General features: G+C 43.8%; 6 protein-coding genes across 8 annotated transcripts in view; 2 read left to right on the top strand and 4 right to left on the bottom strand.

Annotated features, from left to right (window-relative positions):
* Positions 1–8,692, bottom strand: part of CTSA (cathepsin A) — a 14,108-nt gene extending 5,416 nt beyond the window's left edge. Inside the window, exons 1-7 of the mRNA XM_073683898.1 lie at positions 8,535–8,692; positions 7,540–7,703; positions 6,820–6,931; positions 6,670–6,720; positions 6,499–6,585; positions 4,546–4,701; positions 4,239–4,330 (exon numbers count right to left, since the gene is read on the bottom strand). Of these exons, the coding sequence (XP_073539999.1) occupies positions 4,239–4,330; positions 4,546–4,701; positions 6,499–6,585; positions 6,670–6,720; positions 6,820–6,931; positions 7,540–7,703 (662 nt within the window). The 5' untranslated portion in view covers positions 8,535–8,692. The remainder of the gene's footprint in view (positions 1–4,238; positions 4,331–4,545; positions 4,702–6,498; positions 6,586–6,669; positions 6,721–6,819; positions 6,932–7,539; positions 7,704–8,534) is intronic.
* A 20,792-nt stretch (positions 8,693–29,484) lies between these two features.
* NEURL2 (neuralized E3 ubiquitin protein ligase 2) lies at positions 29,485–35,141 on the top strand. Its single transcript, XM_073681185.1, has 2 exons — positions 29,485–30,205; positions 31,534–35,141. Exons 1-2 carry the CDS (start codon positions 29,497–29,499, stop codon positions 31,647–31,649), a joined length of 825 nt encoding a protein of 274 aa, XP_073537286.1. The 5' UTR covers positions 29,485–29,496; the 3' UTR covers positions 31,650–35,141.
* A 7,831-nt stretch (positions 35,142–42,972) lies between these two features.
* ZSWIM1 (zinc finger SWIM-type containing 1) lies at positions 42,973–52,619 on the bottom strand. The gene is made up of 2 exons (XM_073681183.1): positions 52,374–52,619; positions 42,973–44,689 (listed from the first exon to the last, which is right to left on the bottom strand). Exons 1-2 carry the CDS (start codon positions 52,386–52,388, stop codon positions 43,229–43,231), a joined length of 1,476 nt encoding a protein of 491 aa, XP_073537284.1. The 5' UTR covers positions 52,389–52,619; the 3' UTR covers positions 42,973–43,228.
* Positions 52,620–59,052: 6,433 nt separating this feature from the next.
* ZSWIM3 (zinc finger SWIM-type containing 3) lies at positions 59,053–66,482 on the bottom strand. The gene is made up of 2 exons (XM_073683893.1): positions 65,931–66,482; positions 59,053–62,795 (listed from the first exon to the last, which is right to left on the bottom strand). Exons 1-2 carry the CDS (start codon positions 66,119–66,121, stop codon positions 60,662–60,664), a joined length of 2,325 nt encoding a protein of 774 aa, XP_073539994.1. The 5' UTR covers positions 66,122–66,482; the 3' UTR covers positions 59,053–60,661.
* A 164-nt stretch (positions 66,483–66,646) lies between these two features.
* ACOT8 (acyl-CoA thioesterase 8) lies at positions 66,647–87,618 on the top strand. Its single transcript, XM_073683897.1, has 6 exons — positions 66,647–66,895; positions 68,978–69,114; positions 74,115–74,340; positions 80,478–80,635; positions 85,690–85,881; positions 87,330–87,618. Exons 1-6 carry the CDS (start codon positions 66,774–66,776, stop codon positions 87,446–87,448), a joined length of 954 nt encoding a protein of 317 aa, XP_073539998.1. The 5' UTR covers positions 66,647–66,773; the 3' UTR covers positions 87,449–87,618.
* SNX21 (sorting nexin family member 21) lies at positions 85,470–114,085 on the bottom strand. Of its 3 annotated transcripts, none has more exons than XM_073683894.1 (4): positions 113,802–114,085; positions 92,680–92,866; positions 92,393–92,547; positions 85,470–88,821 (listed from the first exon to the last, which is right to left on the bottom strand). In XM_073683894.1, the coding sequence occupies exons 2-4, from the start codon at positions 92,864–92,866 to the stop codon at positions 88,132–88,134; spliced, it is 1,032 nt and encodes a 343-aa protein (XP_073539995.1). In that variant the 5' UTR covers positions 113,802–114,085; the 3' UTR covers positions 85,470–88,131. The 3 variants fall into 3 exon arrangements, with proteins under 3 accessions (XP_073539995.1, XP_073539996.1, XP_073539997.1); XM_073683895.1 differs by having other exon boundaries at positions 113,684–113,806; XM_073683896.1 differs by lacking the exon at positions 113,802–114,085 and adding an exon at positions 113,697–113,787.
* Positions 114,086–118,926: the final 4,841 nt, after the last annotated feature.

Genomic DNA, 118,926 nt, shown 5'->3' with positions numbered 1-118,926 from the left:
GATAACAGTATATTTTTAAAAAAATAAAACACTCAAACTGCACTCAAAATGCATGTTCCAAATTATTATGCACAGCAGAGTTTTCAACCTTTTCATTTTAATAAAGAACAAAAAAATGGTCATTTTTGAAATTATAAGCATTAGCAGGTTATTACAAACTGAAATCAAACAGTTTTCAACTCAAAACTTTATTCTAGGTGATGTTACATTTGCACATAGGACCCCTTGTTCGAAAGGAGCTTCTGAACTCTCTCGTCCATTGAATTTGTCAGGTTTTGGATGGTTTCTGCTTCAATTGTTTTGCATGAGGACAGAATACCCTCCCAGAGCTGTTGCTTAGATGTGAACTGCCTCCCGCCATCATAGACACTCCTTTTGATGATGCTCCAGAGATGCAGCATGAGACGGGGCATTATCATGCATGAAAGATCTTACTGCAGAATGCACGGTTCTTCTTCTTGATCCATGGAAAGAAGTGCTGTTTGAGAAACTCCGCATACATTATGGAGTTCATCTTTACCCCTTCAGGGATCCTAAAAGGGCCGACAATCTCTCTCCCCATGATAACAGCCCAAAACATTACTCCACCTCCTCCTTGTTGGCGCCGTAGCCGTGTTTGCATGGGGTGTCCAACCAGCCATCCTCCACTCCATCCATCTGGACCATTAAGATCACTTCATGCATGATAATGCCCCATCTCATGCTGAACATAACACATCTGCATCTCTGGCTGCTATGGGCATAAAAGGGGACAAACATATGGTGTGGCACCCATGCTCCCCTGACCTCAACCCCATTGAGAACCTCTGGAGCATCATCAAAAGGAGTGTCTATGATTGCGGGAGGCAGTTCACATCTAAGCAACAGCTCTGGGAGGGTATTCTGTCCTCATGCAAAACAATTAAAGCAGAAACCATCCAAAACCTGACAAATTCAATGGACGAGAGAGTTCAGAAGCTCCTTTCGAACAAGGGGTCCTATGTGCAAATGTAACATCACCTAGAATAAAGTGTTGAGTTGAAAACTGTTTGATTTCAGTTTGTAATAACCTGCTAATGCTTAGAATTTCAAAAATGTCCATTTTTTTGTTCTTTATTAAAATGAAAAAGCAGAGTTTTCAGCCGTGCATAATAATTTGGAACATGCATTTTGAGTGCATTTTGAGTTTTTTATTTTTTTAAAAATATACTGTTATCATAGGCAGTTTGTACAAAAACCTTTCAATTGTACTCTAATAGTTATTTGACTGGAAAATTACAATGACTGCAATTCATATAGGTAATATGGGAAAATCTGAGAAAATATTTGCATAATAATTTGGAACAGTGTATTCCCTCTATGGCCATTGTAGAGATCTGATAACTCCAAAGTGGTGACAGATTCCCTTTAACCCCTTTCCGACGTGGTCAGTATTAGTACGCACCACGTCGGAAAGGCCGGTTCAGCGGGGGCTCCGGCGCTGAGCACGCACTGAACCGGGCACATATCAGCTGATTTATACAGCTGACATGTGCCCACAACAGCCGCCGATGGAAGCGCAGTCCACCAGCGGCTGTTAACCAGTTAAATGCTGCTGCCAGTCTGACAGCGGCATTTAACTCGCGCTTCCGGAAACCGTGTCATAGGCCCCGCCATTCGGTGACCCCATCACATGATAGCAGGTCACCGATTGTTTGGCATGACAACCCAGGGTCTGCAGCAGACCCCATGTGGTTGTCATGTCTCACATGCTATGTGCGCCACCCAGTGGTTGGCACTCATAGCAAGTGAGCATTTCTACTACATCGAGGCGATCTGCTCATCGGACAGCTGCTGCTTCTAGTCTCCTATGTAGACTATAGAAGCATGCAGAAAGTGTAAAAAAAAAAAAAAAAAAAATTATGTTTAAGGATATAAAATTTTAAATCACCCCCTTTTCCTCCATTCAAAATAAACCCCACATACACATAAGGTATCGCCGTGTTCGGAATTGCCCAATCAATATAGAAGAATGGATTAATCCAATCGGTAAATGGCGTAATGAGAAAAAAAGTTCCAAACGCTAGAATTATTTTTTTTTGGTCGCCGCAACATTGCAATAATGATGAGCGATGAAAACATCGGATCTACCCCAAAAATGGTATCTCTATCTATATATTAGTACAGACCAAAAGTTTGGACACACACCTTCTCATTTAAAGAGATTTCTGTATTTTCATGACTGAAAATTGTACATTCACACTGAAGGCATCAAAACTATGAATTAACACATGTGGAATTATATACTTAACAAAAAAGTGTGAAACTACTGAAAATATGTCTTATATTCTAGGTTCTTCAAAGTAGCCACCTTTTGCTTTGATGACTGCTTTGCACACTCTTGGCATTCTCTTGATGAGCTTCAAGAGGTAGTCACCAGAAATGGTTTTCACTTCACAGGTGTGCCCTGTCAGGTTTAATAAGTGGGATTTCTTGCCTTATAAATGGGGTTGGGACCATCAGTTGTGTTGTGCAGAAGTCTGGTGGATACACAGCTGATAGTCCTACTGAATAGACTGTTAGAATTAGTATTATGGCAAGAAAAAAGCAGCTAAGTAAAGAAAAACAAGTGGCCATCATTACTTTAAGAAATGAAGGTCAGTCAGTCTGAAAAATTGGGCAAACTTTGAAAGTGTCCCCAAGTGCAGTTGCAAAATCCATCAAGCGCTACAAAGAAACTGGCTCACATGAGCACCGCCCCAGGAAAGGAAGACCAAGAGTCACCTCTGCTTCTGAGGATAAGTGTATCTGAGTCACCTGCCTCAGAAATTGCAGGTTAACAGCAGCTCAGATTAGAGACCAGGTCAATGCCACACAGAGTTCTAGCAGCAGACACATCTCTACAACTACTGTTAAGAGGAGACTTTGTGCAGCAGGCCTTCATGGTAAAATAGCTGCTAGGAAACCACTGCTAAGGACAGGCAACAAGCAGAAGAGACTTGTTTGGGCTAAAGAACACAAGGAATGGACATTAGACCAGTGGAAATCTGTGCTTTGGTCTGAGGAGTCTAAATTTGAGATCTTTGGTTCCAACCACCGTGTGTTTGTGCGACGCAGAAAAGGTGAACGGATGGACTCTACATGCCTGGTTCCCACCGTGAAGCATGGAGGAGGAGGTGTGATGGTGTGGGGGTGCTTTGCTGGTGACACTGTTGGGGATTTATTCAAAATTGAAGGCATACTGAACCAGCATGGCTACCACAGCATCTTGCAGCGGCATGCTAGTCCATCCGGTTTGCGTTTAGTTGGACCATCATTTATTTTTCAACAGGACAATTACCCCAAACACACCTCCAGGCCATTTCCGGTGACTACCTCTTGAAGCTCATCAAGAGAATGCCAAGAGTGTGCAAAGCAGTCATCAAAGCAAAAGGTGGCTACTTTGAAGAACCTAGAATATAAGACATATTTTCAGTAGTTTCACACTTTTTTGTTAAGTATATAATTCCACATGTGTTAATTCATAGTTTTGATGCCTTCAGTGTGAATGTACAATTTTCATAGTCCTGAAAATACAGAAAAATCTTTAAATGAAAAGGTGTGTCCAAACTTTTGGATATATTTTATATATATATATATATATATATATATATATATATATTATAAATTTGAAAAAAAAAAAAAAATTTCACCACTTAAATATGTTTGGTGTCTACAAACTCAATGACCTGGAGAATAATAATGGGAGGTCAGTTTTAGCAATCAGTGAACGTGGCAAAAAAAAAAAAAAAAAGTGGAATTGCATTATTTTTGCAATTTCACTACACTTGGAATTTTTAACCCCCCGTTTTCCAGTACACAATATGGTAAAAACTAGTGATTGTGTTTAAAGTTACAACTCGTCCCGCAAAAAAAAATAAGCCCTCACATGGCCATGTTGAACAAAAAAAATTCGGCTCTGGAAAGAAAGGGAGCAAAAAAAACCAAAAACGCTCCGGTCATTAAGGGGTTAAACACTGTCAAAAGACCCTTGAAGTAGACAGCTCAAACTCCCCTCTCCCTATATGTGGTACATGTGGCAGCAGAGATAACTAGTTGCTGCCCATTTCGCCTTGTACTATTGTGGAGAGGTAAAGAGGCTTCCCAGGATTAGAAAAAGCAGGTTATGGAACGGAAACTTCAGCAGATGTAACCAATATAAATACTTCACAAATCAGATTTTTCCCTGTATTAAACATAGTATGATCGGTAATTAAGCCCCCCCCAATATTTACACTTACGCACTGCCCAGGATTCCATGGTAATAAGCAAAGAACACCAGGGAATTGTCATTGCTCTCGTAGCTACTCAGCCCATTGCCCACAGCAATTCCCTATGGGAAAAAACAGAAACAAAACAAACAAAAAAACACACGAACAATTGTCAGTATTCTGCATATTTCCCAGGCGAATTATATGAATGGTGAGCAAATGCCTTACTTCTTATGTTTCCAGGATCCAGCACCCACTATACTAGGATATTCAGCTAGTCTGTACAGATCTGCACATGGAACATTTCATAGTCTACACATAATGACAGATCCCTCACCTTGAGATTTATACTGGAGTCTTGGGAAACCTCCAAAGCCAGAGATGGGACATAAACTCCTCCGTAGCTCTCTCCTGTGATGTAAAGGCTATTTTTACTATATTCTGGGAAGAGTCTGTAAAATTCCTTCAAGGCCAGATAGTTATTATAGGCAACCTGTGAAACAAAAGGAATGGATCACGACAAGCAAGCAGATATAAAGATGGATCATGTATGAACTTAAGTTACCTGGCAATGGTTTCTTATACATTACAAAAAGGTCACTGCAATATGGATCCTCATTAGATAAGATCAGTTCTAGGAATAAAAGAAACTGCAGCATATCGAGCACCAAGTTTCTTTCTTGTACCCTTGTGTCTCATTAGCCGAACCCCCCCCCCCCCTCTATAGGCCACCTTTGTGCTTCCAGGTTCAAATAGCTGAATGAGAATGTGTTTGCGCACGCGCGCGTGCGTGTGTTATTCTTACAGATCCATCAGAGTTATCACCAAGCCAATTAAGTGTAGAATTTACATTGTTCTCCTGTGCACCTCTGTCTGACCAATTTATTTTCTGCCACCTATATAGCTTTCTCCCCCCCCCCCCCCCCCCCCCCCCCGGAAAGAGGGGGTGTGGGGCATCATGTTTCCAGCTGAGTGCAACTCTCCTGCGCTACTCCACAAAGGGAGCGTGTAATGACCGGGCAGTACAGAGTTGAGTTCTGTTGTCTGATATTGAGAGATCAGTGATCTGAAATTGCAAATGCCACTCTATTGATGCATATGGCAAGGGATTATCTTCTGCCATATGCATCAACAGGTTCACATCACTGGTTTATCTGAAAGAGAAAACAGCTTAGTTTTAAGCTCTGCACTGCCTAGTTATTACAAGTTCAGTTATGGAAGAGAGGAGAGCACTGTTATAACCAGCTAATGATGTAAAGCACCACACTGCAGCTATTCTGATGTAGATGGCAGAAAATTGATATTGGCAACGAAAAAAAAAAATAATGTTGCATAGTACACTGTCAGAGGTGGAACTATGCTGTCAGGAAACCAGCTGAGAGTGACTGCACTGTGTAAGATGGACCAGGAGCACTGAACTACTGCAGGATGGGTCCAATGGCCACTGGAGGATAGCCAGCAGGGGCATGCTTTTGGGGAGGAGATATGTGCATAGAGCGTTAGATTTGAAGTTATACTGTTACAAAAGAATAAAAATGTGTGCATTAATGACATTATGATTTTGGGAATAACCCTCAGAAAATCCATCAAGTCCAACTACCATCTGCTGTAAAGTTACCATATACTTCTACGTGTGTAAATGAATGGTAATAAGGTTTTTGCACCAAAAGGTATCTACTTTCCCTGCAGACTTCTTTATAATGCTAGTAGTTTTGTGATTGGTCACCATATTTTGCTCATTAGATCGCAGTTTTTAGGTGGCATTGCCAAGACACGACATATCACTTAGAAGTGCCCACTTTGACCAGTGACTGGCTGCTGTGGTCAGATGTCAAGTACGGGACATTACTGAAGTGCCCTAGTAAACACCAGTTGGGAGGCACAGCTGGCATTCGTGCTTGGAAAGAAAAATGCAACCATTTGTTATTCTCAATATAAACGCTTATACTGAGATTGCTGAAGTGGTTACAAAGCCTCTGAAAAGGCCTTTTTCACACCAAGTCTGAAGCGGGGTTTTTTTTGTTAAAATCTGGAATGGATTCAGAAGACATCCTGAGCATTGATCAGCTGTCAGTGAAGGGCAGCATTAACTATAGGCCATTTAAATTGCTTGACATGCCACATCTGCCACTATTTCTACAAAGTTCACAAGGATTCAGATCATTAGACAAACCACATAGCAAAAACATGGTTCCAATACTGCTGTGTGTGAACAAGGCTTGAAAGAGGCTATACTTTAATATACAAGTAAACACAAGCGAGAATGGTGGAAACATTTCTATTCTACTACCTCAGTATCATTAGTCTTGTAGTTCTTGTCATCAGCATAGGAGAAGCCCACACCAGCCGGAGCCTCAAGATACAATACATTCGCAATCTGGCAGAAAAAAAATAAAATAGTACCACGTTTAAAGAACAAAACATGAATTAAACAGACATCCTACAAACATTACAAAATTACCAAGTTCCAAGAGTAGGAGTTATATTCCAGCGTTGTTCCATCAGGTTGGATCTGCGAATGGGGGAAAAAAAAAAAAAAAAAAAAAAAGGTGTAAGAACACAGGCAAGGAAATGATAGGAGAATAAAATACATCTGAAAGCAATGACATACGAGGAAGGGGCCATGCTCTGTCAACAACCCATCCAGCGAGCTGCAGCCAGGACCACCATTCAGCCACAGGACCAGCGGACTAGAGCTGGGATTCTTCTGAGCCTCTACAAACCTGGAGAAAACAATTGCAAGAGGATGAAGGCGGCAGCAGCGATCACATAAGTTTGAAAGTTTCGCCATTCTCACCCAGAGTTAGGAAAATCAATTGGAAGTTAGGAGATTTGTCAAATAGACTGGCCATAGCAACGTGTTAAAGGGAACCAGTCATCAGCTTTGCCAATCCCAACAAGCTACACAGGGAATATCTATGCATCAGCAAGAATAAAGAATATCTTCGAGAAAGGACTAAAAATCTGCTGTGCTGTATACAAACTTCTCTCCAAGTGTCCACTGGGCGGCTCTCCAGCATACAAGTGTCCGACAATCTCCTCCACTCCAGCCTTAACATCTCTTTGTAAGGAGCTCTGGCTGACACAGGTGACAGATATCCATCAAGCTGAGATGGGAGGGGGTGCCAATACCTGATGAAGCCCCTCCACTGGACTCATGGAGGCATGTTTTATTAATGCTGCTATACAAGGTTATGTGGTATAATGACAGTCCAGCCCCAATATAGCTGTTACATTGGTTTAGCGTTGTCTAAATTGGTAGAAAGTCCCCTTTAATGATAGCAAAGAAGCAAAAAGTAATACATCCAAGAACGACTGATGATATACTCACCAGTAGTGGAGATGCTTTCCTCCTGGCACATTCAAGTAGCCTGAATATTGGCTGAAGGACGGCTGCTTTTTAAGCCCTGGGAGGTAAGTGATCTCATCTGAAGAAGGTGCAGCATTTACCAGCAGAGCTCCCAGGAGCACAGAGCACAGTATGGACAGATGCATCTAGGAGGAGATAGAAGGACAGTCACAGTCCATAAATTCATGGATTGCACCCCTACAATCCATGACCACTTAAAGGTATTAGCTGCAATACCAGACACAACCAATGTACAGAAGTAGCGCTGTTCTGAGAGGGAGAGGAGTCCCATAAAGCTGGTCCTGGACAAGTGTTTAATCTTTAGACAAATACTGAACGTTTGTTCTTGTCAGAAGTCAGTTTCAGATCTTAATTTACTCCAATATGGACATTTTGGGATTATAGACTGCCTGGTCACCTGTATAAAGCAGCACCCCAGCCTGATCCTGTAATAGCTAGGAGGGTGATTACTTATAGTGGGAAGTGAACACATCAGCAGGGAATCTTTATTTTTTCTCTACACCCAAAAAAAAAATAGATGGAATACTGACAAAATGCTGATTGAACTCAGACCATTTGAGAAGAAAATAAAACTTCTGAAGGATCCCTTAGGCCACATGCACACACTCAGTATGTGTAAGCCAGAACCAGGAGAGGAACAATCAGAGGAAAAGTATAATAGAAACACGTCACCACCTCTGGAAAATACTGAACGTGTCCTAAGAGGCAGATGATGGCTGGGGAACACACCTGGTACCTGCCCTGTGTGGGACAGGTATTCCCTAGTCACAGAATCACCCACAGGAATGCCATGACCCACCATAGGGCACACACACACACACACACACACACACACACACACACACACACACACACACACACACAGTCTGAGAGCAATAGCACCAAGTAGGCGGCAGACTCTTCTACTAATCCACGTGTACCGATAGCCCCGAGCGCAGAGCACGCCCGACCATTACCTTGCTCTGCCGTCCTCTGCCCGGTCCGCGCTCACTTCCTCCTTCCTCTTCCCCGTATTTCTACGTCTCCCACTTTGTGGCGCTCATATGACTCTGGTCATGTGACCTCACCACGTGACATTGGATCACATGCTTTAACATTAGGCGAAAGACCTATGCTTCCCAAGATGCTTTGCTAGGAGTCCCTGTGCTGCTGGCAGGGGTGTGGGCTCCGTGTGCCATCCCATGCCACGTCACAGTGGCAGCACCATGTCTCCTTGTATTGCTGCATACCCTCCATGTAGTCATATGTGTCCAGGAGGAATCACAGAGGAACAGCACAACAACGGTATAGAAACACACAGGTTCCCTTGGAAACAGTAATAAAACCAATCCAGATCATTCCTCGTTGTCATAAGTCAGCTGAGAGGCCGGGCTGATCGCAGGATGGGCGCCTAGATCAGCACTGTCAGTACCAGGGGCATTTATTAGGGGCTGTGGGCCACAATTGTGGCATTAAGAAGTCACAGGGGGGCTTGCACACAAGTCATCTTTTTACCACTTTTCTACGACCCTCAATACTTTAATAAATAGTGAGGTCCCATCTATTTAATCTGATTTATGCCATAACCTGGCAGAACCTATAGTGTGCCAGCTCAATCTCATGGCACATGGCTGCCGCAGATGTGGCCCATAGAATCTGCAGAAAAGATATATACTAAGTGGTATATATTGGTCACGCATCCCGTTGTGTATACTGGGAAGGTTTCTCAACAGCTTTACCGAATGTAGGTTAAAAACGAGCTGTGAACAGAGACTAAATAAAGCTGCATTCACCCCGGCTGATGGCAGGCCGCTAAACGAGCGCCACCACCTATATGCAAGTCATTCAGCACTCAATTACCAATAATGGTTAATATGCTCATTCTGTCCCCATACAGTATCACGTTCTCGGCAGCACATCTGCTGTTTACACCGGGCAATATGCTGCCAAGAACAATGACTTTTATGCCTGCATAACCGATCCAGTCACTCAATGAGCGAGCATTTTGCTCATTTGTCGGGTGATTGCTGAGCTCTTTACACAGGACGATAATGGGGAGTGAGTTTTCCTATGAACTCTCTTTGGCCACGGCCCCACTATCAGTATTCGGATTTTTTCTCAGGAGCGGGAGCTAAAACCAGGAGTGGGTGATAAATGCAGAATTGGTGACTTGTTTCTATTATACTTTCCCTCTGATTGTTCCTCACCTGGTTTTGGCTCCCACTCCTGAGAAAAAATACTGACCGAATACTGACCAAATACTGATAGTGGGGCTGTGGCCTTTTGCTGATTGTCGGCGTCTCTAAAAGGGCCATTAGGGTGTGTTCATACATTCTGGTCAAACGGTTTTGTTTTTGCAGTGATTTGTCCAAAAATGTTATCTGGCAGTGACATTTGAGCACATCCTTAGGTATTTCATGCAGGAGTGTGTACACCATCAGTATGACAGTAAGGCCATGTGCACACGTTCAGTATTTGGTCAGTATTTTACCTCAGTATTGTGACATGCAGAAGTAGTGTTGTTGCTTTAAAAGCATTCAGCAGCTAATAGAAGTAACACAAGCACAGGAGACAGGAAGTGTTGTGCTCCAGAAGCATCCAGCAACTAGAGGGGTTAACACAGTCACAGGAGAAGGGGAGTGTTTTAGCAGAGCCACAGGGGGATTGTGGGGAAGTTGTTTACTGTCTGGCTGGAGCCAAAGAGAAAGGTGGTGTGTGTGTTCTGTATCTCACAGAAGCCCCCTGCAAGTGAAAAGGATTCAAGTCAGGAGTGAAGCTAAGCACAGGTCAGGTAGAGTTCCTGAACTAGCAGTGCAGAGTATTGTCAGGCAGAAAAATAAGGGCTGGAAGAAATGGTGTCACAGGGATCATCTCCCTCTGCAAACCCTCCCACCCTCCTCCATCTCACTGTGATGTAAAAAATGCTGTAATCATTAATGTGCCTTTGCATTAGAACTGTGCAGTCCTGTACTACTGGGAAGACTGTGAACTGCTGTGCTGCTAAGGAAACTGTACTGTTTGTCACTAGAGCCTGTTGCTCATAAGACTTAACTTGCACTGGCTGTGCGGCTTCTTATTAAATGCTACTGTTCTACCGTTTATGAGGACTCTTGTCAAGTGTGTCTGGTCAGCAAGTGAAACAACCTACGCATCTGTGCTTGAGGGTCAATACCCCTGTGTGCCTGAGAGAAGCTGCAGCTCATGGTCTATGGTTGCCCTGAGTAACGGTTCCCCCAGGATTCCAAAGAATTCATGTAACCTGTCTCGCCCCTATCTGAACATAGCGGCGTGCGTGTGGTGGCCCGTACGGGGAGTCCTGAGCGGGAATTAGCGTGTAGAGGGAAAAGAGGAAAAGTGTCTGGAAAAACACATCAGCACAGCACCTCAACTCAACTCTGCTACACCAGTTAAAGGGGACCAGCCCTAAAGAAAACTCACTAGCAGCAATGGATATGGAAATACAAATGGACAGAATTAGTGAGCTGCTTCTTCAGTTAACCTGTGAAGAATTGAGAACAGTAGCAGAACATATAAATATGTCGGAAGAACAGATTTCTAAAGCACACAACCGCAGGCAACTGTTAGATGCCATTAATGCAAAAATGGATGAGCTGGGGGAGAAAGAAGCTGAAGATGTCATGGGGATGTTCCTCCAGGAGCTAACACAGTTTCTAACCAGGTTGAAGTTCTAGGATGGAGGGGCAGCACCAATTACCAAAAGCGGGAATCTCTGTCCGAAGACAGAACTACAGGAATTGAAAGAACAATTCAAAGCCCTAACAACCGCCCTGCAGGAATAGACCAAAACCTCTGAACAGGTGATAGACTCAGACAGGACCTTTAACCTGCTCGTGTTAGATAAATCAGGGAGACAGTCCTCTCTAACACCACAAATCACCATAAGGAAAGAATTCAAGATCCTGGGACAGATTGGAGAGTGTGAACAGAAAGAGAGTGTCACGCTGTCTCTGTATACTGGAGGTAGTGGGCCTAAGCTGACCCTAAGCTGGGGCCCTGACTAATCCCTCAACCTGGAGGTACTGTTAAAGGTACAGAGGTCCAGGCCGCCAGCGTAACCCCTACCTCCTGAGGATCCCTGCACCTAAGTAATCTAGTCCTGAGAAGGACCCCGATCACAACAAAAGGGGACAAGTAATAATATGCCCACACACAGTACTTAGACGAACGAGACAGTACAAGGGAAAAACCAAAACCACCTTGCATACAAAAACTACACAACTACAACAGAGTGAACACCAACGGGAAAGGAGATAAATGATGAAGCGAGGAAGGGAAAAAACACTCCAAATACACTTATCTCTGAAACTCCAAATACCACGATCCGCTCTGTTAGTCTGCATGAAATGCTTTCACCGACACTTCCCTAACAGACCAGCAGGCATTTGAAGGAGTCTCACTACAGCAGCATTGATTGCAGCTGGGCGAGGCTGGACCTCGTCTAGCACAGAGAGAGAGAGAATTAACTCCCTCACTGCCGAAAAACACAAAGCACCAAAAAGTCAGCTGCGAGAAGTCAGGCTGTGTAATCGTGACGATCTTCGTGGCGACACACCCGTGACAGTACCCCCCCTTCTACGAGGGGCCTCCGGACCCTCAGGGCCAGGTTTATCCGGGTGAGTCGTGTGGAAGGCCCGAACTAATCGGTCTGCGTTAATATCCGACGCAGGAACCCACATCCTCTCCTCAGGACCATACCCTTTCCAATGAACCAGGTACTGAAGGGACCGGCGATTAAAGCGTGAATCGATGACCCTCGATACCTGGAACTCCAAGTTACCCTTGACCACCACTGGAGGGGGAGGTAAAGGTGACGGTACCAGCGGCGCCACATACCTCTTAAGCAACGATCTGTGGAACACGTTGTGAATTTTAAACGTAGGGGGGAGGTCAAGACGGAATGCAACCGGATTAATAATAGAACTGATTCTGTACGGCCCGATGAACCTGGGACCCAGTTTCCAGGAGGGAACCTTAAGTTTTATATTCCTGGTAGACAACCATACCCGATCGTTCACACTTAGGTCCGGACCAGACACTCTCCTCCTATCAGCCATACGTTTGTATCGGTTCCCCATAGTATTCAGATTCTTCAGCACCCCTCTCCATACTGAAGCGAGTGATGAGGAAAATCGTTCCTCCTCAGGAACCCCCGAAGAGCCCCCCCTACTGAAAGTACAAAACTGGGGGTGAAAACCATATGCCCCAAAAAACGGGGACTTACCAGTGGACTCGCTCCGCCTATTATTAAGAGCAAACTCTGCCAGAGGTAAGAAAGAAGCCCAGTCCTCCTGGTTCTCTGACACAAAACACCGGAGATATGTCTCCAAGCTCTGGTTCATACGTTCCGTCTGACCATTGGTCTGAGGATGAAAAGCCGATGAGAATGACAAATGCATCCCCCGCCGTGCACAAAACGCCTTCCAGAACTTGGACACAAACTGAGACCCCCGATCAGACACCACCTCGGAGGGTACCCCGTGAAGCCTCACAATCTCCCCAATGAACACCTGCGCAAGAGTTTTAGCATTAGGGAGAGCCGGAAGAGTAATAAAATGTGCCATCTTGCTGAACCTGTCCACTACAACGAGTATGACCGTTTTACCCGAAGACGGAGGGAGGTCCGTAATAAAGTCCATAGACAGATGAGTCCAAGGACGCTCCGGGATCTTCAAAGGTAAGAGGGCCCCAGACGGACGGGTATGTGAGGTCTTAGAGCGCGCACAAACCCCACAGGACGCGACAAAAGTTACCACCTCCTTATGTAAGTTAGGCCACCAAAACCGACGCGAGAGGAGATCCACAGTTGCTCTACTCCCCGGGTGTCCTGCAAAAACTGAGTTATGGTGTGCCTCGATCACCTTTTGACGCAACTGATCTGGAACAAACAGTCTCCCCGGAGGTCCAACAGGGGCGTCCCCCTGAGCCTCCAATACCTCCTCCTCCAGCTCAGAGCATACTGCCGAAACCACCACCCCCTCCTGAAGGATAGGAATCGGGTCGTCCGTATTCCCGGCCCCAGGGAAACTACGAGATAAGGCATCCGCCTTTACATTTTTTGACCCAGGACGATATGTAACGACAAAATTAAACCTGGTAAAAAACAATGACCACCTAGCTTGTCTGGGATTCAGACGTTTCGCGGACTCCAGATATAGCAGGTTCTTGTGATCGGTGATGACTGTGACCGGATGGACTACCCCCTCCAAAAAATGGCGCCACTCCTCAAAAGCCAACTTAATGGCCAAGAGTTCCCTATTGCCGACATCGTAATTCCTCTCAGCGGACGACAATTTCTTAGAGAAAAAGGCGCACGGATGCCACTTACCAGGGGACGAACCTTGTGACAATACTGCTCCCACCCCTACCTCGGAAGCGTCTACCTCTACAATGAATGGCTGTGACGCATCAGGTTGAATGAGTATGGGTGCCGAGGCAAAACATTTTTTCAAGGAGGAGAATGCTTGACAAGCCTTGTCAGACCACCTAGAAAAATCCGTCCCCTTTTTAGTCATGTCTGTGAGAGGCTTAACCATGGACGAGAAATTACGAATGAACTTCCGGTAATAATTAGCAAACCCCAGGAAACGTTGTAGTGCCTTAAGATTCTCTGGCCGATCCCACTCAAGAACTGCCCGCACTTTCCCAGGGTCCATACGAAAACCGGACGCTGAAACCAGGAAGCCTAAAAACTGGAGTTCCTGTACGGTGAACACACACTTTTCCCATTTGGCATACAGTTTATTATCCCGCAAGATCTGTAACACCTGCCTAACGTGCTCCTGATGAGACACCAGATCCGGCGAGTAAATTAAGATATCATCCAGATATATGACAACAAACTGTCCCACCAGGCGGCGAAAAATGTCATTAACAAAGTGTTGGAACACCGCCGGGGCATTAGTCAGACCGAATGGCATGACAAGGTTCTCATAATGCCCCTCCGGAGTGTTAAACGCCGTCTTCCACTCATCCCCCTCCTTCATCCTAATCAGATTGTACTCCCCCCTGAGATCCAACTTAGAGAACCATTTGGCGCCCACGATCTGATTAAAGAGATCGGGAATAAGTGGGAGCGGATACGGATCTCGGACCGTAATCCGATTAAGTTCACGGAAATCCAGGCAAGGGCGTAGGCCTCCATCTTTCTTCTTAACAAAGAAGAACCCCGCAGCCACCGGTGAAGATGAAGGTCTAATATGCCCCTTAGCCAGACTTTCTGAAATATAATCCTTCATGGCCTGCCTCTCAGGACCAGAAAGGTTATACAACCTAGCTTTAGGTAACTTGGCCTCAGGGAGCAGTTTTACAGAACAGTCATACTCGCGATGAGGAGGTAGTTCCTGACACCCTTTCTCCGAGAATACATCCTCAAAGTCCGCCAGAAATGGAGGTAAGACCCAAGGAGTAACCGCACCGATGACCGTGTTCATGCAGTTTTTATTACAGAATTTACTCCATTGGCTTATCTCTCTGGTTTGCCAATTAATAGCCGGGTTATGCTTAGTTAACCAAGGAAGGCCCAACACTATAGGAGTGGGAAGACCCTCCAACACGTAGCAAGACAACAGTTCTTTATGTATCGCCCCCACTTGAAGTTTTACGTCATGCACAGCTTGCAAAAAACTTCCCTGACCGAGAGGCCTGGCATCGATCGAGAATATGGGGATGGGTTTAGCCAACTCACTCAATCGCATACCTTGAACCCGGGCAAACCGAGCATCAACCAGATTAGCCCCGGCCCCACTATCCAGAAGAACAGATATCCTCTCAGTTCTCGTACCCACCACCACCTCCGCCGGTACGAGAAACTGAGACGAACCTAGGGACGAAATACCTACTCCCAGATTGCCGTCCACCACACAACCTGGGATCAACAGTTTTCCGACGACTCTTCACTCTGCAAGGGACGGGATGGACACCCCCCAATAAAATGTCCCTTTCTCCCGCAGAAGAAACACCTTCCTGTCTTATGGAGCACCACCGGTCCCCTCCCCCGAAATGATGTCCCTCCTAATTGCATAGGCTCCTCTGGACTGACCAGGGGAACCACCATATGAGGGGACCTTGTAGGAGGTGGAGTCATCACAGGGGGTAGAGTTATCCCGCACCTCTCCCGAAGCCGTCTGTCAACGCGAATAGCAAGGGCCATAGCGGCTTCCAGTGACGCGGGAGAGTCATACTGTGCCAACACATCCTGTAATTTGTCGGATAAACCTTGACAAAACTGGCTCCTAAGAGCCGGGTCATTCCACTGGGTGTCCGTGGCCCACCTACGGAACTCAGAACAGAATTCCTCCGCCGGACGATCTCCCTGCTGGATCCTACGTAACTTAGACTCAGCAAGGGAGATCCGATCTGGGTCATCATATACGAGTCCCAGAGCAGCGAAAAACCTATCCACTGACTGGAGAGCCGGGGAGCCCGGGGGAAGAGAGAACGCCCAAGATTGTGGGTCCCCTTGTAGGAGCGAGATGACAATTCCCACCCTTTGTTCTTCACTCCCCGATGACCGAGGCCGCAGCCGAAAGTACAACTTGCATGCCTCCCGGAAAACAAAAAACTTGTCCCGCCCCCCAGTGAACCTGTCAGGGAGAGCTACTTTAGGTTCTGGTCCGGCTTGCTCCCGAGGATACAAAACCTTGGACCTAACGTCCGCCAGCTCCATGGACAAACTCTGCAACTGCCGAGCTAGACCGGCTACTGGATCCATGGTAGCTGGAGAAAAACTAAGTGGGTCGGTGAAAATGTCACGCTGTCTCTGTATACTGGAGGTAGGGGGCCTAAGCTGACCCTAAGCTGGGGCCCTGACTAATCCCTCAACCTGGAGGTACTGTTAAAGGTACAGAGGTTCAGGCCGCCAGCGTAACCCCTACCTCCTGAGGATCCCTGCACCTAAGTAATCTAGTCCTGAGAAGGACCCCGATCACAACAAAAGGGGACAAGTAATAATATGCCCACACACAGTACTTAGACGAACGAGACAGTACAAGGGAAAAACCAAAACCACCTTGCATACAAAAACTACACAACTACAACAGAGGGAACACCAACGGGAAAGGAGATAAATGATGAAGCGAGGAAGGGAAAAAACACTCCAAATACACTTATCTCTGAAACTCCAAATACCACGATCCGCTCTGTTAGTCTGCATGAAATGCTTTCACCGACACTTCCCTAACAGACCAGCAGGCATTTGAAGGAGTCTCACTACAGCAGCATTGATTGCAGCTGGGCGAGGCTGGACCTCGTCTAGCACAGAGAGAGAGAGAATTAACTCCCTCACTGCCGAAAAACACAAAGCACCAAAAAGTCAGCTGCGAGAAGTCAGGCTGTGTAATCGTGACGATCTTCGTGGCGACACACCCGTGACAGAGAGACTGTCTTATATGAACTTGTTGCGCCAGATCGATACGGGTTTACAGAAAGGCTACCCGCCAGATGAGTTCGTTGAGGGGGTGGTGAAAGCGTTCAGCCCAGGACTGAACTTCTGTAGTATGCTAGAAATGAAGAGTCAATTGACCTTGCAACAGCTGAAGATGATTTTAAAAGGGCACTATAAAGAAAAGAGTACTTCAGAATTGTTCCACCGACTCATTAACCTCTCACCGAAAAATAATGAATCAACCCAAAGTTTCTTGTTCAGAGCAATTGAACTGAAGGATAGACTGTTGTTTGCATCCAGAGATGTAGAAGCGGAAGAGAAGTTTGATGCTGGACTAGTCCAGAAGAAGTTCTTGGGATCATTGGGAACAGGGTTAATCAGCAAAGACATCAAGTTGCAGCTGAAACAGTACCTAGAAGATCCTTGAATTCTGGATGAAGTCCTAATTGAAAAAAATGAATGAGACAGCTAGTTTGGAGTCAGAGAACAAACAGAAGTTAAAGAAAGGCTCTGCTCCTAAAATCACCAAAATAAGTCAGCTGAAGTTGGAGACCCCCTGTGGCCAGTCCGAAGATCATCATGGAGACCCTCCAGTGCCACCTCCGAGAGGGAACCTTACATCATCAACAAAAGAGAGGACCGCCAGCGCTGACTGGGAGGAAGTAATAGGAGAACTGCGAGCCGAGTTGATTGAGGTGAAAAAGTTGATTTGTTCCAGGCCAGAACCTGTATCCCTCAGACCCAGGAGTGGGTTGCAAAACAGAAGATACCCGGCTTGTGAAGTGTGCCGTTCATCAAATCAGAGTACGGTGTGTGTCCACTGTTTAAGATGTGGTGAGGAAGGACATTATGCAAAAAAATGCCAATGGTCACGGTCGTTTGGGTCGTGTGGGGCGACTGGTAACCACGACACGGAGGAGGCCCCAGAAGCAAATCCAAATCTCACCAAACCCCAGAACGGCGTATGAGGTAAAATGGCTGTGTCAGTACTATCCCCAAGTGTGTTCCTGTCTACAACAGCTGCAAGTGAGATGGGCATCAGTTACCTAATGCCCAGTGCGGAGGTCAAACGATGTACTCCTGGGAGGAGGATTCCTCGGTCAGTAAAGACAGCCTCATCAGCCTTAGCGGTGAAAGCTGCTTTATACGGTGCCAGCTAGATGGACTCCTAGTAAAAGCACTATGGGACACAGGAGCCCAAGCGAGCCTTTTCAATGAAAAATGGAGAAGGCGCTACCTGCCACACACTTGCCTTCGATCACTAACAGAACTCTTGGGACCAGTGGAACTCCACGGCAAAGCCGTCACCAAGACCGAAATCCCTTTCATAGGCTGGGTGGAAGTGACTTTCCAAATCAGGGCCACGAAGAACAGCAAGACCATCGAGTTTTTGGTACCTTTTCTCGTGACCAGTGATCAAAATGTGGCAGAGGATCCTATCCTGGGTTATAAAGTAATTAGTCAGGTCATCATGAAACACAAGGCAGGGGCGCTGGTGGTGGATGCAATTGCCACATCGCGCGCCATACGCAACTCCGTGGCAGAAAATGTGATTCATACAGTAAAGAAAGGACAGAATACAATAGACCTAAAAGAAGTCAAGGTAGGCTGGCGCACAACCATCATCCCTGCAAACCAAATGGTGGGGGTGAGGTGTCGAGTCCGGGTAGAATCGGGAAGAAAAGTCCAGAAAAGACTGTTCATGGCAAAAGAACTTCCGGAAGGCCTAGTTCAAGGTGAGACTGTGCTTATGATTCCTACTGGTGGGTTTGCTCGAGTGACAGTAACGGTGATGAATACTACGAGTCACGAAATTAGACTGGATCCAAAGACTGTGTTAGGTCACATCGAAACCGTTAAAACGGTGTATCTAGCCAGTATGAGACCCGTCCAGGGGTCTACAGTGAATTCAGTCTCCCCACCAAGGAGCAGGAGTTGCCCAGGGGAAGAAATTGCACGACCCACCTCGGAGTCCTGGGATCCCCCAGTACCCCTGGAACACTTGTGTACTGAAGATATAGCGATAGCAAAACAGATGCTGAGAGAAGAGTGTCATGCATTCTCTAAAGATGACTCTGATATAGGCTGTATCCCGCCGTTGCAATTGAAAATCAGTTTGAAAGACACAACCCCAGTAACCAGAAGTTACATGTCTGTGCCGAAACCATTACACCATGCAGTGAAAGAATATTTACAAGATCTCATCAACAGAGGTTGGGTCCAAAAGTCGAAATCGTCTTATTCCTCTCCTATTGTCTGTGTTAGGAAGAAGGACGGTACGTTGAAACTCTGTTGTGATTACCGGGAACTAAACCGAAAGTCAGTACCTAATCGACACCCAATACCAAAGATCCAAGATATGCTGGATAGCCTATCAGGAAGTACCTGGTTCTCTGTCCTCGATCAGGGTAAGACATACCACCAAGGGTTTGTCGAAGAGTCCAGTAGACCCTTGACAGCATTCATCACACCGTGGGGATTATATGAGTGGATCTGCATACCGTTTTGGCTCAGTTCAGCTCCAGCAGAATTCCAGAGCAGTATGGAGACATGTTTAGAAGGATTGAGGGATGATATCTGCCAGCCATACTTGGATGACAATGTGGTACACAGCAAAACTTTCCAGGAGCATGTTGAACACGTGAGGACCGTATTACAACGGTATCAACAACACGGAGTTAAGTTGACCCCAAACCCCAAATAAGTGTGAACTGTTCAAAATACAAGTCCGATTTCTAGGGAAAATTGTGTCTGGAGAAGGATATACCACGGACACAGCAGAAATCGCTCCAGTACTGGCCTTAAAAGACAAGCGGCCCGTCGGGGAGTTGAGGCCGATGTTAGGATTCCTCTCTTACTATCGTACTTATGTCCAGAACTTCTTGCCGCCCCACTATACCTCATCTTGGGGGGACGACAGAGACATCAACAATCACTGAGAAAAAGAAGAACGCGAGTAGGACGGGGCTTAAAAGAAACAACTCTGTTTCGTCCCAACAGCCCATTTTCTGGACAGCAGACTACCAGGAGGTATTGGAAGAACTAGTAGACTACCTGGTAAAACCACACATCTTGGGATATCCTGATTTCAATTTACCATTTGTTTTTCATTGTAACGCTTCTCAAGTTGGACTGGGAGCTGCCCTGTATCAGCATCAAGATGGAAAATTGATAGTCATTGGTTACGGCTTTAGATCGTTGACAGACGCCGAGAAGAATTACCATCTACATTCCGGAAAATCGGAGTTCCTGGTGTTGAAATGGAAATCTGTGAAAATCTGTGAATGATTTAGAGATTATCTCTACTACAGCAAAGAGTTTGAGGTATACGCTGACAACAACCCTTTGACCTATGTCCGCACTACAGCCAAACTGAATGCAATGAGTCAGAGATGGGTCGCTGAACTAGATGACTTCAATTTCAGCATCAAGTACAGGCCAGGAAAATGCAATGCAGATGCTGACGGATTGTCAAGAATGCCACTAGAGCCTGAGGAGTTCATGCAAGAATGCTCGGAGGAAGTCAGTCTGGAAGCAATTGAGAGCACTACCCAAGCAGTACAAGCTTATCAGGAGGAAGACACACCATTGTGGTGTCCATTGACGGTGGGAACCATAAAAGCGAGAGAACAAGATCACCGCTGGTCTATTCAACAACTACCAAAAGGGAAAATCCATAGAACACAACGGGAAGATCAGATAATTGGTAGAATACTACTTTATGTGGACCAAAATCGGTTTCCAAATAAACGAGAGAGAGACAATGAGTCACCAGGAGTATCTGTTTTAATTAAATAATATACGAAGCTCTACCTCAGTGAAGACGGTATCCTGTATCGTAAAGGAGGACACAACCAGCAGTTGGTACTACCCAGAGTATTCCGTAGATTGGTCTTCAAAGAACTCCACTCCGTGCCCGCCAGCCTGTTTATCAGCCGTGCCCGCCAGCCTGTCAGCCGTACCCGCCAGCCTGTCTGTCAGCCGTACCAGCCAGCCTGTCTGTCAGCCGTGCCCCCTTACTGTCTACCCGGATCACCTGTCAGGGCACCTGCCGTGTCCGCCTGCTTACCTACCCGGATGACCCGTCTGGCTACCTGCCGTGTCCGCCTGCTTGCCTACTGGGATCACCCGTCTGGCTACCTGCCATGCCCGCCTGCTTGCCAACCCGTATCACCCGTCTGGCTACCTGCCGTGCCCGCCTACTTGCCAACCCGGATCACCCGTCAGGCTACCTGCCTTGCCCTCCCGCTGTATCTGTCAGCTTCAGCCATCTGACCCGTGGGAGTCGCCTGCTCTCACACGAGGTTGGTCCCAGAGTGGCACCTGGTCCACCTGCCCGGTCCCTCCTTGGTTCACGGAGTTGACTAAGCCACCGTGCGACCAGGGTCGGTCCGAGTAGGCACTTAGTTATGCCCCTCTGGTCGCTCCTTGCATCCCAGCACAGAGGTTCCACCACCCGGATCCATAACAGTTTGCACAGGCCATGGAACCCGGTGGCTTCCAGGCTCCTTTGCTCTCAGACCTGTACCAAGAGGTGTCTCGCCAGAGATCCCAACAGGATACTATTCTGTCCTATCTGCGGACAGTCAACTCCCGCCTGAACGTGCTGTCCACCCCAACTGTGTCCGCCTCTAACCGACGTCTTGGTGATGACCCCGTCTTATGTCGGGGCTTCATAAATCAGTGCACGCTGCACTTGGAACTCCTGGCACACGAGTTCACCTCCGACCGGGCCAAAGTGGCGTTCATCATGTCTCACCTCACCGGAGAGGCATTGGCGTGGCTTAACCCTCTGTGGGAGAGAGAGGATCCTCTGGTGTCCGATCTTCAGGCTTTCCACACGGCCTTCCGGAAGGTGTTCGATGAGCCCAGACGAAAATCTTCTACTGCCTCCTCACTTCTCCGACTCCGCCAAGGGAGTCTCACTGTGGCCAGTATGCCATACGTTTCTGAACCCTCGCATCTGAACTTGCCTGGAACAATGAGGCCCTGGTGTCCACCTTTTGGGAGGGCCTTTCCGGACGGATCATGGATGAGCTAGCCGGTCGTGACATACCTCCCTCCCTGGACAACCTGGCGTCATTAGCTACCCGGATTGACATCCGTTTCATTGAACGCGCTAAGGAGACGACCCATGAGAGAAGACCCCTCCGCCTCGCACCAACCTTCCAAAGGCCAGTCTCGCAACCAGCATTCCCCCCGGTGTCTTCTCCAGAGTCTATGTAAATAGACCAAGTTAAGATGGTCAAGTCTCACCAGGAGATCCACTGCACTGAGGGGAGTTGCTTCTACTGTGGCAGTATAGAGCATCTAATCCGCTCCTGTCCGGTGAGACCAGGAAACTCCAGTGTCTAGGACCGCTCGGAGAGGTCGTCTAGGCAAAAGTTCTTCATCACCGCCCTTGACTCTGTCTGTTTCAGTTACCAGTGATGAGACCCGCTTCGAGACAGCCTATCTGGATTCCGGAGCCGCTGAGAATCTCACTTAACAGGCCGTTGTGGAGCGTTATCAGATTCCTACCATACGTCTGGCCGATCCTTTAGCAGTTTCCTCTGTTGATGGAAAGCTTCTCTCTGAGACCATCTTGTTTGTCACTGAGCCAATAACTCTTCAGGTGGAAATGCTACATTCGGAGAAGATCTCCTTTTATGTGCTGTCCAGTCTCTCTCATCCCCTCTTGCTTGGCCTGCCTTGGTTACAGAGACATGAGCCCGTCCTGAATTGGAGCTTGGGTGAGGTGCTCCGTTGGGGTCAGGAATGTCATAAGTCCTGTCTGGTTCCGGTTCATCCTGCTCGACCTCCGTCTACTCCAGCTAACCGACCTGGCCTGCCGGCACCCTACTGGTCATATGCGGACGTCTTTGATAAAAAGGAGGCAGAGACACTACCACCTCATAGGCCGTATGATTGCCCCATCGACCTAATAACTGGTGCTTCACCTCCTCGCGGGCGAATCTACCCCTTGTCGCTGGAATAGACCCATGCTAAGTCTGAATACATAGAAGAGAATCTTGCTAGGGGATTTATCCAGAAATCCACCTCTCCGGCTGGAGCAAGATTCTTCTTCATCAAAAAGAAAGACGGCTCTCTTCGTCCATGTATCGACTATAGGGGTCTAAACCAGATTACCATCAAAAATAAGTACCCTCTGCCTCTCATCTCGGAGCTGTTTGACCGCCTAAAAGGCGCAAAGATCATCTCCAAGCTCGATCTTCGTGGGGCGTATAATCTGGTCCGGATTCACTAGGGAAACGAGTGGAAGACGGCATTCAACACTCGGGATGGTCACTACGAGTACCAGGTGATGCCCTTCGGTCTCTGTAATGCTCCAGCAGTCTTCCAGGAGTTAGTAAACCACATCTTCTGAGATCTCCTGTATTCCTGCATGGTGGTGTACCTGGATGATATCTTGGTGTTCTCCCCTGATCTGCCCTCTCACCGGACGGATATTCGTCAGGTACCACTGAGGCTCCGGAAGAATCGCCTGTATGCTAAGTACGAGAAATGCCTCTTTGAGCAGACCTCCCTACCATTTTTGGGATATATCATCTCTGAGACTGGACTACGGATGGATCCCGAGAAGGTGTCTTCCGTCTTAAAGTGGCCCCGACTTGAGGGGTTGAAGGCTATTCAGCTGTTTCTGGGATTCACTAACTATTACCGCCTCTTCATTCCTCACATCTCCTCCCGGACAGCTCCCATCTCTGCTCTCACTTGTAAAGGAGCAAATCCCAGGAAATGGACTTCCGAGACGGAAAATGCCTTTGTCTCTCTTAAGCTAGCCTTCTCCTCCGTTCCAGTGCTACATCGTCCTGATTGCAATAAACAGTTCTTCCTGGAGGTTGATGCCTCTTCCACCGGGGCTGGAGCAGTGCTCACCCAGAAATCCTCGTCCGGGCGAATGGTGACCTGCAGCTTCTTCATCAAACTCTTTTCTTCGTCCCAGCACAATTACTCCATAGGAGATCGAGAACTGCAGGCCATCAAATTAGCGCTGGAGGAGTGGCGCTCCTTGCTTGAGGGGGCTCTGCACTCGGTGGTCATCTACACTGACCATAAAAACCTCGCTTACTTGCAGACCGCCCAAAGACTAAATCCGCGTCAGGCCAGATGGTCTTTGTTCTTTGCTCGTTTCTGCTTCTCTCTCCATTACCGCCCGGCAGACAAGAATATTAAAGCTGACGCTCTATCCCGCTTTTTTCTGTCTACCAACCAAGAGGGGGAGCCTCTACCATCATTGACCCCTCCAGAATAATGACTGTTGCTCTGTTTGACCTGTCTCATCTACCTCCTGGTAAGACCTTTCTAGCAGCTCAGGATCGGAAGAGGGTCTTACTCTGGGGTCATTCGTCCAAACTGGCTGGTCATGCCGGCCAGAGGAAGACGCTTCTGCTCATTATCCGACATTATTGGTGGCCCACCCTGAGCAAGGATGTTGTGGATTTTGTCGCAGCTTGTTCCTTTTGTGCCCGTAACAAGATACCTAGGCACCTTCCAGCTGGTCGCCTTCTTCCTCTTCCCATGCCTTCTGCTCCCTGGCAACATATTGCTATGGACTTCATCACTGATCTCCCGGTTTCTTCCGGTTCTACAGTCATTTGGGTGGTCGCTGACCGCTTCTCCAAGATGGCTCACTTCATCCCTCTGCCTGGTCTTCCGTCCACACCTGTGCTGGCTAAGGACTTCATCCGTCACATCTTTCATCTCCACGGCTTGCCCCTCCACATTGTCTCGGACCGAGGAGTTCAGTTCACTTCTCGCATCTGGAGAGCCACGTGCAAGCTGCTGGATGTCTCTTTGGACTTTTCTTCGGCCTATCATCCTCAGTCCAATGGTCAAGTGGAACGTATTAATCAGATCCTTACCAGTTTTCTTCGGCACTTTGTCAACGCTCACCATAGTGATTGGGCAGAACTCCTGCCTTGGGCCGAGTTTTCTTATAACAACCATGTAAGTGAGTCCTCTGCTAAGTCTCCGTTTTTTGTGGTTTACGGTCGACACCCCCGAATTCCGTTTTCCATCTCCTCTTCAGTGGACAATCCTGCCGCGGAGTCTCTCGTCAGTGAATTTTCGGTGATTTGGGAAGACACTAGATCTGCGCTTCTTCAGTCCTCCGAGCGGATGAAGAAGCATGCTGATAAGAGACGTCTGGATCCGTCTCTATTTTGTCTAGCAGACAAGGTCTGGCTTTCCTCCAAATATGTCCGTCTCAAGATACCATCATACAAGTTGGGTCCACGGTTAATCGGTCCTTTCGAGATTCTGAGCCAAATAAATCCAGTGGCGTACAAGCTGAAACTCCCTGCCTCCTTACGGATTCCCAGTTCCTTTCACGTGTCTCTCCTCAAGCCTGCTGTGCTTAATCCTTTCTCTGACGATCCAGGTACCACTCCAGCTCCAGTCTCCGCTGAGGACGTCTTTGAGGTAGAGAACATTTTGGCCATCAAGAGGGTAAGAGGAAAGACTTTCTTTCTTGTGGATTGGAAGGGGTTTGGTCCCGAGGAGAGGTCTTGGGAGCCCAGGGATAACACTCATGCTCCTCGTCTTCTAGAAAAATTTCTTGCGGGCCTAAAGAAGAGGGGGTTGTAAAGGGGGGGGGGGACCTCACCACCGCGGTCCCGGTCCGGCGTCCTCCAGCTCCCCTGCTGCATCTGCCCAGGGTGCGTGCACCAGCCGTACTCGCGTGTCTGTCTACCTGCCGTGCCCACCTGCTTGCCTACCCACATCACCTGCCTGTCTACCAGCCGTGCTCATCTGCTGTGCCTGTCGGCTTCAGTCATCAGTCCCGTGGGAGTCGCCTGCTCTCACACAAGGTCGGTCCCAGGTTGGCACCTGGTTCACCTTCCCGGTCCCTCCTTGGTTCACGGAGTCGACTAAGCCGCTGTGTGGCCAGGGTCGGTCCGGGTAGGCACTTAGTTACGCCCCTCTGGTCCCTCCTTGCATCACAGCACGGAGGTTCCACCACCCGGATCCGTAACACTCAGGAGAGTGAACCAAGTCCTGAGGCTCCAGAGTTCGTACCAAGGAGTACAGATGAAGTCCAATTCAGATCTGATGATTGAACACCGGCCCCTGAAGAGACCGATCGATACTCAGGAGGAGCGGAATTACCAGACCGTGCGGAAATAAGCGACTCAGGAGAAGTACAGGAACTTACAGAGGCAGCTCCAAGAGCATCTGAGGAAGCACGGGAAATGAGTGCGGCGGAGGAAACTCCTGTGACAAAAGAACCTGTGGTATCTGAGGAAAAACCCACCAGGAGGATGTCGACTCGAGAAGTGAGGAGGCCCGTGATGCTGACGTATGAGACACTTGGTGAACCAAGTCAAGTGCCAAGGACTGTCAACTGGAAACAGGTATCTCTGCCTGCGGACCAGGTAAGCCCACTTGAGTGGTATTCACCACCAAGAGGCAGTATGGAAGATGTGACCTGGTGGAAAGACTTGTTTTCATGCTTTGATTTTCCTTAAAAGACTTTGTAGAAACAATGAACTGTTAAAGCATAGAGAGAGAGCTGGTTGAAGACGTACGAAAAGCTCCAGCTGAAGAGATGCTGATTGTTTTAATTGTGTTGTTTATTTCTTACAAGCATCCTACAAGAGAAAGGTCATAAGATTAGGCTGTTATCAGTGTTAATGAACGTTATACCAATTTCACAATGCCAATTTGTATATAAAGTTATCCAACTTTCACCACTGTCTCAGAATTGGTCAGATTGACCAATTAAGACGAATGTCGAGGACGACATTCAAAAAGGAGGGAAGAGTGTCACATGCAGAAGTAGTGCTGTTGCAGAGTGTGACATGCAGAAGTAGTGCTGTTGCCTTAAAAGCAGTCAGCAACTATTAGAAGTAACACAAGCACATGAGACAGGAAGTGTTGTGCTCCAGAAGCATCAAGCAACTAGAAGGGTTAACACAGTCACAGGAGAATGGGAGTGTTTTAGCAGAGCCGCAGGGGTCACAGGGATCATTTCCCTCAGCAAACCCTGCCCCCCTCCTCCATCTCACTGTGCTGTAAAGAATGCTGTGTTCATTAATGTGCCTTTGCATTAGAACTGTGCTGTCCTGTACTACTGGGAACTGCTGTGCTGCTAAGGAAACTGTACTGTTTGTCACTGGAGCCTGTTGCTCATAAGACTTAACTTGCACTGGCTGTGCGGCTTCTTATTAAATGCTACTGTTCTACCGTTTATGAGGACTCTTGTCAAGTGTGTCTGGTCAGCAAGTGAAAGAACCTACGCATCTGTGCCTGAGGGTCAATACCCCTGTGTGCCTGAGAGAAGCTGCAGCACATGGTCTATGGTCACCCTGAGTAGCGGTTCCAACAGGATTCCAAAGAATTCATGTAACCTTTCTCGCCCCTATCTGAACCTAGCGGCATGAAGGTAACAGTATTTGTAAGCTAAAGCCCGGAGTGGGTAATAAATACAGAAATTGTGACGAGTTTCTATTATACTTTTCCTCTGATTGTTCCTGGCTTTGGCTTACAAATACTGAGGTAAAAGACTGACCAAATACTGATAGTGTGAACGTGTCCTAATGGTTATCATTGGACGGGAACTGACTCCTCACTAGTATTCCCATTATGGTTCCGCTAGTGGTAAATTTAGGCTGGTTTTACACTGTTTATTGAGGCACACAAATCTGATGAGTTTCTCAAGCTCAAACCACTTCAGGAGACTCCTTTTTTTTTGGGGGGGGGTTTGGGTATGTGCATCATCTTTTTCAAGCGGATTCCACCTGAAAAAGCACCTCAAAGAATGAACATAATGCACAACAATGTAAAAACGACAGTACTGATCAAACGTTCAGTCTACTTTTTACCCCTTCAGGGTTCAGTAAGCGTGAAATGGTTAAAAGAAGTAACATGTTGCCTCTCCTAATGAAGCCATCTGCTCTTTAGATTGGAAAGGATAAGAAAACCTGGCAATACCACCAGTGAAACCGCTTCACAAAAAAGACCGTCGGCTTAAAAACATTGTGTGCACACACCCTTTGGAGGAGTTTTTATTTTCCTGAAGTACTGTAGTTTTGCAGAGTTTTGGAGGTTTTTTTTTTCAACCTTTGCAGTGCTTAATTTGGAATCAATCAGGATATGCCTCAAAGAAGTGACATGCAATATTTCTTCCCCAAAAAAATTCCAAAACCCCTTTAGGGTATGTGCACATGTTCCGGAAAATTCTGCTGTTTATCTTGATGTGTTGGCAGGAAAAACACTGTGTAAAATATGTGCGGTTTTTTTACCTACGTTGTTGGTGCTGATTTTTCCCCACTCATTAGTATGGGTGAAATCTACAACCAAAATCCTGAAAGAATTGACATGCTGCAGATTTATATCTGCAAAGAAAAAATAAGCAACGTGTGCATGAGACTTCACGAATCGCATTCACTTTACTGGCGTCAGGAAACTTCAGGTTTTGTGACAAAATTGCGCAGAAGAAAATATGATAAAAATGCATCAACACTTGATAAACTCCACAAATGAATTAGGGTGTCTATGAGTTAGGCCACGTGCCCACGTTTAGTATTGGGTGAGTTTTTTACATCAGTATTTGTAGGCCAAAACCAGGAGTGGGTGATAAATACAGAAGTGTTTCTATTAGGCCGGGGTCACATTAGCGTACAGCATCTGATGCAATATGATAATGACACTTGGCACAGCTGTGGGGGAGATGGAGAAAGTAATTTCTCCATCTCCTTCATTGCTGGCATCTGGAGTAATAGCACTGCACTCGGATGACATCTGACTTCAGCCCGGTGTTTTGCCCATAGACTTGTATGGGTATGCGCCGTCTGATATACGCTGCCAATCGCAGCATGCACCGACTCGGCATGAGAAAGTAAATACTAGTCGGCACTGCTCCATGGTATAAGATTGGGCAGAGTGCTGTCCGATGAAATATCAGATAGCACTAATCCGAATTATACGCTGGCTATACACCAGTCTGAGCGAGCCCTAATACTTTTCCTCCACTCCTGGTTTTGGAACATAAGAAGGGACATATGCACAGGAATGTCGTTTTGATATTGCTATCTACTGTGTTAATTTTATGGGGCGCTTTCATGACGCTTTTTCAGGTGAATTCTTGGCGGAATTTGCCTGAAAAAGACTCTGTGTGCACATAAATAGAATTCTCATAGACATGAATAGAAAAACGTATCCTTGCCTTTTTGAGTCGATTTTTTGAGGAGCATTTTGCAGCAGGTACTCTAAAAAAAACTCCAAAAAAACCTTAGTGTGAACATAGTCTTACCCCCAAAAAACTCTTTCACAGGATTTTTAGGGCTTATCTGTAGTGTTAATAGTGATCGAGTAGCTAAGCTTGTACATAGAGCAGATGTCAGAGATCGCAGACTGCTTACTGCACAAGCTAGCAGGTTTCAGCTGTTCTACTGATAGAGTCCACACTACTTCTTGTAATAAGAGATAGCATAGGTGTTGGGCAGCTCCGCGTCCCCTAAATGGCTCTCCACCACACCACGGCAGCTGTCTCAGGACAAGTCATAGCCTTTTTAAAAATAGCATCAGGCTGCATGTCATCTGAGCTCTGTGCTAGAGCAATGGCCGTGCAGGGCCAGCCATTTACATGCTTCCACACTATCCATGGGACAAACGTTCGCATCGACCCTTCGGGCACTCAAGCTACCAGAGTAGAAAGCTTTGCTAATGGCATCTGCTTCAGTCAAGACCCACTGGCCCCTGGGCAGCTGTTCTTGGTGGAAATTGAAGAAAAAGAATTGGGCTGGTGTGGTCACCTAAGAGTTGGGCTTATGGCCCGAGATCCTCGCAGCTTGGACATATTGCCAGAATATTCACTACCAGACCTTGTAAACCAGGGGAACAGCTGGATATTTGCCATCACTCGGAACCACAACAGGGTGGTGCAAGATGAAGACGAGGACATGTCCAGGTTGGGAAAAGACCTCTCAGACCCTTATCTGAAAGTGGGCAAGTTTAAAATTCCTCGAGACAAACTGATAGCCCGTAGTAGGCCTGGTCGCTTCAGTCATATCCTGGATGATTTGTACAAAACCAATATTCTGCCACCCACTGCTCGCAGAAGCCGGATCGGGGTGCTGTATGAGCCACAGGCAGATGGCACTGGTCATATGCACATCATCATTAATGGAGAAGACATGGGTGCCAGCGCTCGTGGGATTCCAGCATCTCAATCATTATATGCTGTGATTGACGTCTTTGCCTCCACCAAGAGTGTCCGGGTGATCCAGTTAGAATATGGATGTATGTATCACATTCAGCCATCTGCTGTGGGTTTAGGGGTCTGTAATCTAGGGGTGGGGTGAGATTTCCAATAAGACAGAGCAGTTCTCCCGCAGACATTCCTGCACTTTGTCACATCTTCCTTACACTAGCTCACTGTCGCTATCTAGCTATAGTCTGCTCTTCTCTCCCTATCTGGGACGGCGGGTGAAGACATCATTTTGTATTTCGTCAGACAAGTAATTTTAGGAATGACAAACCTGCCCTAGATTTCCAAATGACTGGCTAAGATTTATTACTTGATTTGTCATCTACGAAAGCTTCACACCTCTTTCCTTTAGCTAGGGGGTCCCAACAAACTACCATCAGAAATAGCTATTTTTTTTTTTTTTGCAGTTTCTGGTCTTACTAGGATTTTTGGTTAACATACTGTAAAGTCATACTACCTATTTTAGAAATGAAACTACAAGATGATGCTGATACCATTGAATTTGTTATATAATGAGCTACAGGCTATGGCATTTTATGGTGATGCAGACCATGGATCTGTATTAAAGGGAACCTGTCATTTTAAAAATCGCTATTAACATGCATATATGGGGTTAACCATGCCCCGCAACTGACTAGTCTAATGGAGAGCCTGCTGTCGGTCAGTGCCTGGGCTTGGTTACAGCCGCTCACGATGTACTTAGCAGTGGCTAAAGCCATGCCAGCCCAGCCTCCATGACTTAAAGCCTGAGGCTGTCGGGATGGATACCGATCATTTTTCCCTGGCAGCGGGGCTCTCAGTGCAGGCACCAGGCAGCTTTACAACACTATTAACCTGCAGATTGACCCCATATCTGCAGATTAATAGCTTTTTTTTTACATGACAGGTTCCCTTTAAAGGAACCTGTCATGTTGAAAATGGGAAAATGGTGTCTGATCTGCAGGTAGGATATTATAGAGCAGGAGGAGCTGATTAGATATACATTTTTATGGAAAAATATTCAGTAAAACTTGTATTTTATTCATTGAAATCCTGGTGTTTGCATATATGAGTCCAGTGGGCGGTCCTATTCAGTGATCGACTGTCTTCCCTGTATGACTGTGCATGCAGAGAGAGATGTCGATCACCTGTAGGACCGCCCACTGGACTCATGGATGCAAACACCAGGATTTCAATTAATAAAATACAGGTTATACTGAATCTTTTCCCACAAACCTATATATCAATCTGCTCGGCTTGTATTTCTCTGTATGATGATGTCCATATGTGCAGTATGGGAGATGTTATTCATGTATGGAGTATTTATATGTGATGACTTATGTGGCGAGGATATAATCTAGACATGATATTTTTGTCTCAGTTCCCTCCCTGCAGACCCTGTGCCGCTTAGTGATCCAGAAGCATGTGGTCCATAGACTGGCAATCGATTGGCTAGACTTACCGCAGCTACTAAAGAATTTCTGCAAGTATGAGTGATGACACCCATGGCTGTCTTTTAGGAAACAGATGACTTCACACCATGTAGAATTGACATGTCCAGAAAAAAGGGGCGACACTGTCATACGTACCAAGATGAACCATGGGAGAATGTGCTGCGATCTGAACACTTAGGTGTCATCCTCCTGAAACTAAGAAAAGGATTTATACAAAATCCATCAGTATGAGGCATCCTAAGCATACTGGAGAACCTTCATCTGTGGACCACCTATTGCAAGCAGAGCAAAGTGACGTTTACTATCGGAAGATGGCTGACTACAAACCATACCACTGCTGGCTAATCGGAGAATTTCCTACTGAAGCCAGAACCATGAACACTAATGCTAACTCGCTTATGGACTGGCTACTACTACTTCCAGAGCCAAGCAGCTCATAGTCCAGTCCCCCCGAGCAGTCACTTAGGACTTCTGCTCCATAGTTGACAAAAATGGTGAAGGGCCAAAGCTTTTAATAAAGGCTCATTCGGACAAGTGTATAACATGGACATGTGCTGTCTAGGTAAAACTCAGACAACACAATAACCAATGTAATTTAAGGTCAATCTGTCAGCAGGTTTTTGCTACCTCATCTGAGAGCAGCATGATGTAGGGACAGAGATCCTGATTCCAGCTATATATCACTTACTGGGTGTAGCAGTTGTGACACAATCAGAGTTCTTAGATGTAGGATGTAGCAGAGCTCAGAAAGCTAACCCGGCCCACACCAGGCTCTCTATATATACTGTATAGTGAGCTGCTTATCACAGGAGGGGGCGTGGTGGGACTACTGCTCACGCAAGCATCAGTCCTGGTGATAAAACCTTCAGTGTAAGGAAACCAGCACACAGCTTGAGAAGTGAAACATAATTGAAATCTGTGTTTTAACCCCTTCCTTATGCTGTCCTCCTATTACATAGCAAAAACCTGCTGGCAGATTTCCTTTAATTAGAATGTCTTGATGACAGGTTTTTTCAAACACTGAGTGTCTGTGTAAGCCAAAAAAAGTCAGATCCCATATGGATCATCTGTGTGGCATCCGTTGTTTACAGACACATTGCCATTATTAACCTAGGAAATTGTATTTGATCATATACACTTTAAAATGTTGATTTCTATCATTCTATCTTATATAGCGCCATCATATACCACAGACAATATTATCACTGATGTTGTCCTTGGTGTGATTTGAACCCTGGACCCAACACTGGGTTGTTTTTACACATGGACCGATGGTCGGTATGTAACAAGAATCTCAGCAAGCACTACTTTGATAAAAATCTGTATATCAATTTTTTATAGGTACATATTATTAAATAAGGTCAAGTACAGTTTCCTTCCTTAATAATTGTAGATCCATAGGTGATCTGGTTATTTCACACTCATTGACTTATAATAGGTGAGTCTGATCAAGAATATGGATCAGGGCTCGCTCACGCAGGCGAGCGTATAACTCGGATGAGTGCTATGCGATGTTTTGTTGCATTCGTACCAATGTTATACTATGGGGCATTGCAGATCTACGAAAAATTGCAGTATCTTGCAAATGACTCCGCAAATCGGATAACACGCACCAAGTCTATGGGTGCGTGTAAAACACCGGACAACACTCGGATGTCATCCGAGTGCAGTTTTGATTTATGCAGACACAGACAATGGAGAAATTATTTTCTCCATCTTCTCCGCACCTCTGATACTATTCTCTCATCCAAGAGGATCGGATCACAGTAAAATGACATTCGGCATAATCTCTGATCAGAGTTTGAGTCGACTGTCATTACCATAATTAGTCCACTATATGGCAGCAAATTGTAGGTGCTACATGAAGGTCTATCTAGCTCCTCGAGAACCAAGTATCCTGCAACCTACTGCCAAGTCAAGCTTCACCACCATCCACTTTTTATAGCTTTTTGATTTTCTATCCTTTTTCTGAATATTGGTTACCAGATCTGTTCAGCAGATTGCTAAGTACATGACTGCCCCTCACTGCTGAAAAATAGCTAAAAAATGCTTAAAGACTCTTCCCATTAAGTTCTTATTGATCAACGACTTGTTGTTCATACATTCAATCTTTTGATAGTATTAAGGGTATGTGCACACAATGTCCTTTTCAAGGCATGGAACGTGCCTGAAAAAGTGCTCAATAGATGTTAAAGTTAATGAACATATGGACAGAAATGTATAAACACCTTACTGAGCATATGTTCAGTCTTTTCTAACTTCTTTTACCGCTCCAGGCAACGAAGCGGCTAAAAGAAGTGACCAGCCCATTCTTCTGGTGGCCTCTACTTAGAAGTCGCCACTATTTTACATACAAGTGCATCTCACAAAATTAGAAGATCATCAAAAAGTTAATTAATTTCAGTTCTTCAATTCAAAAAGTGAAACTCATAAGGAATCTGTTTTTTGTCATCTGAGAGCAGCATAATGTAGAGACAGAGACCCTGATTCCAGAGATGTGTCACTTACTGGGCTGCATGCTGTAGTTTTGATAAAATCACATTTGTCAGCTGGAGATTATCAATAGAGGACTAATAACTCTGCTGCCATATAGTCTTCCATATTCATGAACCCTGTCCACTGATTGACAGCTTCCTGCACCTTTATCCACCCATCTTTCTCCAAAAGGTTTTATGACGAGCTAAGCCTGGTTCCTGTCTCGGCCCATGAAGAGGCGAGTTACAGACCATTCATATGAGGTATACCTTGTCACAGATGGATGGCTTTTACAATTTTTAAACAAAAAATGCCAAGATCCTCACTCTTTTTACATTTATAGCAAAGGTGAAGTTTATGTATACATTAATCACAGTATGCTGACACAGTGTATGTATATATATGTTTGTATATTGGCCACATAGCGTATTTGTGCAGCTGCATATTAAGTTAATAGGTAGACTGGCCCCTTTCTCTTTTTTTGTAGCTTTCTGCCTATGCACAGTATAAAAGAAAGCTCTCATTCAGAGGTTTGGACAGAGCTCAGCTTTCAGAAAACTGGTCGATCTGCAGCATACAAAACAGAAATTTTATCAAAACTCCAGCAAGGAGGAGAGTTAGTGACATAGCTGGAATCAGGATCTCTGCCCCTACATTATGCTGCTCTCATTTGAGGTGGCAAAAACCTGGTGACAGATTGTTTTAATTGGTTTCCGGTTAAGATATTTATAAGAACTGAACTGTCAGATTTTCAGATGTCTTCTGCTATGAAGCCGCTCCATACTTACAATAGAAATCAATGGGAAGGCTACAAAAACAAGAGATTCCTGTGCATCTTTTTGAGCATGTTGTGTTTTCACCAGACATTGCTTAATTTATTGAAAAAATCGACCTAAAAAAGCTTAAAAAATGATAAAACGTTTCCAGAAAATGCTTTAGGAACCGTTAATAACACACTAATAAAAAGTAGTTTCCGCTTGAAAAACTCATAAGAATGTAGTGTTAACCTTAATGCGTTTTTTTTTCCAGTAGTGTCTGAGATCAAGGCTTCACTCTTTTGAAACATCCATTGAAAGTGCTGTTTTTGTAAGTTACAAAATTCAGAATAAAAATGTAATAAAACCCATTGTCATGTTTCATCGCATGCTAAAAATGTTTTCGTCATTTACATTTAAGAGACTGACCCCAGAACATCTTCTAACATGTCACATATAGTCTATAGGTTTTAGGGGTGTCACAGATCCCAACTACACAAGTCTGTGACATCACCATCATTTCTACACCTGGGATCAGTAAGTAAGGCCACGGCCCCACTATCAGTATTTGATCAGTATTCGGTCAGTATTTTCTCTCAGGAGTGGGAGCCAAAACCAGGTGAGGAACAATCAGAGAAAAGGTATAATAGAAACAAGTCACCAATTCTGCATTTATCACCCACTCCTGGTTTTGTCTCCCACTCCTGAGAAAAAATACTGACCAAATACTGATAGTGGGGCCGTGGCCTTAAAGGGTTACTCCCATCTTGGATATTTCTAGCATACTAACCTCTGGGAACCACACCTAACTCAAGAATGGGGTCCCCATTTTGCACCGCAGTGAAAGTGAATTGTGATGTGAGGCACTCATCTTCAGCACCCCAGCACGTTACATGAAGGTGGAGGTCCTGGCTGGGTGTGTGGACTTGTGCTGTGAGGGCACTACGCCCGTGCAGGCCGCATTTAACCAATGCTGCTGGTTTGCCAGGACCAGATGTTTCACAATTCAATTAGGGTGACCACCATTCAAAAATAAAACTTTTTACTGAACGGGAACTTGGTAGGGAATATCTACAAGGGATAGATGGTACACAGTCTTATGAACGTTTCCTTTACAACTCGAAGCATTTTCCAGTTTCCTTCATTTGTTTTCTCTATGTCCAGTTTCTCACTACTTCACCACAACCCAGCTTTAACACTACAGTCCTGCTTAACAAGAGTCCTTTATTCGTCCTGCGGTTCCAAGTCCTCTTTTCTCTTTAGGGTGCGAGTATGGCTGGTAATGCTGACGCTCTGGAACTCCCGCCCTGGGCACTTTACTCGTCCTACGTATTCAGTCCTGTTTAGGCCCGTTATCTTCAAGCGTTAGAAGCTCAGGGTCTTGTGGCTAGGCGTCCTCTCCCAGGACTCACTTCCAGAAGGTCACTCTGTCTCTGTCATTTCCGCTCCTGCTCTCGATATCCCTTTTCTTTTGGTCTTCTCTTACTTAGAGTCACCTCAGAACGTGGTACTGCTCACCTTGGACCTTTAGGTCAACTTACTATGCACTCCACGCCCAATCTAACTCTGACAGGAAATTGTCACTTTCCCTGTAATTCAGACCCTTCCACTTTGGACTAGTGCCAAACATTAACTTTAACTGTCCCTACGGTCAAACTACATACATTATGAATACCATTAACGCACATCACAATTCACATTATATCGCATAACATTAAAACGTGTTTCTTCAAGAGGGAAAAATAGACCGCATGTCCATCTCCTTACATTTCCCCCTTCTTTAATGATGGTCGCGCTTGGCCATCTGCAACCTATAAAACACAGATACGCCCTCCTGCACAACTTAAAGCACACCTGTCAGAAGGATTGTGCTCAGTAAACTATATACACTGTCAGGTGGGCGACATTACACTGTTTACAATGACACCTTGCTTGATTAAATCCATCCTGTGGTTCTTGTGTAATCATTACATTACAGTCAGCAGGATTTTGCTAAGTAAACTACAGGCAGTGTCATGTTGAGGCTGCTGCACTGATTAATATGGTACATGAGGTGAAGAAATCCGTCTTGTGGTTCTTGTGTAATCAGTGTTTGCCGTTTTGAGTTAATGATATGCCGATGTTGCGGGGCAGGACTCTAGGGGTCTTTCCTTGGTGATTTAGGCCAGATCAGGAAGATAAGACCTGCCCACAGGCCAGCCCGAAGCACAAGTATGTTCCTCATCATAGAGACCGCTAGACAGATAGGGGGGGCCTGTGGTCAGGTCTTATCTTGATGATCTGGCCTAAGTCACCAAGGAAAGACCCTGCCTATAGGCCCGACCGAAAGCACAGGCATATCATTAAATGAGGCTTTAGCATATACGTAGTGTTTTTGCTGCATTTTTTCTGCAGCCAAAACCTACTCTCTTGCTAGTGAAAACATTGCATTCAAAACACTTGTGGCCTTTTATTTGGGCGCAGATTAAATGCGTGCTTTGTCTACAGTATGTGTTTAATAAAATTAGTTTTATTCACTAAAAATGATTCAAAAACGCTGAAAAAAACCCAGCTTTTTTTTCCAGCATTTTTTTTCTAGTTGCTATGAGTGAAAAAACGCTGCAAAAATGTTGAAGGAATGGACATGCTGCAGTTCTCAAATTGAGTCAGGAAAAAAAAACAAACAAGCAGACATGAGATTTCTGAAATCTCATAGCTTTCGCTGGTATTGTAAGGCCACGTGCACACGTTCAGTATTTGGTCAGTTTTTTACCTCAGTATGTGTAAGCCAAAACCAGGAGTGGGTGATAAATGCAGAATTGGTGACTTGTTTCTATTATACTTTTCCTCTGATTGTTCCTCACCTGGTTTTGTCTTACACATACTGAGAAAAAATCTCACCAAATACTCAACGTGTGAACGTGGCCTAAAAAAGCAGCTTTTAATTTGCATTAAAAAAACCCGCAGCAGCATAGTTGTTGGCCAAATGCTTATACAGCCAACATAGGACTTCATGAACGCCTGGCTAATCATTCATTTGTTCTCTATAAGAGCAGAGAATGGGCTTATTCACACAATAGCATTTTCTCATTTTCTGTTCATGTGTGCAACGACATGCACAGCTCGGCATAGAGAAAAAAAAATGGTAGCATGAGCCGGACAGGTGCATATAAATAGCAGGCACATCCTCTATGCAGACGAGCACACAGAGCCGATCATGTCCACAATATACCAACGTGACAAGTCTAAAAAGATAAGTTCTTGTCTGAACTTAAAACACCACTCCAATGGATTTTTTTTATTCCAGTGCTGGAGTGGTGCCACTCAGTTCAGTGCCCTGCACTTAGTCTTATACTTTCCAGCCGCTGTCTTTTTCTGGTTGGTCTCCTGCAGGTTGTGACCTGCCGGATCTCTCCAGTGTTTGCTGGTTGAGCCGGAAGTCACTACTCAATGGAAGCCTATGAAAGCCTGAATGAGGCCAGAACGAGGCTCCCATAGACTTACAGTGAGAGCTTGTGAGTGTTACCTCTGACTTCCGGTCAGTCAGAAGTTGTAGATGGAGGCGAAGGACCGTAGCGGCGCTGGGAAGAGCTGAAGACGGCAGCTGGTGAGAATACTAGGCTCAGGGAACTCACGTTAGTGGCACCACTTCACACAGTGGTGCTTTCACTTCTAGGTATCTAACTGAAGAACAAAAGAAAAGGATTGAGTGTCTGAATTCATATTGCTCGATCATTATTTGCACTGAGATCATGTGAAGGGGGAAGAATTGAGAGGTCCTCATACTCACACACCAGATGGTCAGCTGATCCTGTGGAAATAGGCAATGTGAATGTGTATGGGGCCTTAAGGATGACATACAGACAGTGCTTATAAGACTCCGTACCTATGGCTCATACCTAATCTGTCATGTATTGGCAAAAAGCAGTTTTACAGCATCAGGATCAAATTACGACAGAGCGTGTATTGCCGACAGCCAACATCTCTAATGTTTGTTTCAATAAACTTTATTAAAAGTAACCCCTTTAAGTCTGTTACCATGGACACAAAGCATTCTATGTAGAATTCTATGTACATTCCGTGGTGTACTAATATATTCCGGGAAGAGTCAGAACTTAACTAGCCAAAAACGTTACCTACGTTCAGCCTATTTCACAGCTACTCCCAGCAAGCTCAGAATTTGGATCTACATAATGCTACCACAACCCCCCCAGGAACCCGAGATATTTCATCAAAGAAGCCCCTACCCAATACAAAGTCAGGAAGTGGCAAGAAACTCTGAGAATAATATGTTTTACAACGCTGAGTATGGGGGTCCACGAAGAGCAGAACTTCCACCATCGCCCAATATCTGTATCCTGGCTCTGGCCATGACGATTGCAGGTATACCCACCACTACTGTTCCTGGTGTCAGACAAGAGGATATGATCCAGGCAGCACGAGAGTTTTTGGAAAAGAATCCTAATCTGAATTCTAAGTAAACTTAACGTCAGGGAGGAAAGCAATACACCCCCCATATACATAATATGGATAACTATAATAGATTTCTTTGCCGGTATTTTCCTTTTAGCTTCACGGGAATGATAGCAAACATATACATTACCGGCGTGACAATAGAACGGAGTGGCGAAGTCTGTTGTTGGCTCTGCCGTTTGTGGGAGGCCACAAGGACAACCATCTAGGGTTTACTGGGGAGGGCACATATACATCATACTATAATGGAAGGGAAATATGTGGTAATGGCCACTGCTATCTGTATGGATGACATCTTGTTATAGTTACGATAGTTATGCCTCCTGCACATGGCTGTATTAGAACCTCCATATTATCCACAGTCTGAAAAGCGTTTTTCCAGGCAAAAAATATTTGGCATTTCATTGTAAACTATGCAAATTGCCTCTTCAGAGAGGAAGAGAACTTGAACTCTATAGCGGCACCTGTTGGAAGCAGCAGTCCTACAAGTCACAATCAACCCTTTAACAAGTCTTGCAATAGGACTTAGGATAAAAGCCAAATCAGAATATCAATGTCTGCAAATTGAGATTCTGATTTGGCTTTTATCCCAAGTCATATTGCAAGACTTATTTTAGGGTAGATAATGACTTGTAGGACTGCTGCTTCCAATAGGTGGCGCTATAGAGATCAAGTCCTCTTCCTCTCTGGGAAATGTAATATGCAAATTGACTCTTCAGAGAATTGCACGGCGAATAAGCCTCTTTACCTTGGTATGCTAGAGATGGTAGGTCACTCTCCACAAGGAGAAACGTTACCCATTAGACCACTGTAAACTATATAATTTACCAGTATAATTCTATTAGACCGAGTGTCTTAATCCGCCAGTAGCTTCTCTATCCCATGTCTCATTAGCTTGGCTTCCAGTCCTGTGCTGGACACAGGACAGCCATTTCTTATCTTGGCATATAACCAAAGCAGAGTAGATGATGGATTGCTTACTTTAATAGCTAAGCCAGCCCCCTTCTCGATAACAAAGAAGGGTACTCGTTTCTCCAATAAAACAAGCCCCCATCAAACACTGCTCATTCACTTTCCTGTGCCTAACATTGGACTGGGAGCCAAACTGCTAGGACCTGGATTGGTGCAGCTATTGGAGGATGGGGGCACCTGGCCTAAGAACTTTATTAGTACCTTATAGAACTTGCTATGTAAACTGTATCTACATTTTTAAACTACTTTTGATTGCCAGGGATACGCAGCTGCCCTGTTCTAATGAATCAGACAAGTGGATGATACCTCCCACTTGCTCTTCCTGACGTCCTTGGCCTCGGCTCTCGGCCTGGAGTGAATGGAGTCAAGGTAGCCCTTTAAAGAGGTAGTCTCAAGTTCCTAAAATCTGTTCTATTGTCTTCTACCTTCCTAATGGGTGGTGCACTCTTGAAGGTTGACCATCATGCTGAATCACTGGCCTAAACTGCCCACTCTCTGCTGCTGCTAGCAACAGCGGCGCAGGACAAGGGCTGCCGGAGAAAAAAAATGGACAACACTCGGACCAGTGTTATTGAGGTGGAGATAAACAATTTTTTTCCCACTGACCGAATATTCATGTGCAAAAAATAAATTGCAGCATACACTAGTCTCTTCCTAATGTAAGGTCAATCTCATCCATGCAAGTCTATAAGTGTGCATAAAAAAGGGCCCCATATTTATTTATTTATTTTACTCATTTACAGTACAGACCAAAAGTTTGGACACACCTTCCCATTTAAAGATGTTTCTGTATTTTCATGACTATGAAAATTGTACATTCACACTGAAAGCATCAAAACTATGAATTAACACATGTGGAATTATATACTTAACAAAAAAGTGTGAAAACTGAAAATATGTCTTATATTCTAGGTTCTTCAAAATAGCCATCTTTTGCTTTGATGACTGCTTTGCACACTCTTGGCACTCTCTTGATGAGCTTCAAGAGGTAGTCACCGGAAATGGTCTTCCAACAATCTTGAAGGAGTTCCCAGAGATGCTTAGCACTTGTTGGCCCTTTTGCCTTCACTCTGCAGTCCAGCTCACCCCAAACCATCTCGATCGTGTTCAGGTCTGGTGACTGTGGAGGCCAGGTCATCTGGCATAGCACCCCATCACTCTCCTTCTTGGTCAAATAGTCCTTACACAGCCTGGAGGTGTGTTTGGGGTCATTGTCCTGTGGAAAAATAAATGATGGTCCAACTAAACGCAAACCGGATGGAATAGCATGCCGCTGCAAGATGCTGTGGAAGCCATGCTGGTTCAGTATGCCTTCAATTTTGAATAAATCCCCAACAGTGTCACCAGCAAAGCACCCCCACATCATCACACCACCTCCTCCATGCTTCACGGTGGGAACCAGGCATGTAGAGTCCATCCGTTCACCTTTTCTCCGTCGCACAAAGACACGGTGGTTGGAACCAAAGATCTCAAATTTGGACTCATCAGACCAAAGCACAGATTTCCACTGGTCTAATGTCCATTCCTTGTGTTCTTTAGCCCAAACAAGTCTCTTCTGCTTGTTGCCTGTCCTTAGCAGTGGTTTCCTAGCAGCTATTTTACCATGAAGGCCTGCTGCACAAACTCTCCTCTTAACAGTAGTTGTAGAGATGTGTCTGCTGCTAGAACTCTGTGTGGCATTGACCTGGTCTCTAATCTGAGCTGCTGTTAACCTGCGATTTCTGAGGCTGGTGACTCGGATAAACTTATCCTCAGAAGCAGAGGTGACTCTTGGTCTTCCTTTCCTGGGGCGGTCCTCATGTGAGCCAGTTTGTTTGTAGCGCTTGATGGTTTTTGCAACTGCACTTGGGGACACTTTCAAAGTTTGCCCAATTTTTTGGACTGACTGACCTTCATTTCTTAAAGTAATGATGGGCACTCGTTTTTCTTTACTTAGAATTTGTATTATAGCAAGAAAAAAGCAGCCAACAGTCTATTCAGTAGGACTATCAGCTGTGTATCCACCTGACGTCTGCTAAACACAACTGATGGTCCCAACCCCATTGAGAAGGCAAGAAATTCCACTTATTAAACCTGACAGGGCACACCTGTGCAGTGAAAACCATTTCCGGTGACTACCTCTTGATGCTCATCAAGAGAATGCCAAGAGTGTGCAAAGCAGTCATCAAAGCAAAAGGTGGCTACTTCGAAGAACCTAGAATATAAGACATATTTTCAGTTGTTTCACACTTTTTTTGTTAAGTATATAATTCAACATGCTTTAATTCATAGTTTTTATGCCTTCAGTGTGAATGTACAATTTTCATAGTCATGAAAATACAGAAAAATCTTTAAATGAGAAGGTGTGACCAAACTTTTGGTCTGTACTGTATATAGCGCCATTAATTCCACAGTGCTTTACAGACATTATCCCCATTGGGGCTCACAATCTACATTCCCTATCAGTATGTCTTTGCAGTGTGGGAGGAAACCAGAGAACCCGGAGAAAACTCACGCAAACACAGGGAGAACATACAAACTCCTTGGAGATGTTGTCCTTGGTGGGATTTGAACCCAGGACCCCAGCGCTGCAAGGCTACAGGGCTAACCACAGCCACCGTGCTGCCCATATGGAACCTTTTTTACAAACACATTGCAATTCTTTAACATCAGAACCTGTAAATGGTCTTCTTATTAATAACTGCTGCTGTAAAAAAAAACAACGCATCTGGATATGAGAAAACGATGACAATATTTTTATATGCTCGTGAGAACCTGGCCTTAAAGAAAATATTTGCAACAGGTCAATTTGCCCATTTACACACCGCACCAAGTATGCAATCATTTATTTTAGCAAATGCTGTAGTCGTTAATTGTAGCCTATTCACATGTTCTTCAGTCCCTGCTCTGAAATCTACAACATGACTGTGTTCTTACAAATGCATGGCAGAAGTAAGCAGGAGCCTCAGTGTAATTAGTAGGCTCCATCCTAAAGCTTCACCTCTTCGTAGGGCCCGATCCATGTATCTGCCAGTTCTCGTAGAGTATTGTAGCGGTGCTGAAATACTTCTTCACTACACTCTGCCAATATCACCGATATCTGGCTCGTCAGGGTGTCAGCAAGTAGATGGTTTTCAGACACATGTCTCCCTTGGGCCTCCATGATTTCCAGGGTTTCTGGTGTTACAGGGAGACTTGATGTAGGTCCATCAGTCTGCTTCCGCCACGCTGTGTGAAGCATATCTGACTGTAGGGTCTTCTTACTGGCATTGAGCGCTGCCAGGATGTGGCGGCAGGGAAGCTTTGTGCATTGGTGAAAGCTGCAGGTACACGTCTTATATTTATCACCACAAATTTCATTTGGCTTCTCAAGAATCTGAACACACACTTGATCTTCCCCGGCCCCTACAAGTTCTACGGATGTCTGGGTAACATCCAGTTCATTCGCACAGAGTCTGAAGGCTGCAGGGTTACAGATAACACCTAGTGATTCAGACATGGAAGCTGCAGCTTCAGCCTCCATCCTGGGTTCCTCAAATGGCCCTTCACATATCTCACTTTTGCATTTTAATAACATTGCCAATTCTTCGGGACTGCAGTCTCGAGCATCCGGCTTGCTTTTGCCTGCAGCCTGCCCACAAAATGAAACAAAACTGCTCATAGTGCTTTTCAAACAAGGCGATATATTAAAGACTACATTCAACCCATGGCTCAATGATTCCACCATTTCAATATACTGCAGGCAATCATTCCAGCTTCTCCAGCGGTGCAGTGCCCAGATCCGATCTGTTAGAAGCCAGTCACCTTTTATCTTTGTGAACATACTGGGATCCACAAACTGTTGCAGAATCTTGTACATACCCTTTAAGTTTCGGTCTGTGGCTGAACACATTGTATTCTTCAGAGCGTTCAATATGATGTTTTCCACCTTTTCGGGTAAGCAAAGATCACGGATACGCTGCTTAATATAAGTGTAGACATGGGAGGCGGCAAGAACCACGTCAGCCGATGGAAATGCCTCATGGATAGCATTAACTTCTGTAAAACTGGGAGCCACCAAAAAGACTTGAATTGAAGTCCAATAGGGGTTCATTTCTTTCATAATGTGATACATACGTGCAAGTCCCTTTGGGGTCTCATCAACTGGCACTGCTACATGGACCATTCTGGTCATCTCATACGAGCCACCAACACGAGGCCCATCTGCCAAAAAAGTGTAGAGAGCTCTCTGGTCATCATCGTGGCAGCGGATCACCAGCAGAACTTCAGGGAATTGGCTGAATACTTCGCCCATTGTGCTGGTCTGGAGACTAACATAATCTAAACTGAATGTTTTGCTGACTTGACAAACAACTTTCGCTTTGGCGTCTTCACTCAGAAGCTTTTTCAAAAATTCAGGATTCAGTTTTGCAGCATCACAATAAGATCCGGCTTCCATTGCTTGAATGTACTAGAAAAAAAAACAAAATAAAAAAAATAAATATGCTGAAGACGTCAAAAAGAAACCAAAATGTAATAGAATTATCTTCTGGACCCCATCAAGTCAATTCCTGCACGCATGTGTTTACAGCAGTATGTGATGTCAGCTAATTAACCCCCTAATGAGCGGAGCATTTTCTGTTTTTGCATTTTCGTTTTTTGCTCCCCTTGTTCCCAGAGCCATAACTTTTTTATTTTTTGGTCAATGTGGCCGTGTGAGGGCTTATTTTTTTGCGGGACGAGTTGTACTTTTGAACTAGATCACTGGTTTTACCATATCATGTACTGGAAAACAGGAAAAAAATTCCAAATGCGGTGAAATTGCAAAAAAAAAGTGCAATACCACAGTTTGTTTGTTTTTACCACGTTCACTGAATGCTAAAACTGACCTGCCATTATTATTGTCCAGGTCATTACGAGTTCGTAGACACCAAACATGTAAGTTTTTTTTTTTTTTTTTTTTAAGTGGTGAAAAAAATATCCAAAGTTTGCTTAAAAAAAAAGCAAACTTTCCATGACTTGTAGCGTCTCCATTTTTCGTGATCTGGGGCTGGGTGAGGGCTTATTTTTTGCGCGCCAAGCTGACTTTTTTTTTTTTATACCATTTTGGGGTAGATACGATGTTTTGATCGCCCGAAAAACGAACAAAAAAAACTTAATTCTGGCGTTAGGAATTATTTTCTCGTTACGCCGTTTACAGATCGGATTAATTATTTTTTTATATTGATAGATCGGGCGATTCTGAATGCGGCAATAACAAATGTGTATGTGCTTTTTTTTTATATTGTTTTATTTTGAATTGGGCGAAAGGGGGCGATTTCAACTTTTATATATTTTTAAAAACATTATTTTTATTTATTTATTATTTTTTTACACTTTCTGCTTGCTTCAATAGTCTCCATAGGAGACTAGAAGCAGCAGTTATCTGAACCCCTCTGCTACACAGAGGTGATGAGCAGATAGCAAGTGAGCATTTCTGCTACATACAGGCTATGAGCGCCGACCACTGGGCAGCGCTCATAGCAATCTAGACATGACAACCACAGGTGTCGGCTGCAGACCCCGGGTTGTTATGCCAACCCATCGGTGACCCGCGATCACGTGACGGGGGTCACCGATGGGTGGAGTCAGTGACTTGCTTCCCGGAAGCGCGAGTTAGATGCCGCTGTCAGAGATTGACAGCGGCATTTAACTGGTTAGCAGCCGCGGGTGGATCGCGATTCCACCAGCGGCTGTTGCGGGCACATGTCAGCTGTATAAATTAGCTGGCATGTGTCCGGTTCAGTGCGGGCTCAGCGCAGGAGCCCGAGCTGAACAGGGGGTACCAACGTGATGCGTACTAATGCGCACCACGTCAGAATGGGGTTGTCTGGCCCTAGGGTACAAGTCTGTAATCTCTATGTAATGCAGACTTGTGAATCTTCCCATGATGCACGCTGAGGATTCTCTGGTGCTGGGAGCGGCCAGATATATGACCGAAAGTATGTGATTTACATACATGCGGTCAAGTGCCAATTAGACGTGAGCTGCCTCGCTCAATGCAAGCGTATTGAGAGAGGCCGGACGTGTCTAGTCAGAATATGTGCAAATCACATACGCGGTCACATGTCCGCCCGCTCCTGGCACCAGAGAATCATCACACTGTCCAATGTAAGGATTCACAAGTCTGCAGTCACATGGAGTGACTGCAGACTTGTACCCTCAGGCTGGACAACCCCTTTAAGGCCTATCACAGTGATTCTTATTTCATCAGTGATGATGTCATGTGGCATGTGATGTCATTGCCTACTGCCATAAACAACAAGGACCTAGAACCACTTGGGTTTTATATATGTATTTCCAATAATAAAAAAGAAACCCAAGTTAATGCATTCCTCCCATTCTCTCGACACCTTCCCGTTCTCAAATCTATACACAAACCATTTTTTTGTCCTAGTAATCAGGATCACAATCAGCAGGGGGAGGAAAGATGTGATTACCAGGAGAAACTATGCTTTATCCCTTTAATAACCCCTTCACTCCCGGGCAATTTTCAATTTTTTCTTCCAAAAGCCATAACTTTATTTTTCCATCAATATTTCTCTATGAAGACTTGTTTTTTTGCATGACAAGTTGTACTTTTGAATGACACCATTGATTTTATCATATAGTGTACTGGAAAATGGAAAACAAAATTTTCCATTTAAACTGCAGAAAAAGTACAATTCCACAATTGTTTTTACCATGTTCACTATATGGTAAAACTGACCTGACAATATGATTCCCCAGGTCAGTACGAGTTTACAGATACACTACATGTATAGTTTATTTTTTATATAAGCGGTGAAAATAAGATCCGAAATTCCTATGAAAAAAAGTTTTTGAGTTTGTTCAGGGCTGTGGAGTCGGAATCGGAGTCAGTATAAAATGGACCGACTCCAACTCCTAAAATATATAATAAATTGGGTACAGTAGTTCAATGCAGTTTGTGGGGAATATTTTTTCATAAGAGTTTGGGAAAGTTATGAAATGTCCTATAAATGTCTGTCCTATTCCTGATCTAAGGGTCTAGACTTTTAGCTGAGATGAATCTGTGCTACAGTAAATTTATCACTTAAACATGAGCTGTGTATGAAGGAGTCGGAGTCGGTGTCATGGAAATTGAGGAGTCAGCCCTGCGTTTGTTGTCATTTTCCGAGACCCATAATGTTCTCATTTTTCGGGATCTGGGGCTGTGTGATGGCTTACTTTTTTGCACAGGGAGCTGACATTTTTTACTGATACTATTTTGGGGTAGATAATAATAATCTTTATTTATATAGCGCCAACATATTCAGCAGCGCTTTACAATTCAGAGGTTCATATACAATAGTCATAAGTAACATAGCTAAAGATAATACAATAATTAAAGCAAAAATAATGACGACCCTGCTCGTAAGAGCTTACAATCTACAATGAGGTGGGGGTGACACAATGTAAATAAGCCTCTGTACTATGATGGTCTGGCCATCTTGAGGGGATGAGGGATAGATAAAGACTGCATGAGCTCATCACCAGACAGTATCTGTAGTGCTTTTGGGTTCGGTGGAGACTTCTGTTTGGAGATATAATGAATGGTCTATAAAAATATAAAAAGGACTTCGATTAGGGAACGTGATAGGCCACCCTAAACAGGTGTGTTTTTAGGGAGCACCTAAAACTGTGTAAGTTGTGGTTCGTCCTAATTTCTTGGTGTAAAGCATTCCAAAGAACAGGTGCAGCTTGGGAGAAGTCTAGGAGCCGGGAGTGGGAGGTACGGATTAGTGCGGATGTTAGTCGAAAGTCACTTGCAAAGCGTAGAGAATGGGTAGGCCGATAAACAGAAATGACGGAAGAGATGTAGGGGGGTGCCACACTGTGGAGAGCTTTGTGGGTGAAAACGAGCAATTTAAATTGGATCCTATAATTCATGGGCAGCCAGTGCAATAACTTGCACAGAGCGGAAGCGACTGAGTAACAATTAGCCAGATAGATGACCGTGGCTGCAGCATTAAGGATGAACTGCAGAGGGGAAGTCGAGTGAGGGGGAGGCCAATTAATAGAGAGTTACAGTAGTCAAGACGGGAGTGGATCAGGGCAACAGTGAGGGTTGCTGTTGTTTCCAAGGTGAGAAAGGGGCAGATTCTAGAAATGTTCTTCAGGTGCAAGCGACAAGAGCGGGCAAGAGATTGTATATGGGAGGTGAGGAAAGATTGGTGTCCAACACAATGCCCAGACGGCGTGCCTGCTGGCTCGGCGTTATTGTGGTGCCACACACAGAGAGGGAGATGTCAGATTTAGGGAGGTGAGTAGATGGCGGGAGCAGAAGTTCAGTTTTGGAAAGGGTGGAGTTTCAGATAGAGATAGGACATGATGTTGGAAACTGCAGCCAGACAGTCACTGGTTTTCTGTAGTACAGTGGGGGTAAGGTCAGGGGATGAAGTGTATAGTTGTGTGTCATCAGCATAAAGATAGTACTGAAAGCCAAATTTGCTGATGGTCTGTCCACTCGGGGCTGTGTAGAGAGAGAAGAGTAGAAGGCCAAGGACTGAACCCTGAGAAACCCCAATAGTGAGAGGAAGGTGTGGGGGGGGGGGGGGAGTGGAGCCAGCGAATGATACACTGAAAAAGCGGTCAGATAGGTAGGAGGAGAACCAGGAGAGAGCAGTGTCCTTTATGCCAATTAAATGGAGCATAGAGAGTAGGAGGTCATGGTCAACGGTGTCGAAAGCAGCAGAGAGGTCAAGAAGAATGAGCAGAGTAGTCACCATTACGTTCTGCTGTCAGAAGGTCACTGGTTACTTTGATGAGTGCAGTTTCTGTAGAATGTAGGGGGCAGAAGCTGGACTGTGATGGGTCTAGAAGAGTGTGAGTGGAGAGGTAATGGGTAAGGCGGGAGTAGACCAGGCACTCCAAGAGTTTAGAGATGAAGGGGAGATTGGTCTGTAGTTGTTTGTGCAGGAAGGGTCAAGAGAGGGCTTTTTTTAATAACAGAGTGATGATCGAGTGTTTGAAGGAGGAGAGGAAGATACCAGAAGAGAGGGAGAGGTTGAAGATTTTAGTTAGGTGAGCGGTGACAACTGAAGAGAGAGAGTGGAGTAGATGTGAGAGAATGGGGTCAGTGGTGCATGTAGTGGGATGAGAAGAGAGGAGCCTGGAGACGACTTCTTCTGTGACTGGGTCAAATGTGGAGAGTGATCCAGAGGGGATGTGGGGCGGGATGGGAGTCACGGCATAAGGCGGCTGGGAGTTGATTTTCTGACGGATAGTGTCTATTTTCTCTGTGAAGTAGGAGGCCAAGTCCTCAGCTCAAATGTCTGTGATGGGGGCCTGCGCTTTAGGACTGAGGAGGGAGTGAAAGGTGTCGAAGAATTTTTGGGGTTGTTGGATAGTGAGATCAGGGTGGTGAAGTAGGACTGTTTGGCGAGGTGAAGAGCAGAGTTATAGGTTTTTAACAAATTTATAGTGGATAAAGTTTTCTAGTGTGCGAGTTTTCCTCCATAGGCGTTCGGCACTTCTAGAGCAACACTGGAGAAGTCGGGTTTGCGGTGTGAGCCAGGGCTGTTTTACTCTGTGTTTAGGAGGTTCTGAGAGTGAGGGGCGCTAATTGGTCTAGGGTGCTTCTAAGAGTGTCATTGTAGTGATTTACAGATCAGGACAGGAAAAAGAGGAGATTGGGGACAGTGATGAGTGAAGGGAGTCTGTAAGTATATGAGGGTTAATGGACTGTAGATTTCTTAATGTGTGATAGGTAGGAGTGTGCTGGGGCGGGCGAGGATTTGTGAGCGTGAAGGAGAGAATGTTATGATCAGAGAGGGGAAGAGGGGCGTTATATAGGTAGGGGATTGGACAAAGCCGGACAAAGACCAGATCAAGGGTGTTTCCATCTTTGTGTGTCTCAGAGGTTGAAAACTGTGAGAGGCCAAGAGAAGTGGTTAAAGATAGAAGCTGGGATGCGGATGTGGGACTGTTTATAGGGAAGTTGAAGTCTCCCAGGATAAGGGTTGGTAAATCTGAGGACATGAAGTGCAGCAGCCAGGCAGAAAAATGGTCAAGGAACTGGGTGGGTGAGCCTGGGGGACGGTATCCGACTGCTACTCTGAGGGAGAGGGGATGGAAGAGCCTGATGGTGTGGACCTCAAAAGAAGGGAAGGAGAGTGATGGAACTGGGGGGATGACCTGGAAGGTGCATTGTGGGGACAGGAGTAAGCCTACTCCACCACCAAGTCTGTTCGCACGTCTCGGGGAATGGGAAAAATGCAAGCTATCATGAGAAATAGCGGCAGGGGAGACAGTGTCAGAATCCTGGATCCAGGTTTCAGTGAGGGCTAGCAGATTGAGAGAGTTGGTCAGAAAGTAATTGTGCAGGAAAGAAAGCTTGTTGCATACAGCCTGTGGATTCCACAGTGCACAATTGAAGGAGGGAGATGAAGGAGTACAACTGATGTTGATAAGGTAAGCAGGGTTCCGATGTGTGATGGGGGAGGGGCTGAGATTGACGGAGGGTGGACCAGGGTTAGGAGAGATATCCCCTGAAGTGAGTAGTAGCAGTAAAAAGAGAAAGAGCAGATAGTTTTTGGATTTGTGACATGGTTTCTTGTGCAATATCTTTGGATAAGATAGAGTGAGATTATTCAGAAAATTAAAAAGAGCATGGGAGCTGTACAAAGGAGAGGGCAGGAGAGAGGGGCAGATGTGGATGAGTGGTGATGGAGGGGGGATACAATGTTTTGATCGCCATTTATTGCAATGTTGCAGCGACCCAAAAAAAATCTAATTCTGGCGTTTCGGTTTTTTTTTCTTGTTACACCGTTTACTGATCTGATTAATTTGTGTGAACATGGCCTTCCACTGACAGGCGTACAACACTGCTGCAGTGCAGGAATATTCTGGTGTATTAATATAGTGATGCAGGATCCAGTGCGCTAGTGGGACCCAGGCTACGTGTACACTGTGTCCCTGCATTTAGCCTACAGCATATATCGGAAGTATACTGTAACCTTCAATTAAGCCCCCATTCAACAGGTGGACTCCATCTTGCAGGTAAGTGTCTGCACACCACTGAACCGCATAGAAAATGGGAAGCAGACTGTTGTTTCCTATACAGAGGCCAGAGCAAAGAAACACACTACGCAGTAAATGGTTTTTTTTTATTTTTGTTTGTATTTTTAAATAGTGGGTCCTTATGGTAGACTGATGCCTGGGAGTCCATCCTGACTGTGGCCACTGTTGGGGACATACTTCCTGACAGTGGGCACAAACTGTATGTAGCCCAAAAAAATTACAGTATTCTTCGGACTATAAGACGCACTTTTTTTCCTCCAAAGTTTTAAAGGAAAGTGGTGGGTGCGTCTTATAGTCTGGAGATAGAGATTATATATATATATATATATATATATACACACACACACACACACACACACACACACACACACACACACACACACACAGTGGTTGGGGAAGCTTCTGCGGCGGAGGAGCGTGGCACAGGCAGCAGTAGCCCGCTGCTACATCCTGCGCTGTGCCCGCTGCTAAAGAAAATTAATATTCACTGCTACCCACGCCTATGGATTTCGCGCAGATTTCAGATTCGTGCGGGGACCAGGCTGACTAAATACAGTAAAGAACTCCCCTATGACTGAATGAGCAGGTAAGATTCTAAATATATAAAGTGATTTTAGCAACAGACTATAGCAGTGATTTGCGAGGGAAAAGCATGTTAGTGATGCACATTGCATCACTAACATGGACCTGGGGACAGTGTCACTTATAGAAGTGACATGACAGGTTCCCTTTAACGCTGTGTAAACTCACCATCGGCACGGCTTTACAAGCCGCAGTATGTCAACTTCTGTTGTAGCGACGCTGGTCTCAGCCACAGAAATGTCCCCAATAGAATGTATGGGGGCTGCGGTAACTCACACGGTTCACTGAACACATGAGATTCACCTGCGGGACCGGGCGCAGCCACAATACACTGCTATAGCCTGATCGAGGGCACATAGCCTTAGGAAGATGCATCGTGGTTTTTTTGGGGGCACTAAACCTTATCAGCATGCACAGCTTAAGATCTCCCCACTTTTTGGACCTGTCAGATATGGATTCATCCCATAATATAAGGGGAGGGCCAGGAAGTTTACTGAAATAGAAAACCATACCTGGTAACTCTCCATTGGCGCTGCCTCCAGTCTGCGGTGATAACACGCTGTCACCAATCACTGGCCCAGTGCTGGAGCCTGCAGGTACCGCACAGTATCAGTGCAGCAGCAGCTCCGGAGCAGACACACCATGGACAAGACCCAGTGTGCACAGACCCCACACCCCCAGCAGGATGTAATACCGCCCCTACTGGTCAGGATGGACTGAGCCAAAGGACCTTTGATGATGTCATACCATGTGATCTGTTACACCACGTGATCAGTCACCTGTGTGGGAGGAGTCAGACTCTAGGCTGTGCTGCTGGAGAAGGCTTATGTAGTGCTTCAGTATGTGAGAATGAGACTGTGCTGGTGAGAAGCTCAGATAGATGTGTGATAGAGAGGAACTCCTCTCACTGTCCTGTATACTATATACTCAGGGCTCTGCGCTGTATACTATATACTCAGGGCTCTGCGCTGTATACTATATACTCAGGGCTCTGCGCTGTATACTATATACTCAGGGCTCTGCGCTGTATACTATATACTCAGGGCTCTGCGCTGTATACTATATACTCAGGGCTCTGCGCTGTATACTATATACTCAGGGCTCTGCGCTGTATACTATATACTCAGGGCTCTGCGCTGTATACTATATACTCAGGGCTCTGCGCTGTATACTATATACTCAGGGCTTTGCGCTGTACACTATATACTCAGGGCTCTGCGCTGTATACTATATACTCAGGGCTCTGCGCTGTATACTATATACTCAGGGCTCTGCGCTGTATGCTATATGCTCAGGGTTCTGCGCTGTATACTATATGCTCAGGGCTCTGTGCTGTATACTATATACTCAGGGTTCTGCGCTGTATACTATATACTCAGGGCTCTGCGCTGTATACTATATACTCAGGGCTCTGCGCTGTATACTATATACTCAGGGCTCTGCGCTGTATACTATATACTCAGGGCTCTGCGCTGTATACTATATACTCAGGGCTCTGTGCTGTATACTATATACTCAGGGCTCTGCGCTGTATACTATATACTCAGGGCTCTGCGCTGTATACTATATACTCAGGGCTCTGCGCTGTATACTATATACTCAGGGCTTTGCGCTGTATACTATATACTCAGGGCTCTGCGCTGTATACTATATACTCAGGGCTCTGCGCTGTATACTATATACTCAGGGCTCTGCGCTGTATGCTATATGCTCAGGGCTCTGCGCTATATACTATATGCTCAGGGTTCTGCGCTGTATACTATATGCTCAGGGCTCTGTGCTGTATACTATATACTCAGGGTTCTGCGCTGTATACTATATACTCAGGGCTCTGCGCTGTATACTATATACTCAGGGCTCTGCGCTGTATACTATATACTCAGGGCTCTGCGCTGTATACTATATACTCAGGGCTCTGCGCTGTATACTATATACTCAGGGCTCTGCGCTGTATACTATATACTAAGGGCTCTGCGCTGTATGCTATATGCTCAGGGCTCTGCGCTGTATACTATATACTCAGGGCTCTGCGCTGTATACTATATACTCAGGGCTCTGCGCTGTATACTATATACTCAGGGCTCTGCGCTGTATACTATATACTCAGGGCTCTGCGCTGTATACTATATACTCAGGGCTCTGCGCTGTATACTATATACTAAGGGCTCTGCGCTGTATGCTATATGCTCAGGGCTCTGCGCTGTATACTATATACTCAGGGCTCTGCGCTGTATACTATATACTCAGGGCTCTGCGCTGTATACTATATATTCAGGGTTCTGCGCTGTATACTATATGCTCGGGGCTCTGCGCTGTATACTATATACTCAGGGCTCTGTGCTGTATACTATATACTCAGGGTTCTGCGCTGTATACTATATGCTCGGGGCTCTGCGCTGTATACTATATACTCAGGGCTCTGTGCTGTATACTATATACTCAGGGTTCTGCGCTGTATACCATATGCTCAGGCCTCTGTACTAATATATATATATATATATATATATATATATATATATATATATATATATATAGTACAGACCAAAAATTTGGACACACCTCATTTAAAGTTTTTTCTGTATTTTCATGACTATGAAAATTGTACATTCACACTGAAGGCATCAAAACTATGAATTAACACATGTGGAATTATATACTTAACAAAAAAGTGTGAAACAATTGAAAATATGTCTTATATTCTAGGTTCTTCAAAGTAGCCACCTTTTGCTTTGATGACTGCTTTGCACACTCTTGGCATTCTCTTGATGAGCTTCAAGAGGTAGTCACCGGAAATGGTCTTCCAACAATTTTGAAGGAGTTCCCAGAGATGCTTAGCACTTGTTGGCCCTTTTGCCTTCACTCTGCGGTCCAGCTCACCCCAAACCATCTCGATTGGGTTCAGGTCTGATGACTGTGGAGGCCAGGTCATCTGGCGTAGCACCCCATCACTCTCCTTCTTGGTCAAATAGCCCTTACGTAGCCTGGAGCTGTGTTTGGGGTCATTGTCCTGTTGAAAAATAAATGATGGTCCAACTAAATGCAAACTGGATGGAATAGCATGCCGCTGCAAGATGCTGTGGTAGCCATGCTGGTTCAGAATGCCTTCAATTTTGAATAAATCCCCAACAGTGTCACCAGCAAAGCACCATCACACCTCCTCCTCCATGCTTCACGGTGGGAACCAGGCATGTAGAGTCCATCCGTTCACCTTTTCTGCGTCGCACAAAGACACGGTGGTTGGAACCAAAGATCTCAAATTTAGACTCATCAGACCAAAGCACAGATTTCCACTGGTCTAATGTCCATTCCTTGTGTTCTTTAGCCCAAACAAGTCTCTTCTGCTCGTTGCCTGTCCTTAGCAGTGGTTTCCTAGCAGCTATTTTACCATGACGGCCTGCTGCACAAAGTCTCCTCTTAACAGTTGTTGTAGAAATGTGTCTGCTGCTAGAACTCTGTGTGGCATTGACCTGGTCTCTAATCTGAGCTGCTGTTAACCTGCGATTTCTGAGGCTGGTGACTCGGATAAACTTATCCTCAGAAGCAGAGGTGACTCTTGGTCTTCCTTTGCTGGGGCGGTCCTCATGTGAGCCAGTTCAAAGAATCTAAATCTACATTCAATCTGTCCTATTACTTCACAAGGGCAGAATTACCCCATTGTTGTGCTGCTCATAAGTACGGAGGAGAAAGATATATTTTTTTAAATTCTGGTTTGTGTACCTGATTTTGAGGGCGCTAAAAAACAAATGCAAGGAGCAGTCCACCTCACGGCAGATGCAAAGTGGGCCACAGGTAGACTGCTTCTTGCATTTGTTTTTTAGCGCTGTTTTAAATACACTGTGTTCCAAATTATTATGCAAATAATATTTTCTCCGATTTTCCCAAATTACCTATATGAATTGCAGTCATTGTAATTTTCCAGTCAAATAACTATTAGAGTACAATTGAAAGGTTTTTGTACAAACTGCCTATGATAAGAGTATATTTTTAAAAAAAATAAAAAACTCAAACTGCACTCAAAATGCATGTTCCAAATTATTATGCACAGCAGTTTTCAACCTTTTCATTTTAATAAAGAACAAAAAATTGGTCATTTTTGAAATTATAAGCATTAGCAGGTTATTACACACTGAAATCAAACAGTTTTCAACTCAACACTTTATTCTAGGTGATGTTACATTTGCACATAGGACCGCTTGTTCGAAAGGAGCTTCTGAACTCTCTCGTCCATTGAATTTGTCAGGTTTTGGATGGTTTCTGCTTCAATTGTTTTGCATGAGGACAGAATACCCTCCCAGAGCTGTTGCTTAGATGTGAACTGCCTCCCGCAATCATAGACACTCCTTTTGATGATGCTCCAGAGGTTCTCAATGGGGTTGAGGTCAGGGGAGCATGGGTGCCACACCATATGTTTGTCCCCTTTTATGCCCATATCAGCCAGAGATGCAGATGTCTTATGTGCAGCATGAGACAGGGCATTATCATGCATGAAAATGATCTTGCTGCGGAATGCACGGTTCTTCTTCTTGAACCATGGAAAGAAGTGCTGTTTGAGAAACTCCACATACATTATGGAGTTCATCTTTACCCCTTCAGGGATCCTAAAAGGGCCGACAATCTCTCTCTCCCCATGATTCCAGCCCAAAACATTACTCCACCTCCTCCTTGTTAGCGCCATAGCCGTGTTTGCATGGGGTGTCCATCAACCAGCCATCCTCCACTCCATCCATCTGGACCATCGAGATCATTTCATGCATGATAATGCCCCGTCTCATGCTGCATCTCTGGAGCATCATCAAAAGGAGTGTCTATGATGGCGGGAGGCAGTTCACATCTAAGCAACAGCTCTGGGAGGGTATTCTGTCCTCATGCAAAACAATTGAAGCAGAAACCATCCAAAACCTGACAAATTCAATGGACGAGAGAGTTCAGAAGCTCCTTTCGAACAAGGGGTCCTATGTGCAAATGTAACATCACCTAGAATAAAGTGTTGAGTTGAAAACTGTTTGATTTCAGTTTGTAATAACCTGCTAATGCTTAGAATTTCAAAAATGACCATTTTTTTGTTCTTAATTAAAATGAAAAAGTTGAAAACTCTGCTGTGCATAATAATTTGGAACATGCATTTTGAGTGCAGTTTGAGTGTTTTATTTTTTTAAAAATATACTGTTATCATAGGCAGTTTGTACAAAAACCTTTCAATTGTACTCTAATAGTTATTTGACTGGAAAATTACAATGACTGCAATTCATATAGGTAATTTGGGAAAATCTGAGAAAATATTATTTGCATAATAATTTGGAACACAGTGTACTATTGTGAGTATAATAAATACCTTTTCACCACTTGTCCAGTATAGCAGACATACTTTTTATTCTGTGCTACCGGCTTAGGTACCTCATCACTTGGATTTATTTACTTCATTTGATAATGAAGTTTACAGGGATACTTGCTGTTTCATTACGGATTTTCTGATAACTTGTAAATCAAGGACTCTGTTCACATGATCATGTGTCTGTATTAAGTGGTGAGTAGGGTTGAGCGAGTATGTTCTGTCCGAGTATGCTCGGGCCAAGCTCCGAGTATTTACAGCTGCTCTGTGATAAGGTTAAATCGCTCCCGTGTGCATGATTTGCAACTGTTTGCAGCTTTATTACATGTGAGGAATGTGTAAGAAATAGACATTCCTCACATGTAGTAAAGCTGTCAAACAGTCGCAAATCATGTACACGGGAGCGATTCAAGCATATCACCGAGCAGCTGTAACTACTTGGTGCTCGGCCCGAGCATACTCGGCGAAATGGTTAACAGAACATACTCGCTCAACACTAGTGGTGAGCTCTCCCCCATTTCGACCCAGTGTTGTTTTGTTTTGCAATTTTACCCATTTAATGTTTGGGGTTGAAGGACAGATCCCTAAAAATCTCATCAGCTCTATTGGTATTCATGCAATAACACAATTTCATAGACTTTACTATACTCAGAGCTGTGGAGTCGGTGTTCATTTGGTGGAGTCGGTATAAAATGGACAGACTCCGACAATATATAATAAATTGGGTACAGTAGTACAATGGAGGATGTGCTGTAAATGTTTTAAGAATTTGGGAAAGTTATGAAATGTCCTATAAATACCTGTTCTGTTTCTGATCTAAGGATCTCGGCTTTTAGTTGAGATGAATCTGTGCTGCACTTTATGTACACGCTCAGTAGTGAGGCAGTGAGATGAATCTGTGCTGCACTTTATGTACACGCTCAGTAGTGAGGCAGTGAGATGAATCTGTGCTGCACTTTATGTACACGCTCAGTAGTGAGGCAGCGCGGTGGAGTCAGAAATCAAAGGTTTGGCTTACCGACTCCACAGCACTGGATATGCTGGATGGTTGGATCATTTCTGCAAGTGATACAGTATGATTGATGACCCACGTTTCATCCGATACTAATCCTCTTTGTATGGCCTTGGTCTAGCATCCACTTTTCCAACTGAGATCTTTTCATGGTTCCCATTGTAGATGAAGTATAATCATACACAAGACACAGACTAATAAATATATGAAATTTTAATAGCAAGGTCCAGGTGTAAAGATTATTGGAAAGTCGCTTTTTAATAGATTAGATCACTTTGATGCCAATGCGTAATGCCCTCAAATGAACTAATAGCCTTTTAGGTACAGAAAAAAAACAAATAACTTTATAAATTCATGGTGTCAAAACATTTGTTTCATATAAACTATGCACAACTTTATTTCACTACAATAGAAATTAATTTCACATAAAATTCAAACCTTTTTAATAAAATCTACATAATGACAGCATCTGTAAATTTGTTGTATCCAGACCTACAGAAACCACACTCCACCTATCAGTTTTTTCTAAAAATTCTAGAAAAGTATTCAAACAATTCATTTGGATTTAAAGGTGACCTCTCACCTTGTCAAACGTGGGCAGTTTTTGATCTTATTTTATTCCCAATACTCCAAAGTATATTTTTTTTCCAGTCTCCATTTGGTCCCGGAGATTTGGGCCTTTTTATTTAGTGCCCATTTTAATAGTCTTCGCAAGGGAGTGTGTCTCACAGAATTCTATAGGGGTATGTCTTTAGACTGCTCAGCATTATTACCGTGTAAGAACCTTTGTAAAGAATATAAAAATTAGCACCAAATAAAAAGCCCTATATCTCTGGAACAGTATGGTGAATTGTTAAAAAAAAAAAAAAAAAAAAATGGAATATACAGAGGAGCACCATGAAAAATCAAAACTGGGCACTTGACCTGGTGATAGGTTTTCTTTAATGTTGGAAAAGGAAGTACAAATCAAAGCGCCTCTGACTTTAAACTTGGCCATCTAATAGTCTCACTACTCTCATAACCAGAGTATGGGGGCTGTAACTTGTCCCTAGTATCCAGCTAGAAAGGACATTTGAGAGCAGCTATGTAATGAGAACAATGTTAATCACCTGTACTAAGAGGTTTTCTGGGACTTGAAGTCATCAGTATCAGCCTTAGAACAGAACAATGGGAATGAAGTAAATGTACAACATCCCCACCGATCATGCCTCCTTTATTATTTACCAGGCATGGCCCCATAAATGGTATAGGGGTTGTGTTTGGTACTTAAGCTCATTGCTGTTGTGTCCTACAACTGAATGGGACTGCAAAGTAGTACCAGACAATCATTACAAAATGTACTAAGCTCTGCCTGCTAGAAATTGATCATTATGTGGTGCTAACCAAAATGCCTCCATTCTTTAAAATCAGCAGAACAGGTGTGCCAGGGGATTCATTCTCCCCCTCTGATGTGTCATCCTAAGTCCCAGAAAATTCCTTTGAACGTTTATCCAGGATTATAAAACTGGGTCTACTTTTATTTCTTAGACAAGAGCACTGCCAAAGAGTAGGGTCTGGAATTGCACTCAACTTCCAGAGAAAGACCTTGACAACCCGTTTAAAGAAGCTCATTGACCAGAGTGAGCATGTCGTACTGGCTAAAATGATGGAATAGTGGCTGTAGAGCTAAGGAAAACAGTTTTTTAATTGCCCCCTTCATTGCAGAGATATTTGCTTGGAACATTTAGGTTATAATTTATGTAAAGTTCAACTGGGCGTTATCAGAGATTTGTTTCTGGTGACATGTACTTTGCTGGCATCAGGGTGGCTAATCATAAGCAGGCAATAACATACAGAGGAGAAAACGCCCTTCTCTCCTCACTGATCTCTGCAGCTACCGAACGGAGATACATAACTCTGCTCTGCTGTATCATTACAAACACTTCCAGATCTCATCTTACATTGCGGTTCGCTCTCACCTTTCCCCACACTGACTGCCATGAGATGAGTTCTGGAATGGTTTGCAATGAAAAGTAACTTATCTCTATGCAGAGAGACAGCAGAGCTCAGTGAGGAGAGGAAGGCACTTTCTTTTTTCCCCTGTGTGTTGCTGCCTGTTTATGATTGGTCAACCTCATGAAGGGGAAGAAATACACGCCCCCAGAGATAAATCTCTCATAACACCAAGCTGAGCTTTTTTTTTTTTAGAAATTATAACCTAAACTTTACAAGCTAATATCTCCACAACAGAGAGGAGAAATTACAAAGTAAAACATTTTTCTTTAGCTTTGCAGCCACCAATCCATCAAGTGGTTAGTATGACACGCTCAAACTGGTGAAAAGGTCCTCTTTAACCCATCAGGATTGGGAAGAACTCTTCATCTAAGTGCCCACTTTACAGGAAACTTATAGTTGCCATTTCCTAAAATGTTTTTCATATTCCAGTGTTGATTAAAGTCAATTTAAAACATACGTAGCGTTCAATCATAGGAAGCTTGGGTCTGACAAATCTCATTTAGTTCAGGATAATTCATTTTTAACTCAAGAGGTGATTTACGATCCAGCCTGCACAGCTCATAGCCAGAACTGTTTTTCCCTTCTACAGGCTCTATCTTCACCCAGTGGTAAGGGAGCTCAGGTTCCTTTTCTTGTTTTGGAAATGGTGACATGTCGATTGAGTCATTGTGCCACATATCAGCCATCATCTGTAACGTAGAAATCCTGTCTTGCATTTCTTCTACATCACACTGCATGATGAGATTATACAGTTCCTTAGTCAGACTCTTAATTATGTCGATTCTTTCCATGGTTTCTGCCTTAGTTTTTGTGTAGTGCAAGACCTTATCATACACCCTCGAGTCCGATATGGGTTGCAAATAGTTTTTACGCCATCTGAGACTCACCATGTTCTCTTCCACTGGCTTTTGGTATAGATAAAGCATGCTCAAAATATGACGACATGGCAATTTGTAGCCCTTGTTAAAATAGCATGTACAAGAATGTTCACTTAAACACACACTGTGGCTTTCTTCTAGGATCTGGACAGTAGTAAAACTAGTTTGCACATTGATTAGATGAGTAGATCTCAGAACTACTTCCCACTCTTTTGAACACAACTGAAAGGCAACTTCATTGCAGGACTCTTTTAGGGACACTAGCATTTTATTTATTAGCCTAACTGGTTTCCAGACACCCAACTTTGGGTTTACAATGAGTCCATTGTTCACACTGGAATATTTGTTTACCCACTTAGTGGCTTTCTTTTGCATGGGCTTAGAGAAGGCCTTTGAATCAGATGGAGGAGATTGTAGTGTGGGCAGGATTTGACATACTTTATTTGTAGTAATTTGAGGCTGTGATGTAAATAGCTTCTTGTAAAAGCCTGGAGAAACACCTTTCCTCTTCCCTTCTTTGTTGAAACAGTCGGCAGACTTAAGAAACTCTTGGATAGCATTTTCCATTGAGCTCTGATTTGTAAGGCAACTGGAGATAGTCACATCGATTATTTCTACGCTGTCCATGTAAGTCGTACAAGAAAGTATGCCTTTCTTTACATGCATGTACCATACCAGCTCATTTGAAAACCACTCTTTGCAGAGTTTAGCATAGAGGTCTTTGTCTAATTTGTGCTCAAGTTTCTGGGCCAAGCAGCTTAACTTCAGAGGAGTGGTCTCATAGACTGCGTCTTCAATCAACTTACTGATACAGTACCTAAACTGAGCGGATCCTTTGGTCTTCTTTTCAATGAGACGTGCTGTGTGATACACTGAAAGTAAGACCTGCCTTGATGGAAATGTTTCCTTTAGAACATCTACTTGCTTAAAAGCAGTATCTGTATGGATAACTTTTACCTTTGACCATTCAGAATTGAAAAGTTTAAACGTTTCCAGCATTTTGGAAATGTTCTTTGCATTTTCTTCTTTTACAAAAGAAAAGTAAACTATTTTAGCCATGCGTTCTTTGGTTTCCACAAGTAAGGCATACAAAGTGCACCCAATTTTGCTAGAAACCTTATGAAGCAAAATGCTCTCTGGAAACTTGAGGAACAACTGACTCATCGTACTTGTTTGGAAACATAGTCGCTCCACTTGGTTTTCAACTCCGACCGTTAGCAATGATTTTGATCCAGCATCTACTTTTTGGAAGTCTTTAATGAAACCATCTACACGTGAAAAAGCATCTATGGATAGTCCCTCAGGACTGGAGTCTTTGATGGTGGCAGACGTAGGTTTGCTATTGCCTTCATCATCAATGTCTTGCATTTCTGAAGGCAAATTACTCTCAGCCTTGCACGAGGATTGGCTGTCTTGTTGAACTTCCTTTTGGTCATGTTCCTTCTTCGGAGACAGAGATAGACTTTCGTTGCAAATCTTTTTAAATGGGACCTCCGAGTTAGGCGACAGTTCTCCCGTTTCGGGTGGATGAATGAGAGATGCTTGAGGTGATGTTGTATCCTTGGAATGGATGTGAGTTGAACATTCTTCTTTAACCACTAAACAATCTAGGTCCGTATCATAATGCAGAACAAAAAAGGCTGGACAGATAATGTGGTCAGGCTTTCTTTTACCATTGTGTCCCTGAAGTGTGGAGCAACAAAATGTCACCTCAGTGTATCTGAAATGCAGAAATAAATGTAAAAGGTTAAATGACAAAGAAGGTAGTGGGATAAAGGGTCAATGTTTCTTCTGATCCCAGTGATTCTGAGGCTGTTTGTGACACCTTGAACTTTACCATAATGGTAATTTTATGCCCAGAGGTTTTGAATTTATGAAAATATCTAAATTTTACCATTGCCAAACTTTGAATTGTATTCCCTTAAAATAGTCACACCACACAAAATAAATGACATTTACCATATAAACATTTATGATTTTCAAATGTCATTTTACTTTGTTATGATATTAGAAGGGTTGAAAGTTTTGCCACAATTATTTTTTTTTATAAAGAAACTTACAAATTAAATTTTTCTTTCTAAGGGACGACTTCTCTTTTGAAGTGAATTTGAGGGGGGCCCCAAGTGTCAAAAAAGCCCCAAACAAAACCACATTTGAATAACAGCACCCCTCGAGGTGTTCAACAATTACCCTCAGGTGCTGCATATGAATTAAAGGGAACCTGTAGCCAGAAAAAAACACTAAGCTGCAGATATAGGGTTAACTTGCCCGGCACCCACACTTAACCAAACGCTGCTGGTAGAAAATTAACTTTATTCCTGCCAGCAACGTTCCGGTTTCAATCACTGGGGCGGCATCGGCAGCTTCCGCCACTGCTCTGCGTATACCCAGAGAATCCCTTTCAGTGGATTCTCCTCTCTGCAGCAATGTCATATTAGGCCACGTTCACATGTTCCGTTTTTTACCTCAGTATTTGTAAGCCAAAACCAGGAGAGGGACAATCAGAGGAAAAAGTATAATAGAAACACGTCACCACTTCTGTATTTATCACCCACTCCTGGTTTTGGCTTACAAATACTGATGTCAAATACTGATGTGGCCTAAACATAAAAAAGACTCTAGTTTCAGATCTGAATTGGGTCTTGCTTTTGCAGAATGAGGTGAAATTTTTATTGGTGTCATTAGCAGTTACATAATTTTGAGGCTTTTTATAGTCTGAAAGCCATAAAAATGGAAGATAGAATGAACCAAAACAACAATTATTGAATTTATTTTTTAACAACGCTGTTCACCGGTAAAAGTGATGACTACATTATTCTCCGGGTCAGTACAATAACTGCGACATCAGGGTTATATAGTCTTTCATATTTTGCAATTTCTTTTACTACATAAGATTTTTTGATCACTTTTTCTTTAGATTTTTGGGTGGCAGAGTGAACACAAGAAATTCATGGTCTTTTTTCTGCTATTCATAGTGTAGTAAAAGTGGTAGAGCATTTTGGTGCTCATTGTACAGGTTAAATAGAGCGTTTTACAGCTCTCATCGTTCCAGATGCAGCGATACCAATGTGCACGTTTGTTTATACATTACAGAGTTTTTAGTGGAGAAAAATGTACTTTTTTTGCATAATTTTCTAAAATTAGAGACTTTTTTTTTTTTTTTTTACTTAGTCTGGAAGTTTTGTCTATTTTGATCACTGGTCTAATATCCTGCAATATTTACCGCAGGGTATCAGACTTCTTTCACCTTGAGGGAAGACCAGTAGACCTCCAGATTGCCATTACAACTATTGGCACCAAGCAATTGTATTTTTTCCTACCTTTCTTCCAGCAGCCATATCGCTTGACAACCAGCAATCACATGAATGCTAGGAAGGAAGAGATGTTGCTTCTAGAACTGCGTATACATTGATCAGGAGGGGAGAGATGACATTCTCTAGAGTGTCTGGCCATCTCTGACAATTAGTTCTCTGCTCCTGCATCATTTCTTTGCAGTCTGCAATGACTTTCTAAAACACAACTACAGGGTAAAATGCAGAACGGCCTAATGTTTTAGTTATCTCAACATTTAGTTTCAGGGGCGCAGCGTCCCGGCGGGCGATGTGCTAGTAACTGACAGTTTGGACCAGTGGCATGGTTGCACCACTGGCCCCAAATGTGTTCTCTCCAATGTAAGCAAAGGCAGCTTTGCCTCTGCAGCATCAGAGGAGTGCAATGGTACTGACTCTTGCCAGATCCAGTAATTAGGCCAGCTTCACTGCACAGAAAAGAGCTTATAAGCGCTGTGCTCCTTAAATAGGAGACCAGCCAGTGCTGAGACTGCAGAGGTAGCCACTTAAAGAGCACCTGTCAGCAGGATTATGCTGAGTAAACTACATACACTGTCAGGTGAGCGACATTACACTGATTAATATGATACCTTGGTTGATGAAATCCATCCTGTGGTTCTTGTGTAATCTTTACTTTCAGTTTGGAGATAATGATATGCTCATGCTGTGGGGGGCCCTCTATCTGGTACTCTGCTTACATGTTCATCTGTATGCTCTTATGACAGATCACCGTGCCTTAACTGACCTGCCTCCTATTTTACCTAGACCCGCACTACTAGATGCATTATGTAAAATAGGAGGCAGTGAAGGCACAGTGAGCTGTCATAAGAGCATACAGATGCATATGTAAGCAGAGCACCAGATAGCGCACCCCCCACAGGCCCACCCTGAAGCACAAGCATATCATTATCTCCAAACTGAAAGTAAAGATTACACAAGAACTACAGGATGGATTTCATCAACCAAGGTATCATATTAATCAGTGTAATGTCGCCCACCTGACAGTGTATGTAGCTTATTGAGCACAATCCTGCTGACAGGTGCGCATTAAGTAAGCAATGAGCTGTACATAATAGAATTAAAAATGAGAATTTTAAGAAGTAGCAAAATTCTCTTGGTTAAGTACTTTGAAAATATACCCAATAAAGAACTTGAGAATAACCCTTTAAGTCATTTGGAGGTCCACAAATAGTCAAAGGGACTGTCCAGGACTAGAAAAAAAAAACGAGTAGGAAGAAACGTGATCAAATAATTACCAATACTCCCATCACTACAGACGTCCCCATCTGTTTTTAATTTACGTCTCGGCAGCAATGATATCGCATACAAGGGTATGACCGCTGCAGCCAATCACAAATCTTGTACCTGACATAACTGCTGTAGGAAGTAAAGAAATAGCAGCAGGGTCCACCAGCCTGGAGCTGTAGGGCAAGTACTAACTTTGTCATCATACATTCTGCACAAGCTAAAGGGCTGCTCCTCTTATGAAGAATATACCAGAAGCCCTCTCCCAGCAGGGTCCTTACATTATGTCTGGCCGGATGCGGATGCTGAACTTGCTGTTGTGGTGGTGGACAGACACGCTGCTCTGGATGCTGTAGTTGGAGTTGGTGTCCTTCTTGAAAGCGGTGAAGAACCCCTGGAAGTCGGCATAGTTGATGAAGCAGGTGCCCTGCTGCATGGTCGTCAGACGATCACTGCTGTTGGGTTGGTCCATGGATGCGGCTTTCACCTTATATATTTAGAGGGATAAGGGCAGAAGTAGAGGTTTCTGTCCAGGCTTCATACAGTCAATAAGGAGATGGCCTGATGTCTGCTCTTCCTACTGGCCTTTGTGGCTCATGGGCACACATGTGTGGCTTCAGATGCATCCTGGGTCTGCCCCACTATGAATGAAGCTGTTCTCACTGACTCCCGCCTTATTTCATGCTACTTCTCTGCCCTTTGTGTGGACAGCTAGAAGACTACACTGTACCTCGGCTTCCTGTTCACGCACCGATTTTATGCCCGGCCCCTTTAACAACGGTTTTATATCAGGACGCAGCCACCGCCCATAAAGTCTGACCAATCATTGATGCGGTTACACAGGACACGAGCTATTAAACCAATCAATAACCAGAATGCATGGCACGTGGTCAGAGACTGACCCAATCCAATGTCGCAAATGATAAGGCGGAAGTGCAACAATCAGCAGCTTGTCCGAATAACCAATGAGAACTAGCTATAAATATGGGCGGGGCTTACCCAATAGCCATGCGCAGATTGTTTTATTTACCTCTCGTCATTTCCGGTTGTTGCAGCTGGAGTTTGTGCTTCTAAGTTGTCGGGCGAAGTCCAGAATATGACCGTGTGATCACGTGACTAGGAAGATGGCCGCCTCCCTGCAGCCGGATGACTTGCTGGAGCCTGAAGAGAAAGGACCAAAGGATTTGAGGAGCGTGTTGGTCACCAGCGTCCTGAATTTGGAGCCATTAGATAAAGATCTATACAGGTGCTTCATATTGTGGCGGCGCCGCAGTGCTGGGTAATCTGTGCATGTAGCTGCACTGCATGCTGGGACTTGTAGTTCCATACCAGCTGCACCACATAGGAGGGGAGGCCCTGTCTGTACTGGCCTCATGGAGTGACCTGGTGCAGGCAGGTGGCCGGGCAGCCCTGCATCAGCGCTCAATGGTCTGGGGGTAGAGGCATCTAACCGAAGTGCCAGGATAGGAGACTGTTGATGGGTGTCGTCCATTAATAAATGGCAGAGCTGAAAATGAAAGAATCCCTTACTGGACCCCACCTGATCTGTGTACTGCGGCCGGTGTACCTCTTCAGGGAGTACTGTATGACCGCTGCAGCCAATCCAAACTAGAATAAATCAGCAGGACTTGTGAGTGTCAGGCGACTGTTTCCTGCCCTGTTAGTTTCTTATACCTTGCACGGCCAGGGCCTCGTTTTGTCTTATATTTTAAATATTTGTAATGGACATTCCCTTGAAACTAATAAGGAAAGTATATTCCTCTTTTCTGGAGTCATAAGTCACTGCAAAGAGCTGTGCAGTGTACGTAATCTCACGTTCCTCCTGCAGCTGCTCAGGCCAGTGACATGGCTCCGCTGCTGCCCCAAATCATGCGCTCTCACGTGGTGTACACGGAGGCCGATGTGCTTCTGCTGTATCCGGGGAGCGCAGGGTTCTGGGCATCGTCTGTAATTTCTAGATCAAACAGATTGCAACAGAACGCTCTTTGCCTCAGAATCTGACGCCCCCTGACTGCGGCAGGGCCTTTAACCAAGGCAACGAGTTGTAAATAATGAAATTAGAAATCCCGCTTCTTGAGGATGGAAAAGGGTATTCCAAGATCCTATCCCAATATGTAGTAGGTGTAATAATACTAGCAAATACCGCCAATTAGAAATGTAGTATAGTTCTTCTGATTCACTATGTCTCTTACCCCATGTCCAGGGCATTGCAGTACCTTAGCCATCCATGATTACAACCACTAACAGCTGTCACTCTGAGTGGTCGTAAAGATGGATACCTAAGCTAAAGAAATCCTCTGCACAAGGGGTAAGCGACATGGTGAATCAGAAGAACTATACTACATTTCTAATTGGAGGTATTTGCTATTATTATTATTATTATTACACCTAAATATTGGGATAGGATCTTGGAATATACCTTATAATAAGCAGTAAATTGCAAAGTTGTCTGTTTTTACTAGCATGCAATTTTACCTATTTATGATGAGAAAACCCCTTTTATAACTTATTCCTTTGAGATGGTGTCACACAGTGGGACTGATTTACTAAGCTCTGTGCCAGAATACTAGTTCAGAGGATTAGTCCCAATCAACAAAGTTCTGGATAGGGGATAACCTACTGATGTTTGGGGTCCAACTGCTAAGACCACCAATTTACTCAAAAATGGGGTGCTGATCTGGATCACTGTACTTTGTCTATGGGACTGTTGCAGAAAAGAATGACTGAAGCAGAGGTCAAGCATACGCACCTTCACTCTATTCAAGATGGCGCTATATAGAGCCTGCTTCCCGTGTTCCAGAGCTCTGTTCTCAGTATTAGTTGGGGTCATTGTGGATCTTTAATAACTTTCAGGAAGAGTGGTCTTATATGCCTTGCTCCACACTTACTATGTGTTTTAGACATATTTTTTCAATACACTCGGTATGGAAGTGATCTAAAGTCCTCCACAATGTCCCAAAAGTTTTTGATCCAAAGTAAACCAATTAATGTAAACTTGATGTAATGATGTCATCTTGGTTTGCTTATTGTAAACTTGACAGTCTAAAAATGTGCCAGATCCAACATCTAGCATGAACCACTGTGATGGATCTGACAAGCTGTCTTAGGCAGTCTATCTAAAAGTTAAACAACTTTAGTAAATTGGCCTCAGTGGCCCTGATTCAGCAAGACTGGCATTTCACATGCCAATCAGGATGAAGTGTGCCCTGGAGTTAGATCTGCATAGTTCATGGAAGGGTTGGCGCCTCTTAATGAATTTGGCACATCTTTAATCTGCAGTGCCAAAACGACCTATAAATGTGTGAACACGTCTTTTGCTGTTTTGCAGAGGTTCTCATCATTGGGTCCCTACCACGCAGAGACTGTTTGGTGGTCAGATTGTTGGGCAAGCACTTGTGGCAGCCGCTAGCTCTGTGAGTGATGTAGAGTATGTCCATTCTCTTCACTGCTACTTTGTACGAACAGGTAATGGGTATACCATTTTACTTGCATTAATATAATCTGTTTTCATCACAGAGCTTTATATAGCAGTAAAGGCCATTTTGCTTTAATTTTGTGGTGTGTGTGTGTGTGTGTGTTTTTGGTCTATAAATATATTTGACTAGCTCTGGACTGGCATGGACTTTAAAATCCTGTGCAAATTGCATTTTACTCTTCAATTATGTTCTAAATCGTCAATTCAGAGTAAGCTGCTTGCATGAGATTATGCAGTTATGGTGGCAGGATATACAGCTATCAGACACAGCTGTACTCCCCATAGAGTAGGCAGACATGGCATATTACCATTTCTGTTTTTTGATTGCTGTATATAGTGCTGAACAAGTGTTGTGTATACAGGTTAGAAAGCATGAGCTGGAGTTTCTCCTCCGGTGCTGGTGATCATGTGATAGCTGGGTCCTAAGAAAAATAATATACCAACCCCAGTTAGAAGGGAAATTTGCAATAAAAAGAACGTATGGTAGGCAATACCTCCATGTTTGTTGGCTGTCTAACAGCCACGAGGCGTGCAGGGCTGGGACTCGAGCACCCGCGGAGCTCGATGTATGCCCGAGCAGCCCCGATGTCACTCAAGTGGTGAGTGCACATGCTCATCACTAATAATGAAGTCTTCATCTTCACAATCCACCAAGGGCACAATGATTTGGAGATGTATACTGTTGAGGTCCAAAAGCCGAACCTTGAGTGACATGGAGAGGAAGAGTTCATTACATTAGGGCAGCACGGTTGTTAAGTGGTTGGCACTGTTGCCTTGCAGCTCTTGGTTCAAATCCCACTAAGAACAACATCTGCGAGGAGTTTGTATGTTCTCCCCATGTTTGTGTGGGTTTTCTCCGGTTTCTTCCCACATGCTGAAGACTGATAGGGAATATAGATTGTGAGCCACAATGGGTACAGTGATGATGATGTCTGTAAAGCGCTGTGGAAGTAATGGTGCTATGTAAGTGAGTAAGATAAATGTGTTCAAATGCCCCTCCCCCCACCAAAGGTATTTTAAACCCTCTGAGTTGGACTAGTGTCTGAAATAAATGGAAAAAAAAGTAAGAAAATAAAAACCAAACATAATAAAGAATACCACCAGTCCAAATTGCTGTTTCTAGCCCCGCCCGTGTTGAGAAAAAAATGTTGAAAACATAAAAATTTCAATGGAAAGTGGAGTGCAATTTATGATGTTCAAGAAGTCCTTTGTGATCGTTAAAGTATAGAAAAATACAATTAAAGTGAAATTACATTTTCCTCCAATATCAGCAAAAAAAATATATATATTTTTTAATGTATGTATATAAAGCCCCAAATATACTCGTGTATAAGCCGAGGCACCTAATTTTACCACAAAAAACTGGTAAAACGTATTGACTCGAGTATAAGCCTAGGGTGGGAAATGCAGCAGCTGCTGGTAAATTTCCCCATCCTGGTATGCATGGCCCCCTCATCTCTCAATCCTGGTATGCATGGCACCCCTCACCCCCCCCCCTTTCAATCCTGGTATTTATGGCATCCATAACTGTTCACATAAAAAAATAAACACTTACTCGTCTAACTTCCTCACCTCTACTCCAGCGCTGCGTCCTGTTCTGCTGCAGCAGCTCATGTCAGCATCTGAGCAGCGCATGACGTCACAGCCATGCGCTCTTAGACGCTGATGTGAGCTGCCAGCATATTCACTCCTCTGCACACTGGGACTATGGGTATGGGCATGGAGAAGAGTGACTATGCATTCTCTTTAGTAGCAGGCGCTACGGCTCAGCGCTACTAAAGAGAATGAATATTCATTCTTCTCCACGCCCATGGGAGTGGAGAAGAGGGAATATTCATGTCCCTTTAGCAGCGGGCACAAGCGGTAGCTGCAGCAACTCGCCCCACTCCTCCGCCACCGCAACTCCCCAACCCCCCTCCACTATCCACCAACGGCATTTCTATATACCCGAGTATAAGCCGAGGGGGGCTTTTCCAGCGCACAAAATGTGTTGAAAAACTCAGCTTACACTAAAGTATATTCGGTGTGTGTGTGTATAGATAGATAGATATCTATCTATCTTTTTTTTCAAATCGTTAATTATTTTGACACCTGTAGGAGAGAACTTTTTTTAGTTGTTCAAGGCACATGTACAAATGAAAAAAATTACAATGTGCCTGGTTAAAGGGAACTTGGCTACATTTGCTGACAACTTCTGAGGGCATTAAATGACAGCAGGCTCCAGTTTTACACAAATTATGTTTTAAAGACCACTCTTTCCACCCGCATCTTATTTATCAGGTCTCTATTTGCTTATAAGGAAAGGTCTGAGCCAGCGACATATCTCCCCATGTCTGCCACTTTTTACCATCTAATCCATTATAAGGCTATGTGCACACTGTGTGCTTTTGATGCTGTAATTCCGCACAGATTTGGCCCCAAAAAATGCATTGCACACCTTATCCCAGCATTTCCTATGAGTTTTCGCAAGATCTGTGCACATGATCAGGAATTTTCCTTACAGAATTTCATTTGCATTAGAAGAAGCAGCATGTCCATTCTTTGTGCATTTTGGCCTGCGTTTTTCCTATGCAATGCATTGGAAAAAATGCATGGCAAAAACGCATGTAAATGCAAAAAAACACGCGGAATTTCCGCAGCGTTTTTGCTGCCAAAAGATGCAGAACCTTGCACAAATTTCTGCAAGCATTTCCTGATCATGCGCACATACCCTAAGCTATTTTTGGTGCGTTTTTTTTGTTCGTTTTTTTTTTCCGCACAGAATTTAGCCAAAAACACATTGCAAACCTTATCCCATGATTTCCTATGACATTTTGCAAGATCGGTGCACATAATCAGGATTTTTCCTGACTGAATTTCATGTGCAGAAAAAGAAGCAGCATGTCCATTCTTTGTGCATTTTGGCCTGCATTTTTCCAATACAATGCATTGGAAAAAACACGTGGCAAAAACGCACAAAAAACGCATCAGAAACTCTGTGGATTTTCCGCAATGTTTTTGCTGCCAAGAGGTGCAGAAATTTGTGCAAGCAATTCCTGATCGTGTGCACATACATGCTGCCCTAATGAGAAGCAGCGTTAACCCTAAGGAGCCCATCAGAATGTAACTGCTGATAGTCTCTACAGGTTTAAAGGGATACTGTGGAAGACTGCTGTACAGCCCCCTGAGCAGGAGCTCCTAAGTGTTGTATGCCAGGAGTAGTTTAGTCCAATATATCAGCTATCTGGAATTTCTAAGAGCATGCTTAGGCTAGGTTCACACATTGCATATATGGTAGGATTTTTTTATATGCAGATTTCTAAAATGAAATCTGCAGTTACTGCAAAAAAATCTGTGCATAATTTTTGCACTTTTTATGCATTTTTACATCTGTTTTTTGTTGCAATTAACAAAAAGCACAACAGGACAACACCAGGTCACTTATAAACTGCAGATTTAGGGTCCCCATTGAAATGAATATGTAAAGTCCATGTCAAAAAATGTGCATTTCTGCCACAGAACTTTACATGCTGCATATAAAAAGAAAAGCAAAAGCCAATCTGCAGGCGGGTGCCACACAAAAACAGCAGGTGCATGAGATTCTGTTAAAACTCATCCACTTTGCTTATTGTATTGTAAAATGCTGTGGAAAATCTGTGCTTTAAAACTGCACCAAATAGCCAGTGTGTGAACCAAGGGTTAGACTAACTTCTGAATTTAGTAGGATGCCTGCATCTGCTAACAAAGACCGGAATATCTAGCCCCAACAATAGTAAAAACTGATGCTTTTTAGATCAATTATCATCTTAAATCATAGCACCTACTAGTTTGACTCTGTCACATTTTTTTTTTTTTTTTTTTAACCCTGTTCTAAATATGGCTTTTTTTTTTTTACTCCTGTGCCTCTCCGTTCCTGAGATGCCCCCTCTTTCTTCTATATAAATCTAATTTTTGCCCAACTAAGCATTATCATCAAGAAGACTCTCATAGAGGAGTTATGAACCACTCCCACTTGGCTAAGAAGACTAGATTACAGGCAAGAGGGGGCCATATTAAAGGAACAATAGAGCAGATTCAGGATGACTGTGACCTTTACACCAGATAAGGCTGGGGCTAGACTGTGACGCATGACAATAATTCATTGACAAATTGTGTAACTTGCTGTTGGGCCGCTATATTAGAGCTGTGATTTTGCCATTAAAAAATAAAGGCCAAATAAGTCTCGCACAAGTCGCAGTCGCATGTGACTTACAATTTGTGACTGGTGACAGAAAATCATGTTGACTCGTCACCATGTAGTCCTGGCCTAAAAACTACCTATGTATGGCAAGTGACAGGTCCACTTTAAACTCTTACTGTCTAGTATGTATGTGATATGTGACATTGGGAATATTAGGACTTAAGGTTAAAGGGATTGTTCCCTTTCAGACAGTGTTCTGCACCCGTAGGCCAAGGACAGAAATATGTACATGTAAAGGCATAAGTGGCATGTATGAACTCTGCATATCATATTTTTAGGATGGGTGTTGTGCACTTTGCTTCTGTCTGACTTTGTCAAAAACATGAGTTTTATAGTGTTTTTTTTGTAAGTTTGTTTCTGGTTAGAGTGGTTTGATAAAAGTCAGGACATTTTTCCTCCAGTGAAAGGGCTAAAGGGAGATTCTGGTGATGTTACACCGATGGACGATTGTGGGACCTCACAGCAGACTGAGGAAGCCGCATCCTTGTGCCTGGTCCTGCTGCTCTGCTCCATTCACAGGGGTCTCTCCTCGCAGTACTAGGCCCACCCACGATCACACAGGAGTCATTGAGCCACTTTCAGCTGTCCTCTTTCCACATATGCCATACTCCACAGCTGTGCAGTTGATTCCCATAAGATAACTTTTGCTGGCAGCTCACAGTCCTAAATAGTCGCAGAGCCATCTTTTCCTATTCTATTTACGGTATATTAAATGGGTGCCAGAGGTCTGTCTTCTCCCTTACAATAACTGTTGCTTATGTCCACCACTAGGGGACCCCAAGGTTCCAGTGTTGTACCAAGTGGAGCGGACACGAGATGGGCGAAGTTTCAGTGTACGGTCAGTTAAGGCAGTCCAGCATGGACTACCGATCCTCACCTGTCAGGCTTCCTTCCACCGCTCCCAAGAAAGCCCCCTGCAGCATCAGTTCACTATGCCAACCGTCCCTTTCCCTGAAGAGCTGCTCACCCGGGAGGAGCTGATCTACAAATACTTAAAGTAAGTTATGGTGTGGTTTTTTTTTTTTTTTTTTTTGTGTTTTTAGTCATGAAAATTTCTTTAAACATTTAATCTATCCTCTAAGGTGATATGCCATCACTTTCTGATCAGTGGGAGTATGAAAACCAGGACCATCACCGACCCTGAGACTGGAGTGGGCACAGCGCTAAATCTAATAATCCTATAGTGCTCACATTTTTGTAACATACGACTGTGCCTTCACTGACCTGCCCCTATGTTACCTAGCCCCACACTACTAGATGTAAAATAGGAAGCAGATCAGTGAGTTGTCATAAGAGCATATAGCTGAATATGTAAGCAGAGCACCAGCTAGAGCGCCCCCCCACAGCATGAGCATATCATTATCTCCAAACTGAAAGTAAAGATTACACAAGAACCACAGGACGGATATCATCAACCAAGGTATCATTTTACTCAGTGTAATGTCGCCCACCTGACAGTGTATGTGGTTTACTGAGCACAATCCTGCTGACAGGTGCGCTTTAACCCATTATCTACCAATGTCCTTTTTTTTGGGACGCCTAATTTTTTGCTTCTAGCGGCTAAGATTTTCTAATTAGGTCCAAAAAAAAAAAAAAAAAAATGAAAATTGCTAATTTGGCAAGTAATGGGTTAAAGCCTCAAAACCCCAAATCACTAGGGAGGCCTTTTCTTTTGCCTACTCAGCAAGTGGGCATGCTCCTGATGAGGTTGCGGATGGTCTCCTGTGGGATCTCCTCCCAGACCTGGACTAAAGCATCCGTCAACTCCTGGACAGTCTGTGGTGCAACGTGACGTTGGTGGATGGAGCGAGACATGATGTCCCAGATGTGCTCAATCGGATTCAGGTCTGGGGAACGGACGGGCCAGTCCATAGCTTCAATGCCTTCATCTTGCAGGAACTGCTGACACACTCCAGCCACATGAGGTCTGGCATTGTCCTGCATTAGGAGGAACCCAGGGCCAACCACACCAGCATATGGTCTCATTCCCTTTAAGGATATATACAAGTACTTTATTCACTAAATTAGAATATCATCGAAAAGTTAATTTATTTCCGTTCATTTATCTTAAGTACAAAAAGTGAAACTCAAACTCTTATAGAGTCATTATAAACAGTGATCTATTTCAAGTGTTTATTTCTGTTAATGCTGATGATTATGGCTTACAGCCAATGAATATATAACAAGCTATCGGGGTAACCACCAGAATACTCAATTTTCAAGCAAGATATATTTTAACTAACATTTATTAGATATACATTAAAATTATTTCCTATCAAGTAAAGAACCCTAATGGGCCAGATAGTGAACCCTAGGTCTTTTGAATTACCATCAATAAATTATGATGGTGTATACATGCGAAACACACCTCAACATGTCAATATAGGGATACCATGTGTGCGCTCAAAAATAGGTATACAATAAACTCGCATGTGTCCTTTAAACACAAAAGGTAGCATGGATTATACATTAGAATCCCACATGACCTCTATTCAATAAGGTACCGTGGACTATGTCAGGGAAAATCAACAAAGCCACCACTGAAGGAATCCTTAGGGTTGTTGTTATATTAAACAAATTGAAACAATCTCACCCAATCCTAAAGTGCATCATGGCTTGATTCATCCTGGTATGATGTCATCCTAAACTTCATGACCAAAACATACTGGAGGTATCCTGCTCCCAACACGTTTCCTCCTAAAGTAGATTCGTTAGGGGAGACTGAAATATTCAGAAGACCCAGGGTTCACTATCTGGCCCTTTTGGGTTCTTTACTTGATAGGAAATAATTTTAATGTATATCTAATAAATGTTATATTTTAACTATCTTGCTTGAAAACTTACAGCCAATGAAAACACAAAAATCATTCAGTAAATTAAAATAATTAAACACCTGCAAAGGCTTCCTAAGCATTTAAAAAGGTCCCTTAGTCTGTTTCAGTAATCTTCACAATCATGGGGAAGACTGCTGACTTGACAGATGTCCAGAAGGCAGTCATTGACACACTCCACAAGGAGGGTAAGCCACAAAAGGTCATTGCTAAAGAAGCTGGCTGTTCACCGAGGACTGTATCCAAACATATTAATGGAAAGTTGAATAGAAAGAAAAAGTGTGGTAGGAAGAGGTGCACAAGCAACCGGGATATCCGCAGCCTTGAAAGGATTAAGAAAAGGCCATTAAAAAACTTGGGGGAGATTCACTAGGAGTGGACTGCTGCTGGAGTCATTGCTTCAAGAGCCACCACACAGACGTATCCAGGACATCGGCTACAAGTGTCGCATTCCTTGTGTCAAGTCACCCATGACCAATAGACAACGTCAGAAGTGTCTTACCTGGGCCAAGGAAAAAAAGACCTGGACTGTTGGTTAGTGGTCCAAGGTGTTGTTTTCAGATGAAAGTAAATTTTGCATTTCTTTTGGAAATTTAGGTCCCAGAGTCTGGAGGAAGAGTGGAGAGGCCACAATCCAAGCTGCTTGAGGTCTAGTGTGAAGTTTCCACAATCAGTGATGGTTTGGGGAGCCATGTCATCTGCTGGTGTAGGTCCACTGTGTTTTATCAAGACTAGTGTTGAGCGAGTATGTTCTATTAACCCTTTCGCCGAGTATGCTCGGGCTGAGCTCCGAGTATTTACAGCTGCTCAGTGATGAGGTTAAATCGCTCCCGTGTGCATGATTTGCAACTGTTGGACAGCTTTATTACATGTGAGGAATGTAAGAAAGACATTCCTCACATGTAATAACTGTCAAACAGTTGCAAATCATGCACACGGGAGCGATTCAACCATATCACCAAGCAGCTGTAAATACTCGGAGCTCAGCCCGAGCATACTCGGACAGAACATACTCGCTCAACCCTAATCAAGACCAAAGTCAGTGCAGCCGTCTACCAGGACATTTTAGAGCACTTCATGCTTCCCTCTCCCGACAAGCTTTCTGGAGATGGAAATTTTATTCTCCAGCAGGACTTGGCACCTGTCCACACTGCCAAAAGTACCAATACCTGGTTTAAAAACCACAGTATCGCTGTGCCTGATTGGCCAGCAAACTCGTCTGACCTTGGTATTGTCAAGAGGAAGATGAGAGACACCAGACCCAACAATGCAGATGAGTTGAAGGCTGCTATCAAAGCAACCTGGGCTTCCATAACACCTCAGCAGTGCCACAGGCTGATTGCCTCCATGCCACGCCACATTGATGCAGTAATTGATGCAAAAGGAGCCGCGACCAAGTATTGAGTGCATTTACTGAACATACATTTCAGTAGGCCAACATTTCACATTTTAAAAACATTTTTCAAGCCTGTATTCTAATTTACTGAGATAATGACTTTTGTGCTTTCATTGGCTGTAAGCCATAATCATCAACATTAACAGAAATAAACACTTGAAATAGATCACTCTGTTTGTAATGACTCTATATAATATGAGTTTCACTTTTTGGACAGAAGAACTGAAATAAATGAACTTTTTGATGATATTCTAATTTAGTGAGATACACCTGTAAGTATTTAAAGTTTAAAAGTGTCTAACTTTAATTTTATTTTGTGAAAATATTAAAATTTGATAAACTTTAAATCTAAATTTGCTGCTAACAATGTTATCATAAAAAAAATCCCATCACTGTGATATATACAGTACAGACCAAAAGTTTGGACACACCTCCTCATTTACAGATTTTTCTGTATTTTCATGACTTTGAAAATTGTACATTCACACTGAAGGCATCAAAACTATGAATTAACACATGTGGAATTATATACTTAACAAGAAAGTGTGAAATAACTGAAAATATGTCTTATATTCTAGGTTCTTCAAAGTAGCCACCTTTTGCTTTGATGACTGCTTTGCACACTCTTGGCATTCTCTTGATGAGCTTCAAGAGGTAGTCACCGGAAATGGTTTTCACTTCACAGGTGTGCCCTGTCAGGTTTAATAAGTGGGATTTCTTGCCTTATAAATGGGGTTGGGACCATCAGTTGTGTTGTGCAGAAGTCAGGTGAATACACAGCTGTTAGTCCTACTAAATAGACTGTTAGAATTTGTATTATGGCAAGAAAAAAGCAGCTAAGTAAAGAAAAACGAGTGGCCATCATTACTTTAAGAAATGAAGGTCAGTCAGTCCGAAAAATTGGGCAAACTTTGAAAGTGTCCCCAAGTGCATTTGCAAAAACCATCAAGCGCTACAAAGAAACTGGTTCACATGAGGACCGCCCCAGGAAAGGAAGACCAAGAGTCACCTCTGCTTCTGAGGATAAGTTTATCTGAGTCACCTGCCTCAAAAATCGCAGGTTAGCAGCAGCTCAGATGAGAGACCAGGTCAATGCCACACAGAGTTCTAGCAGCAGACACATCTCTACAACAACTGTTAAGAGGAGACTTTGTGCAGCAGGCCTTCATGGTAAAATAGCTGCTAGGAAACCACTGCTAAGGACAGGCAACAAGCAGAAGAGACTTGTTTGGGCTAAAGAACACAAGGAATGGACATTAGACCAGTGGAAATCTGTGCTTTGGTCTGATGAGGGCAAATTTGAGATCTTTGGTTCCAACCACCGTGTCTTTGTGCGACGCAAAAAAGGTGAACGGATGGACTCTACATGCCTGGTTCCCACCGTGAAGCATGGAAGAGGTGGTGTGATGGTGTGGGGATGCTTTGCTGGTGACACTGTTGGGGATTTATTCAAAATTGAAGGCATACTGAACCAGCATGGGTACCACAGCATCTTGCAGCGGCATGCTATTCCATCTGGTTTGCATTTAGTTGGACCATCACTTATTTTTCAACAGGACAGTGACCCCAAACACACCTCCGGGCTGTGTAAGGGCTATTTGACCAAGAGGGAGAGTGATGGAGTGCTACGCCAGATGACCTGGCCTCCACAGTCACCAGACCTGAACCCAATCGAGATGGTTTGGGGTGAGCTGGACCGCAGAGTGAAGACGAAAGGGACAACAAGTGCTAAGCATCTCTGGGAACTCCTTCAAGATTGTTGGAAAACCATTTCCGGTGACTACCTCTTGAAGCTCATCAAGAGAATGCCAAGAGTGTGCAAAGCAGTCATCAAAGCAAAATGTGGCTACTTTGAAGAACCTAGAATATAAGACATATTTTCAGTTGTTTCACACTTTTTTGTTAAGTATATAATTCCACATGTGTTAATTCATAGTTTTGATGCCTTCAATGTGAATGTACAATTTTTATAGTCATGAAAATACAGGAAAACCTGTAAATGAGAAGATGTGTCCAAACTTTTGGTCTGTAATGTATATCTTTCCAGAATTATCACCACAAGGTGACACGGGTCAGACTTTTAATGGGACTTGGGCATTAAGCTCAAAATTGGCTCTGTCACTCGGAGGGTAAAGTTGGCATCTGTGACAATATGTTTTAGTTATTGCTGCTCTATTAAGCTTCTTGTGAAATAATTCAACACCCATTAGCACGATCAAATTAAACTTCCATCTGAGTTCTATGTAGATCGAACTCTAATGCATGGAGTCAAGCCATCTGAAATAAGCCTCCAAAAGGGACTATACAACAAACGCTTTCAATCAAGGTGAATATAAGAAACTTTTAATATCAGATCTGCCTCCTTCCCCACTTATCAAACACTTCACCTGCTTCTTGAACTCACCATCCACTCTGAAAAGAAAATGCTCTGTGGACTTTCCAGGTCCGTGTGGTGACCTGTAACACAGCCCATTACACTGTAGGAAGGAGGAGGCGTGAGGAAACACAGCTCGGCACTACCTTCCTGTGTGCTTAACAAGTCTGTAGCCTCATCGCACAGCATCAGTCACATTTTGACAGTTCTGTAATGTAGTTTAATTAACCTGGCTGCTGGTATCTGTACTCTATTCCTTAAAAAGAGCATGCATCCATCCCCGTGTACTGTGCTCTGTATGGGAGAGATCAGAGCAGCTTGTTTGCACCCACCACCTCAGAGTCAATTGCAAATTGAGAGACCGTATGTAGTTTAAAAAAACTGATGACAATGCAGAATACAAGTCATGAAATGGTGTTCATGTACATACAAGATAGCATATTCTTGAAAGTTACTCTTTAATTTTTATACCCAAAGTAAAATGACCCTGGACATGAATATAGTTTAAGTGGTCTAATGTCCTTTATCTTTAGAGATCCCTATCTGGTGGAGAAGCACAGGCTAGGACTCAATAAAATTTTGGCACAAGATGTTCCTATTGAGATCAAACCCGTTAACCCACCTGACATGTTCCATCGTATGCCGCAGGAACCACGGCAGATGTTTTGGGTGCGAGCAAAAGGATTGATAGGTAATGCCAGTAAGACACTTGTGTATGTATATATAACACAAGCATGTGTATTTTATGTGAATATGTTGCTTATTGTAATGACCTTTTATGTACGTGTTTCTAATGTAATATTTTAAGCGCTTCTGCACATGCAGGACAATGGCAACTTGTCACAGGTGAACTTTGCACATTGACTTTGACCTTAGAGCATTATTTGTAATAATCATTAAAGTGTCAGTCAGGGCAAGACATGTTTAGTTGCAGTAGGTGGATAATTGTATTTGTGTACATGTGATGTGCCAGCTCTATAACTTAAGTGTATTTTATAGGTTGTCCAGTGTAACATGGCACATCAATAAAATCTTTCATTTTGAAAACCAGCTTCATCGTGGTTAATGTTAGGAACCAAAAATGCTTGACAAAATACCCCTACAAAACATTGCAGGCAATAAAGTGTATGCTGTCACTCTCTGGGTTGGGTACATTACAGGGTAATGCACAACCTACAGATTGGTGTGGCTCTGTTTTTGGATTAAGGCCTTAACAATGTTTTTCTTATTCCCAAGTTATGAAGAGGTCATAAATAGTAACCCCAGGACAACACCTTTTAACGACTTTACAGTGGGTATGGAAAGTATTCAGACCACTTTTAAATTTTTCACTGTGTTTCATTGCAACCATTTGGTAAATTCTAAAGTTCATTTTTTGTTTCTTATTAAAGTACATTCTGCACCCCATCTTGACTGAAAAAAAACAAATGTAGAAATTTTTTGCCAATTTATTAAAAAAGAAAAACTGAAATATCACATGGTCATAAGTATTCAGACTCTTTGCTCAGACACTCATATTTAAGTCACATGCATTTCCTTGAGATCCTTCTTGAGCTGGTTCTACTCCTTTATTGGAGTCTAGCTGTGTTTAATTAAACTGATAGGACTTGATTTGGAAAGGCACACACCTGTCTATATAAGACCTCACAGCTCACAGTGCTTGTCAGGCCAAATGAGAATCATGAGCTCAAAGGAACTGCCCAAGGAGCTCAGAGACAGAATTGTGGCAAGGCACAGATCTGGCCAAGGTTACAAAAGAATTTCTGCATTACTCAATGTTCCTAAGAGCACAGTGGCCTCCATAATCCTTAAATGGAAGAAGTTTGGGACCACCAGAAGTCTTCCTAGACCTGGCTGTCCAGCCAAACTTAGCAATCGTGGGAGAAGAGCCATGGTGAGAGAGGTAAAGAAGAACCCCAAGATCACTGTGGCTGAGCTCCAGAGATACAGTAGGGAGATGAGAGAAAGTTCCACAAAGTCAACCATCACTGCAGCCCTCCACCAGTCGGGCCTTTATGGCAGAGTGGCCCGACGGAAGCCTCTCCTCAGTGCAAGACCTATGAAAGCCTGCATAGAGTTTGCTCAAAAACACATGAAGGACTCCCAGACTATGAGGAATAAGATTCTCTGGTCTGATGAGACGAAGATAGAACTTTTTGGTGATAATTCTAAGCGGTATGTGTGGAGAAAACTAGGCACTGCTCATCACCTGCCCAATACAATCCCAACAGTGAAACAGGGTGGTAGCAGCATTATGCTATGGGGTGTTTTTCAGCTACAGGGACAGGGCGACTGGTTGCAATTGAAGGAAACATGAATGCGGCCAAGTACAGAGATATATCGATGAAAACCTCTTCTAGAGTGCTGTGGACCTCCGATTTGGCTGAAGGTTCACCTTCAAACAAAACAATGACCCTAAGCACACAGCTAAAATAACGAATGAGTGGCTTCAGAACAACTGTGACCATTCTTGACTGGCCCAGCCAGAGCCCTGACCTAAACCCAATTGAGCATCTTTGGAGACCTGAAAATGGCTGTCCACCAACGTTCACCATCCAACCTGATGGAACTGGAGGGGATCTGCAAGGAAGAATGGCCGAGGATCCCCAAATCCAGGTGTGAAAAACTTGTTGCATCATTCCCAAGAAGACTCATGGCTGTTCTTGCTCAGTATTGAATAGAAGCACCCTTTTGAGCTAAGGGTCTGAATACTTATGACCATGTGATATTTCAGTTTCTTTAATAAATTTGCAAACATTTCTACATTGGTTTTTTTCAGTCAAAATGGGGTGCAATGCGTACTTTAATGAGGGAAAAAAAATTAACTTTTTAGAATTTACCAAATGGCTGCAATGAAAGAGTAAAAAATTTAAGGGGTCTGAATATTTTCCATACCCGCTGTACCAACATACAGTCCTGCTCATAGTTATTGGCACCCATGAAGCTTAAGTACATAATGTGGAATATCTCCTGAAAAAAAATGAATAAAGTGAAAGTTTGTTTGTATAGACACTCGTGTTAAATACAAAAGAGCAAATTACAAACAACTTAGTATGGAAACATATTTTGACTTGCCTGTGGTAAATCACAAGAGATTCTGTGATTGTCGGTGCCCATGTGACATGAATTAGCCAATGAATGATGACTTCAGTGTTTTAAAAAGCCATATGGTAGGCCCTGTTTACAGGGTGAAGACAAAAGGAGTTGTCTGAGAACATCAGAACTGCTATTAGCAAACAGGATTTCCAAAGGGTTTAAGGCCATCTCCAAAGACCTTGGTATCCCAGTTTCAACAGTGTGCAATGTTAAGAGGTTTGCCAAGCATGGAACCATTAAGAACCTCCCTGGACTTGTGTGTGGAGGGGGAATTGATGTCTTCGAAGGTTTGTGCGAATGGTGGTAAAAACACCACGTCAAAGATCTGAAGGCCAACCTGGAACAGTCTGGGGTCATGGTTTCAATAAGTACCATATGCCGCACACTAAACCAAGCGGAGTTTTATGGGTGAAGGCCAAGGAAGAAACCATTGCTGAAGAAAAGACCTAAAACGGAAAGACTCATCTTTGCCAAAGAGTACCTTGACAAACCACAATCCTTCTGGGAAAATGTTCTGTGGACAGATGAAACAAAAATAGAGCTTTTGCAAAGCAACAGTTTGTTTACAGACTGTGCAATGAAGCTTATAAGTAAAAGAACACCTTAACAATTAAGCACGGTGGAGGATCCACAATACTGTGGGGTTCCTCTGCTGCGTTTGGTACTGGAGGCTTTGACTGTATCACAGGAATCATGAAATCAGAACGATTAAAAGGATTTTAGAGCGAAATGTCCTACCCAGTGTAATAAAACTTGGTTTGAGTCGAAGATCATGGGTCCTCCAGCTAGACAATGACTCAAAGCACACATCCAAAACTACACAGGAATGGTTGAAAGAAAAAAGATGGACTGTTTTAAAATGGCCAGCAACTAACCTTGATCCCATTGAAAAAAATCTTTGGGGTAAGCTGAAATCTGCCATTGGGAAAAAGAACCCTGCAAACATCCAAGCGCTTGAACAAACTGCAAAGGAAGAGTGGGAGAAAATTCCAGCTGAGAAGTGCAAGAAGCTTTTAGATGGCTACAAGCAACTTTGAGGCAGTCAGCACTGCCAAAAGGTGTGCAACCTAGTATTAATTAGGGGGGCCTTTATTGCTGCACATGCTGTTTATTCTGTTTCTTCTTTGTTTTTCAACATACGTTTTGCAATTTCAATGTTTTATTACTTTGGACCAATTAAAAAATCCTGACTATAACTTTGGTACATTATTTCTGAGAATAGTGTACAGTATGAAAAACAAATGAAGGTGTGCCAATAATGGTGACCAGCACTGTAGTATGTATTGGTACATCCTATGTCAGGTGCTTGCATGTGAAGTGGCTCAGACAGTTGCATAGCCACCATCTGCCTGTTACAGTTAAAGGAGTATTCCCATCTCCAAGATCCTATCCCAATATGTGTGTAATATTAGAAAATACCTCCTATTAAAAATGTAGTATAGTTTAAGATTCGCTGTCTTTCCTCATGTGCAAGCATTGCAGGACCTTGGGTATCCATGGTTACAGCCAGTGATTAGAGACAGCTAGTGGTCGCAACCATGAATACCCAAGGTCCTGCAAAGCCTGCACATGAGAAAAGACAGTGAATCTTAAACTATACTACGTTTCCAATTGGAGGTATTTTCTAATATTATTACTACTCACTACATAGGATCTTTGAGATGGGAATACCCCTTTAAGCTCCGATCACTGCTAACACCTTAAAGGGAATCTGTCACCCCATTTGAGCTATTAATATGGGCATACAGGTTGTAGACAGCTGAAACTGTCATACATCTATGCCTCATGGATGATGCCTTGTTCTGTAAAAATCTTATTGCTTTAATTAGATCTTCCAGGCTATGGGGCATATGCTGCCTGGAGGATAAGACTGCCTCCTCCCTACATTATACTACATGTCTTCTCCCCTCTCTTCACTGTGTGCTTGTTACGTCAGGTGCGCGGCTGGAAATCCCACACCTGCACATTCTGCCTGCTGTCACTCCTCTGCACTTTTCTGCCCTTCTATGGGCACAGACTTCAATTTTTGTTCTGTGCAGGTACCAGAGAGTCAATGTAGCTTCCGGTCCCAGTGTTCCCCAGCATGCAGAAAAGGTGCACACCTGACTTCCTTCCTCCAACACTGCATAGTAAGCATGTAATTTCTGATGCCCCAGTATAATGGTCGTGCCAGGCAGCTCTTTTAATTGTGAGAAGAAGCCAGCTGCCCTTAGCCCACCAGCTACCATATCGGATAGACCCCAGCTTTGTTTGCAGGCGCAGCCAAGACTATTAACTGCAGTCGTGATCACATGCAGCTGTTTTTTGGAATGGGTGAAAAGCAAGTGCAAGCTGCCCAGTTTTGCTAGAGTGCTCCTTTAATGAACCTTCCCTTCTCTAGCTTGTCTGAGATTTTGAGAAAGGTGTGGAGTTTAATGCAGTCAGACAACTATCCATTTATCTTTTATTTATAAAATGTTGGTTTTACAATCTGCTTATAAAAATGCTCTAGCCATGGTCTACATGTTATACAAATGCAGTAAAAAGCAATGGACTTCTTTCCTGGACAGATAAAAGTACATGAGTAAATCATAAATACACTTCTATACATTATAGTTAAACTTTCCTTTTTTTTCCCCTCTCCCTTGAACCTCCCGCCCTGCGTCCTAGGTCCGGGTGACATGAGATTGCACTGCTGCGTAGCTGCCTATATTTCAGACTACTCTTTCTTGGGAACCGCGATACTTCCCCATCTTCAGCTTCAAATTAAATTTATGGTCTCGCTCGACCACTCCATGTGGTTCCACGCTCCATTCAGGGCGGATGAATGGATGCTTTATGAATGTGAAAGCCACTGGGCAGGTGAGTGTGGTAATTGGAGAATACAAAGTAATCATAGGGTCCGGTTCATCAAGCAGTTTTCACCAGAATTCTGGCGTGAAACTGTTTGAAAATTTAAATTGCATAAAATTGTTGAGACTTGATGTTTTTTGACGCCAGTCCCAACCAGCCCCCGACAGGGCCTGGACAAGTACTCCCAAGAAATGTTCATAACTGATAAAGTGGTGTAAAATTTCTGGCAGTGGTGCATGGCGGTTGAAGGATGCGCCAAATTCATTGAGGCATGGCCTTTTAATGAATTTGGAACCTCTTACTACAACACTTCCTTCAATAAGACTTCTGTACAAAACACCAGTCTTAATGAATCTGGGCTATAGTGTATATATTGTACTTAGATTACTACTCCTCTTGTAACTGGCCCCCATAGGAATCCTTCAGTATTATGACCAACAGAATAGTGGTCATCCACTTCACTTCTTTAGCTTTGGAGCCTCCAGTTCCGCTATTTTATACCAAATTGGACTAACTAAAGGCTATTTGCAAGCTGCATTTCTGGCTACAGTCGGGCATAAAGCTCCTGAGCATATGCACCTAACAGTCTGGATGGATGGATACCTAGGTATCTGTCCAGCAGGAAGCTATTGCCACCCTCCAACCCCCCTCCTCAGCATGCCATTCATTATTTTGCAGAAGCCTGCCATCTAGAAAAGTACAAGCTGCTGTGCTTCCCTACAAAGTTTAATAATGGTACACCGATGCATACTGGCCCAATGGAATCCTTAAGAACACACACCTTAGCCAATTGAGGCCTATGGGAATGTTAATTTATGTTAGTGAAAACATCAAATGTATACTTTAAGCTAAAGTGCAGTTGGGCCTGTGATTTTAGCCTAAAGCAGATATCATTTAGGCTGATTCAGTTAAGTAAAAATACACCATAAAATTTGCAACAGTAAAAAAGTACTAGAATTGCACTATGGATTTCTTATCACATTTGGTGTCTGCAATGAAATTCTGCATAGAAAACCCTTTTATGAATATACTTCCTACAAAAATATATGGCATACATTTCTGCAGTATATTTTTCTGCTTAAAAAAACATGGCAAGTGTTATTCCAGCCATACAATAAATTGCCTCTAATTGCACCAAATATTGGAAGTATTAAAAACACAAAGACAAGAAGGTTTAAGATTGTTAGGTGCTGTGTCTACACTTCATGGGATGTCTAGCTAAGGCTTTGGGAAAGTTTGTTTAAAAAAAACGTTGCCCCCTTTTTAAAAAAATATATATAGGTAAGTGCTCAAATTTTCCTTTACATCCGATTTACTAAAGCTCCTTATTGTGGGAATAAGCAATGGTAGAGCTCGTTCACAGTAATACACATAATATGGATTATTATCTAATGCCATAACATGGACTAGAGTATAAGAATACAGTTCTGTTCTAATTTACATGTCTCTTGTAACAGGCAACTCCCGGGGACTGGTGCATGGACGCCTTTGGAGAAGAGATGGAGTGCTGGCCGTCACATGTGCACAGGAGGGTGTCTTTCGTGTAAGGCAGACTCCTCAGACTAGTAAACTCTGAATACACCGCAGATCTACTGAATACAGCAGTCTAATTCTTGCAATGATGTGAATAATGCATTCCTGACATGTTGTCTAGATCTTCAGATGCAGCTCCAGCATCAATGATCTAATCCTCTTAATTGTAAATAGCAAAAAAAATATTTTAATAAATTTGTTCTAATTATTGAAGACCTTGTGGAGTCAGACTCCTTCCTCCCCCTCACCCCCCCCATGTAATAATGCCCTTCATCCATAAGGCTAGGGTTCCATTGGCCATATAATGACTTTTTTTTTTTCATGTCCACAAATTGCTATATGGACAAGTGCAGGGGCTGTCTGCTCATTATTTTCCCTTTTCCACACTGACCAGTTGCTGCTCTGCACTGGCCCATTGATGATTTGGTCATTGTGCTGTGCATTGCACGCTCAGTCTGAAAATGACTGTTAAGGCACCATCAAAAACAGAGGAGGGCATAACCCAACTGCTGTCCTTTTCATAAACGTGACCGGATCTGTACAAGTTCACCTTGAACATCCAAAGTAGAGGGTTTTTTTGAAGCCTGAAAAGGCATTTAGTGCAAATTCTTTGTTGCTTTTGGCTATAGCAGTGCACTTTCAGACAAGAGGATTAGTTATGTTATTTTCAGTTGTTCTGCTTCTGTGCTTCCTTGTGATGAGCAGCCTGAACCAACATGGCCACCTCTAGGTAGTCATACGATTTGTCTCTCTCACGAGCAGCTCTTTCAGCGTGGGAGCGTTTTGTGTGGGGTGTCCAGCCTCATGAAGCCTCAGTAGGGCAGCTTCAGAACTTCTCTTGTCCACTCCTACTCTCCATGATAGCTGTATGTGAGCTTGTAGGAAAGAAATGAGAAAAGACACATTCTGCTCTTGTGCATCCCGGAAAAGTACAACAGCTCGCTCACTGAATGCTTGTGCATCTGCTAGAGAATCCATCTCTTGGTGGCAAACCACCAGTCCGGCAAGTACAAGTAGTCTGTGAGTAGAGGGACCCATTGGACAAAGCTTCTCCTGTAAACGCCAACAGTTCATCCATAGGGGTAGTGCCAGTTGATATAAGCCTGTGCAGGTAAGATGCTGCGCCTTTTGCATGTCCTGTAAATAAAAGAAGCCCAGGAATTCTGGAGACTGTCTCAGAGAGGGCACCGAGGACACATAACACAGGAACTGTTCAAAGGCACGGCTACGCTTTGCTATGGTCTCCGCTGTGAAGTTCTTGTGCAAGCGCTTGTGAGGGAAGGAGACAGACGTCATCTCATCAGGATAGTGTGAGCGCAGGCTTTTTCTCAAACGTTCAAGATCGGAGTATCGGCAAGTGATAAAGGCTGGGGAAGGGTCATACTGCCCCGAATGCAGAAGGTAAATTGTGTACAGCTAGGAGAAAAGAAGAATAGAAGATTAAAAAAAACTCAATACTTACTACTAAACTAAAGAAGTCAAATTATAATTCCCTTATAGTATTCTGTATATTTCCAACAAGCTGCAGTGCACGTATCGTACTGAAATAAACAGTGCCCCTAGTACTAGAATGTAGCTCTAAGGCCACGTTCACATGGTCAGTATTTGTAAACCAGAATTAGGAGTGGGTGAAAAATGTAGAAGTGGTGACGTGTTTCTATTATACTTTTCCTCTGATTGTTCCATCCTGATTTTGGCATACAAATACTGACCATGTGAACATGGCCCAAGGCTTTTTCTAAATAGATTTTGAGAGTTGAATGCTCCTTCTAGTTAATGTGATTTGTGTGGTACTTGGAGCTGATGGAACCATCTTTACTGGAGTCCTGTATGACTGAGGCCTCGTTCAGATGTCAGATTTTTCTTGTATGCAAAAAAATTGAGTGGTTTAAAAACCTTGCAAAAGTCAGTCAAATGGTATACAACATTGATTTATTCATTAATTGCACCCGATAGGTTCTTGATTAGCCATAAGGTAGAAGTAATGAATAAATCAATATGTATACCATTTGGGTGTGTGCATACGGTCAGGAGCCACCTGCGGCCCCAATACTGCGGAATAGTCACGCGGCTTCCTCTCATTATGCAAATGAGCGATGCATTTTTTTTTTATTTTTCACGTGCGGACTTTCCTCGTAGATGATGATCTATGGGGAAGTCCATTAGCGGACCCACAAGAGAAATTGACATGCTGCAGTCCTGAAAGACGTGCTGCATGTCAGTTTCCACGGGTGAGCCGCAGGTGCACGGAGACACATAGTGGACATGAGATTTCTAGAAATCCCATCCATTATGCTGTAACATATGGCTGCTGCAGTTTTGACACTGCATAAGCATGCAGTGTCAAACCCGCAGTGGCTCCTGTCCGTGGGCACGTACCCCAAGACTGACTTTTGGAAGGTTTTTAAACCACTGCTCGTATAGCTGTTTATATGCTATGATTAAGGGCTAGTTGTACCTGAAACGTGTAAGTGAGGTCTAATTTCCTGTTTGTGGAACCGCCTGGCATATATGAAGAAATAAATACAAAGTTTTAACCAATTTTGGTCACTGGTTTAGTTTTCCCTTCCTACGTATCCACCGCCTAGGAAGCAGCCGTTCGACTAGCCCGGGTACAGATGAGCTGAATTATTCTCTATACTACAAAATGGTATTTTGAGACTGAAATTTTTACAGGTGAAACCCGACAAAAATGCTGAGGTAAAAAAACATATTCCAGTATTACAACCATGTGGCGGTTTGATTAATTTTTGACTAGTCAAAAAAGTCATAGATGTACCCTAACAAAAGGTGAATAGCACCTCTCTGAAAGACACAGCATGTTAATGCATCAAGTAGACCAGGGGTCTCAAGCATGCGGGCCACATGTAACATAGTAACATAGTCTTCCTTCAACCTTAAAAACTAAGTCCATCTAGTTCAACCCATAGCCTAACATGTTGATCCAGAGGAAGGCAAAAAAAAACATGTGGCAAACACTAAGCTCCACATTGGGGAAAAAATTCCTTCCTGACTCCATACGACAATCAGACTAGTTCCCTGGATCAACGTCCTATCAAGGAATCTAGTATTTATAACCTGTAATATTATACTTTTCAAGAAAGGCATCCATGCCCTTCTTACATTTTAATAGTGAATCACTCATTACAACATCATGCGGCAGAGAATTCCATAGTCTCACTGCTCTTACAGTAAAGAATCCCCGTCTGTGATTATGATTACACCTTCTTTCCTCCAGACGTAGAAGATGCCCCCATTGTCCCCGTCTCTGGCCTCAGAGTAAAAAGATCAGTAGACAGGTCTTTGTACTGTCCCCTCATATACTTGTACATAGTAATAAGATCACCCCTAAGCCTTCGTTTTTCCACAGTAAATAACCCCAAGTGTAATAACCTGTCTTGGTATTGCAGACCCCCCAGTCCTCTAATAACCTTGGTCGCTCTTCTCTGCAACAAGCCACAGACGTCAGCGCGCATTTAGTAATTTCTAAGCGCCCCGGCTGTGGTGGACAAAGAGGACTCTGCTGAGGGAGCGAGGTCTAATGAGAATAATTTTTTGTGTGTATGTAAAGAGCAGCAGAATGGGGGGCATTGTTACAAAAAGGGGACACGGGTGTGGACATTACTTAAAATATTGGGACATTATTACAAGCTTGGGGATATTATTACAGGCTGAGAGACATTACTAGATGGGGGCCAGAATTACTATATGGGGCTACTTGTAAAACGGTATGGGACTGATTGGGGGGAGGGGGGGGGGTAAGAAAAAACAATTTTAAAAAAATGTAAAATCTAGAATGAAAAAGTAATGGAATAATATTTGGCTACTAAAAATGCTGTTTGATTTAAAAATTGAAGTAAAAAAGACCTGTACCATAGACACCATTAAAAAGAATAAAAAAAAAATGCAAAATTTTTTTTTTATAGAAAGTCATCTAGAATTATAATGGTATTTATTTTATTTTACTCACTTATATAGCGCCATTAATTCCACAGTGCTTTACAGACATTATCATCACTGTCCCCATTGGGGCTCACAATCTAGATTCCCTATCAGTATGTCTTTGGAGTGTGAGAGGAAACCGGAGAACCCGGAGGAAACCCACGCAAACACGGGAGAAGATACAAACTCCTTGCAGATGTTGTCCTTGGTGGGATTTGAACCCACAACCTTAGCGCTGCAATGCTAACCACCGAGCCACCGTGTTATCACTGAAAACAATCTTCTTTCGCAAAGAACGTGGCCCTTCATATTTTTTCTATGCGGCCCATTTTGAGACCCCTGATGTACACAGTGTCTTTATTTTATAACTTACCCACGCATTACAGCTAAGTGCTACGAGTTCCCTCAAGTGGCATCCTGTGACTAGCCCATGTTAAATAGACCCATATAATTAAAAGGATTGCCCAGAACAGTTAACCCCCTTGTAGAATAGCATTGACAAGATTGGGCAGTTTCTACTATGCTACGTGAAGTCTAATCACAAAATTAAACACGCACTTCTCCCATCAAAATTTTTACTTAATATATTGCAGTCATCATATTATATAGCCCTGTGTACTTACAATTGCTTATTTTGCCTTTCTACCCAATTAATTTGTCTGTTTTCCATTAGGTATATGACATCATGTGATTAAAAGCAGAGTAAGTTCTATGTAGAAACAGGAAGTCTCTTTTCCCTGTATGAGTCATAAGTCACTGCAAAAGTTCCTAGCAGACGGTAGGAAAAGGGAGCAGCTGGGTCACGAGTTGAAGAGAATAACAAATGCACGGACAAGAGACATCCTGTTTTTACATAGAGTAAAGAAGAATTTACTGGGTAGAAAAGGCAAAATGAGCAATTGTAAGTACACAGTGCTATATAATATGACTGCAATATATTAAGAGGATAAAAACTTTGATGGGAGGAGTGCTTCTTTAAACACTACATATAAGTAAGCCAAATAAATCTCAGAATTTATATTACACGGAAAAGAAGAACACTTACAACATACTTGGCATGGTTGTCCCTCACCACATTAGCCTCAGTCACCTCAAACGTGAGCCGGATGGGCATGCTATGATCTTGGGCATGGGCCCACATCTCTCTAAGTTGCTGTGTCAAGAGGGAATGGGTATTCAGCTCTTCTATGCATCGACCCTCTGCAGGAAAAGTACAATACAGTAGCAGATGGGATAAACCTGGAAAGAAATATGCAGGCACATACAAAAACCTTCACATGCCTCACACTACACTTTCACCCGTTGAGATGCTAGAATGAGTTCATTTCGTACCGGTTCCATCACTCTCCTCAGAGCCTAGACTGTCTTCACTCAAACTGAGGGTCCCACTCAGACGAACAGATAGTCCTTCAGCATCATCCACCAACTCTGCAATCTCTGGAGGCTCTTCTGGAGGTCCAGGACCTCTCTGCTGTTTCCGTGTAGAGGGACGGAAGCGGCGAAGCAGCTTTGAGGCCATCTAAAAGGATATTGCAAATATTAATAAAATGATAACTACATGTGATAAAATGTAGGTTGTCCGCTCTTATGTAACTGAAAGCTCAACATTAATACTTTACAGTTCAATTTTTCTAGGTCAAGCTTTTTGTGCTGTCAGAGAATGGAATCTTCATAACATTCAGCAGCTAAAGAGGTCCCCTGCTATTTAGCCAGCTTCAGCTTGTTACAATGTAACTCGAGTGAGCGCCATCAGGCTGGAGTCCAGGAAAAGCAGAGGCGCCAACTGCATCGTTAGCTTTTTAGTCTCAGATTGTAAAAGGTTTCCTTCTGACAGCAAACAGAGGCCTAAGGGTACGTGCCCACGAGCAGGAGCCGCTGTGGGTTTGAAGCTGCATGTTTATACAGCGTCAAGCCTGCAGCGTCCAGATGTTACAGCATAGTGGATGGGATTTCTAGAGGCTGCGGATCAGGCCGTCTTTCATTTCTCTTGCAGGTCCACATGTGGGCTTTTCCCATAGACTAACAATAATGAGAAACGTCCCTATGTCGGGAAAAAAAATTGTGGGCGCTCATTTGTACTATGAGGGCGGAAGCCGCAGGGCTGTTCAGCAGCGTCGGGGCCGCAGGGCTGTTCAGCAGCGTCGGGGCCGTAGCGGCTCCTTTTCGTGGGCACATACCCTTAGGTGTCATATTGACATTCGTGTTTCACGTGTGTTCTAGTCGTAATTTTCATGGCTAGAACACATACCCATATAGTCTATGGGGTGGTTTACATGTCCATGCATTTTCAGACTGTGTTTGTGCAGAAATCACAGAGACCAGGCCATATTTTTACCAGCATCACAGATGAAAAGTACACGTACAAGTCCATGGGTCTGTGAAAATCGCTAGCAACACATGGACGGCATCAGTGTACAGTACGTGATTAACACTGTGAAGGATAGGAGAAGCTTTGTGATTTATTTATTCGTACATGAAAAACACTTATGATAGAAACTGACAATTACCAACAACTGACTAAACTCGGCAATTTTTTTGCATACGTGAAGAAACAGATGTCTGGATGAGGCCTTAAAAAGTTAAGTTAAAATTAGTACCTAAAATGGGGGGACAAGTTCTAAAACCTTTTTAGTGACCTTAGCGTAGTTTGCTACTGGGAGTTACTTTACTTTAACCCCTTCACACCTGGGCCAATTTTCATGTTTGCGTTTTCGTTTTTTTCCTTTTCTTCCCAGAGCCATAACTAATTTTTCTGTCCACATAAACATATGAGGGCTTGATTTTTGCAGTACAAGTTGTACTTTTGAAGGACAACATTAATTTTACCACATAGTGTACTAGAAAATGGGAAAAAGTGGGGAGAAATTGTGAAAAAAAAAAAAAAGCAGTTCTGCTATTGTTTTACATTGAATGATGCGCCCCCATGTCAGATTGACAGCGGCATTTAACAGATTAACCATCAGGGGCAGAGAACTGCTCCACCTGTGATTGTTTAGAGGCAGGTCCTGGCTGTAACACACAGCCATGACCTGCCAAGGTATGGGGTGGTCTCACTCCGGGAGCCGGTTCCATACACCTACTTCCGACTTGGCTGAACATGTACGGCAGATGTAATGAAGAGGTTAAAGTCTATTTATACAGATTTTTTTTTATTGTTAATTGGCTTCCTAAATGCATAAAGTTGCAACTTTATAAATATTCTTCATTCGAATAATTTTTTCCCGCAGATGTCTTTCAGAAACATGTCAGAGCTCTCACTGCCCTTCCCCTCCCTTCTCTTAGTGTTAGAGATAGCAGCAGGAATGGGGATGTACACAGATCTCCAGTGTGGTAAAGGAATGGTAGCTACAGTCTCAGAGAGGGACAAGAAAACAGGCTATAAACAAAAAGGAAAGCACATGAAGAGGAGATAAGTGCAGGATAGAAGCTATATAGAGCTCAAATCCAACCTACATTACTGAGAGAGATTCCCACAGAAAAAAAAAAACAAAAACCTGATACTTGGATCATGCTGCATATTGGGGAGTAAGGTCTTAAACCGAATGAAGATTGCAGTTTCGTGCAATTAACTAAAGGTAACTACTAACAAATATGAAAATTGGTATGAACACCTTTGATATGGAAACAATTATTTTAACAAGTCTTGACTAAAGTATGCTTAACAGTTTGCCATAGACAAATCACTAACAGAAAACAGTCCAATATTTCGGGGGATCATTTCACAATAAGCAAATAGTCCTAATTACAACATAATTATTCATAGCAATGGCAACAAGTTTGACAAGTCTGCTGTAAATAGTTGCATTACCTTTGAAATAATTCATATAATCTAGTATGGTAAAAAATGGCAGAAACCTATGCACAGCACTGTGTAAGTGTCATGACTCGTCCCATGCCCCCTTCCATGTTCTAGACTGAGGCACTGTAATGTGAGGTGGCAGCACTTTTGAATTGAGGGCATCGGAGTTTATGATGTGAACGTAAACCTCTTGGACCACCCTTGTCCGCACACATATTACCCTTGAAACCAACTAAGAATGTTCTGCATTTTCACCATGTGTACTAGCCACATTGCAAGTTGTCCACTTTTACTACCTGGATGAAGAGGCGTAGTCCCCTAGTTAGCAACTATTAAAATATGAAACCCTTTACAAACTAACCAGACGTCATTAGAGATGGGAAGCAGAAAAACAGGCTTTGAGCTTGAGCAGTCATGGAGACAAGAGATGGCAAGTGACCGGTCATCTAATCTAGGGCTACTTCAGCTACAAAATGCCTGTGGTCTGATGAGGCATGTAACATCGGGAGGAAAACACAGATGGAATAGTCACAGAAATAGCATCAAGCATGTGACAGGCTGCCCTGGCACGCCAAGTATAAGAAAGAACGCAAAAAAGCTGAAAACTCATCAAGGAACTAAGCACCACCATGTATGCTCATATATGTATAGGCAGAGAAGTAATGTACATGCAGGATGTAACCACACCAATGTTATCCTCCTGAGCCTACATACAGCTGGGATAACCTCCTAACAGTGCATCACAGTACTTACATATTATACAAGTATGACTGTATACCCATTGATCCATATATATGCATCACCACATCAGTAATATATCCTCTCCACACCTATATGCTTAGGTCCCATATAGAATGACACTTATTAGAATATTAGAGCTAGGTTTCTGTACATCATATACACTCAGTCTGGTTATAAAAACAGTACAAATATGCACATATACTCTAGTGATTCCTTAAAGGGCTTGTCCACTACCTAACAAACCCCAGCTTAAATGCTGAAGTCCCGCAGATAAAAAACAAAATGAACAGCGCGTCAGCAGCGGTTGATGGACTGCAGCATACACAGTTCCCTTTAAGGGATGCCCTTACTAAACCATATTAGTAGAAGACTGTTCAGGATGAATTGTATTTTTCAATTTCTACATTCTGAGTTACATATCATATGTTAATTAGGGTTTTTTCTTTGGAGGTTGGATGGAGGTATAGGGGGGTAGGAGTGGTTCATAAATAAAACAAAATACCAATAATAACTTTATTTTGCAGATGAGTGATTCTAGTGATATCAAATTTACCGTATTTTTCGGACTATAAGACGCACTTTCTTCCTCCAAAATTTTGGAGGAAAGTGGGGGGTGCGTCTTATAGTCCGAATACTATCTCCCTGTATATACTGTGGCTCTGCGTGGTAGGAGGTCTGGGGGAGCAGGAGGCAGCAGCCGACTGCTGCAGCCTGCGCTGTGCTCGCTACTAAAGAAAATGAATATTCCCTGCTCCTCACGCCCATGGGCGTTGAGAGCAGGGAATATTCATTTTCCTTAATAGCCGGCACACTGTACCGCAGCGCGGCTCCTGCTGAGGTCTGCGGTCTGTGTGACCGCTGTTAAAGCTCATGAATATTCACTACAACCCACTCCCATGGGTTGTAGTGAATATCCATGGTCTTTAATAGCCGGCACACTGACCGCAGAGCGGCAGCAGGAGCCGCGCTGCGGTACAGTGCGCGCTCTCACACTGTGTGAGGGAGCATGGCAGGGGCGCCATGCGCTCCCTGCCATGCGCGGCTCACACAGTGAGTGTCAGCAGCAGAGCGGGACAGCGCTGGAGGAGAGAGGAGGCGAGTATGATTGTTTTTTTTGTGGGCAGCAGGATGGGGGCTCAAGGGGCGCCAAGCATACCAGGATGGGGGCTCAAGGGGCGCCAAGCATACCAGGATGGGGGCTCAAGGGGCGCCAAGCATACCAGGATGGGGGTGAGGGCCACGTATACCAGGAAGGAGGGGCCATACATACTAGGATGGAGGATATTAACAGAATTGGGGGACATTACCCCAATACCAGTGTCAGCAGCAGACTCCCTCCACTATAACAGGGCATCATGACCACATTTTTTGCTTAAATATTTTTTTTCCTATTTTCCTCCTCTAAAACCTAGGTGCGTCTTATGGTCCGAAAAATATGGTATACAGTATACAGTTTTTTATATTTTACTACTTTTGCACAAAAAACATTAGAATATGAAGATAAAAACACAAATAATTTAAGAGCCATAATGTATATTTTTCTAATTATAGAAAGGTGTGAGATGTTTTTTAGTGGGATAGTAGGTTGACATACTTACTGGTACCATTTTTCAATCATGTTTTTTTTTCTTGCTTAACCCATTCACAACATCCGCCGTATATATACAACGTATGTCGGAAGTAGGTGTATGGAGCGGGCTTCCGTAGCGAGCCCACTTCATACCTGGCTGTGTATTACAGCCAGGACCTGCTGCTAACAACTGCGGGTGGAGCATTGCTCTGCCCGCGAGTGTTAATTTGTGAAATACCGCTGTCAATCTCTGACACCGGCAATTAACTCTGCCGATCAGCACACCCGTGACGTGATCGCGGGTCACCGATGGGTTGTCAGGACAGCCAGGGGTCAGTTAATAACCCCAGTCCCTGTCAATACGGAGCTCCTTTGAAACCCTGCCTGTGGCCGGGCTTCAAAGGAGACTGTGATTTTGGCTATATGCAGTAATGATGCAGCATCGCTGCATGTAGCACAAGCGATCGGACGATCGCATCTTCCAAGTCTCTAAGGGGGCTAACAAAAAACAAAAAACCTAAAAGTTCAAATCACCCTCCTTTCCACTGATTGAAAATAAAGATGTTAAAATTAAAATACACGTATTTGGTATCGTCGCAATCAGAAAAGCCTGATCAATGTATGAAAACAATTAACCCGATCGGCAAACACTGTAAAAGGAAAACAATTCAACACCAGCAAAATTAAAGGGGTTGTACACTACTTTATATTACCCCCCCCCCACCATGTATCCCACTGGGGCCCCTAAGGATTTTTGTAAATACCTTGTGTTGCAGATACTGCCTGTGAGCGGCGCTATCACTGGCCGCTCACAGGCATCACGTGACCCCCGGCTGCAGCCGGCGCTGACATCCACTGACGTCACAAGTGCTGGCAGCAGCCGGGGGTCTCTGTCTTCTGCATTCCACGGTGGATGCCAGGCTGTGGGCGGGGTTACCCCCCCGCGTCACACCCAGCATCCACCGCGCAGGGTCACGTGATGCCTGTGAGCGGCCACCGATAGCGCCGCTCACAGGAATTATCCGCAACAGAAGGTATTTACAAGAAGTCTTAGGGGCCCCCGGGGGGGGGGAGGGGGAGGGGGAATATAAAGTAGTGTACAACTTCTTTAAGTTTTGAGGGGTTTTTGACGCAGTTCCCCAAAAAATGCTGTAACAAGCGATCAGTCACATCTATCCCGAAATGGCACTAATAAAAACATAGTCTTGTCCAGCAAAAAAATAAGCCATCACACAGCTCCATCGGCCGAAAAATAAAAAAATGTTATGGGTCTCGAAAAATGAGACAAAAATGACAATTGTGGTTTTATTTTTCACAATTTCACTGCACTTGGAATTTTTTTCCCGTTTTCCAGTACACTATGTGGTAAAATGAATGATGTCATTCAAAATTACAACTCATCCTGCAAAAAACAAGCCCTCATATGTCTATGTGGACAGAAAAAAATAGAATTAGACTTACCGGTAATTCGATTTCTAATAACCACCACGACAGCACCAAAGGAGGATGTCACCCCACCCTAATAGGGACAGGAAACACAAAGAGGTTAAATAGCCCCTCCCACATCCTCCCTCCAGTGTTTTATAAAAGGACCACACAAGTATGGATGCTTCAAATTATATTTATTCAAATTAAATGATTGGCTAACCAAGCCTGGGAGGGAATTACCAGTGCTGTCGTGGTGGTTATTAGAAATCGAATTACCGGTAAGTCTAATTCTATTTTCTCCAATAACCCCACGACAGCACCAAAGGAGGAGTACCAAAGACTCATGTTTAGGGAGGGACAATGGCCTGAAGCACTTTCCGCCCAAAGGCCAAGTCTTTAATGGACATTAAGTTTAGTTTGTAATGCTTGGTGAAGGTATGGACCGAAGACCATGTAGCTGCTTTGCATATCTGCTCGAGGGAAGCGCTAGCCTTTTCTGCCCAGGAGACGGACATGGCTCTAGTAGAGTGTGCTTTCAGTTTCTCTGGTGGTGAGAGATTTTGGATCTGATATGATTCCACGATTGCTTTCTTGATCCAAGTAGCGATGGTAACTTTTGAGACCTTTTTCCCCCTGTTCTGACCAAATGGCTGAATAAAGAGGTTCTGATCTTTTCTCCAGGACTCTGTCCTCTGGAGGTAGTGAAGAACAACCCGTCTTACATCCAAAGTATGGTATTCTTCTCTTTTATTTTTTGGGTCTTGACAGAAGGAAGGCAGAATTATCTCCTGAGACCTATGAAAGTCTGAGACTACCTTTGGTAAGAAAGATGGGTCCAATTGTAGAATAATCCTATCATCCAGGATTCTCAGATATGGATCATTTACTGAGAAGGCTTGGATTTCTCCCACTCTCCTGGCAGTGGTAATTGCTATTAGAAATGTTGTTTTCCAAGCTAATTTATCCAGCTCTATTGAGGCCAAAGGATCAAATGGTGGTAGTGTCAGACCTTTAAGGACAATATTAAGATCCCAGGAGGGAACGTGGTTAATTATTCTGGGACGCAGACGAGTAGCTGCTGTCATGAACCTTTTTACCCATCGGTGTTCGGCAAGGCTCTGGTCGAAGTAGATACTCAGTGAAGCAATCTGAACTTTGAGGGTGCTGGGTCTAAGACGCTTCTCCAGCCCTTCTTGTAGAAAATCCAAGATCTGGTACATTTGGTTTATACCATGCTAGGAAGGTCTTCCATATCTTGCTGTATATGGAGTTTGTGATTTGTTTCCTACTTTTTTGTAGGGTATGAATTACTCGGTCTGAGAGCCCTCTAGCCTTCAGGATTGTGAATTCAGAAGCCAGGCTAGATGGAGGTTCTCTGGGTCTGGATGGAGTATTGCACCCTGATGGAGAAGGTTTCTGATTGCTGGTAGAATGAGGGGTCCCTCTATGCTTAAATTGTTTAGTGCACATAACCAACTTCTTTTGGGCCAACGCGGGGCTATCAAGATTATCTTGACCTCCTCGGTCCTTACTTTCTGTAAGGTTCTGGGTAGCAATGGAATTGGGGGAAAGGCGTAAGCCAGATGGAAACGCCATGGGTGAGCGAATGCATCTATCCCCAGGCATGCGTCGTCTGGATCTAGGGAGAAGTATTTTTCTGCCTTGGTGTTCTGGCGTCTTGCAAAGAGGTCCACCTCCAGACGACCCCATCGTTTGGTCAGCATGTGGAAAATGTCTGAGTCCAGCTCCCATTCTCCCGGATGGATATTCCTTCGGCTCAGAAAGTCGGCTTGGGTGTTGTCTGAGCCTTTTATGTGCAACCCTGATAAGGAACGAAGATGTCCTTCTGCCCAGAAGAATATTCTTGCCGAGATACTCTTTAGATTCTCGCACCTTGTGATCCCTTGATGAGATAGATGAGCTACGGTAGTCATGTTGTCTGAGTAGACTTTTACGTGTTTGCCCGTAATGATTGGAGCCGATATCTTGAGTGCTTCCTCCACTGCCTTTAATTCGCGGAAGTTGGAGGATTTCTTGCTGGTCTCTTTTGTCCAGACCCCCTGGAAGGGGGTTTGAGCAACAACGGCTCCCCATCCTGTTTTGCTGACATCTACCGTGACTGTTACCAGAGGGAACTGAGACCATGGAACCCCTATTCTTAGGTTCCTTGGGTTGAGTCACCATGATAGGGATGTTTTCACATAATGAGGGATCCTGATCTTCCTGTCTAGTGAGTTTGGGGATCCGACCCACTGCGCAAGAATGCGAGTCTGCAAAACTCTGGTGTGAGCCTGAGCCCAGGCTACAGATTGAATGCAGGCTGTCATGGAGCCGAGGGTTGACATGGCAGACCTTAGGGACACTCTGTTCAGGGTCTTTAGATTCGATATCTTGGACCTCAAGAGTATCTGTTTGTCCTTTGGTAGGAAGGAGGTTTGTCTGGCGGAATCTAGTAGAACCCCCAGGAACGTTTTTTCTGAGGCAGGGACCAGGTCTGACTTTTGATGATTTATCAACCACTCTAGGGTGGTCAGGATCTGGATTGTTCTTTGCAGACCTTTCTGGAGTGATTCTACCGAGGGACTTACTAGTAAGAAGTCGTCGAGGTAGGGAATGATGTAGATTTTCTCTTTCCTGATTGAAGCCACTACTTCTGACATAATTTTGGTGAATATTCTTGGTGCTGAAGATATCCCGAACAGCAATAAGTTGAATTGGAAGTGTAACGTCTGATCCTCTTGAACCACTGCAAACCTTAGAAATTTTCGGTATGTTGGATGTATAGGGACGTGATAGTATGCGTCCTGTAAGTCTATGGTTGCCATCATATACCCCTGCCCTATTAAGGGAACTGCTGATTTGATGGACTCCATCTTGAATCTTCGGTAGACAATGTACTGGTTTAAGGGTTTCAGATTTATTATTATTCTGTATGTGCCGTTTGGTTTCTTTATCAAAAACAGGCGTGAATAGTGGCCTGTGTATCTTTCCGTTTTTGGAACTGGTGAAATAGCCCCCAAGGATAGTAGGTCTTTTAGGCCGGACATCAGAACGGTTTTTAATCTTGGAGATGTTAGATGAGTTATCCTTACTCTTTTGGGAGGATATGAGGAGAATTCGATCTTTACCCCTTCTTGAATTACATTTAAGACCCATTGACTGGAGCAGATCTTTTGCCATTGGGGAAAGTATTTCATGATTCGTCCCCCCACTGCACTGGCGTCACCGCTTCTGTTGTCGTTGTCCTTTTGGGGAAAAAATATTCCTATCTTTACCCCCTTTGGGGTAGCTCCATCGACCGGATTTGCCCTCCCCCCTGTATTGGGGATTCTGTTCCCGAGGGGGGCGAAAGGGGGTCTTCTTATATAGTGTCTGGGTTCAGGCAAGGATTTCTTTTTGTCAGCCGCCTTTTCCAGAAGGTCGTCAAGGGCCTGGCCAAACATATATTCTCCCTTGAAGGGAATAGAACAAAGTTTTAATTTTAGAGGCCACATCACCGCTCCACGATTTCAGCCATAGTGCTCGCCTTGTGGAGTTTGACAGGGCTGCTGCCCTGGCGGTTACCCTCACGGACTCTGCTGAAGCATCCGCCAGGAAGTCTGTGACTTTCTGCAGTAAAGGTAGGGAAGCTTGTATCTCCTCTCTGGATGTGCCCATAGCCAGGTGTTCTTCAAGCTGGTTGAGCCATCTTGACATGGACCGTGCAACGCATGTGGAAACTACATTTGTGTTCATAAGGACTGCTGATGTCTCCCAGGATTTCTTGAGAAGGCTGTCCATCGTACGGTCCAGAGGATCTTTTAGTTGGGAGGAATCTTCGAATGGCAATACTGTTTTTATAGCTACTCTTGCCACTTGAATGTCGACCTTAGATATCTCGGTCCAACATTTTGCGGTTTCTTCATCTACGGGAAACCTATTTTTCATTTCTGCTGGTGTATTCAGCCGTCTTTCAGGGTTTCCCCATTCGTACAGGATTAGATCAGATTGTATCGGGAACACCATCCTTTTCTTTGAACGGAGACCACCGAACATCTCTTCCTGGACTGATCTAGTGGGCTTCACTTCTTCCACTTCCATCGTTCTTCTTACTGCTGAGAGGAGGTCTTCCATAAATTCCATTGAAAAATAATATTTTTTATTTTCCGGACCTTCCTCTGCAGAACTAAGTTCACCTTCCTCTGTAGGGTCTTCTGGAAGGAATGTCTCATCCTGGGAGTCCGAGTCTCCTCTTTCTTCCAGGGAAATTTTCCTCTTTTTTGCCTTTGGAGGCGAATCAGAAGTGGATCGGGAAAAGGAGGCCAATGAAGATTGAATCTCCTGCCGGACTATCCCTTTGATTTCGTCCATAAGGGACGGCTGCTCTTCCCTCATAATCTTTTCTGTGCATTTCTGGCATAAATATTTTTTGCTGGAAGAAGACAGTTTTTTTGAACATATCGCACACTTCCGGCTAGATTTATTTCCTGGTGCAGGATCCTTGTCCCCCTAAAAAAGAGGGAGAAGGGTAATTAAATATTAATTCTAACCTGCACCTAGGAAAGGACCCCCAGTGCCAGACTTACTGGGACTGGAATCGCGCTGGGCTCCGCAGACATGGCAAAGATAGACTTCTGACATCCAATGTAGCAAACAAATGGATTAGGTCCTACCTTAGCTGTCTTCAGTCCAGGGCTGTTATATAGGCGACTGGACTCAGCGCTCCTCCCCTTCCCTGGGGAGGGGGGTGGTGTAGCTCCTCCCCCTGGGTCCAATTTGGTGAAGCAGGAACACCAGCGATCACCTGCGGGGTTATTCACCTCTTTTTTTTTTTGTACAGACCGGAAGTGACGTCAGGGACCCATTTCCAGTGTCCCACGCAACTTTCCGGCCGCTTCCTGATTTTTGCGTTCCAGGGTGGAACGCATACCGGAAGTGACGTCTCCCGGCGGTCCGTGTCACTTCCGGGATTCCACACGTGGCGCTCCGCTACGGAGACCGCCGGAGGCCGCTTAGAGGGGGGAGAGGAGCAGGGCTGGAGAGCTCGAGGAGGCCTCCAGCCCGGCACCCACCGGACCTTACCCGTAGGCGCGGACACGGTGGGGACAGAAGTCCCGAGTCCAGAGGAGACGGGAGCAGCATCAGGGAAGGGGGAGAAAACTGCCCGGTCCCAGCTGCCCGGCTTAAACAGGTATGTCAGGTGTCTGCCGCCGGCACAGAGCACCCTGGATGACCTCTTCATCCCAATAGGGACAGGAAAAACACTGGAGGGAGGATGTGGGAGGGGCTATTAAACCTCTTTGTGTTTCCTGTCCCTATTAGGGTGGGGTGACATCCTCCTTTGGTGCGGTCGTTTGGTGCTGTCGTGGAGTTATTGGAGAAATAAGAGTTATGGCTCTGGGAAGAAAAGGAAAAAACGAAAACGCAAAAATGGAAATTGGCCCCGGCGTGAAGGGGTTATAGGGTTCACCAAGTAGATGAACATCATGATCAATTTATTGCTTGGGTTGTTGCAAACATGGCAAAACTAATGGATTTTTTCATGAAGCAAATTTTAAAGTGCACTTTTTTAGGGGGTGGGTGGGGGGGTTTTGGGTGTTACCTTTTCAATCCCACACGGGGTACTGTGAGGTCGATAGATCATATAGGGTACTTCTGTGCCAAAGTATTATTCTGTCAGTTTAAAACACACAGACAGCCTAATTTTACCCCGACATGGCCTAGGTGTCCCACGATGGCAGCCATGGGGGGCTTTATTAGGCTCCCAGCTGCCATAACAAGCCATCTGCAATGGGGTGACAATTGCAGAAAGGGCATAGCTGTGTAGCGCCGCTCTGCGCCAGCCACTGCTGCTCCATGCACCTGTGAAATTACTATAATGAAAATGTACATAGTGGGACTAACACTCAAGTAGAATACACAACAGCAAGGGATCATTAACCCCTTAAGGACAGAGACAATTATGTCCTTAACCCTTTCATGACCGGAGCATTTTCCGTTTTTGAATTTTAGTTTTTTGCTTTCTTTGTTCCATGAGCCATAACTTATTTATTTTTAGGTCAATATGGCCATGTGAGGGCTTATTTTTTGCGGAACAAGTTGTACTTTTGAACGACATCACTGGTTTTATCATATTGTGTACTGGAAGACTGGAAAAAAATCCAAGTGCGGTGAAACTGCAAAAAAAAGTGCAATGCCACAGTTGTTTTGGTTTGCTTTTTTTACCACGTTCACTGAATGCTAAAACTGACCTGCCATTATTATTCCCCAGGTTATTACGAGTTCGTAGATGCCAAACATGTATAGGTTCTTTTTAAATTAAGTGGTGGAAAAAAAATTCAAAAGTTTGGTAAAAAAAAAAAAAAATGGTGCCATTTTCCGAGACCTGTAGCATCTCCATTTTTCAGGATCTGGGGCGGGGTGTGGGCTTATTTTTTGTGCGCCGTGCTGACACCATTTTGAGGTAGATACGATCTTTTGATCGCCCGCTATTGCAATGTTGCGGCGACAAAAAAAAAATAATGTAATTCTGGCATTTAGAATTTTTTTCTCCTTACGCCGTTTACCGGTTGGATTAATTATTTTTTTATCTTGATAGATCGGGCGATTCTGAACGCGGCAATAGCAAATATGTGTATTTGTTTTTTTATTGTTTTATTTTAAATGGGGTGAAAGGGGGGTGATTTAAACTTATATATTTTTTTTACTTTTTGCTTGCTTCAATAGTGTCCATGGGAGACTAGATGCAGCACTTGCCTGATCGGCTCTGCTACATACAGGCGATGAGCAGATTGACAGCAGCATTTAACTAGTTAACAGCTGCGGGTGGATCGCGATTCCACCCGCGGCTGTTGCAGGCACATGTCAGCTGTAAGAATCAGCTGACATGTGCCCGGTTTAGTGCGGGCTCACCGCCGGAGCCCGCGCTGAACCGAGGGTTATGACATGGTACGTACTATTACGTACCATGTCAAATTTTACAATTTTGACCAGTGTCACTTTGAGGTAATAACTCAAATACTTCAACGGATCCTACTGATTCTGAGATTGTTTTTTCGTGACTCCATGATAGTGAAAATTCCTTTGATATGACTTGTGAAAAAAAAAAAATGGAAATTTGGCGAAAATTTAGCAATTTTCAAACTTTGAATTTTCATGCCCTTAAATCAGAGAGATATGTCACACAAAATAGTTAATAAATAACATTTCCCACATGTCTACTTTACATCAGCACAATTTTGGATTTTCTTGTTACGAAGTTAAGGGTTAAACGTTGACCAGTGATTTTTCATTTTTTCAACATAATTTACAAAACCATATTTTTATTTATTTATTTTTTTTAGGGTCTACATCACATTTGAAGTGACTTTGAGGGTTCTATATGACAGAAAATACCCCAAAGTGACACCATTCTAAAAACTGCACCCCTCAAGGTGCTCAAAACAAAGAAGTTTATTTATTAACCCTTCACATACTTCACAGGAACTGAAGTAACGTGGAAGGAAAAAATTAACTTTTTTTTTTTAAACAAAATGTTACTTCAGACGCAATTTTTTTATTTTCACAAGGATAACAAGAGAAAATGGAACACAAAATGTGTGCAATTTCTCCTGGGCACGCCGATACCCCATATATGGGGGAAAACCACTGTTTGGGCGTACGGCAGGGTTCGAAGGGAAGGAGCGCCATTTGACATTTTGAATGTAAAATTTGCTTGAAAAATTAGTGGACACCATGTCCCGTTTGGGGAGCCCCTAATGTGCCTAAACAGTGGAAACACCCACAAGTGATCGCATTTTGGAAATTAGATCCCTCAGGGAACTTATCTAAATGTGTGGTGAGCATCTTGAACCCCCAAGTGCTTCACAGAAGTTTATAACATTGAGCCATAAAAATAAAATTTTTACATTTTTCCCACAAAAATGTTTTTCTGCCCCCAATTTTGCATTTTCATAAGGGTAAGAGGAGAAATTGCCCCATACCATTTGTTGTGCAATTCCTTCGGCAGGGTTTGGAAGGGAAGGAGCGCCATTTCACTTTTTGAATGTAAAATTTGCTTGAATAATTAGCGGAAGCCATGTCGCATTTGGGAAGCCCCTGATGTGCCTAAACAGTTGAAACCCCCCACAAGTGACCCCATTTTGGAGTCTAGACCCCCCAGGGAACTTATCTAGATGTGTGGTGAGCACCTTGAACCACCAGGTGCTTCACAGAAGTTTATAACGTAGAGTGGTGAAATTAAGAAATCTAATTTTTTTTCCACAAAAATGTACTTTTAGCCCCAATTTTTTTTATTTTCTCAAGGGTAACAGGAGAAAATGGACCCCAAAATTTGTTGTGCAATTGCTCCCGAGTACGGACATACCCCATATGTAGGGGAAAACTATTGTTTGGGCGCACGGCAAAGCTTGGAAAGGAAGGAGTGGGAGCGCAGAATTGACTGGATTTTATTTGAAGGGACAGGAGCCATATCGCTTTTCCAGAGTCTTTGTTTTACCAGTAATGTGGGACCCCCTATAGTTCTAGTGACAGATGATGGACCTGAGAGGCAGCTGGTTTTGTGTGGGATAAATTAGGGGTTTTATTGGTAACATTTTGGGGTACATAATTTGCGATTGCTTCCAGAATAAGACTGGATCGACAGTCTACGTTGAGCACTTACATCGAAGTTTCCGTTTAAATCCCACAAAAAATGAGATTCAGGTGAAAACCCAAACGGAACCACCCACTACAAAGAGGCAGACGGAGACACTTTGTCAAGACTGACAATGGTATTTAAGGGGTTAATCGGCCCCGATCGGATTCAAAACCGGCCGGGGCTGATACTGTCATATACAGCTGAAACCCGCAGGAGTCGCCGCCGGGCAGCGCTATACACTTCTGCGTCAGCGACGCATTTTCATGGCGCTGAGGCATTAGTACCCTTAATGACCGCCGTAAAAATGCGTTACAGCGGTCGTTAAGGGGTTAAACAGAACATGTCTTATTACATGCATCAATAAAAATAATTTGATTTATAAGTCATCATTTCCAGCAGGCTGTACAATGGGTTTTAGGGCACAGCTAGAGTGGTTTGCAAAGTATTCACCCCCTTTTGTAATCAGATTTGTGTGGGATGCATCAGCACTAAATAGTGTTAAGTTGATGAAGTGACAAATATAGACATCAATTAAATTGGCATGTGCATACAGTCATCCCTTTTGCAATGAAGCCCCTAAAAAAAAATCAGGTACAAGCAATTACCTTCATAAGTTACATTCTTAGTGAAAGGAAGTCCACCTTTGTGCAATCTAAGTGTCACATGGTCCATCAGTATACACATATTTTCTAAAAGGCCACACAGGCTGCAACACCATTAAACAAGAGGCACCACTAACCAAATAACACCTTGAAGACTAAAGAGATCTCCAAACAAGTCAGGGACAAAGTTTTTGAGAAGTACAAGTCTGGGCTGGGTTATCAGGACTGGAGTAGGTCCATAAGACCACAATAAGCCATACACTCCATAGAGGGTGGCCTTTATGGAAGAGTGGGCAAAAGAAAGCCTTTACTTACACAAAAATTGAAAGGCTCATTTTGAGTTTGCCAAAAGACATGTGTTTGAATCTCCCCAAATATATGGAGGAAGGTGCTGTGGTCAGAGGAGACCAAAATTTTACTTTTTGGCCACCAAGGTAAACGCTATGTCTGGCACCAAACAAACAAAGCTCATCATCCCAAGAACACCATCCCCACAGTGAAACATGGTGGTTGCAGCATCATGCTACAGAGATGTTTTTTTGGCAGCAGGAACAGAGAAAATGGTCCGAGTCGAGGGGAAGATGAATGGTGCGAAATGCAGGGATATTCAGGAGCAAAACCTGTTACAGTCTGACAGTAATTTGAGACTGGGACAGAGGTTTACCTCCCAACAAGATAATGACCCAAAGCAACACTTGAGTGGTTTAAGGGGAAAGGTGTAAATGTTTTGGAGTTGCCTAGTCAAAGCCAAGAGCTTAATCCAATTGAGAATCAATGGTCAGACTTGAAGATTGCTGTTCACTAGAGGAAACCATCTAACTGGAAGGAGATGGAGCAGCTTTGCCTTGAGGATGGGCAAAAATCCCAGTGGCAAGATGTGGAAAGCTCATAGAGACTTATCCAAAGGGATTTGCAGCTATAATTACTGCAAAAGGAGGCTCTAAAAATACTAACTTTAGGGGAGTGAATAGTTTTGCACACTGAAGTTTTCCGTTATGTCCTATTTGTTGTTAGCTTCACATTAAAAAGAAAACCAAATGTCCACAGTTGTATGTATGCACTTTACATGGGGGGCCCCCTTGAAGAAGCGTGGCGAAACTCCATGATAGGGGTGACACATGCTGATTTTACGATACCAATGCAAGTACAAATATACCTCAATATGGAGATATATATATATATATATATATATATATATATATATATATATATATATATATATATATATATATATATATATATATATATATACACATATATACACACACACACACACACACCTCAATATGACTGCTTAAAACTAACTCTACATAGCAGAGACCTTTGGGGTACATACGCACTTGTACTTCTTTACCTTATTACCATATGAAGCTCTGCATGAAGTAAATTATTCTCACTATCAGCCATTTTTTCCAATATACCTAAATGTAATTTGTTTCCATATAGTTATGGCATGATGTCTGTATGTTACAATTTGGTATTCCCTGCATATTTTAAAATTCTCAATTAGCTTATGTGCTTTTTTAACCAGAGATCAAATAGCTTAGGTAATGTTTTGCTATGTTCTTTACATGAACTGATGCAAAACCTAAAAAAAAAAAAAAAAAAAAAAAAAGAGTGAAATTCCAGGTTGTGAGGTGGTAAAACACAGAAATCGCCAAGAGAGGGTGGGGGCAAAGTACTTTCGCCAGCCACTGTACATTCAATCTGATAAATGTGCATGTTGGTATAAGAGTACGAGTCGGCTCCTCTACATTCACACATGGCTCTGATGTAATGGCCGCGAGGATGACAATGGATTCCAGAGCAGTGTCAGAACTAGCGGAAAGTGTAAGATATCATGTAAAGTGGACTTGTCTGCTCTCCTGATATATTCATTTTAGTAAATCACTGCATCCTCCTAAAAAATTCTGGAGCATCCTTTGTACGGATCCTCCGACATACGTCCTGGAAATGCAAGAATAAATTGACAACGGGGTTTTATCAGCTGGGGGCAGTCTCCACAGTCTGACTCGGCCCGATCAATGCTAACCTTGTCAGACTGTTCAGGGACACACCATACTCATGGGAGGAAGAGTTACACATTTCCAAGAGGCATAACCGGGGAACAACAGATTTCTTTGAAAAGCCGCTCCAGGATTGCTCATTCTTAGGGGAATACCATAGTTTAATAAAGCAGACATGTCAGGATGGTGGCAGCTCTTTAACATTTTTTAACTGACTGTAAACTACAACTGTTGGAAATCCCGCTGACATCAGCACTGGGTTCTGTTAGTGTGACATCACCACATTGAATCTGGTACTTGTTCTACACATCTTTCACCTGGACTCTAAGCTTCACATATGTTAACCACTTGTTGCTGTCTGAGCCTTTTCCTGACAACAGTTCTGACACGGCTAAACTACAGCCACTAATCTCAGACTACACTGCGAACAGCAACCTGTGAATACAGCAAAGATCAGATCCTTGCACATGGGTTAAAGTGGATCTATCACCAGATTTCATGATACACACTGAATAAATTACTAAACTTATCTCATAGACCCGATGAGCCTGGTGCACGTACATTGCAAATCAATTTCAGAATGGCTGTATAATTCACTGATGTTATGACACAACAGCCATTCAGTGGCTGCTTCACTTACTTCCTTTGGATGAAACTTACATCTAGAAGATGAGAGCTGATGCTGCTCTCTGACCACCTCCCGATGCCAGTTATGTCCAAAGAAAGTGAAGTGGCCGCTGGTTGGCTGCAGGGCTCACGTGGCATGACATGACCACACTAGCCCCAAGAGTGCAGACTTCCATAAAACGGGACCGGGAGGAGAGTATAGGCTGTGTTTAATCTACATGGGGGAGTATGGCAATTGAGAAGGGGCTGTCCGAGTAGTGGATAACGTCTTTAAGTGATATTTGTAATTCTTGACGTGTATAACTTTGCCAACATCTGTCCAGTGCACTGGTGATTAAATTACATAACGTGCGTGCGGCGTGCGAGCGGTTTGCGTACCACTAAACAGAATAGGACCTGAGCAGGGGCAGCTAGGAAATAATGACCAAGTATAAAAGTGAGTATAAATGAGAATTTCATTATTTAGCTACCCTTGAGTACCAATGCCATGTTAATACAACACAAAGACTTTTTATTGCAAGTAGATAAAGATGACAATGCAGCCCTCAGACTAAGCCAGAGGTGCACAACCTTTTTTTAAATGGTACAGTACTACTAGTAGCATACACCCCCTTTGTCCAGACTTTGTGACCGATTTTCCGTTCCACCATATTCTATGCATACTAGGCATCTTTTATAAAAAGTCCACCCCCAGAGAAGACTACTTTTCAGTGCAGTTTTGGTGGTTTCTCTCACTGTTTGTGTTTTTACATCTGGCAGACGGAGCAGGAATGTGACAGACTCCTCCTGACCTGACCGAGGACTAACAATGCTTCTGACTAAGTCATCAGTTTCTGTGCATCACAGAGTGTTATGGAGCAGGGGCCTCTCCTCCTGGGCTCTCCGTGATTGTGCAACCAAGATCAACTCTGTCTACCGTCTGTTAATAAAGAGCCTGTACACTGAGGGTCATAGAGGGGCTCTCAGTCAATGTATTTCATAGCTGCTCATTCACGTCTATGGATGCAGCATAGTACTTCATCTCTTGTAATGTGAATATGCTAGTACCTTCCTTCAGGCTTGGCATACTGTTTGCCTCTGACATTGCGGGGCCTTGTAAGTGTTAATGTCCTAGGGTCTACCAAGCACTAGAGGTGCCCAGAATGGGCAGAGACATGAAAGCCATGGAGAACCAGACTGGATGCCGGACCAGGACAAGGAAATGCTCATCTATGTTTGTAACGCATCCTAAGGACACGCCATGAATGTCTGAGATGGGAATACCCTTTAACTTGCAAAGGTTTCATCTTCATGAGATCAAAGATTGCAGAAGGGACTGCACAGTATGAATCAATCATCAGAACTAAGAGGGTCCAGTTTTGTGATACTCCATACCTGCCACCAAGTGCAATAAGGAGCCCATACACCTTACATAGCTGTCAGCGAGGGCTCATTTAACCAACATCTATCCCTCTAACCCCCAAACGCTTAGTTCAGATAGTGGTTGTAAAACTAGGGCCAGTGATGTCTGCAAATTGCGTGACTCGTTCTGTGTGGCCATCCGCACGGTGGACGAGCGCAGGAGCGCCCTGCTATTTATGCACCACCACAGATGCACGATAGGCTCAGGAAAGAGTGCCTTTCCATTTTCCTCAATAGGGAGGAATTAGCCGCTGTCAGACAGTTGTAGAGGTGGCTTATCATTAAGGAGAACAAAAAAATAATAAATGTTGCATATAGAAATGCGAGATCACTGTAGAAATGATATGGACAGTCCCAGCAAAAAACGGCAGATTTGGCTGAAGCTTGTGTAATATAATATGTTTAATGTATATGTGTTTTATAAGAGGGGCATGCGCATTGTATAAAAAATAATTCACATTACTGATAGGAAACAGTGGCAAGTTCACCGATATAAAGATCATCATGTGCTCTGATAAGCGCCATGGTCTTAGAAGGGTTAAATAACAGGCTCGGGGCAGGAGCTGCCAAGTCTGACCCTGCCCTCTGCTGTACCAGCGGCACATCCTTCTCAGGACCCAGATGCAGCACTGGGGGCTGGTGGTCTGTAGTGCCAGCAGGTCTGGAGGTGACTTGGGATACAATCATAGAAGAAATAGAGCTAAAGCCATTTTCAAATGATTCAAAGATTAAACATTATAGGATATAAAGTCATCTGAAACCTCCAAGTTCCCCTTGAGTCACGTTTTGTCTTAATGTTTCACGCTTAGATCCTCTTTCTGGAAAAGCTAATAAGTAGCCAGTGTCATAGCAGCCATTGGAGCCATCACCCAGCTTTACCAAACCTCAGAACGGCAATGATGGGGTACTCTACAACTACGGGTCTAATAGTGCGCCTGTCAGTGGGGTGCTTTAATGTGGAAAACAAAAAAAAACACATCTAAATTGTATCATCGCATCGTTAAGAGTCCATATAATATAATGATGGTGGCTCGTAACCTGCAGAGGGAACGTTGGGCACCAAGTGTCTAAACCCCCGCATGGCCCACAACAGTCAGGGCGCCACACATCTCCGACCACACAAAACAGAAAAATTACTCATTCTTAATGTGAAAAATTAGCAAAACAAACTGTGTATTAGGGTATCGCCAAAATGACGACGGCCACATCCATATAAGAGGTAAGACACAAACAACAGTGTGCGGTGCAAGACGCAATAATGGCGCAACTTGTGCTTTTTCTCTTTCCCCTCAGAAAGTTAATAAGAATGACACGTACCCCGATACGGTGGTGCAGGTCACGGATATAGGTGCACAGGGGTCGTATCTTTAGATCTCAGGCAGTGGAATATCCAGAGGACACACAGATGGAGCACTTACCGGGAGGTGAGAGGGCAGGGGTTGTAGTAGCAGTGAGCAGCCTCCCCCACACTCCTGCTACCTGCACAGCACTAATCCCAGGATGCACACAAGCATGAGCCACTACCAGGCGAAACCCATTACTCACACTGACGACTTACAGTCCAATCACAGCCGACTACTCTGGAAGCAGAAACCACAACGTGTCCCTTTAAGATGCTGCCCCCTCAGCACCGCACTAATCCCCGCATCACAGCGCCACCTACCTGCCACCCTCTTACAGACGGGGAGCCCTGTATACAGTCCTCACACTTCCGTTCCCCTGGGAATATAGGGGTCTCTCCAGCACTTCCGCTTCCGGTGACCACTCGCCCTGAAGTTTTCTAAATATAACCTCGGACTGTTGGAGTGCTGGAAGGCGAGACTGTTGGGCAGGCGGGGGTGCAGTGTCTGAGCGCAGTGTGCACCCCTCCTCCTCGGTGTGATGGAACGCTCCCATAGGGCATTGTGCAATGTCAGGCTACATCCACAGTTACCGTAATTACTGTAGTATCACTTATGCAATGCACTGTGAGTAATTGGTGCTTTACCCCAGCGCTCAGCCTGACTAGTACTACCTGTTCTGCTGCTCGGTGTGGTCAGCACTCCTATTTGTCATCGCATGATACTGCATGTACTGGTAGCCTAGGTAACACCTAGGAGGCGAAAGGTCTACCCTAAAGCAAAAGTGGCACAGCAGCCAAAAATGGGTATTACTGTGGCTAAGTGTAAGGGTATGTGCACACTGTCAGGAATGGCTGCAGATTGGACAATTTGCATTGGCCAGAGGTTAGAGCATAGTGGATGGGATTTCATCTGAGGCTGCGGATCACCCGTGGACACTGACATGCGGCGCGGCTTTCAGGACCGGACTCGCTAGCCTCCGCAACAGAAATTAGACCACTAGAATGTATTGAATGCGGTAAATCAGCATGGTTCAGTAAACACATGAGGATTTACCTGCGTTCAATAGAATGCAATGTTTTGGACGCAGCAAAAATATGCTGCATCCAAAGCGCTGCTACATCCGGATCATAAGCACAGATCCTAAAAATTAAAAAAAAAAAAAATGGCATGGACTCCCATATATATTGGTAGCCGGGAAGGGGCCATTAGCCAAAATTGTTCCCTGGCTATTAATAACTGCCCACAGCTGTTTGCTTAGCCTTTACTGACTAGATTACATGGGGGACCCCAGAAAAAAATTGATATTGGGGCCTGTTTGGGAAATATTGAGAAATATTGAAAATATTCTTTCTCCCCCTGTCATAGATTTTAAGAAGTCTTTCTCCCAAGCCCATCTTCACCCCTCCCTTATCCACCATTTGTCACAAGAAGAGAGCTGAGAGCTCTGTCTGTATGCATTTAACACATGCCTGAGAAGTGCCCTGTAAACAAATGCCATCCAAGAAGTGCTACAACCTAATTAAAATGTGAGGGTCCTTCTCCCTTGCAGAAGCAGGGGATGATTAGACACGGGCTTGTGATAATTTACAGTGAGATGAGGAAAATATACTCCCGAGCTTCAAAAGGACATCTATAGTCAGGCTGGCACAGATACGGAATATGGAATATTGTAAATTCCATAATTCCGATAATAACTGGATCGATATATTCAAGCACTCTTTATGGACAGGGACTGTCCCACTAGACTGGCGCCAAGCAAATGTGGTACCAATATTCAAAAAGGGGTCTAAAAGTGACCCTGGGAACTACAGACCAGTCAGCTTAACGTCTGTTGTGGGTAAATTGTTTGAAGGATTTCTTAGAGATGCTATTGTAGAATATCTTAATGATAATAACTGTCTAACTCCATATCAACATGGATTCATGAGGGGTCGCTCCTGCCAAACAAACCTGATGGCCTTCTACGAGGAGGTGAGCTCACAGCTGGACCGGGGAGAGTCAGTGGATGTTGTATACCTTGACTTCCCCAAAGCGTTTGATACCGTGCCACACAAAAGGTTGGTATATAAAATGAGAATGCTTGGTCTGGGGGATAATGTGTGCAAGTGAGTAAATAGCTGGCTGAGTGATAGAAAGCAGAGGGTGGTTATCAATGGAGTAAGCTCAGGGTGTGTCAGGGTTACTAGCGGGGTGCCTCAAGGGTCTGTCTTGGGCCCTATATTTAATATATTTATTAATGATCTAGTGGAAGGGTTGCATAGTAGAATAGCAATATTTGCAGATGATACTAAACTTTGTAAAGTAGTTAATACAGATGAGGATAGGGCACAGCTACAGGAGGATTTAGATAAATTGGGGAGTTGGGCCAAAAAATGGCAAATGGGGTTCAATGCCGATAAATGTAAGGTCATGCACATGGGAAAGAAAAACAGCAGTCACCCATACATATTAAATGGGAAACCGTTGGGGAAATCTGACATGGAGAAGGACCTGGGCGTCTTGGTTAATAGCAAATTAAATTGGAGTGCCCAGTGTCAGGCAGCAGCTGCGAAGGCAAATAGAGTCATGGCATGCATCAGAAGAGGAATAGGGGCATATGATGAGAACATTGTTCTTCCTCTGTATAAAGCGCTGGTAAGGCCGCACTTAGAATATTGTGCACAGTTCTGGGCTCCGGTGCTCAGGAAAGACATATTGGAGCTAGAGAGGGTACAAAGGAGGGCGACTAAGGTAATAAAGGGAATGGAGGGACTAGAATACCCAGAGAGGTTGTCAAAATTAGGCCTATTTACGTTGGAAAAGAGAAGGCTTAGGGGAGACCTCATAAACATGTATAAATACATCAGGGGGCAGTACAGAGATCTCTCCCATGACCTGTTTATACCAAGGATGGTGACAAAGACGAGGGGGCACACTATGCGTCTGGAGGAAAGGAGGTTCCTGCACCAGCATAGAAGGGGATTCTTTACGGTCAGAGCCGTGAGACTCTGGAACTCTCTGGGAGAGGAAGTGGTGATGTCCAACTCACTTAATGAGTTCAAGAGAGGCCTGGACGCCTTTCTTGAGAACAATAAAATTACATCTTATGCTTAGTTAATTAATCCAGGGATTTAATCTGACTGCCAGATTGGTGTCGGGAAGTGAATTTTTCTTCAATGATGTAAATTGGCCTATACCGCATGGTTTTTTTTGGCCTTCCCCTGGATCAACGCTGCGGAATAGCTGCAGTGCACAAGAAATAGGCTGAACTGGATGGACGCTTGTCTTTTTTCGGCCTTATAAACTATGATATTTTTAGTGGCAGGGTCAGCCAAGGAGCAATATGCTTATGTTTCCATAGCCGTAAGCCCCTCCGGGAGGGTGTGGCGCATAAGTAACAAAATAGCAGATCACAACTACACCATGCGTGGTCTTTACAGAAAGGTAAATTCATAACGGAAAAAATGGCGTTGCTTGCAAGCTTCTGCGAGCAACCAGGGATAAGTTATCACGGAAGTTAGTTATTTTAATAAAAACATGAAGGGTGGAGCCCGAGCCCACATGATGTCACCACAGGGGTGTGTGGGCTGGTCTCCCCTTAGGCATAAAAGAGCCAACTGAAGATTGATCCATATTCTTTGCCAGGGGGGTATAGATGCTATAAGCAACAGATCGCGTTCGGGAACCCTCAAATCGGGGAGCCCCTCCTCCACCTATGCTGATTCGTCCCTGCGAGCTGTATAGAATAAGTTTCTGCTTTAATCCTTATTATATTGTGTAACTGCTTATGTATTGTAATTGTCCCCTTTTGTAAAATCTTTGTATATTTTCCCTAAACACTGCCTCCCTTTTAGATTAAATATAAAATGTAATAGTTCTGTTTCTTTTGTTCTGTAATCACTCCCTGCCCCGAAGCCATACGCTACCAGAAAGCAGGTGTCCAGCCAGGGCTGTATTATAATTCAAATGCAGCCAGTGGTGGCAGCAAATATTAATAATTGGGCTATCGTGAAGCTGATAGTGACCATACGGGGGGCGTGTACACATATTCCATGCGTTGGAATCCAAATGTGTGATGCCATACGCTCACTGGTCACTTGCCAATACCTACGTAGGGAGTAGTGGGAACTACTCCCACATGCGGACTTTCCTCACAGAGGTTAGGCCTATGGGGAAAGCCTGCATGCGGACCCGCAAGAGAATTTGACATTCTGGAAAGATGCGCCGCATGTCAGTTTCCGCGGGTGATCTTCAGACGCATAGAGGACATGGGATTTCTACAAATCTCATCCACTATGCTGTAACATCTGGTCGCTGCGGGTTTGACACTGTCAAACTCACAGCGGCTCCGGATCGTGGGCACACAGCCTGATGGTAGAGAACTGTGCAAATACTGTCATATGATGCCTAAATAATACCGTCATATAATGTCACTATCATATAGTACCAAAATATCCACCACTCAATTCCTGAGTAATACTACCATATAATGTACAATTATTACTATGAATACCAAAATAATCCATCGTAGAATGCCTAGATAATACTGCCAAATGTATGAATATAACTATCATACAGTACCAAACTGTCCACCATAAAATGCCTAAATAATGCCACCACATGTGTATCACTATCATAGAATACCAAAATATCCGCAATACAGTGCCTAAATAATACCGCCATATAATGTGTATCACTATCATAGAATACAAAAATATCCACAATACAGTGCCTAAATAATACCGCCATGTAATGTGTATCACTATCATAGAATACCAAAATATCCACAATACAGTGCCTAAATAATACTGCCATAAAATGTATGAATTTCGCTATCAGAGCGCCAAAATATCCACTGCCATATAATGCATGAATATTGACATCATTCAGTAACAAAATAATCCACCATACAGCTCCTAAATAATACCCCCAAAAAAAGCATAAATATTTCTATCAGAGTGCCAAACTAATCCACCATATAATTCATAAATAACACCACTACATAATGTATGAATATCACTATCCTAGAATATTGAAATCATACAAAATACAATGCCTAATGTAATGCAGCGACTTGCTGGCATTACGGTAATGGTCCAGAATCTGTTTTACCTGACCATGTACCTTCCCCCTCAGGTGACTGGTCACATGACTGTGACATAGCACAGGTCCTGCGCGCACAGAATGTCTGTCTGATCACATGACTGTGACATCAGCAAGGTCCTGTGTGTGTGTGTGTGCACGGGATGGATATATAAACCCTGCTTGACGGGAGACAGGTGTGTTCTGTGAGAGAGGCGTAAGGCCTGTTCCCGTGTGTGTGGGACACCGACCGTGTGAGGCCTAGTGAGGCCGAGTGAAGCCTGGCAGCCCGAAAAGCCGAGACTGGATCCTGTGAGTGGATGCTAGTGTCCTTGGAAGGCAGAGCCTGGATCCTGTGTGGATGTCAGTGGCCTTTGAGGGAAC

The sequence above is a fragment of the Phyllobates terribilis genome, unplaced genomic scaffold (assembly GCF_046119375.1).
Source record: "Phyllobates terribilis strain yellow unplaced genomic scaffold, ASM4611937v1 Scaffold_5__5_contigs__length_657084704, whole genome shotgun sequence".
In the NCBI taxonomy this organism is placed as follows: domain Eukaryota; kingdom Metazoa; phylum Chordata; class Amphibia; order Anura; family Dendrobatidae; genus Phyllobates; species Phyllobates terribilis.
The sequence above is the reverse complement of the archived record's forward strand: the minus strand, read 5'-3'. Positions and strand labels throughout refer to the sequence as shown.

Bases quoted from the DNA above. Each gene is read 5' to 3' on its own strand.
- ZSWIM3 (XM_073683893.1), bottom strand. From the start codon at position 66,121: ATGGACCAACCCAACAGCAGTGATCGTCTGACGACCATGCAGCAGGGC. The intron at 62,796-65,930 runs GTAAGGACCCTG...TCTGCATTTCAG, and splicing joins CGCATCCGGCCAGACATAAT to ATACACTGAGGTGACATTTT.
- NEURL2 (XM_073681185.1), top strand. From the start codon at position 29,497: ATGTCATCTGAGCTCTGTGCTAGAGCAATGGCCGTGCAGGGCCAGCCA. The intron at 30,206-31,533 runs GTATGTATCACA...TTTTTGTCTCAG, and splicing joins GATCCAGTTAGAATATGGAT to TTCCCTCCCTGCAGACCCTG.
- ACOT8 (XM_073683897.1), top strand. From the start codon at position 66,774: ATGGCCGCCTCCCTGCAGCCGGATGACTTGCTGGAGCCTGAAGAGAAA. The intron at 69,115-74,114 runs GTAATGGGTATA...GTCCACCACTAG, and splicing joins CTGCTACTTTGTACGAACAG to GGGACCCCAAGGTTCCAGTG. The intron at 74,341-80,477 runs GTAAGTTATGGT...CTTTATCTTTAG, and splicing joins CTGATCTACAAATACTTAAA to AGATCCCTATCTGGTGGAGA.
- SNX21 (XM_073683894.1), bottom strand. From the start codon at position 92,866: ATGGCCTCAAAGCTGCTTCGCCGCTTCCGTCCCTCTACACGGAAACAG. The intron at 92,548-92,679 runs GTACGAAATGAA...CTTTTCCTGCAG, and splicing joins TGAGGAGAGTGATGGAACCG to AGGGTCGATGCATAGAAGAG. The intron at 88,822-92,392 runs GTAAGTGTTCTT...CTTTTCTCCTAG, and splicing joins ACAACCATGCCAAGTATGTT to CTGTACACAATTTACCTTCT.